General features: G+C 45.5%; 1 protein-coding gene across 1 annotated transcript; it reads right to left on the bottom strand.

Moving 5' to 3' along the window:
- Positions 1 to 16,847: 16,847 nt before the first annotated feature.
- Positions 16,848 to 105,796, bottom strand: GRHL3 (grainyhead like transcription factor 3). The gene is made up of 16 exons (XM_033953596.1): positions 105,562 to 105,796; positions 82,689 to 82,875; positions 82,005 to 82,066; positions 74,917 to 75,250; positions 71,396 to 71,475; positions 64,179 to 64,332; positions 59,942 to 60,053; positions 58,092 to 58,186; positions 53,487 to 53,645; positions 44,695 to 44,773; positions 44,226 to 44,359; positions 35,329 to 35,360; positions 32,400 to 32,482; positions 30,069 to 30,154; positions 26,601 to 26,665; positions 16,848 to 19,708 (listed from the first exon to the last, which is right to left on the bottom strand). The coding sequence occupies exons 1-16, from the start codon at positions 105,576 to 105,578 to the stop codon at positions 19,594 to 19,596; spliced, it is 1,794 nt and encodes a 597-aa protein (XP_033809487.1). The 5' UTR covers positions 105,579 to 105,796; the 3' UTR covers positions 16,848 to 19,593.
- Between the last annotated feature and the right edge of the window lie 18,125 nt (positions 105,797 to 123,921).

Raw genomic sequence — 123,921 nt, 5'->3', positions numbered from 1 at the left:
AGCAGTCGCTTGTTTGTGATCGGCCAGCCCAGTCGGTGTTGCAGGGTTTTGGTTAGTGCATCACTGCCTACCTACATTTCAATGCTGTTCCCCCTCATTTGCATGCGCAGATTGGAGGATGATCGGGACAGGGGTTAGTGAATCAGATCGGAGGGAAATCGGGTCACAAAGGTGTCGCAAATCGATCGGTACACGATCGGTTTGCTTAGTGAATCTAGCCCAGGGGTAGGCAATTCCGGAGGCATCTCAAGGAGGCAGTGCATGCAAATCCATCTCATATTTATGGTGGATATCCTGAAAAGCTAACCTGGCTCCTGCTCTCGAGGACTGGAATTGCCTACCATTGATCTAGCCTTAAGTGCTTTGAAAATGAGCCCCTATATAATTTTGTTACAGATTAGCGTGGTTAACGCCTCTAATAGTCACCAGCTTAGATATTTTAAAGACTAAAGTTTTCATGGTACCTCTCCTCTTGCAACAATGTAACCTTCCTCTAATGTTCTGATGTCATGGGTTACATCATTTCTGAGGGCCCATGCCATTGCAATAAGCCCACATGATGGAAAGACACCCTGTTTTCCTTCCTCTTCTGGCTGAGCAGCTGACTTCTTCCCTGTCTATTACTTGCCCTGTTTAGAAATAATATTTACAGTGTGACGAGTTAGGTAGACATAATTTTGTTTTCGGCATCTGAGCTATTTCCTTCTGTTGTCTTAAATGTGCTTCTGGTGGTTTTCTGCTTGCGTGCATTATACTTATTTCCTGGACATTTTTTTTTTTTTTGCAAGGGTTGTGGTGCCATCAGTGAAAATGCACTTACGTCTAAAGGAGTAAATTCTATATACTCGTATATCACTTTAAAAATAGTCTATGAGCCACCTCTGGAGTTAGGTGTGGTTCATAGACTTGCACGTACAGCCCATCTGTGCAACTTAGCATTTTAGGCAATAAAGACCAGGCCTAAATGCCCTAAGTTGGGTGCAGATCAGGTGTATTCTATAACAGTAAGCTTAACTTTTAGGAAAGCACCCCCTCCCCACCTGCTCATGCTCCTACCCTGACCATACCCCCTTTTGAGATCCACGCACTAGAATTTACACTCATCAATTTATAGAATATGCTTGGAAAGTTGTGCGTGTAAATTCTAATTAGAGCCAATAATTGCCTGTTGGCATAGTAACATAGTAGATGACGGCAGATAAAGACCCAAACGGTCCATCCAGTCTGACCAACTCTGCCAACTCTTTAAATTACTAACTTAATTTAAATTTTCTTTCTTAGCTAATGCTCTGTCCAGTACTATGCTTATTGATGCAGATTTGCAGGCACAATTTTGGTCGCAGTATACAGTATAATCCCATTATAATGGACTTCAAGGGACCTGGGAAAACGATCCGTTATATCCAGAGTAGCATTTTTTTAAAACTTTATTTAGGGCAACTTGAAGCAATGTAAATGGATGAACAACAGTCACTGCACAAAAGCATAGCAGCAACATCAATAACAAAACTCAGCAAAACATTGGTATGGCACGAAATGATTGCAAACGCGAACACTGTACTGGAAAGAAAATACTCTTGTCATTTTTTTCTGGGCTACATTTTGATATTATATCACCGGCATGCCACGTGCCTTGTAGGCGGAGCCTGCATGTCCGTTATAGCCAAATAAAACTACAGCTAAAAGCAGCTCTGGGGACCAAAATAGTTGTTCGTTATATCCGAAAGTCCGTTATATGCGAGTCCGCTATATCCGATGATTTTCTGTATGTTTATAATGGCGCTCGGCCGGGACCAGAGGAGCTCGTCCGCTATAGGCGAGGTTCCGTTATAAGCGAGTCCGTTATAACGAGATTATACTGTATAGGGTGTAGATTTCCCCCTTAGTGCGTACCCAACTGTAAGAGACAAATGACGACTACATAGTCCAAATGAGAAAAGATACAAGCCCTGAACCAGAATAAAAAAGTGTGACACTATTAAGAGAGAGGGGGGAAAAAGGCAAAATTTTTGGATTAAAAATGACATGAGATGACATGGAAATGTGGTTTCAAATAAATGCACATCCTTACAGCATAGTCTATGGGGCACTTGTATCACTGGATGCACGAGTAAGCAGATTTTCAAAAGAAAAAATTACTTGCCCAGCCCCCCACCCCTTTATTTTCAGGTATTTCACAATTTTAGTTTGCATATCCACAAGTCTTTGGGGAAAAAAATGAGTTTTCTGAGCTGTTCCATATGTCAACGGAGGACCCTGAGGCTAGAAATAAATCTTATTTGCATAAGTGAATCTTGTAAATCTTTTCTGGATTGGGTTTGTGGTTTCATGACTGCAAGCAATATAGTCAGAATGATTTGCATTGCTATAATGTTGGCTTCTGCCTGGAGAGCCCCTGATTTTGGTGTCTGAAAGGTACCGAAATACATACCTGGTAATAATAAACCAGCGTCACCATTTAAGTTATAGTTTCAAAGTTCAGCCCTGGAAACTTACTCTGCTTCAAGAATAATAGTGGGGGTATTAAAGCTCAACGAATGGGGCTGGCTTAAGGATTAGTGATAGATAATGACATGGGGAGAAATTTTCCCCTGTCACTGGAGCAACTCAATTTCCCCATCCCATCCCTGCGAGTTTTGGCCCGGTCCCTATCCCTGTCCCACACAAGTCTCAAACACAGGATTTGAGGCTTGTGCATATGAGGACGGAGCTTGCAGGGATAGGAAAAGAACCCACGGGGATGGGACGGGAAAATGAGTTCCCATGGAGACAGGGAAAAATTTGTCCCCGTGTCATTCTCTAAGTGATACCCTGGGCCACCTTGCTTTGGCGGTGTCCCCATCACATTGCTTCCAGTGAACCCCCCCCCCCCCCACAAATCCAATCTCTCTCCCTCCCTGATGTCAACTCTGTTCTCTCTCCCCCCCCCCCCTCCCGTGGTCCTGTAAAGATTATATCGGTTGCCAGCAACAGCATGACAGGCTGCAATCGGCCAGCCCCTGGGTCTTCTCTCTGCTGTGTCCCACTCACATCAAATTGCATAAGAGCAGGTCAGCAGAAAGAACACCCAGGGGCTGGGTGAAGGCAACCTGTCATGCTGTTGGTGCTGCTGGCGACCAATGTAATCGTAAAGGTGAGAGAGCAGTGCCAGACCTGTGGTGAGAAGGAGACAGACCTGAATTGGGGGGGGGGGGGGGGAGAAAAGGCTTAACCTGTTGACCTGATGACATCAGAGACTGGGTATTTTGGTGCCCTTTAATTGCCAGCATCCTGGGCCACAGCCTCACCTGGTCCAGTGGTTAAGTCTGTCCTATCTACCAGATTAGTATTACCTGCAACTATGAGTGAAACTAAAATCCTAAAATCACTTCAGTGGCTTCCCATCCATTTCCAAATACAATTCAAATTCTTCTTGCTGACCTACAAATGCACTCACTCAGCTGCTCCTCACTATCTCTCTTCACTTATCTCACCCTATCATTCCCCTCCTCCCCGTGAGTTTCACTCAGCTGGTAAGTCCCTCATGTCTGTGCCCTTCTCTTCAACTGCCAACTCCAGATTCCGTCCTTTCTGCCTTGCTGTACTGTATGCTTGGAACAAGCTGCCTGAATCCCTATGGTGGGCTCCGTCTCTGGCAGAGTTCAAGGCCCAGTTAAAAAGCCCATCTCTTTGAGAGTGCTCTCGACTTCTAACTCCTCTCACCTTGGGTTCTGCATCCCCCAACCCTCTATGTCATGTCTGTCTGTCCTAGTTAGATTGTAAGCTCTTCTGAGCAGGGACTGTTTATAAATGTCAGCCCACCTGTTTGACTCCTAACTCCTCTCACCTTGGGTTCTGCATCCCTAACCTAAATGTCATGTCTGCCTGTCCAAGTAAGATTGTAAGCTCTGCTGAGCAGGGACCATTTATAAATGTCAGCCTACCTCTATGAGAGTGCTTTTGACTCCTAATTCCTCTCACCTTGGGTTCTGCATCCCTAACTCTATATATCATGTCTGTGTGTCCAAGTTATATAGTGCTGAAAGGCATATGCAGTGCTGTAAATTTTGACATTTATAAGTCCCTGCTCAGAAGAGTTTACAATCTAAGTAAAGAGTAGTAGTAGAACATACCATGACAGCTAGAATTTCAGGAAATCCACATTGAATATGCATGAGAAAGAGGCAGTGCATGCAAATTTACCTCATTGATGGTATCCTGAAAACCTGACTGGCTGGGTGTGTCCTGATGACCTGGGATAGGCACGTGGGATTTCTCAGAGAAAGAGATAATGGTTACTGCGGATGGGCAGACTAGATGGGCATTGGGCCTTTATCTGCTGTCATGTTTTTATGTATGGGGTATGTAGGTGTAAGAAGGGGTTTGTCTTGGGGTCTTAGTCATTCTACTAAAAAATATTAAGGTGAGAGCATGAAATATCAACTACACACAAGCACATGCCCTATAAGGTTCCTCTGAAGCTCCCCTCTTCGCTATAGGGTCTGAGGCAGTCCCCATTCCCTAGCCAGACTAGTTAAATTTGAAGCACACACATTCTCGTAGCCAGGGAAGGATTAACCAATAGGCCATGTAGGCACGTGCCTAGGGCCCGAAATGGTCAGGGGTGCCCGATGAAGGAGGGCATCAACATTGTTTTTTCCAAACGGCGATGGGCCCCTCCAGCATCGATCGCCAATATATATGCCGCGATTGCACTTAGGTGGACCTTGATGGAAGTGGGTTTTAGGTCCCCCTGAGATAAGCTCAGTATGTACTGCAGGATGTCCGGTATGGGGCAGTTGTAGGGGTCTCGCTGCGTGTCTGTGCACTGATAGCGGAACCTTCTCCCTTTCAACCCATAGCGTTTTCTGGTTGAAGATCTTCTGGCTGCCATAAGAGTGTGCTCCACGTCTTGTGGTAGGTTCATCCTCTCATCATCCATGCGGTCAGGGCTAAGGAACGCAGGTCGTGGTGGAGGGTAAGGTTCCCGCGTTATGTAATGAGAACTGCACTGATCGGGAGGGGGGAGAGGTGAGTGAACCGCTATCCCTTGCCGGAACGGGAACCATGGTTGCAGGGGCCCGAACAGGGCAATCATGATCACCGTTGCTCTGTCCTGAAGAATCTTCTGCAGGACTTAGGGTGTGGTGGGTAGGCATATAAGAGTCCGTGGTTCCAACTCACAGACAGACCGTCGGGGCTGAGACGGCGATGGGTTGATCTCTTTGTGCAGAAGGTCGAGTATTTTGAGTTCGGTTCGGTTGCAAACAGGTCGATGCTCGGTGTGCCCCAGGTGCTGAAGATCTTCATCGTCGCTAGGTTGAGACACCACTCACCTGGATCCAGCTGGTGGCTGAGTCTTTCTGCCAGGTCGTTCTGCTCCCACAGGAGGTAAGTTGCCTGGATGGGGCATTGAATGGAGTTGGAGAACTCCCACATGTGGCAAGCTTCCTTGCATAGCGAGGTTGACCCTGTCCCTCCCTGTTTGTTGATATAGTGCAAGGCCACCTGGTTTTCTGTTTGGGTGAGGACTGCCCTGCCTGTTTGAAGGTTTCGAGGGCATTCCCTATGGCCCTGAGCTCCAGTAGGTGGGTGGTCAGAGGTTGGGTACACTGGTCCCAGTGACGTCTGAGGTGCCCTTTCAGGGATCTCATGAGTAGTCTGGTGTGCTGCACAACAAAGACTGGAGCGTGCTGACGATGAGCTGCTGGCAGGGATGCACTGGGCCAGGGATGTCATGGCATCGATCTGGTAGTCCCGTAGGACGGCCTTGGTCTGCGTGGTGTCGATGACTGCCCAGATGAACGATATCCCCTGGGTGGGTATCAGGTGAGATTTCTTGTAGTTGATGAGGAACCCCAGTTCTTGGAGGAGGGTTATGGTGGTTGACGGGGCTGCCAGCTGTCGAGATAAGATATTACACGCACCCCTTGAAGGCGAGGATGTGCCACTGCCACGCACTTTGTGAACGCTCTTGGAGCCGTTGAGAGTCCAAGGGGCAGGACCTTGTACTGGAGGCGTCTGTCTTGGCTTTAGAAGCGACGATGCCTCCTGTGGGCTGGGTGCATGGGATACTAGCCAATACTCGGGCTGTAACAGGGCCAAGACTGTACCCAGAGAGTGCATCTGGACCTTGTGTATGCACCTGTTGAGCTTGCAGAGATCCAGGAACGAGCGTTGTCCTTGTCCATGGTGACGCGGGGGTTCCTGGAGTAGAAACCCCTTGATGATCTCCTTTGTTCGTCACCGCCTCTATTGATTCTGCCGAAGCAGGTCCTCTCCTTGCTGCAGGAAAATTGGGTCGTCAGATGGAGGGTGCCCCGCCCACTCGGGGGGGGGGGGGAGTGGAGATGAATTCAGAATCCCTGCTTGATGATGCTGAGGGCCCACTGGTCGATGGTGATCCTGGGCCAAGCCTTCGCAGACAATCTGATCCTGCTGGACCGGAGGGTGGTCAAGGTTCTGTTTTTGTCTTGGGGAGAGGGCTGCCCTTGGATGCCCCTGCCCCTCGGGCGGTGCTTGTTTGCCTAGCAGTTATGTTACTGTTGCGAGCGCTGGGGCACAGACTGCTGCCAGTGTGGACTGGCTCAGTAGTGAGCTGGAGTCCCTATTTTATTTTATTTATTTATTTCCTCTCACTGGCCTCCTGATAAAGCCGCATCTGGAACTGGAGCGCAGCAATTCGTGCGCTCAGCATTGCGCCCTCGAAGGTCTTTTTCCCCGTGGAAACCAGGGTTTTTCAGGTCCTTCCCTGACGGGGGTTGGAGGGGGGGGGGTCGTGCTGCCCTGTTTCTCTTAAGCTACCGCAATGTCCATGTATGGCTGCTGTGGGTTGTTGAATCCCTGGGCTGGAAAGATCTGGTACTTCAATCCCAGTCTCCTTAATGTTGGTTGCCCTGAGGAGGGAGTCAGCCAAATCTTGTCTCTGCAGTCCAGGAGGTTCTTGTGGACTGGAATCGCCACTGCCTGCGTGAAGTACTGGTACTGGTAGTTCAGGCCTTGTAGTACTCTGTCTTGGGTACTTATCCACCCACGTGGATCTTGAAAAATGCTGTGAGTTTCTGGAGGGACTTGGGGTGAGTCCTCGTTTGTGGGTTTTCTTTTCTTTTTTTTTTTTAGTAAATTATGTATTTATTTATTTATTTTTGTGGTTGGTGACTCGGGGCATGGCTGGAGGCTGGTGTGTAGCTTGTTCCTCCGTTGCTTGGGTGCATGGCATGCCGCTGGACCGCACCATGCTGTTGTGCGTGGCTCCCTCTAAAGGGGGGCATTGTGGGGAGTGTAGCCCGCTGAGAGAGGAGTGGGTCAGCAGGAGTATTAACTGTGGCTGCTGGTCCCACCCCTGGTGGTTCGCAGGTTCATGTGCTGCTCCACTTGACTGGTTGGGTGGCTCCATGTACCCCACCGCCCTTCTCTGTCCTTTTTGAGAGGGGGGAGAGCCTGCAGAGAGGGGGCAGGATGCACCCCTTCATCTGTGCCAGTGCTCCTGGCTGCGTTTCCCACTGTGCCTGGAGGCAAAGAAAGAGGAGTGATAATGCCTCTTGAGTGGACTTCTCCTGCTGTACTGCCTATTGTATATTAAACTGTACAGCGCTGCATATGCCTTTCAGTGCTATAGAAATCATGAATAGTATCAGTATCAGAGTCCCTCATGCTAGCTGGAAAAGCACTCTGCCTAGGTTTTATGAAGAGCAAACAGCTTTTTAGACTGAGGAGTTTCAAACCCCCACCTTTGGAGAGGCATGGTCTGACATGCCGCATCTCTGACAATATCAGCACCCTGCTGAGAAAGGCAGACTCCTCGTTCCCAATATGAGAGGGGGAGGGGGGGCGGGGTGGGAGAGGTGTGAATTGCAGACTCTGCAGGACCCCAAGAGGGAAAGAAACATCGAGTTGGTTTTTTTTTTGTTTTTTTTTAGCATGTCCTTTACAAGCTGAACTCTGGGGCAGCATGTCTCCTACTGGGGGGAGAGGTCTGCAGGTCCCCTCCAAGGGAAAGAAGCATGGGAGATTCTTTCTCCTTAAATTCAGATTGGGAGGAGGGTGGGGCAGAGCCCTCGGGGCTGCAACAGATTATCAGAGGTTTTCCCAAAAACAAGCAGATAGGACTTACCTTTGAACCCCAATCGGCTCCCTGCAGAGGCTGGCTGTAAGAGGCAGCATGCCGTCTGGAGGGTGAAAGCCCCGATCTGTTGCTTGCAGAGGCTGTGGATTTACGTAGCAGCATGCATGACTCCTATCGGCTGTCCTGCAGAGGATGGCTGTAGGTGGCAACATGCAGGGATTCCTGGAGAGATCTCTCGGTCTGGTGAGACTCCTATCGGCTGCCCTGCAGAGGCTGGCTGTAAGCGGCAACATGCAGGGACTCCGGGAGATATTTCTCTACCGGGCCAAGTGCAGGCGGGGGGATTTACTGAGCCAGGGCATCCTAGAGGCTCCTTGCCACTGTAGCTTGTGGATCCCCCGCTGCTGCATTCCGATGAGGATGGCTGCTGGAGGAAGATTCTCGGGCCTCACTTCTCTTCATGCCCTGCAGAGGCTGGCTGTAAGCGGCAACATGCAGGGGCTCCTGGAGAGATCTCTCGGTCTGGTGAGACTTCTATCGGCTGCCCTGCAGAGGCTGGCTGTAAGCGGCAAAATGCAGGGACTCCGGGAGATATTTCTCTACCGGGCCAAGTGCAGGCAGGGGGATTAGCTGAGCCAGGGCATCCTGGAGGCTCCTTGCCGCTGTAGCTTGTGGATCTCCCGCTGCTGCATTCCGATGAGGATGGCTGCTGGAGGAAGATTCTCGGGCCTCACTTCTCTTCATGAAGTCTCTCAGTGCCCTCTTCCTTAGCTTGCATGCACGTGGTGACATGTGCGCACAATGCAAGCAACACGGAAACCTCGAGCGCCGGATCCAATCAGTGGGCCACAATTCATGAGGATCCAGTGTGTTCATCCTCCTCCTGCATCCCAGTTGTTTCTTTAGATGATTCAGGCATCTTCAAGTTGATGAGTAGAAAAGTTGTAATGGAGAGCTGTAGAAAATCCGACCGATGGGGACGGGCGGAAACTAAAGACTGGGGATTAGGGGGAAGCAGGGGGAAATGGGTAGGGCTCGGGCATGCCCAGTGGGGCCCGGGCACTGCACGTGCTCAGAAATAAAAAATCTCTCTGAGCTATTGGAGAGCTTATCCGCAAATTGGGAACTGTTGGGACAACACCCATATGTGGCTGACTCATCCTGCTTGTCCTAGGAGAACTATGCTTCCAACCCCAAAGGAACAGGCTGGGTCCCCAGGGTAGATCACACACTTGAAAAAATGTGGCAGGACCATTGCTCCAGCCCTGAAAACTGGTGGTGTTACATTCCGAGTTAAGAAGACATCAGCCTTTCCTCATAATTCGTTGGTCTTACCTTTGGATTTATCAGTAGGGTCCATAACAATTTGTCTTATCTGTGTGTTCTTATTGAAATGTAACTGAACGGTGAGTTCTGGTGAAATACAATTCAAAAGAAGAGATTTCTGTTTCAAAAAATTTCATGCCCTTACAATTTGTGGGGTTTTGTGTGTGTGTGAAATGGTTTTGCAATGAAACTTTGCTTTGAAGGGATAGGATAATTTGTGCAAACGACCGCAGGAATCTTGTTGCTATAATTAGTACCGCTGATTTTGGAAAGGAAGAGGGGCCTGCTCTTTTAAATCTCCCAAAAGACATTTGGTTTCAACCAAGTCAACTCGTTTGAGGCCAGACTTTTAAATTGTCACTCCTTGATCTCCTTTGCTTGTCTGTGGTAATTTATTGATATTTACACTTAAACATCATTTTTGACAAGTCATGGAAGTGGGAATATAGACATTTTTGCAAAAATATGCAGAGCCTGTGACATGTTCTACAATACCAGGGCAAAACATAGAAACCTATGGTAAAACTGACATATCTCCCCGCCTCCCCCTCCTTTTCCATATTTTAATTAGGGTGTGCTCTGCTTCATCCTGTTATAGCCATTTATTTATTTCTTCAGTTTTCTATACTGTTCTCTCAGGGGAGCTCAGAACGGTTTACATGAATTTATTCCGGTACTCAAGCATTTTTCCCTGTCTGGGGGGATTAAGTGACTTGCCCAGGGTCACAAGGAGCAGCATGCGTTTGAATGCGGTATAGTAAGTCTATAATAATTAAAAACATATCCGTCATAATATATATACTCAAATATAAACCTAGATTTTGGGGAAAAAATGGCCTGAAAATGGGAGTCTCGGTTTATATTTGAGTCTTCCCCCTCTCAGATCCATCACAGGCCTCTCCCTAGGCCTACTTTAAGCCCTGCCAGTACAGTGGAGAGCCAATGCAAGAGCAATCATAAGTACATAAGTAGTCGCTTCTGCCGGGGCAGACCAGAGGTCCATCCAGCCCAGCAGTCCGCTCACGCGGCGGCCCATCAGGCATATTGCCTGAGCAGCGGTCCCTGACTAATTTTATACCTACCTCTACACTTATCTCTAAACCTTCCACTGCTCTTATCTGTACCCCTCAATCCCTTTGTCCTCCAGGAACCTATCCAGGTCTTCCTTGAAACCCTGTACTGTGCTATTTCTTATCACGGCCTCCGGAAGGGTGTTCCATGTGTCCACCACCCTCTGTGTGAAAAAGAATTTCCTTGCGTTTGTTCTAAACCTGTCCCCCTTCAATTTCATCGAGTGACCCCTTGTTCTTGTGGTTTCTTTCAAATTGAAAAATCTGTCCTTGTCAACCTTTTCGATGCCCCTCAGGATCTTGAAGGTCTCTATCATATCTCCTCTGAGTCTCCGCTTTTCCAGGGAGAACAGCCCCAGCTTCTTCAGTCTGTCAGTGTATGTAAGGTTTTCCATACCCTTAATCAGTTTAGTTGCTCTTCTCTGGACTCCCTCAAGCATTGCCATGTCCTTTTTGAGGTACGGTGACCAGTACTGTACACAGTATTCCAGATGCGGGCGCACCATAGCCCGGTACAGTGGCAGGATGACTTCCTTCGTTCTGGTCGAGATACCCTTCTTAATGATACCTAACATTTGGTTTGCTTTCCTCGAGGCTGTGGCGCACTGTGCCGACGCCTTCAATGTCGTGTCTACCATCACTCCCAGGTCTCTTTCCAGCTTACTGACCCCTAGCATTGATCCCCCCATTTTGTAAGTGAACATCGGGTTCCTTCTCCCTATATGCATGACCTTGCATTTCCCTACATTGAAGCTCATTTGCCACTTTTTTGCCCATTCTTCCAGTGTCGTAAGAGACCTTTGGAGATCCTCGCAATCTACCGTGGTTTCAACCTTGCTGAATAGTTTGGTGTCATCTGCGAATTTGATGACCTCACATTTTGTTCCCGCCTCCAGGTCGTCAATGAATATGTTAAACAGGAGCGGTCCCAGCACTGACCCTTGAGGAACCCCGCTTGTGACCCCTTGCCAGTCCGAGTAGTGGCCCTTTACACCAACCCTCTGCTTCCTGTCTGCCAGCCAGTTTTTGATCCATCGGTGGACCTCCCCTCGCACCCCGTGATTCCATAGCTTCCTGAGCAACCGCTCATGTGGTACCTTATCGAAGGCTTTCTGGAAGTCTAGGTAAATTATGTCTATGGGTTCACCTTTGTCCACCTGGTTATTTACCCCCTCAAAGAAGTACAACAAGTTTGTGAGGCACGACCTACCCTTGCAGAACCATGCTGGCTCGACCTTAGCTGTCCATTTTTTTCGATATGATCACAGATGCTGTCCTTAATCGGCGCCTCCATCATCTTTCCCGGGACCGATGTGAGGCTTACCGGCCTATAGTTTCCCGGGTCGCCCCTTGAACCCTTCTTGAAGATGGGCGTGACATTAGCTATTTTCCAGTCCTCCGGGATCTCTCCAGTTTTTAGGGATAGGTTGCATATTTGCTGAAGTGTCTCTGCTATTTCATTCCTTAATTCCTTGAGCACCCTTGGGTGAATGCCGTCCGGACCTGGCGACTTGTCGCTCTTTAGCTTGTCTATCTGCCTGAGGACATCCTCCTGGCTCACCTCTAGTTGGACCAGCTTGCTATCTTGATCTCCATTTTCTATTTCCTCTGGTTCCGGAATGTTGGATGTGTCCTCCCTCGTGAAGACCGACGTAAAGAAGTCATTTAACTTGTCAGCTATTTCTTTTTCCTCCCTCACTACTCCCTTTCTATCCCCATCATCCAAGGGCCCCCACTTCCTCCCTCGCTGGTTGCTTTCCCTTTACGTACCTGAAGAATGATTTGAAATTTTTTGCCTCTCCCGCTAGTCTCTCTTTCATATTCCCTCTTTGCTCTCCTAACCACTCGGTGGCACTCCTTCTGGCTTTCCTTGTGTTCCTTTTGGTTGGCCTGCGTTTGGTCCTGTTTCCATTTTTTGAACGATGCTTTCTATGCTTCTATGCTCCTGCCCTGTGCAATCTCACTACTCAAAATGGCCGATGCGAGTTCCCACAGTGGTTGCTACATTTGTTTACCACCTTTTCATGAAGAGATTCACCCAAAGCTGTTACAATACATTGAATAGTAATCAGGTACTCTTATGTATTTTTCCTATCTGTCCCTGTGGTACCTGGGGGGCAATGAAGGGATTAAATGACTTGCCCAGAGTCACAAGGAAGAGGCTGTGATTGAACTCATAATCTCAGGGTGCTGAGGCAGCAGCCCTAACCGCTAGGCCCACTTGCTCCCACAGTAACCTTGTGACACTGACAACCTTTTTTCCCCTTTTTGGGAGGAATAAAGGTTACCTCCACACAGACAAACAGACACACCCTGCCTCTGCAAGTGTTGTCACCAGCGTCCGTGAAGTCCCCTCACCCTGGATTGCATTGGACGTATTGATTTTATATACTGGATAAATACCTTACCCCCCCTTTTAAAAAACCGCACAAGAGGTTTTAAGTGCCGACCAGAAACGCTGAATGCTCTGCGCTGCTCTGACAGTCATAGAGTTCCTATGAGTGTTGGAGCAGCGCAGCGCACTTAACGCGCTGGCCGGTGCTAAAAACCTCTTGTGCAGTTTTGTAAAAGGGGGGGGGGGGGTGGAGTTAGCGTCAAAACAGGATTCCAACAGTGGCATTAAAAGTGCAGTGATCTGATTTGATTTACTGGCTTTTAATACAGCCTAGTGCAAAGTTTAAAAGTGCTTTACAAACAAAAACTCAAAATATAATCAAATCAAATCTCAATATGAATAAAATATTTATTTAAAAATTTATATACCGCATGAAATAACTGTCGCAAAACCAGTAAGTCACAGTCAAACATCAAATGAGAAATAAAACAACCAAGTCTTCAGGTCTTTACAAAAAACCCCCGAAACCCCAGATAGTTCAGAAGTAGTAGAGGGCAGGGTGTTCCTAGTGGTAGTCAAGATGGCAAAGTCAACAAACAACATTGCGAAGACCGTAATACTCGTGATAATCATGATTCTAAGCTGTGAGTTTGTGGTTAAGATAACGTGGAAGACCCAACCGAAACACCTAGAATACCAAACATAAAAGCTTAAATGAGATCCCTGACAAAATGGGGAGCCAATATAGCTCTACCAAGAGTGGAAATACATGATCGTATCTTTTGCTGTTCGTAACTAGACAAGCAGCATGTTCACGCTAAAGTCTTTTTAGCCTTGTCTTTGGGAAGACCAGCACATAAAGCATTGCAATAATCAAGTCTGCTGATGACATAAACATATTTCCATTTTACAAGGTTTTCCCTAGATAAAAGAAGTTGTAATTGACGAATAAGTCTGAGTCGAAAATAGCATGATTTAGCAAGCGCATTGAGCTGGACATCAAATTTTAATGCTGCATCGCAATGAACTCCCAAGGTAGCAATTTCATTCTTACATGGCACAAGTTTCCCCTGCAAAAGGGGAGGGGGCGGGGGTAGAATTAAAAATTGTTTCCTAAATAGCCATAATGACGCAGATTTTTCAACATTCAAGATGAGATCGCGATCATTAAGGCACGCAAGCAACAACTCTTAGGGCCTGGTTTACAAAGCCGCGCTAGGGGCTGCAGCACAGTAACGGCCCCGAAGCCTATAGAGATTTAAAGGGCTTCGGGGCTGTTGGAGCATGGCAGCCGCTTGCGCAGCTTTGTTAAACAGGCCCTTAATTTTTTGTTGAGAACAGACATCACCTCCACTCGATTGTTATCCATAAACACAGTCAACTGAAAATCATCAGCAAAAAGAGTGGAGCGGAAGAGTGACCTAGTGGTTAAAACTGCTGCCTCAGCACCCTGAGGTGGTGGGTTCAATCCAAGCACTGCTTCTTGTGACCCTAGGCAAGTCACTCAACCCTCTATTGACCCTGGTACCACAGATTGTGAGTCCGTTGGGTCAAATAGAGTACCTAATTAGATTGTGAACCTTTCAGATGACTGTGTCGATAGGTGGTATGTTTTTTGATTTTTTCCTTTCTGGATGGCCCACAATCATCTTGCTTGCTTTATTCCTCGTGGACACTGTTCTAGTGGACTTCGCATTCTCAAGCTAAGTGATTTATGAACTTTTGAACACAGCTATATTTATATATCATTGTATGATTTTTTTGTGTGGCCTTTTCCAGCCTGGTTTGATAATGCCTGTTATATGTTATATGTTATATCTTGTCTGGTTTGTCTGTAGTGTTTGTATGGTGTTCTGTATATGCTATTCTATGAAAATTTTGTGATATTTTTGCAAATTTTAAATTAATAAATATGTACAATATTTCTAATTTTGCAATTTGAGTACATCGCTCTGATATTATAGTATTTTTCTGTGGTATATACTCTTTAGGAATTTCTTTTTCTTATCTTTGAGATAGGTGGTATATAACATGTCACTAGTCATCTCTACCTCTTTGTACTGCCAACCACCTTTGTACTTCTGCTAATCTTCTTACTAAGTCATATTGTAGCTCGCTGACTTTGGTCAGTTTTGCTTCTTTTGTAACCCACATAGAACCGAACGGCTTACGCGATGTATAAATACAAATTTATGTTATGTTATCAAATACAAAATAAACTTGGAAACTTGGTATATCCCAAGATTATTTAAAGGTCACTCAAGGTTGGGTGCGGATCTCAGATCCATGTTCAAAATCAGTTAATGGGCTCTAATGATTTAATTCTAATTAGCACTAATTAAGATTTGGGTGCAGATCTGGCTATGCCAGTGGTCTCAAACCCGCGGCCCGGGGGCCACATATGGCCCACCAGGTACTATTTTGAGGCCCTTGGTTTATTTATCATAATCACAAAAGTAAAATAAAATAGTTTCTTGATCATACATCTCTTTAGCTATAAATTATAATATTATTATTAGGACTTAGCCAAAAGGAAAGATTTATAAACTATAAAGAGTTTTACCTCATGCAAAATTGTCATTTCTTTAATAAGACATTAACTATTTTTTTTTCTGCGGCCCTCCAAGTACCTACAAGTCCAAAATGTGGCCCTGCAAAGGGTTTGAGTTTGAGACCACTGGGCTATGCTATTCTGTAACAATAGGTCCCTAGATTGGATTGCATGCAACTCAAAAGAGCGTGGTCTTGCGACATCAATTGTGCCCCTCCCATAAGTAAGAGACCTAAATGAAACCAGAGCTGAGATGGACGACGATTAGAAGTTATTAATATAAGGGATGCATAAAGATCGACAGCTAACCTTAAAATCTTGTTTCCATACTAAAAGGATTCTTACTACGGTATAATGAGCCCATATGCAATTTGATGAAAAAATATGGCATAATTACAAAATTTCAGACAACACTGAGTTTATTGTAACCTTTATTACTTAACAGTCAGCCAGAAAACACAACAAAAATGACAACAAACATTTTTTTTAAAAAACCAGCACATTACAAATTGTGAAAAGCATTTTTTCATTTGAAATGACATAAATGCAGCTATACTTTGTAATTGTAATATAAAAGGGTACATATATTTATACAAACATATCACATACAAAAAAACTGGGAGTTAGAAATGTATAAAGTAGGGCTGCACATTAATCGTGATTAACACCATAATCAACACATCAGTTATTAATCACGATTAAAAAATTTAATTGCAATTAATAATTAAATCACATGCTGCCCACCTCTCTCCTTCCCATCTCTTCCCTGCTATGCATGGTCTGGCCTTTCTCCCTCCCCTCCTGGACCTGCCTGCTGCTCGCTCTCAGGTCCCCTACCCTGTGTACCTTTTGAAACGCAAGCAAGTCTTGAGCTCTGCAACACGAATGGCAGTTGTACTCAAAGGTTGCCTGTGGCCTACAGTGGGCTTTTCCCTCTGACCTGTCCTGCCCCTTCTGATGCAACTTCCTGTTTTCAGAAGGGTGGGATGGGTCAGGAGGAAAGGTCTGGTGCAGGCAGCCTTTGAATACAACTAGCGCTGGCAAAGCAGTGTTGGAGACTTGCATTTCATAAGGGAAATGGAATGGGGGTGGGGTCTTGAGAGCAAGCCGCAGGCGGGTCCATAAGGGGAGGATGAGATGCTGATTGTGCCAGATGAGGGGAGGAAGGGAGGGAACTGAGAGAGAACCATAGTCAAGGTTGATGGGAGGGGGAGATGCTGGCCTATGAATGGAGGGGGAAGGGAGGAACAAAAATACCAAACTGAGGGAAAGAAGTAGAGGGAGAAGAGAGAGAGGGAGAGAAGTTGGGCTCTGAGGGATAGAGGTAGAGTTGGATCTGGGGCACCCCGCTGACTTTGATCCTGAGGCTATACAAGGAGGAAGGGGGAGGCTTTGGCATCCCCACCAGCAAAGATATGATACCTATTGTGTGTATTGGGGGAGGAGAGAAGAAATGTGTGACCCTGTCAGTCCCCCCTTTTGCCCCATCCCCTCCGTGCCCCCCCACTGAACTACTGGCAATGCCCCGCCTTTAATCACACAATTAATTGTGATTAAACATTTTAATAAAATTGTAGCCCTAGTATAAAGCAGTCTGGTTTCTAGGCAGCCAATAGTGTTTTGTGTTGACAGTGTAACTGTTGGCATCAAAGTTCTAGATTCTGTCCAGCCAATGATGTTGAGCCCTCATATAAGGTTCTAGATTCTGTCCAGTCAATGATGTTGAGCCCTCATATAAGGTTCTAGATTCTGTCCAGCCAATGATGTTGAGCCCTGATATTATAACTGCTGATGATGCTTGGAGATTGTCTATTCAGCACAGCATATGTAATAAAAAGTATGATTGCAACGGAGCTTCCATTTCAAGGCCCCTTGGAGTAAAAGCTAGTAAAGTCACCCATCAAAGATGGATGCAACTACTTGAAAACTTGCATGGAAGACAGCAAATGTGTGAAACTGGGTTTATGGTTAAAGGACTTACTCATATATGTTCAGATGAAATAAAACGGAGAGGTGAGGGGTTGCAAAGTTAAATAGGCAAGCAGCAGGCCCTCTCCATGTGCATCTTTTGAAATGTACATCTAGTTCATACCCCATAGAATTCTTCTTTTTACATGGACAAGTTTGTGGATATTATGAATACAACATATGAACATAAGAACCAATGGTCCATCTAGCCCAGTATCCCGTCTTCACAGAGGCCAATCCAAGTCACAAGTACCTGGCAAAATCCCAAAGAGTAGCAGCATTCCATACAGAATCCCAAGAAATAGCAAGATTCTGGAATCCCAAGGAGTAACCGGATTCTAGAATTCCAGATAGTAGCAGCATTCCATGCCACCGATCCAGGGCACATAGTGGCTTCTCCCATGTCTGTCTCAACAGCAATTCATGGACTTTTTTCCTCCAGGAACTTGTCCAAACCTTTTTTTTTTTTAAACCAGCTACATTAACCAAGATGAGTTGAAATTTACTTACTTAAAGGTTAATCTACTCATGTAACAAGTGCTAAAATCTTTGAAAAGGTACCCCTTTGGGTTTATATTCCAGTTCGGGGAAGTCTGAAAACAGATCAAACACAAATCTGAGAATACCAGGTCAGGGCATCTGATCTCCCTCAACAGAATAGTGGACAGGAGGACTTTGAGCAGATAACGATACTTTTCACAGAAACAAAGCGGGCAGTGTGTCAGACAGCTATGCTGCCATTCTCTTGAGAGTTAAAATGATACCCTGTAGGTCTGAATACATTTTGGAGCCCATTTTCACTACGCCGCCTAGCTGCAGAGTGTCCAGGTATTTTTTTGCATTCACGTGAGTATTAAAAATGACCAGGCTAGCCTCTCTTTGCAACGTTGTAACACTTCTGTACCTTCTAACTTTGCCCCTGCTTAAGCTGCAGATGGGGGTTAAACAGGGGAAACAACATATATATATTTTAAAAACTTCCATATACTGTACACATATTTATTCCCCTGGCCCAACTCCACCTCTGGAAATGTCCAGGTTTTAAGTGGCTACAAGACAGCCACCTGAGCGGCACAATTTTCAAACCCTTTGATCTAACCGGCTAACTTAACCAGTTAAACCCCTTTCAAAATTGCCTTTTTAAGAGCAGCACGGTAACCAAGATCAATAGCAAAATAACAGCATTCTGTGACCTAGTGTTAAAGTTTAACTTTACAGATACTTCGGTGTATTCTTGTTCATATAATTTTAGGAAATTCTTCAGAGCAGGTCACGTAGGTTGTCTTTACACCTTTCAAAATAACAGTGAGGTAAATACTGAGCCAAACTTTGGAAATTATAGGGGTTTCATTGCAGCCTTTCTTCTAATAGAGCTGCCAAAAATTCTTACATAGCTTTAAAGTTATATCTGCAAGTTGTGGGCTGCCACTCTGGCAGATAAGTTATTTACCTGACAATCCGGCAGCTGAAAAACTGCAGTTTATACCTCCTCAACTATGCTCATTTTTTTAAATGGATAACTCTAGCCGTTTAATAATTTCAATGACCAAGGCAGTGTTTCCTCGAGCTGCTTGGGAGTCCACTGTCTGCATTCAAGGGAAGGGGTGGGGGAGGGGGCTGATTTGACCGCACAAGGCGGCAGCAGAATCACATGGGAGCCCAATGTGGTTCAAACCATAGGAGGGGCCATAGCCTACCCAAAAATTGGCAGTCAGAAGAGTCAGTCATGGCTCTACTCCCCCACCCATCTCCTCCCGGCTGCCGTAATTTTAAATCTGCGTGCAGCCGTCGCACAGTAACTCTGCGCGCCGGCTGCTCAAAGATTTAAAATGACAGTGACCAGGGAATTTAAGTGGGGGAGTTGTGCCACAGGAAAATGCTGGGGCTAGGGCGGAGCTTTAGGCCCCCTCCCCCCAAACAAAAAAGCGTTCCGCTGCCTATGGTTCAAACCACAGGAAGACTGCAGTAGGCCTCATAGAACACAAGCAGCAGACTCTCCCACAGCTTAGAAAGAAAACTGGGCTAATATCATCCATTTAGCTATGTGCATATTTGGAATATTGATTAGAAGATATTTATTGAACGATGCCGAAGTTCCAACCCTACTCACTAAAATCACTTAATACAAATACTTCTGTTTTACATTTGAAGACATCTCGCCTCACTGCCACGATTGTGCATCCAAGCAAAACGTTGAGGTGTGTATTGTGGAGCTGTCCGTTCCATTTTGGCTGGGCCCATATCCCTCGCGCTTTGGACAAAGTCTGAGGAAGGAGTCCAGCGCATGGGGCACACTTCATTAAATTTCCTTGAGCGTGACCTGGATCTGGCCTTCCATTTCCGTCATGTCAAGCAAAAAGGCCACATGGTTGCTGTAATGCCGAATGATGTTGTTGTCCATGTTCACCAGTATTCTGAAGAAGGAAACACAACATTAGGTCAGGTAGATTCAAATGCTGCTGCAGTCAGTTCTGGTACACGAGAGAAAAAGATGGCAGAAATCGCCGATTACCGAGTTGTAGGGACGGACAGGCCAACAAATATTCGTTTTGTTACCCTCCTGTTGTTCGCAGCATTGTTCGTCTTGTTTTGGCTGGTCTTTGTTTTCGTTTGGGGTGTACTGTTGTTACGAGAGTGTCCTTCTTGCAAAGAGGAAGCACTCTTTCCAACATTTGTGCCTCAACAATGCTCTCTGCTCGCGCCCAATGTTTCACTAGTGCCGTACGAGCCAACTTTTCAAAATTGGGGGGTGCTGAACCCAACAGAAATGACCTCCCCCCCCAGTCAAGGAATTTGTTCAATATTGGGGAGGGGGAGTGCTCAAGGTCCTCATAGAGCTGGCTCTTAGGACTCATGCTATCGAGAAAGAGTGCCCCATTCTTCTGAAATAGTTCTCCCTCTTTACATATGGTACACTCTATTATCAGCATTTGTTCATGACATACAACATAGGAAATGTCAATGATATATCCCAGGTCAATGCAAAAGACAGCCCATCCCTACTGAGTTGGTTATTGATTTTATTTAAAAATTTATAGCATGCGTTATCCCTTGTTCTAGGCAGGTAGCAATGAAAATATGAATCATAAAATTATAAAGATGATGATTAAAACACAAAAGGAACCCTGCAAAATACCAACAAGTGACCTGAGTCATAAAAAAATATCTCAGACAAGGTTATTGACTGGGGATCACTACTACCTTGACTAAACCATTGGTCTTCTAGACCTGAGGGAGTCCTATGGAGGAGTGGGAGTCTGGGGGAAGGTGTGACTGCTGTTGTTTGGGATCAAGGGAGGAAGGCAGGGGGGGGGGGGAAAGGAGGGAGGGAGGGAGGGAGAGGAGTAGGATTACCATATGGCTCCAGAAAAAAGACGATGGACTGAGACATCTTGGTTTTACTTCCACCGAAATCAACGGAAGTAAAGAGGACGGATCGAGACATCTGGGTTTTACTTCTACTTTTTCTATAATATGTACATTTATTTAAATGTTTACTGCTGTAATTTCTATTACTGTTGTTTGGCTTATTCTTGCTGCATTCCACCTTGGGTGAATTTCTTCAAACTACAAATGATTTGGTAAAGGTGTGACAACCTATTTTGTCTGCAAGATATCTCTTTCACTCTAACAGATGAGCAGATTTTCAATGTTTTGATTTTAATGTAAGATTGTAATTCCTGGAGATGGCCAGCCACATATCAATTTGGAAATCGCATTGAACTCCTATTGGGGAATATTAGCGATTCATAGATATTTATGCAATGTCAAAAGTGTTGGGGATGTAATACCCAAGGTGAAAACACTCTCAAAGAGGCTGACATTTATAGACAGTCCCCGCTAAGAAGAGCTTACAATCTAATTTGGACCAACAGACACGACATATAGGGTTGGGGATGCAGAACCCAAGGTGAGAGGAGTTAGGAGTCGAAAGCACACTCGAAGAGATGGGCTTTTTAACTGGGCCTTGAATACTGCCAGACGGAGCCCGCCATACGGATTCGGGCAACTTATTCCAAGCATACGGCGCAGCAAGGCAGAAGGGATGGAGACTGGAGTTGGCATTTGAAGAGTATTGCGCTAATGGAACTTTTAACACGCAACCTGTATTGAAAATTGCAGGGAACACTCCCAATAGTTCCCACCCATGAAATTTCCTACATTAAGCTGCACAACTGCAAAATCTGATGCACTTTAGTAAAAGGGTCCTACCAGTGGCATAGTAAGGGAGTTGGCAAGGGGGGGGCAGTCTTCCCCAGGCGCCATCTTCCTTGGGGGTGCCTGCACCCCTCCTCCTCCCCTTGTCCCATGCGCACCCCTTCCCTTCCCCCGCACCATTTTAACTTCGGCACAAGCAGCCACCGACTCGCCAACCGCATCGACTTTAGCACTTCCCTCTGATGTCACTTCCGGGACCCACGCCTAGGCAGCGACGTCAAAGAGAACGCTGAAGCCAACGCGGGCAGTACTTTGGCGGCTGCCCGAGCCGAAGTTGAAAAGGTTACGGGGGGGGAAGAGGGGGAGGGGTGCCGCTCACCCTCCCTACGCCACTGGGTGTCTCTGTTGAAGTAGCAACACTCTAGAGCTCAGATTGTGATATCATAATGCCTCATTCCACCAATACCTAAGCTCCGTCCTCATCTGCACAAGCCTCAGACACTTTAAAATCATAAATAGCAACATTCTGGAGCTCAGATTGTGATGTCATAATGCCTCATTCCAGCAATGCCTAAGCTCCGTCCTCATCTGTGCAAGCCTCAAACATTTTAACATCATAAGTAGCAACATTCTAGAGCTCAGATTGTGATGTCATAATGTCTCAGTCCACCAATGCCTGGCGTCGTGATTAGAGGCGCAGAATGCACCATCACCTAAAGTAACAGCAAGGAACAAAGGGTGATCCAGCTGTCATTCAAATTCTCTAGACTGACTTTGTATTAAAAGAAATATTTGAAAAAAAAAAAAACCCCCAACCAACCCTATATATACTGGATTGCAGCCAATTCAAACAAGGCATGCGCTAGTCTTTCAAGCAGTCAGTGGAGCTTGCAAAAAGCAGATCATATCTTTCTTTGTCCAAAAGACTTTCTGTGTGGGAGCTATGAAAATAAAGTGCAGTTTCCTGGCATTCCTTCGCATCGGATCAGGGGCGTGCATGCTTGGGATAGGTGATTCACTGAAATTGTGTTTGAAAATAGTAATTACCTCATTTGAAATGATACACCTACTGTAATTCTAAAATGTTTTTTTTTGTTTTTTTTTTAAATGTCCTGAATAGCATTTCCTTTTGATTCATACAATGGAATTAGGCTATGCTTTAGTGTCGGGCCTGGCTATGAATGCACGAACAGCCCAGGGTAGGTACCCCACCTTATTTACACACTTCTTGAGTGTTTTGGAAAAGCAAATGGTGATTAAACGGCATTTGTCCGAAAACAATGGAAGGACGGCGTGTGGGCTCCCTAAAGAACACAAACTGGCTCACAGTGGGGCCCTGTGTCCTCCAGAATCCAGAAATAAGACTCCCTTTTGGCTGGGGTTAATCGTACCTATGAAATTTTATACTATTTGGGGTCACGTAAGGAGAGAAAAAGAGAATTCTTGTTAGTAAAAAGTATCGTGGATTTTAAGAAAAGAATTTAGGGAGAGTTTCTGCCGGGACACGCACGGGCACCGCACTGGCTTGTTCAGTATCGGCTCCTTCTGTTTGCAGTTCCTAGCTCAGACTCGTCTCATCCTAGCCTGGCAGTGACTTCTTATGCCTCACCCAGCTGGTGTCTGCTTCGCACTCCCATCCTTTCGAAAACAGGCTCCTTTTCACTAGTGCCTCTAACTTGAGAAGGGGATGGACAAGAGGGTCCTAGCACATCTGTACTTTCTGCCAAGGGAGGCTAGAGGTGGTGGGGGAGGAGGGGGAGGAAGAGGAGGAACAGGGGTCATATTAGAGAGGTGCAACCAGGGCAATTGCTCAGAACCCCCATGAAGGATGGGTCCTCCCGAATCTGAAGGAGGTGCAACTGGTTAGGGCACTGGTCTTTGACCTAGGGGCCGCCGCGGGAGTGGACTGCTGGGCACGATGGGCCACTGGTCTGACCCAGCAGCGGCAAATCTTATGTTTTTATGTTCAGGCCCTCCTTCTGGTTTTCAGCATGTCCAGCATCAGTCCTGAGAAGGAGGATGAGAATTAGAGAATGACATGGGGACAAATTTTTCCCCGCCCCGGCGGGAACTCATTTTCCCGTCCCATCTCCGCAAATTTTTTCCTGCCCCTGCCCCATTCCTGCACACTCCGTCCTCATCTGCACAAGTCACAAGTAGCAACATTCTAGAGCTCAGATTGTGATGTCATAATGCCTCATTCCACCAATGCCTCATCTGCACAAGCCTCACTTTAAAATCCTAAGTAGCAACATTCTAGAGCTCAGATTGTGATGTCATAATGCCTCAGTCCACCAATGCCTAAGCTCCGTCCTCATCTGCACAAGCCTCAGACACTTTCAAATCATAAGTGTTTGAGGCTTGTGTAGTTAAGGCAGAGCTTACAGGATTGGGACAGGGACAGGGAGAGCGACAAAACACACGGGGACGGAACAGTGAAATTGAGTTCCTGCGGGGACGGGGAAAAATTTGTCCCCGTGTCATTCTCTAGACAAGATTTCAAGGTAAGATGAGCACCTGTTCAATTCCTAATCTGAACCCTCTCAAGCCTCTTTGAATATAGGAGGAACTGCTAAACTGCTACAGTATTTAAAGGCTAGCAAGATACTGAGCTATACCAACGATACCACGAAAAGAAGCTCAGAGAAATGTTTGATATTGATAAAAGGGGAGGCTATAAGATCACCACAATAATGCTGATGCCAAGAATATTCAGAAGATGACGAGTGTGACCAGCCGTTCGATTTTTTTTTCAGTCAAAAACTGTGTTACTATGTTACCAAAGCCAAGTGCCAGTTTGTATTTTAAAAACTACGTTCAGTATTTACGAAAACACTCCCGCTATTTGCTGTCAATTAACCATCTGTAATAATTACAAATTGTCAAATGGCTACATGTTTACTTATCAAGCAGACAAACCACTTCCACTTTTGCACATTACAAAGATGCTGACTGACTAGTTTTGTTGTGGTTTTTTTTTTTTTGATAGGCAGTGGGAGCCAAAATACGCAACTGAACGCCGCAGGACAAAATGAAATACATTGGAGGGGGGGGTCTACTCATTTGCCCCACCATCTTTAATAAATATTGAAAAGAGGTTCTTAGAGGGGTGGGACAGTCACACCTCGCTGTGGGCACGCTAAATGCTAGCGCGTACATAGAATATAATGGGTGCATTAGCATTTAGAGCAGGGGTAGGAAACTCCGGTCCTCAAGAGCCGTATTCCAGTGGGGTTTTCAGGATTTACCCAATGAATATGTATTGAAAACAGTGCATGCACATAGATCTCATGCATATTCATTGGGGAAATCCTGAAAACCCCACTGGAATACGGTTCTCGAGGACCCTGATTTAGAGTCCGCTAAGTCAGCTAGCGTGTCTTAGTAAAAGACCCCTTGTGTGAGCAATAGACTCCCACCATGCTCTGAGAACTTTACTGGAAATAGGGGTGAGGAGGGGAAGGAGGCTGATGCCACAACCCATGGTCTAAAGCAGACATGGGCAACTCCGGTCCTCGAGGGCCGGAATCCAATCGGGTTTTCAGGATTTCCTCAAGGACTAGGCCTTGAAAGCAGTGCATGCAAATAGATCTCGCGCCTATTCCTTGGGGGGAATCCTGAAAACCCGACTGGATTCCGGCCCTCGAGGACTGGAGTTGCCCATGTCTAGTCTAAAGCCATCCTGATCATCCTCAGATCTTGCACCTGATCTTCAAAAGGTAAATTGTCTACAACAGCCTTTGGCAGCTGCTTTTTTTGTGGGGTAAAATTTCTATGGGACCCCCACCCCCTGTGGGCAGACTTAAGAATGCAATCTACTGAAGTTATTTTCCAAACCTGCAGAAACCGCATTTTTTAGGAATGATCCTCTTCAGACCAACAAATTGTATGTGCATTAATATTCATTTTTAGGTGCACCGAGTGAAGGCTATTTTGAGACGGCTAATTACATTTACTCTGGCGAACATCCAGGTACCTTGATATGGTGGTTATTACATTACCCCTCCCCCCTTTTACAAAAGCACAGAAGAGGTTTTTAGCACCGGCCGGCACGCTGAATGCTCTGCATTGCTCCAACAGTCAGAGTTCCTATGATCGTCGGAGCAGCGCAGAGCATTCAGTGTGCCTGCCGGCAGTAAAAATCTCTTCTGCACTTTTGTAAAAGGTGTGTGTGGGGGTGGGGTAAGTCTCCTTCCTAAATGAAGATTATTTACTTTGACATAGATCTGATATTGAAACTTGGATGCATCAGGATTCTGGCCTACAGAGCTATTTTTTGGTGTGCTTGTGTGTGTGTGTTTTTTTTTGGGGGGGGAGCCAATTTTCAAAGTGATTTATGCAGGTAAGGGGTATTTCACCTATGTTAATCAGCTGTCTGAAAATTTTCCTCAGTGCAAGAGGAATGTTTTCAGGGGTCTATCAATTTCGAAAAGATCTTAAAACCCATTTATTTAAACAATATAATATACATTATTGATTTTCATATAGTTATAATGTTTTTATCATTTTATCTTATCCTTGTTCATTAGTTTTAATGTTTGTATTAGTTACTCTGATTTTATTAAGTATGATGTTATTATTATATTGTATGCCTGGTACCTATTGTGTAAACCGCTGGTTGGGTGATATATCAAAATAAATTATTATTATTATTATTTTTGGTCAGAGGAAAAGAGAACTTGGGCAGACAATATTTTCAAATTTCCACCTGTACTTTTCCAGCAAAAACCTACCCGAGAAGTACTGTGAGTTGCTGTAAAAGATCACGGTGGCCATGTTGACAGGCTGGCGTGAGGGGGCTGTGCTCCTGCCCCCGAAGACTGCCCGCTGGACCACCAGATATGTAGGTAGGTCTGGAGGGACCTACCTACACTTTGGGAGGGGGTAGGGCCGCTTAAATCACTCTGAATATCAGATCCCATATATTTTGTTTTCGGTGTGCCAGTAGAACAGACTTTTACTTCATCATTTAATGCCGTGGAAGGCTACACATGAGCTTCTAGCTGCAAGACAAGCAGAACTTGAATCATGTGACCTGGGTGCCACTTGTATGGACTGAGCAATGTGTATGGAAATTGCTAGTTAAACCACCTTGTTGACCCAATAAATATCACTACCGCCTGCAAGGACTGGAGGGAATGTACTTACCCACGTTTGCATTTTTTATAGACTTTGTGAATTCTGTCTTCAAGTACATCATATTTTTCTGATATCTGAAAGAGAAGAGAGCATTATTGACTGGCCAGAGGTTGTGGCTCACTAATATAGCCGTCATGCCCAGAACGTTCCAAATCAATAGAAAACACCTTTCCCCTCCCCCTTTTACAAAACCACGATAGTGGGTTTTAGCACAGGACAGCTTGCTGAATGCCCTGCGCTGCTCCCGACGCTCATAGGCATTCTATCTCGGTTTTGTAAAAACGGGGGGTGGCCCTTATAATGAGGGTTACATTCAGCTAGATGAATATACATATTTTCTATCTCTGTATAAGTTGGACTTCTGCCTATACATTATGGATGTGCACTTTTTGGAAATCTTTTCGATTTTGGGGAGTGTTTTTTCTGCTTCATGTCACACATTTTGGCTTAAAAAAGTTTTAGAATGTGAGGTAGAAATTTTCACTGCATGCACATTAATTTGTAGGTTAATATGCATTAAATTGTACATGCCTTACATTTTTTAAGGTGTGCTAAGAAATGAATGTGTGCTAATGAGTACATGTCACAAAAATGCAAGCCTAAACATATACAAATATACTAGTCATATACATTTAGAACAACTGTTTATGTGGTCCATTTATAGCAGGGGTGTCCAACCTGCGGCCTAAGGGCCGCATGTGGCCCCGTGAAGTATTTTGTGCGGCGCCAGTCAAGGGCGATGCAGTGTTTTCCTCTGCTGCTACCGGATGTTTACCATCTTGCCAGCTCCCTCCTGTGTCTTGCTGCAGCATTTTCACGTTTGTGCGGCCCCAGAAACATTTTTTTTGGCCAATACAGCCCAGTGAAGCCAAAAGGTTGGACACCCCTGATTTATAGAGATAAGTTTATCTGGCTAAATTTAGGCTTCCAGGCCTGGAACAGAGTCCTGGATTCTCCTCAATTTAAATGGATAAATTGTAGGCAGATAGTGACATTTATCCATTTCATTTGTAGGGTCCGTACTTGATGTTAACCACACGACATCAATATTTCTGTAAGACTCATTTTGGGGGCTACCCCCTTCCTCTTGTGTTACATGTCACAAATTTCACTGGATGCTGGATAAGGGAAGTGTCTAGACCAGGGGTTGTCAATGCAGTCCTCGGGATACACTCAGCCAGACAGATTTTCAGGATACCCACATTGAATATGCATGAGATAGATTTGCATACGATGGAGGCTGTGCATGTAAAAATATTCACTGTACAGTAGATGGTCTTGAAAAAAAAATTGGCTTTGGTGTATCCCAAGGAATGGATTGAGGCAACAGCCAAAGTGCAATCAGTTAAGAAAACAGCAATAGTGTCAAAAAATTGAGGTGGAAGGAAACACATCCCCAAATCTCACCCTGCTATAGTGGACTCTTGATAATGAACAATTAGGTTCTGCTCATGAAGCCCTTCCATTAGTGATCATGAAATTGGTGATCTCTCAAAATTTCACATTTGTTGAACGTGCCCTGGCACCCCAGACTGCACCATACAGACTGTAGAGAAAAGCTTCCTCTGGTTTGTCTATATTCCCTGCTTATTTACCATTATCTATGACAGTACTTCATATACAGAGTTCTCAGTATTGGTTTAAAAATATTTTACACCTAGGACCCCCAATGCTTTTGATTTCAAAGCATCTCTTATGGGAAACCTTGCTGAGCAGAATCAAAGAACATAAGAATTGCCGCTGCTGGGTCAGACCAGTGGTCCATCATGTCCAGCAGTCCGCTCACCCGGTGGCCCTTTGGTCAAAGACCAGCGCCCTAACTGAGACTAGCCCTACCTGCATATGTTCCGGTTCAGCGGGAACTTGTCTAACTTTGTCTTGAATCCCTGGAGGGTGTTTTCCCCTATGACAGACTCCAGAAGAGCGTTTCAGTTTTCTACCACTTTCTGGGTGAAGAAGAACTTCCTTACGTTTGTACGGAATCTGTCCCCTTTTAACTTTAGAGAGTGCCCTCTCGTTTTCCCTATCTTGGAGAGGGTGAACAACCTGTCCTTATCTACTAAGTCTATCCCCTTCAGTACTTTGAATGTTTCGATCATGTCCCCCCCTCTCAATCTCCTCTGTTCGAGGGAGAAGAGGCCATGTGGGTCACCATTGCTGAATAACTGAAGCTGACAATGCAAATGGAGAGAAAATATGCTGAGAGTAACTGTACTTCTCCCATTGAACGTCTTAAAAACACCAGTAAAGGGATGGTCTTGGACGGTCATTCTTCAAAATGTGATTAGAACTCTTGTGGCCAGAATTCAATTTGGCCGACTGGCCAGAAGCACACAGCTGACTCTGCATTATAGTTTTATTCTAAGTTAGTCATGAGTTGCATTACCCCAGTAAGGCCTCCTGGACACTACTGATAGCGATAGGAGACAAACCCTAGTGTGCTATTATTAGTCTTGTATTTAAGGGCGTCACTTCATCAATAGTTGGTCTCTCAATTCCAGATGTTGGTATACTACACTTCTCCCCCCCTCCCCCCACCGCACCCCTTCTGACAGTGGGCAGTGACATGACAGCATTACTCATTTGCTACTACTCATGTACAATATGGTGCCTCCCAGTGGTGGCACCGGGAAGCTCTGTAGGAAAAGCAAAAGTCTATTTTGGGTCAGTCAGGAGAGGGCAATAGGGCACAGAAACACTTTTGCCAGGCTGGACTTTTGAACATGATATATTTTTGCTTGCTTTTGGCTATATGACAGCGCAGCATATTGGTTATTGAAGAAGGCTGGGAAATCTGGCAATGTGATGGCTAAATTTCCAATTTATTGCCCGTTGGGATGGTTTTGCAGAATGCAATCAACAAATAAACTAAGAGACCTGCTCATTACACTAATGATATCCTTTCACTGTATTTTGAGAGCTCTTCTTTCTCATTAGCACATTAAGCCCTGACCTAAGGAAGAAAGAGCTGACATAGTAAGGGGGGGAGGGGGTTCACCCCAGGCGCCTTCTGCGCAGGGGTTTCGGTGCCTCTCCTCTTCTCCGCTCCCCTATACCTCTTGAAATGCTCAATGACGCAAACAGAATCTTCCACCTGCTGCCCCTGCTCCCTTCTGACACCACTTCCTGATTGTGGGACCCGCATGCGACGTCAGACGAGAGCCGAGGCCGGCGCAAGCAGCAGGTGGAAGATGCCGTCCACACTAGCAAATATTTCAAGAGGTGCACGGGCTGGGGGGCACGTGGCATAGCAGGGAAGAGTAGGGGGTGCATTGCATGGCGATGCCGTGCACCACCACTCTGGCCGTCAACCTCCCTCGCTACGCCACTGAAGGAAGCGGTGATCTCTGCAGCTAGTCAAAAATAGATGCGGCCTAACAAGAAGACGCGTTTCCAAGTAGGCCAATCACAAGATCATTGATGCTATGGACTAACTTTATAATTAATGGTGCAAATAAAGTTCAGGGTTAAACTTACTGCATTCCTCAGTCCCTTGAGATCAGGCGTTTTTAGCATTAAGGCATTAAAGGCTTCTTCCGATTCTCTCCGTACATATAATAATACTGAAAATACAGAATAGCAGGGTTAGTTTGTCTTCTGTTATTTTTCAGAGCACCATGGTTTAAGCTGGTATTATGAGGTCCTGCAATATTCATGCTTTCTTTGGAAATGTCTTCTTTTCTTTAAATTTATTTATCGCCTGCCCTTATGCAGAGCGAGTTACATATTAACATACAAAATAAAACATAACATTTGTCCCTGGCTGTGTTCTTTTTTAATCTTGTGCAAATGTCCGAGCTCAGCTAAACCCTCATTTTTTTATACAGTCTAAACTAGAGATCTGCAAGGGAATGGGGATCGCGGGAATCTCGCGGGTCCTGCGGGAATCCCCTCTAACCCACGGGACTCCCACGGGGACCCCCCTCTGGCCCACGGGACTCCCACGGGGACAGAAAGCTTTGGAAGCAGGGTTCATCCATATAATATAATGGACACGTCAGCCTTAGTAAAAGAGGGGGTTTATAAGTTAATTACCTGAACAGAAAAGAAAAAAAGGGTTCCACCAAAGAGATTCCACAAGGGAAACAGCAGCGCAAACACAAAAGAAACTGTGGAATTGATGATCCTGTCAGAAGAAATTGCTGCTTTTTATGGGGACGGGCGGGGATGGAGGTAATTCCTTGCAGGGATGGGTGGGGACGGAGAGGATCCTGGTGGGGACGGGCGGGGATGGGTGGGATTTCTGTCTCCGCACAACTCTCTAGTCTATACCTTCATGCGATTTGAACATCTTGGTGACATAATCGGGGAAGACATAATAAGCCCCCAGTCACAGAACATCATCGTTTTTTCGAGATCTTTTTTTTTCCCCAAATACCCCCTTTATCTGTACAAAAATGCTAGCTCTTAAGAAGACAGAGTGGTAACCCAAAATATACCCATTCCTCATCTTCAGAATGTCTTGGTTTCTACTGGTTTGCGTTTTTTGGGGTTTTGGATTTTGGTGCAAAACTACTTTGCTGTGATGTGCGAAAAGCAATATGGAAAAATCTTTTAGTGAAGAGAGAGGCCCACATCTCATCAAATTGAAGAGGAGACAGACATTTTGAAAAGAAGAATGTGTGTTGAGTTTAGTCTAATATTGAGGGGCAGTGGGACACTTTATGGTTGGAGGGGTTCAAGCCAACCAAACTCCAGTCCTGCTTGCTGGCTCTCTATTTTACTGATGTGGTGTCAGGCAAAATAATGGTCGAACCATGGTCCCAGTGACCCACCCTATTCCCCTGCCTCTCTCACCATTCGTGATAGCAGTTTACAAAAAAATTAATAATGAAAACATCAAAAGAAGGGGACCATATAAATAGGGTTACCAGATGTCTGGATCTACCCAGACAGGTCCTCTTTTTAGAGAGCTGTCTAGGCATCTGGATGGGTTTTCTAAAACCATTGAACTCAGGGTCGCATCTGGAGGGCATCCGCGCATGTGTGATGTCATCATGTCGCACCCGCAGATGCCATCCAGACGTGGCCCCGAATGAAGTTTGTGTGGTGCTGGGGTTGGGGGTTGGAATGGGGGTGGGGCTGTGGGCAGAACAGGGTGGGGCCACACGTTCTCTTTTTTTTTATAGTAAAAATCTGGTAACCCTACATATAAAGGCAGAGAACCAAGAGGTAAGAAAGGAAGAGATTGGGGATGTGGCTGAGAAAGGGCATTCTTTTTTTATATGTCTTTATTAGCAATTGCGAATTGAACATACAACCAGTAGTGAAGAAAGCATAAAAACAGAACAAGTAGTGAAACAGCAATGGAGAACGGTGACATCAAATAGCTCACAGTATCAAAACCAAGCGGCTGGATGTCCAACACAATTGACATTTTGTGTGTAATATACAAACCCCCCCCCCCAACAAACACACACAAGTCCCAAACACCCGGCTTCAAGCCGCAACAATCATACAACAAACATCCCACAAGCATACCCCCAAACAACCACCACACCTAGCATACACGAACACCCACCCGGGCAGACACCCCTGGAGGTAGCATAGAGAGGACGCGGCCTCCATCCAAGAAAAATCAAGTACTCAGGTTCGTGTCCTCCGACTCCGAACTGGGACATAAATTTAAAGCCCGCTTCCATAAATCGGAATAACACCGGAGGGCAAGAGTCCCAGGCTGGGGAATGCGTTGAAGTTCATATTGCCCCCACCTCGGCAAAACGAGCAATCCACTGCGGGAAAGAGCTTACTGACTCAGCATGAGGGCAGAGGAGAGAATATCTCTGAGACTTTGTGCAAGACGTTTACCTCTTTGTGGGTCTTCATCCTTCAGCTGTTTGGACGGTGAAGGATCAAATTCATCTGGGAATGACTGACAGCTCCGTTTCAAACTAGGGAGACAAGTGAAAGGAAACGCCAGAATGAAAAATCATGCTGCATAAAATGAGCCAGTTTACAATAGTCAGGGCTAGTTAACCAGATTCCCACAGAATATTTGAATAACTCGATAGTGCCTGGAATAAACTAACCCACTGCTGTATTATCTGGTTAGTACTGGGGTGATCGGGGACAGAATTCAGACAGAGCTTTCCTAAGCTAATGTGGTAGTTATTCAGAAAACGTCGCTGCATATCAGCAATACCCAGTAACTCCCAGAGGGGGCCCTAGATTCGGATATTCAGCGCCGGTTCCTGGATAAGGTCTGGCACTACTATTCCTTCTAAGCTGAGCGAGAGTCCTCCACCTATAGTCCTGTCAGCGGAGGGCATCGTTTTGCCATTACATTTTCAATAGTGAGGTATGGGCAAGCTGTGCCGGACTCCATAGAACATGCCTGTCTCTAAAGATTGATAAGATTATGAAGCATCGTCCCCTACTGGCAGCAATGCAGTTGGAGGACTCCCACCCAGCTCAGAGGGAACGGTGGCTGCACCATATATCCGGGTCTAATTCAGCCAGCAGTGGCCACTGTTTAAAGAAATGCTGACCCCAGCCACTGGCTGAATCTTGAACCCATAGATTTTAGCAGGTATTTACATCTTTTATCTCTGACTTCATCTCTACCATCTAGGTCAAGAATGCAAAATTTCAGTTCACAGTTGCTAAAAAGTGGAAGCCCCAACTGTAGAGATATAAAAAAAAAAAAAAAAATGCATGCCAGCTGCCTCTTTATGGCTTTGTCCATTGGAGGTGGGAGGGTTAAGCTTATGAAATCTTCTGTTTACAATTCTTTTACGAGTTCTTGACTTAGTCTCCCTTCCCCCATCTCATTGCTTTCCTTACTAAAAAGCTAGCGGCACTTTCATGTGAAATATTTATGGAAAAATAATGAATTCTTTATGGGCTGTGATACTTTTTACTAGAGCAGTGCAAGGCGGATCCAAGGACATTATGGTCTTTGGAGGGCAAGTGAGCACGACATCCAAACGAGAGAGCTTCGTAGTCTTGAGCGCTCCCATCCATTGGATCATTTGTGTTTCAAAGCCCATAGAGAAGCTTGTTTTCTCCAGGATCCATCGGCTCTAAGTTAGAGAATGGAAGAGCAGGTGTCTTGGAGTTGGCCATGAGTCTTACATTACCCTCTGCCTAGTTGCTGGTTTGCTTTTCAACCAAAGACCACATCAAGATAACAGTGAGCCTTTTTCACTTGGTAGGATGCAGATACAATATGGGAAAAGCTCTGCTTTGAGTGTGGTTGTATAACTACAAAAAAGGCGGTATACAAATCCCTAATCCCTTTCCCTGATGTCATAAAACCTCATTCACCAATAAAAGTCAACCTCATCAGTGATGTCACAATGGCTTCATTGTTCTATACTTGACTGACTTCAGCTATTGTATTGGAGGAGAGTGTGGCACAGTGGTTAGAGCTCCAGCCTCAACACCCTGAGGTTGTGGGTTCAAACCCACGCTGCTCCTTGTGACCGTGGGCAAGTCACTTAATTTTCCACTGCCCCCAGGTACATTAGAGAGATTATGAGCCCACTGGGACAGACAGGGAAAATGCTTGAAGGACCTGTGTGTAAACCACTTTGAGTGTGGTTGAGTAACTACAAAAAGGTGGTATACAAGTCCCAATCCCTTACTATAGAACTGTGCCCAGCTGGTACATATACATGACTCTGTAATGTTCACGTGTGTAACTGCTACCATTCATCTGAGCATGCAAATGGTGTATACATTTAGGTGTTTCAAGTTTATTAGGTTTTTATATACTGCCTATCAAGGTTATCTAAGCGGTTTTACAATCAGGTACACTCCTCCCTCCTTATTCACGGTTTCGGTACCCGCAGTTTCGACTATTCGGGGTTTTTAGCATGCTGGCCCCTCCTCCAAATTAAATCATCCATGGCCAATTTTATACAACTAGAAACAAAAATTTATACAACTGCCACCAACAACTATTCCAAATCAAGTAAAGGGATGCATACCTGGCATTTCAAAGAGGTGGGTTAAAGCCTCATTTCCACCTGGCCAAATGCAACTGCAGTTCATCTCCGCCAGGATCCTCGCATGCCAGGCGGTGGCTGCTGCCTCCCCTGCGAGCTCCTGTTGCCATGGCCCAAATTGGAGCGCCGCCCAGCCATTGGCCGAGACGGTCACATGAGCACCACTGGAATTTGGGTCTGCGGCTCTGAGGAGACAGGCTGGGCGAGGGGGACCCAGAGGTAAGCATGGCGGCTTGGTGGGGTGGGAGGGGTTGGAGTGATGCAACGGAATTTGGCGGTAGGCTTCTCTCTTTCCCCTGCTCTGTAGACGGGGCCAGGGTTAAGGAGAGACCCAGGCAGGCGGGGGGAGGAAGTGAATAACTTTCTCATGTTATTCGCGGTTTTATCATATTCTTGAGGGTTTTTAACAGAAAACCGTGAATAACATATGAGAAAGTTATTCACGGTTTTTCCATATTCGCAGCTATGTTCCGCCCGTAACCACCGTGAATACGGAGGGAGGAGTGTATTCAAGCATTTTCCCCTATCTGTCCTGATGGGCTCACAATCTATCTAACATACTTGGGGCTAGGAAGGACTGAGTGACTTTCCCAGGGTCATAAGGAGCAGCGTGGGGCTCAAACCCACAACCCCAGGGTGCTGAGGCTGTAGCTTTAACCACTGCGCCACACACTCCTCAGTGCTCACATTACCGAACGAGGGCAAGGTACGGCACTGGTGCTTTCTGAAACACAAGTTTGAAGCTCTAGAATGTGGTTTCACAAGTAATAGGACATTTTTCTCCATACCTGGATTTGTTATCTGGCACTGCAGGGATTACCTTCATTGAAAAGAAAAAAAAAAAGACATGTTTATTGTCACAGTTCTTCATAATCTCAGAATCTATACAGACTCTTGTCTCCCACAGACTATCCTGTCCAAGGCTTTGTTTTCAGAGAGCTGGCACTTTCGGCTCATGTTCATGCCCTCGTCTGACTGTCACATTAATTCCCCTCCCTTCCCCCTAGTTTACATTGCCACATTCCTCTCTGGCTGACGGGGAACATTTGTCATTTCGCCGAGCTCCAGTGAATCAAATTAACCTAAAGGAAGGGTCGGCCTCCATACTGGGGCTCGAATGCACCATATGGAGCTTCCGCTTTTCTCATGGGCCAGGGGGATTTTGTATTTGGAATCCGTCTTTAATAGAAAGTGTAGTTACTTACCTGTAAAGTAGGTTCTCCGTGGACAGCAGGATAGTCAGCCACATATGAGTGTTGTCCCAACACCTCCCAATTTGCGGATAAGCTCTCCAATAGCTTAGAGAGATTTTTTTTTTTTTTCTCTGAGCATGTGCAGTGCTCGGGCCCCACTGGGCATGCCCGAGCCCTACCCATTTCCCCCTGCTTCCCCCTAATCCCCAGGATGTTCCTAGCTGTGGCCGGGTCCGCCATATGGGGAGGCGGGTGGGTTGTGTGGCTGACTATCCTGCTGTCCACGGAGAACCTACGTTACAGGTAAGTAACTACACTTTCTCCTAGGACAAGCAGGATGAGTCAGCCACATATGGGTGACTCCCTAGCCGAGGGATGTACCGACTGGACCTGCGCCTTAGCGCTTTGTGCATCCCTCGCCTGGCTGTGGAGGCCGAGCCGGGCAGGGTAATCAGGCAAAGCAGGTAAAGTTGTGGAAACAAGGTTTTAGATAAAGTGCTGTGTTAACTGAGCAATAATACTCTCAGAACAATGAACTGGTCAATGACAATCAATGAACAGTGAGAAACCAACTGGTCAACAGTGACCATTCGTACTTGCATGTGAGAATTCATACTTGCCTATTCCACATTCAGTCTAGACAGGAGTGCTGGAAGACCTACTTAACTCACAGAACAGCAAAACTGGTCAATGACAATCAATGAACAGTGAGAAAACCAACTGGTCAACGGTGACAATTCATAACTGGTCAATAGTGACAATTCGTACTTGCATATGAGAATTCATACTTGCCTATTCCACATTCAGACTAGACAGGATTGCTGGAAGACCTACTTAACTCACAGAACAGTGAAATTGGTCAATGACAATCAATGAACAGTGAGAAACCAACTGATCAACAGTGACAAATCGTACTTGCATGTGAGAATTCATACTTGCCTATTCCACATTCAGTCTAGGAAGGAGTGCTGGAAGACCTATTTAATCAATATCTATAACACCCTACTTGAACAGTGTTTGTCGATATTTATAACACCCTACTTGATCAGTGTTTGTCAAGGCTGTGCTAGTGGTTGCTATCCCTCCCGGGAGGGAAGAGCCACTTGCAAGACTGCTCGGCCGAATGCATTTGGAGCGTGGAATGCTATGTCGAGGCAGTAGTGCTTGGTGAAGGTGTGCATGGAGGACCAAGTGGCTGCATCGCAGATGTCCCCTATTGGTGTGTGGTGCAGAAGTGCCGTTGTGTTGGCTATGGTTCTGTGCTGGTGGGCGTTGGCTCCCACCTGCGGTTGATTCTGCGCTTTTCTATAGGTGAAGGGGATGCACTCTTATATCCAGCGCGAGCGCCTGCGTTTGGTGGCCGGAAGTCCTGGTCTGTTTTGGTCGTAAGAGACGAACAATTGAGGCTTGTCTAATCTGCTGCATAGTCAGGGCCCGCACACAGTCCAGGAGGTGTTGCTGAGGTGGCAGTGTGCCTCCCTGTGGGGAGATGTAGAGTGCCGGGAGGCACGCTGAAGCCACCTTCGGTAAGAATCGGGGGTGGGTTCTGGGTACCACCCTGTTCTCATGAGGGAGTGTGTCGGTAGACACGATGGTCAGGGTTTTCCCAGCCAGGAATACGGGATCTGCCTCCCCCAAAGATTTGAAGGGGTCGAGGTGAGATGATGCGGCACCAAGTTGAGGTCCCATTCGGGCGGTGGTGGTCTGGCCGGTGGGTGCAGATTGGACAGTCCCTTCATGAAATTTTGTGATTACTGGATCCCTCGACACTAGTTTGCTGTCTAGGCCAGCGTGGTATGCCGTGATTGCACTTAGGTGGACCTTGATGGAAATGGGTTTTAGGTCCCCCTGAGATAAGCTCAGTATGTACTGCAGGATGTCCGGTATGGGGCAGTTGTAGGGGTCTCGCTGCGTGTCTGTGCACTGGTAGCGGGACCTTCTCCCTTTCAACCCATAGCGTTTTCTGGTTGAAGGTCTTCTGGCTGCCATAAGAATGTGCTCCACGTCTTGTGGTAGGTTCATCCTCTCATCATCCATGCGGTCAGGGCTAAGGAACGCAGGTCATGGTGGAGGGTAAGGTTCCCGCGTTGTGTAATGAGAACTGCACTGATCGGGAGCGGGGAGAGGTGGGTGAACCGCTATCCCTTGCCGGAACGGGAACCATGGTTGCAGGAGCCCGAACAGGGCAATCATGATCACCGTTGCTCTGTCCTGAAGAATCTTCTGCAGGACTTAGGGTGTTCCAGCTCACAGACAGACCGTCGGGGCTGAGACGGCGATGGGTTGATCTCTTTGCGCAGAAGGTCGAGTATTTTGAGTTCGGTTCGGTTGCAAACAGGTCGATGATCGGTGTGCCCCAGGTGCTGAAGATCTTCTTCATCGCCGCTGGGATGAGACACCACTCATCGGGATCCAGCTGGTGGCTGAGTCTTTCTGCCAGGTCGTTCTGCTCCCACAGGAGGTAAGTTGCCTGGATGGGGCATTGAATAGAGTTGGAGAACTCCCACATGTGGCAAGCTTCCTTGCATAGCGAGGTCGACCCTGTCCCTCCCTGTTTGTTGATATAGTGCAAGGCCACCTGGTTTTCTGTTTGGGTGAGGACTGCCCTGCCTGTTTGAAGGTTTCGAGGGCATTCCCTAAGGCCCTGAGCTCCAGTAGGTGGGTAGTCAGAGGTTGGGTACACTGGTCCCAGTGACGTCTGAGGTGCCCTTTCAGGGATCACATGAGTAGTCTGGTGTGCTGCACAACAAAGACCGGAGCGTGCTGACGATGAGCTGCTGGCAGGGATGCGCTGGGCCAGGGATGTCATGGCGTCGATCTGGTAGTCCCGTAGGACGGCCTTGGTCTGCGTGGTGTTGATGACTGCCCAGATGAACGATATCCCCTGGGTGGGTATCAGGTGGGATTTCATGTAGTTGATGAGGAACCCCAGTACTTGGAGGAGGGTTATGGTGGTTGACGGGGCTGCCAGCTGTCGAGATAAGATAGGACGCGCACCCCTTGAAGGCGAGGATGTGCCACTGCCACGCACTTTGTGAACGCTCTTGGAGCCGTTGAGAGTCCAAGGGGCAAGACCTTGTACTGGAGGCGTCTGTCTTGGCTTTAGAAGCGACAATGCCTCCTGTGGGCTGGGTGCATGGGATACTAGCCAATACTCGGGCTGTAACAGGGCCAAGACTGTACCCAGAGAGTGCGTCTGGACCTTGTGTATGCATCTGTTGAGCTTACAGAGATCCAGGAACGAGCGTTGTCCTTGTCCATGGTGACGCGGGGGTTCCTGGAGTAGAAACCCCTTGGTGATCTCCTCTGTTCGTCACCGCCTCTATTGATTCTGCCGAAGCAGGTCCTCTCCTTGCTGCAGGAAAGTTGGGTCGTCAGATGGAGGGTGCCCCGCCCACTCAGGGGGGGGGGCGGGAGTGGAGACGAATTCGGAATCCCTGCTTGATGATGCTGAGGGCCCACTGGTCGATGGTGATCCTGGGCCAAGCCTTCGCAGACAATCTGATCATGCTGGGCCGGAGGGTGATCAAGGTTCTGTTTTTGTCTTGGGGAGAGGGCTGTCCTTGGATGCCCCTGCCCCTCGGGCGGTGCTTGTTTGCGAAGCAGTTATGTTACTGTTGCGAGCGCTGGGGCACAGAGTGCTGCCAGTGTGGACTGGCTCAGTTGTGAGCTGGAGTCTCTATTTTATTTTATTTATTTATTTTCTCTCACTGGCCTCCTGATAAAGCCGCATCTGGAACTGGAGCGCAGCAATTCGTGCGCTCAGCATTGTGCCCTCGTAGGTCTTTTTCCCCGTGGAAACCAGGGTTTTTCAGGTCCTTCCCAGACGGGGGTTGGAGGGGGGGGTCGTGCTGCCCTGTTTCTCTTAAGCTACCGCAATGTCCATGTATGGCTGCTGCGGGTTGTCGAATCCCTGGGCTGGAAAGATCTGGTACTTCCATCCCAGTCTCTTTGATGTTGGTTGCCCTGAGGAGGGAGTCAGCCAAATCTTGTCTCTGCAGTCCAGGAGTTCTTGTGGACTGGAATCGCCACTGCCTGCGTGAAGTACTGATACTGGTAGTTCAGGCCTTGTAGTACTCTGTCTTGGGTACTTGTTGTCCACCCACGTGGATCTTGAGAAAGGCTGTGAGTTTCTGGAGGGACTTGGGGTGAGTCCTCGTTTGTTTTATTTTAGTAAATATTTATTTATTTTTGTGGGTGGTGACTCGGGGCGTGGCTGGAGGCTGGTGTGTAGCTTGTTCCTCCGTTGCTTGGGTGCATGGCATGCCGCTGAACCGCGCCATGTTGTTGTGCGTGGCTCCTTCTAAAGGGGGGCATTGTGGGGTGTGTAGCCCGCTGAGAGAGGAGTGGGTCAGCAGGAGGATTAACTGTGGCTGCTGGTCCCACCTCTGGTGGTTCGCAGGTTCATGTGCTGCTCCACTTGACTGGTTGGGTGGCTCCATGTACCCCACCGCCCTTCTCTGTCCTTCTTGAGAGGGGGGGGAGAGCCTGCAGAGAGGGGGCAGGATGCACCCCTTCATCTGTGCCAGTGCTCCTGGCTGCGTTTCCCACTGTGCCTGGTGGCAGAGAAAGAGGAGTGATAATGCCTCTTGAGTGGGCTTCTCCTGCTGTACTGCCTATTGTATATTAAACTGTACAGCGCTGCATATGCCTTTCAGTGCTATAGAAATCATGAATAGTACAGAGTCCCTCATGCTAGCTGGAAAAGCACTCTGCCTAGGTTTTATGAAGAGCAAACAGCTTTTTAGACTGAGGAGTTTCAAACCCCCACCCTTGGAGAGGCATGGTCTGGCATGCCGCATCTCTGAAGATATCAGCACCCTACTGAGAAAGGCAGACTCCTCGTTCCCAACCTGAGAGGGGGAGGGGGGCAGGGTGGGAAAGGTGTGAATTGTAGACTCTGCAGGACCCCAAGAGGGAAAGAAACATCGAGTTGTTTTTTTTTTTGGTTTTTTTTTTTCAGCATGTCCTTTATAAGCTGAACTCTGGGGCAGCATGTCTCCTACTGGGGGGAGAGTTCTGCAGGTCCCCTCCAAGGGAAAGAAGCATGGGAGATTCGTTCTCCTTAAATTCAGATTGGGAGGAGGGTGGGGCAGAGCCCTCGGGGCTGCAACAGATTATCAGAGGTTTTCCCAAAAACAAGCAGATAGGACTTACCTTTGAACCCCAATCGGCTCCCTTCAGAGGCTGGCTTTAAGAGGCACCATGCCGTCTGGAGGGTGAAAGCCCCGATCTGTTGCTTGTAGAGGCTGTGGATTTACGCAGCAGCATGCAAGACTCCTATCGGCTGCCCTGCAGAGGATGGCTGCGTGGCAACATGCAGGGATTCCTGGAGAGATCTCTCGGTCTGGCGAGACTCCTATCGGCTGCCCTGCAGAGGCTGGTTCTAAGCGGCAACATGCAGGGACTCCGGGAGATATTTCTCTACCGGGCCAAGTACAGGCGGGGGGATTAGCTGAGCCAGGGCATCCTGGAGGCTCCTTGCCACTGTAGCATGTGGATCCCCCGCTGCTGCATTCTGATGAGGATGGCTGCTGGAGGAAGATTCTCGGGCTTCACTTCTCTTCATACCCTGCGGAGGCAGGCTGTAAGCAGCAACATGCAGGAACTCCTGGAGAGATCTCTCGGTCTGGTGAGACTCCTATCGGCTTCCTGCAGGGGCCGATGGCTAGCGACAGCATGCAGGACCTCCGGGAGAGATTTCTCGACCGGGCAAGTTGCAGTCGGGGGGGTTGACTGAGCCAGGACGTCCTGGAGGCTCCTCACCGGATTCGTCTGTGGATCCCCCGCTGCTACGCTCCGATGAGGATGGCTGCTGGAGGAAGATTCTCGGGCCTCACTTCTCTTCAAGAAGTCTCTCAGTGCCCTCTTCCTTAGCTTGCGTGCCCGTGGAGACAGACGGACGCAGTGCATGCAACACTGTTCCTCGTGTGCTGTGCCCAAGCAGCGAACGCACAGGTTGTGAGGGTCCAGTGTGCTCATCCTTTTCCTGCAGCCCGGACATTTCTTTGATGTTTCTGGCATCTTCAAGATGATAAGTAGAACAAGTTTTGATTGTAGAAAAATGGAGAGCTGTGGAAAAATCCAACCGATGGGAACGGGCGGAAACTAAAGACTGGGGATTAGGGGGAAACAGGGGGAAATGGGTAGGGCTCGGGCATGCCCAGTGGGGTCCGGGCACTGCACGTGCTCAGAGAAAAAAAAAAAAAAATCTCTCTGAGCTATTGGAGAGCTTATCCGCAAATTGGGAGGTGTTGGGACAACACCCATATGTGGCTGACTCATCCTGCTTGTCCTAGGAGAAAGGCAGTATTGAAGCTGATTTAAATACCTGGTTATAATTTGAAACCAAGTTTGTACGTGTGAAATTTACTTCCCAGCCCTAAATATGTTGTCCTGGAAATGTCTCCTTCAAAGCAGCTATGCTCAGTCTCTCACTTTATTTTTATTTTATTTTTTTTTTATTATTTATTTGCCACTTATATACTAAGGGCTCCTTTTACTATGCCGCGTTAGGGCTTTAACACATGGAATAGTGCGTGCTACATTGCTCCGCGTGCTAGACCTTTCCGCCAGCATTGAGCTGGCATTAGTTCTAGAAGCGTAGCACGCAGTAATTTCCTGCATGCGCTAAAAACGCTAGCGCAATAAAAGGATCCCTAAGTGGTTTTACATTCAGGTACTTTATCATATTTCCCTATCTGTCCCCGGTGGGCTCAAACTCTAGCGTATCTGGGGCAATGAGGGGATTAAGTGACTTGCCCAGGGTCACAGGGAGCCAGCGAGGGATTTGAACCCACAACCTCAGGGTGCCAAGGCTGTAGCTCTAACTCCTGCGCCATACTTTAATGAGTTGGTTATATTTCACACTCAACAAGGTGGTTAGTCAGTCCCTGGTTACCTAGGACAGTTTCCAGAGGGGGGAATCTCTCTGTATCTCCATGTAAAACAAGGGTGGGCAACCTATGACTCGCAACTGAATTTTATGTGTCCCAAGTTTACACAGAAAACAGCCGGCAGAAACATCATTAACTAGAGTTTTGTTGTCAGTGGAACCATAGAAGGATACCACAATGGGAAAAGCAGTGGCACAGCAAATGGGAAGGCGCCATCTTCCTCGGGGTGCCAGCAGACCTTCCTCCTCTCCTCCCCTTCCCACTCCTCTCCCTACCGTGCGCGCAGCCCCTCCCTTCCCTTCGGTTCGAGCAGCCACCAACTTGCTGCCTTGCGTTGGGCTTCGACGGTCTCTCGAACGGCACTTCTGGGACCGGCGCCTAGGAGGTGACCGCAGAGAGAGCGCCGAAGCCGACGCAGGCATAAAGTGGGCGGCTGCTCGCGCCAAAGTTAAAAAGGTACGGGAAAGGGGGGGCGTGTGCGAGAGGCGGGGAAGAGGCCGGGGGAGGGGCGCCACTCACTCTCGCTACGCCACTGGGGCACAAGACATGTTTGACGGTTTGCAACTGTTTGGAAACACAGAAGGATACAGTAGGCGATCACTCTGGTAATAATTTATGTTCATTCAGTCATCATTATGTTGACAATTAATTATATAGTAGATTTGTTAATTTTCTGTGTGTGGCCCACTAGGGGCAGTACTGAGGTTCATGTGGGCCCTCTGTGTATAATGGTTGCCCACCCAAGATGTAGAAGGGTGTTCGGAGAGGGCACTAATGCAAAGACTTGGAAAGTGTGGTCATGGTAAAGTTAGGGTCACTGCCCCTCTTTCTCCAGCACAGAAATGGGCTTCCTCTGTTGGTCCACTTGGATATGTGGAAGGAGGAACATAAGAACTGCCATCCTGGATCAAGACCGATGGTCCATCAAGCCCAAATTCTATTCCCAACAGTGGCCAATCAGGTCAGAACACCTGGCACCTTTGCCAACATTAGACAGTTCCAACGCTTCCTACCCCCAATGATAAGCAATGAATTTCCCCAAGTTCACTTTGTCAATTATACGTTTATAGACTTTTCCTCCTGGAACTTGTCCAAACTGTTTTCAAACCCAGCCATGTTAACTGCTTATATGGGTTTAAGAAATGAAGTCCAGGGCTTAAGTACGTGTTGAGTGAAGAAATATTTTCTACGATTTGTTTTAAATGTACTTTGTAGTAAGTTTCAAGTTTCAAGTTTATTGATGGATTGATATACCGACCATTACAATATAAAAAATTAGAGAGGTCTAATATAATTTTTGATTTAGGTGTAATAAAATAAAAAGAGGATAAACTTAATACTATAACAAGATAAGACTGATTGGAAACGAGAGGTTTTAGGGGATAGGGAAGTTTTAATTACAATGATAAATAAAAATAAAAGGGAGGGTATGCACCCTAGTTTTTGTATTTTGGGAAAGAGTTAATAAGCGATTCATGTTTGTTTCACTCCACTCAATAACATCTTCCCCCTCTTTAGCCTTCCCTGTGCCTCAGTGCTACAGCCAAATCCTGGCACCAGCCAGGTACCAGTTTCTGAAAGAGCTTTTCTGCTTACCACGCCACATCTGTGAAGGTTGGAGAAGTGGACGTTGGGAATAAAGAGCACAGGCTGCGTTTCAAGATCTGTTTCTGGCCTGAGGTATGTGATGTCATTTCCACGTAAGCTTGCGAGCAACGATCCTTTCTCATCTACCAAGAAATGTTATTAATTTAATTATTTCAGAGATTTATTACCCGCACATTCGAATTACATCATGGCAAAATAAACAAAAGGTACAACAGCGCCGTTCTAATTATATCGGGACACCCCTAACCAGTATGGTTTTTAGGACGCCCTCAATGAATATACATGAATCTCCACTGTATGCAAATCAGTCTCATGCATAATCAGTCAGCTCATGGGAGCATGGGTGTGTACTTTCAGCTATTACAGCCTTTCCCACTAACAAATGTGTTTCTGGGGGAGCAGAGGTGTTGGTGCTTCTCCAGCTGTTTCAAATCGCACATCTCTGGTCTGCAAGTACCTTTATTGCTGGAGTCGGGTCCTTTGGCTTTTCTTCGGATCTGCTTGCGTTCTTCATCCCGCATTTTTCTCTCTGCTCCCTGCCAGAACGAAAAAACAGGTTTCGATACTCTACATTTGTTTTGTTTATTCTGAATTTTGAAGGATTGATTTACTCGTATTTCAGATTTACTAATACTACTAAAACTGACAGAGCTAAGTGGTTTCACAGACTAAAAATATAGAAAATCAAGAGAAAAGGGAGCTCCATAATTTAGGAAAGGTACTTAGGTCATGCAAATAGAGATACAAATAGAGAAGAGGGTCAAGAAGGGATCCGAAAGGGGTCTTTGCAGGAGATGTCTAGCGTCACATAATCTACTGTATTTCTCAGTTGGACTGGTCTTCGAAGGCTTGCAGAACATAAAAATAGCCTTTCTGGGTCAGACCAATGGTCCATCAAGCCCAGTAGCCCGTTCTCATGGTGGCCAATCCAGGTTACTAGTACCTGGCCAAAACCCAAGGAGTAGCAACATTCCATACAGAATCTCAAAGAATAGCAAGATTCCGGAATCCCAGAGAGTAACAAGATTCTAAAATCCCAAAGAGTAGCAACATTCCATGCTACCAATTCAGGGCAAGCAGAGGCTTCCCCCATGTCTCACTAACAGACTGGACTTTTCCTCCAGGAATTTGTGCAAACCTTTCTTAAAACCAGTTATGCTATCTGCTTTTACCACAACCTCTGGCAACGCGTTCCAGAAACAGCCTTGAATGCTATTCCATGTGGAGGGAGCAGGAAAGAAAGAAAGATCTGTATTGTGTCTTTTCAGATTGCGCTTGTTTGAGGCCAGACAGAACCAAATGGTAGTCAATTAAAGAGGCAGAGAGTATGGAATGGTCTTGACTGATAAATCGGGGATACGATCACACTATGTAACACGATTTTTGCTCCTGGGAAGTAAGTGTAATTTCCTAATAGCACATGCCTAAAAAGTATAGAAAATGTATATTTCCATAAAACTTTGCTTTTGTGACCGGAAAAGTCAGATTTTGCAATTTACCTAATTAAAACGTGAAAATGCCGAATTTTCATCTTTTCATTCTTATAAAGTCATATAAAGCAACATATGAATCACAATTAACATGTGTTTAGTTTCAAGTTTAAGTTTTATTAGGATTTTATATACCGCCTATCAAGGTTATCTAAGCGGTTCTACAATCAGGTACTCAAGCATTTTCCCTATCTGTCCCGGTGAGCTCATAATCTATCTAACGTACCTAACGTTATACAAAGGTGACCACAGAAGATTTAGAGGTGAGTAGTTTTTAGAGTTTTACAATTATATTGCACGTCACTTTCATGAATCAGCCCCCAGATGTAGTCTCCCATCAAGTTCTCGTTATATTGTCCTTGGTAGTGGCATTTGAAATCCAGTAGATCCTGGTGGAAGCACTCATCTTGCTCCCCTGAGTATGCTCCCATGTTCTCGTTGAATGTCTCAAGATGAGCATCAAGGACGTGGACTTTGAGTGACATCCGACAGCCCATTTCACTGTAATTCTTCATCAGATTCTCAACCAACTCCATGTGGTTTTCGGCCTTGTGATTGCCCAAGAAGCCCCAAACCATTGCAACAAAGCTGTTCCAAGCCACTTTCTCCTTCCTAGTTAACTTCTTGGGAAATTCCTTGCATTCCAGGATCTTCTTTATCTGTGGTCCTACGAAGACACCAGCTTTGATCTTTGCCTCAGATAGATAAAGGAAGATGTCTTGAAGGTACTTGAAGGCTGTGGACTCCTTATCTAGAGCTCTAACAAATTTTCATTAAGCCCAATTTGATGTGCAGTGGTTCCCATTTAACATTGTTTCTCCCCATAGATAACTCGGTCTTCCAATCCTGCCTTTGTCAGTGTACCTTTGTGTCCCTGCTGTCCCAAAGGCAAAGATAGCAGGGAAATTTGGTAAAACTGTCTTGGAGACCCATTAGGAATGCCACCATTTTGAAGTCTCTGATGACCTCCCAGCAGTACACATCATACATCAAGGTGCTTAATAAGGTCTTGATGATGTTGTAATCCTCTTTGAGGTGCACTGAGTGAGCCAGTGGAAGAAACGGGTACTTGTTCCCTTTATGGAATAGCATGGCTTTGATGCTCCTGGATGAGCTGTCAATGAAGGGATGCCTCTTTCAGGTAATTGGCTCAAACAGACTGGTCACATTGTAGCAGAAGCAGAGCCCACCTTGATGGGTGAAGAAGGTGGAGAAAGCTTGGTGACGCTTCCTCTGATCTGTGACTTGCACGCTTTCATCCAACAAGTTCCATTGTTTGAGCCTAGACGTCAAAAGCTTGGCATTGGACTTGACGAGACCAAGATCTCTGATGAAGTCGTTGAGGTCTTTTTGGTTTGGAAGTATGGGTTTCTCTCATCAGTTGTACCACTGAAATTGTAAACTAGATCTACAACGTCTTCCCCACTCTCTGACTTGCTGCTCTCTTCTGAAGACAATGGCTCTCTTTTTAGGGGAGTGGGTATGGGGAGCTCAGGGCAATGTGGCACCAAGACAACGGATGAAGGAATATCCAGATATGTGATTGCAGATGCATGCATGCCAGCTCGACATTTGGAAGGGTCCACCATGCAGAAATAGCAGCTGCTTGAGTGGTCAGTGGGTTCCCGCCAAATTCTCGGGATAGAAAACTTCATGGCTCTTTTTTCCCCTCTGTACCATCCTGTAGAAGAACAAAATGAAATTGTGGTAATGAAAACAATAAATTTATTTCACCTATGACTAATATGTATGAGATTCTTGTAACATATTTCATATATGATATATTTTCAAATAATATTGAAAATTTTAAAATTTAAATATTTTTTTTTAAATTAAACAATCTAAGAAATTTTATAGCAGAAAATTCCAGCATCCTAGTGAGAAACAAAATTATCTTACCTTCCAGAGTTTTTTTGGGCAGTGTTCACATGTAAAGTGAGGTGGCCAAGGTTTATCTTGATCCCCAACAGGCATGCCAAAATATGCCTTGTAGGCATCGCACATCTTAGCAGATGCTTCTATGGAGGTCTTTTTCCCTTTTGTCTTGGTCAACTGGCCGCATACACAGTAAAATGCATCTGCTGCGCCTTAGAAAAAGGGTCCCTAAGTTTACTCAGCTTGGAATCAATCTGGAATGTTCTGCAAAAAAAGGTAAATTTCAAAATATCGATGTCCTGGTCACAATAACAAAGTCTGAGGGGAATGATAGCCATCTTCTATGCTTTTGTGGCTTAGGCAATCAAGAAAGAACACTTATTACCCAGGAACTAAAAAAAATAACTAAAATGTTGTTACATAGTGTTATTTTTTTGTGCGTTACTCTTTATTGGTGCGTTTTCAGTAAGTGCATTATTCTATCATAACGACCCAGCTTACATAAAATCCTAATTGCAGAGTTTGCAATTTCTTTAAAGCGGAGGTCAATAGTCCGGTGTAGATGATATTACAATAATTTAATCTGTCTCCGAATAGAAAATCACTGCAATTATTTGCAGACCAGCAATAGTGAAAAAGAATGACGCTGCAGTGCTGAGTTCTGAGGACACAATGGTGCATTGTATGGTGAGGGTAGAGGGCAGTGATGTAAGATGATGGTGCAGTGCTGTGTTGCATTGCGATGGAGCAGGGCTGCATCATATGGGGAAGGTGGAATGCTGTGTTGTGTGGCAAGGGTGCAGTGCTCCATTGTGTGGTGAGTTAGCAGAGCTGCGCTGCATTTGAGGGTACACAGCTGCGTAAGAAATTTCACTTAACTAGAAGCTCTCAGATTTTTATCATGAAGCAAAGACAGTCCAAAGATGCCACAGCCAGCAGATTAAAATGACTACCTGCTCTGTTCGGTCTCAGGACATCAAACCGCCACAATGAATATGCATGAGCTATATTTGCATATAGTGGGATCTCTTAGGGAGAGGAGGAGATAGTGGATGCTGCAGATGGGCAGATTAGATGGGCCATTTGGCCTTTATCTGCCGTCATGTTTCTATAACCATAAAGTTCTATGACATCACAATGCAAGTGTAAAGAGCCTTAGCCTATAGGGAGAGGAGATGCAAATGTTAAGAGCCTTAGCCAATAGGGAGAGGAGGAGATAGTGGATGCTGCAGATGGGCCTTTATCTGCCATCATGTTTCTATATTTCTATAACCATAAAGCTCTATGACCTCACAATGCAGATCTGTCAAAAATTACAAAGACTAGGGGACACTCAATGAAGTTACAGGGAAATACTTTTAAAACTAATAGGAGGAAATATTTCTTCACTCAGCTCTGGAACGTATTACCAGAGGTTGTAGTAAGAGCGGATAGCGTAGCTGGTTTTAAGAAAGATTTGGACAAATTCCTGGAGGAAAAATCCATAGGTAGCATGGAATGTTGTACTCTTTGGGGTTCCAGAATCTTGCTATTCTTTAGGATTCTGAATGGAATGTTATTACTCCTTGGGTTTTGGCCAGGTACTAGTGACCTGGATTGGCCACCATGAGAATGGGCTACTGGGCTTGATTGACCACTAGTCTGACCCAATAAGGCTATTCTTATGTTCTTATGTTTAAACAGCCTTAACCTAGAGAGTGAGGAAGAGATAGTGGATGCTGCGGATGGGCAAACTGGATGGGCCATTTGGCCTTTATCTACCTTCATGTTTCTATGTTTCAGTGGAAATACTGTCCACTACCCTCTGGTGCTCTAATGATTCAGCAAGTGATGCTGCGGGGTTTGTGAACATAACACGAATGATCCTGCCCGCAGCGGAGCTGCTTTGAACACTAGAGCCTAGAACGGGCCCCTCTAGACTAGAGATTCCGCAATATTATCTCTTCTATCCCAAAGCAAAACAATTAAAATACTAGTGAAAAGAAAGAATTGATGCTTAACAGAAGGGGCAGCTCCACCTTAGGGAGTCTCCCTGGAAAACCGAAACCAGGAGGTGGCTGTTTATGAGACTTTTTGTCAGCTGAGTTTTTATCTGATCAACTCGCCCACTGCCAGGGTAGGGAATGACAGGGCCTGGGCTGTAATTTGGAGCCTCTGCTGAGCGACAGACCAGTGCGTTTATGTAAACCCGACTGCAAGATGATTCTCAGGATCAACAGCCCATCCCCAAGAGGTGCTAGAATGGTTTGAGGCTGTTTCGCAAGAACAGAGCTGACTCCAGACTTACATGCAGGATGGTAGGGTAGGAGGCACTATCTTAGACAAGATCAGCAGAGTTCGGAGGATGAATGACTAAAGTAGACTCAAGCCAACAGAGGCGAAGGAGAGACTGCAGGCTGAGGAGGCTTCATGAACAAATTGTGAGACATCAGCAAATCACAGTCCCCAGAAGATCTGCATATTTTCAATTTTCTATACGGTTTGCATGAATTTATTCAGGTACTCAAGCTTTCTTCCTTGTCTGTGCTGACAGGATCTATCTAATGTACCTGGGGCAAGGGGGGGATTAAGTGACTTGCTCAGGGTCACAAGGAGCAGCGTGGCTTTGAACCCACAACCTCAGGGTGTTGAGGCTGTAGCTTTAACCACTGCACCGCTCTAGAAATCAAAATGTAGTAAAAGTGAGCCAAGTATAGAACAGTCAAGCCATTATGACATCACTGATGAGGTTGCCTCTAATTGGTGGAGTGAGGCATTGTGATGTCACAATACCAGCTCTGGTTATCAGAGACTGAAACTCTTCACACTATTTATTTAGTCAATGTTCTCTACTGTTCTCCCAGGGGAGTTCAGAAGAACTGACATGAATTTATTCAGGTTCTCAAGCATTTTTCCCTGTTTGTCCTGGTGAGCTCACAATCTATCTAATGTACCCTGAATAAAGTGACTTGCCCAGGGTCACAAGGAGCAGTGCAGGTTTGAACCCACAACCTCAGGGGGGGGTTTCATAGCAAGGGAAGTTTCCCCCCCCCCATTGCTCCTCTAGTTTTCACTGGCAGTGAGCAGGGTCTCCTCCTTGTTGAGCCTTTCCTCTGATGATGCTTCCTGGTCATGTGAACAGGAAGTGATGTCAGAGGGAGGGCTGAGGCCAATGTGAGCACTGGGGGGAATTCTTGCTCACTGCCAATGAAGACTAGAAAAGATATATGGGGGAAGAGTGCATCTAAAAGACCCTCCCATTGCCATGGGGTGGGGAAGAAGAGAGATGGGTCCTGGGGCACTCCACCCCGGTCCCCTTACTATGGTACTAGGGGAGGTTGTCTGTGGAAATCATATAGGTAATATACGGTATATAAATTTTTAAATAAATAATTTCTGTATGCAGTGCTGTACAGAGTCACAAAGAAGACAGTCCCTGCTCAATGGAGCTTACAATCTAAACAGACCATAGTCTGACCTGAAGAGATACCCAAAACTTTCGTGGCCAAATCATTGCCACAAGAGTTATCAAGCTGAGCTACAAGTAGCCATCCTGGCTGGGTCCACTAAGAGCTAAACGCACTAAACAGATTGCTGTGGGTTGATGTTTTGGCTGATTCAGAAACAGCGATCGATGCTCAGACAAGCTTGCATGCAAATGATTTACGCGGAGGTTCGCCATAATCTCTATTCAATCTTGCCGACGATTCGCTGTGAGAGCAACTCTTACACATGAGCAGAATAGTCCAGTTGATATAGCGACAACGTACGCAAGCGCCAGATTTGCTCCGTCAGACTCCTCTGTGGCAGTTGGTCTTCCCTCCTTCAATCGCCATCATTGTTTCCTCTTCCTCCCAGGGAAAGGGCAGCCTGCATAAATCAGAGCCTTCAGTCGCTGTCCATAATCTTGACCGTTGGAGCACAAGCAGACACTGGTATTTCACGCGCTTTTAAGTAGTACAGCGAGGGCAATCCCTTGATGCTTTGCGGAGAGGTAGCAGCAGACTACGCACGTGTGGGGCATAAATGAGGGTTGTGCTGTATAAAGTACAGGCAGTCCCCGAGTTACACTTTTTAAGCTGTTCTTAAGTCGGATTTGAACGTAGATTTTAAGATTCCTGCTGCTTCCCTCTACTCTCAGCTGACAAAAGGGCCAACTGTCCCTACCAGGGTTCCCTCTAAGGTACAGCACGCACAACCACACACTGTTCTTAATGTGGCCATGCGTCATTCCTGAATCTGCCACAGGAGAAGTGTAGGAGTCTCTGCCACTGGAAATGCTGCTCAGTGAAATCAAATGAAGCTGTAACCGTGTTCTTAAGTAGCAACATTCCAGAGCTGAGATTGTGATGTCATAATGCCTCATTCCACCAATGCCTAAGAGCCAACTTCATGATGTCACAATGGCTGGATTATTCCTATACAGGCAGTCCCTGGGTTAAGGACGAGTTAAGTTTTTTAAGCTGTTCTTAAGTCGGATTTGTACGTAACTCAGAACTTTTAGATTTTAAGATTCTTGCTGCTTTCCTCTGCTCCCAGCTGACAAAAGGGCCAACTGTCCCTACCAGGGTTCCCTCTAAGGTACAGCATGCACAACCACACACTGTTCTTAATGTGGCTATGCGTCATTCCTGAATCTGCTGCAGGAGAAGGGTAGGAGTCACTGGAAATGCTGCTCAATGAAGCTGTAACCGCGTTCTTAAGTACGAGTTGTACTTAAGTCGGGCGTCTGTAACTCAGGGACTGCCTGTATAAAGTTCTGGCCAAGCTCGCACATATTTTAATCATGAGGAACGAAAATTTTAGCCTTCTCCCATTGGCCCCATCTTTCTCTGTTCTCTCTTTTATACTTTATGCTGTTAACAGGCACGCCTAAGACATACCTTCAACACACGTGCTCACAACGTGAATATAACACATGTAATGTAAACATCCCCGCTATTGTAAAAATTGTATTTATGGTATCAATGTTATAAATCTTATATTAATTTCAGGGCTGAACTATCAGTAATACACGTAAGCAACTGGTCTTGGCCAGTCACTTTTTTCGGATGGCTAAAATAATGTACCCAGCCACTAAAATCGATGAAGTGTATCACCACCACCTTCCTTTTAGAAATGACACACTGCTTCCCGTCTGGAAATAGAGTATGTCATCCTTAAGGAACATCTACAGTCTGGAACAACTTGGCATTATTTCCCCTTCCTTGGGACTTCTTCATTCCCGACAGCTGGCTGGTGGCGTTTTCCCACATGGGGTGCGCCATTGTGTCTTTATACTCGATCACCTAATGAGGGGAGAGGAGGTGAAGGAAGTCCTCGATCAGAAAGAGGGCACAGTTGCACCATGAAAACCAGCTGCATATTTACACTGGGCTGGGGGAAGGGGACTGGACAACTGGGTGCAAGTCCTCAGAAGAAAGAACCGGTTGAGAGAAGGTTTGTCTCATATTACGGGCTACGGACTATGACGGAAAATGTAGCTTTGGCTCACAGGAGCTTTCAAAGCCTAATAAAACATCCCTCAGCCATAATTAGAACTCCATCTCCCCCAGCTTCATCTCTCTAGAGGTGTGGAAACTAGGGTGGCCAGATTTTCCAATCGGAAAATCCGCAGCCCCCTAGGCCACTCATTCCCGCCCTGTAACACCCTAGTCCCGCCCACGGATTTCCTTCTTGTCCGACGCATCTGGACCCCCGGGCATATCCTCAAAAGGAGGACATGTCTAGGGACATCTAGTAACCCTAATGGAAACCCCTGGACTCTAATGCCTTTGCCGAGTCGGCACCTGCTGTAAGCTGGCTCCTGGGATATGTGGAGATGGCGGAGTTGTTCATGAGGGGACCGGGGGGCTGGGCGGGCAGCATCCCCTGAGAGCGCTTCAGAAGAGAAGTCACGCCGTACCTTGTCGCAGAAGATCTTGATCTGGCACACTCCTCTGTGAACCAGCTTGTTTGTTCCCGTGCCGTAGTCGTAGGTGTCGATCTGGAGGTTGAGGGGGACGCCTTTCACTCCCTTCTGCGAGGAGAAGTCGGTGCTCAGGCAATTAATGCCGATGAAGAGCTGAGAAGAGAAGGAAGCACAAGAGAATTTAACAATCAGATCACCCTACAGGTAAATGTATATATGTATCAGAGATGTAACTAGAAGGGGTGGAAAGGGAGAAGCTGCTCCTCCAAACATATTTTGAATGAAGTGACACCTTCAGCCTCATATTAGTGTCTGTTTTACAAAAGATCTGCACCCCCCCCCCCCCCCGTCATCAAAACCTGGCTATTCTTCTGATGTATAGATATAGACAGATAGGTACACATATATACTCTAGACCTATGGCCCCGCCCCCAGGCCCGCCCAGTTGCACCCAGCCCCACCCAAGTCATGCCCCATTCCACCCCAGTCTTGCCCCCCAGCCCCACCCCCCTCGACCTGTTTTATGCTTAGAGCCACATGGGGAGGGCGTCTCCGCGTGCGCAGGTGTGGTTGCATGTGCTCATCAGATGCCCTCCTGACGCGGTCCCGAGCTGGAAGCTTTTCAAAACCCAGACAAAGTGCCGGATTTTGAAAAGCCGTCTGGACGCCCGGACAGGTCCTCTAAAAAGAGGGGCACGTCCGGGGAAATCCGCACGTCCGATAACCCTACTCACACATAAATTTTAGGGTGTTTATTTTAATACACTTTCCTCCTGCACCCTTCTTACATTTTGTTCAACCAACGATATTTATCTGATCCGAGTAAGAAATGTGTTGGGGGTTACCAAAATGGCTCCAGAAAAAGGAGGATGGATTGAGACAGCCAGGTTTTACTTCCTTTACTTTCAATGTGAATCAGCCGAGTCAGCAGCCGCTGCTCAGAACCGCCATCAGCTGGGCAGAGGGAAGGAAATTGGCAGCCGCTGGCAGGAGGAGTTATGCCTAGCGATTGCTCTTCTGGGTTGGCACCAGGCACAGTTCTTCCCCCCTTGTACTGGGGCCGCTCCACACAAATGGCATACATAGGGTTACCAGATTTTCCGTTTAAAAATCCAGACCTCCTTAGGCCCGCACAGTTCTACCCATCCCTACCCCAGTTCCGCTGCCCAATCCCGCCACAGCCCCGCCCCAACCACACCCCCTGCTGCCTGCTATGATCAGGCAGGAGGGCGTGCGCGCAGGCGACACGATGATGTCTCGCGCTGCTATCCTGCCCGACGGCAATTTTGAGGGAGGCTTTTCAAAACCCAAAGTGCCGAGTTTTGAAAAGCCATCCGAACCCCCGGAGTCCGGACGTGTCCGGGGAAATCTGGACGTCTGGTATCCCTAAGCATGCATATAATTTGCGGTGACGGGTCAAAAGCGTGCGAGGACAAAGGCGCTCCGACAACCGAGCACGGACAACTGAGCGCAGGACTTCATCGCGCCAAAGAAAACCCATATTTTAAAGGGCTCTGACAGGGGGTGTTGAGCATCACCCAGTAAAGAAAAATCGTTCCCACCCAGGTATTTTTACCGTGACCTTCCTTGCTTTCCTGTTTTCTCTCTTCTACAAGCTCCCCGATTTTCTGCTTTGTCTAACCCCAGCCCTGAAAAAGCCCCAGGCCACTAGAGAGACAGACATCCTGCTAGCTGAAAGGTTTATGGAGAGAGGTTGGGGGGGGGGAGGGGAGGGTGGTTAGGTGTGGAGATGTTACATACTTGAAATATTTTCAGTCTTTTGACAGCTTTACCTTGAGGCTTTTTTATTAGCCTCTCAGGTCTATAAAAGGCCCAGGTTGCCTTTAGGCTGAAAAATTACAGTGCTTGGGAGTGTGTGGTGCAATGGTTAGAGCTACAGTCTCAGCCCCCTGAGGTTGTGGGTTTGAATCCTGCTCTGCTCCTTGTGACCCTGGGCAAGTCACTTAATCTCCATTGCCCCAGGTATATTAGGTAACGTGGGAGCCTACTGGGACAGTTAGGGATAAATGCTTGAGTACCTGAATAATTTGTAAGCCACATAGAATTGTAGGATATGCCGAATATAAATGATTAAAAATAAACACTGCATTTCAAATCAAGCTCTCTCTTTTTCCTCTTCTGGCAACCATCCCTTTACAGGATTTTATGATCCTTCCTTGTTACTGTCCTAACCAGACAAGAAAACCTCAGACTAGAAAGCAGGAACATGGATTACTTGGTAGAGGCCTCAGGCTGACTGAAGGAAGGAAGGAAGAAAGGAAGGAAAGAAGGAAGAAAGGAAGGAAAGAAGGAAGAAAGGAAAGGAAGGAAAGAAGGAAGAAAGGAAGGAAAGAAGGAAGAAAGGAAGAAAGGCTAGCTTAACCACTTCTAGGCTGCAGCTTTTCTTTCTAAAAGAGGTGATGGTTTCTTTTTCAATCATTCTGAAAACCTGGCTGGGTAGGAGTGTCTTGAAGACTGGGTTGAGAACACCCACTGTTTTAGGGGTACCTCCGATGGTGACAGGAAGGGCTTAAGGGCTTTTCAGGGAAATGTAGGGGGGGGGGAGTGCAGCAGGAACATTTGACAAAGGCCTCAAACAGAAAAAAGGTCTCTGATGGAAAAATATATTTATATGTTTAACACTTTTTGTCACTGAACACAAAATTAGTTTAGCTCCTGGATTTTTTCATTAATTATAAACAAGTTTGTACATTTTTACAGTTAAAAATCTACCTCATCTGCTTCTGTATCTGGGTAGGGTTACCAGATTTTAGTTAAATAAAATCCAGACTCATAGCCCCACCCCTTTACGCCCACATCATACCCCAGCCCCGCCCCTCAACCTGTTCTCATTGGTCGGGAGGGCATCTGCGGGAGGGATACCCACTCCCTCCTGCCAGCGGAGGCCACCTACCATCGGCCCCCCTTTCTCCCTCAGCCCCCCTCCTCCCTGTTACCTTTAGTCAGGAGCAGGAGGGGTGCTCAGTCAGTCCCTCCAGCTCCTCCGCCGGCTGCTGTCTGTAATGCAGGCCTTGGGGCTTAGGCTCTTCCCTGGCGCATCATCTGATGCACGGGGAGGGACCCAAGGCCCTGATTGGCTCAGATGCCTCAAGCCCCTCCCCTTGGGCGGGGTCTCAGGCGTCTGACCTAATCAGGGACTCCCTTAGGCTCCCACTGTAACCTGGATACAAGGGGGAGGGGCCTTAGCTCCTCCTCCTTGTATCCGTGCAAATCATTTGCATGCAAACTTAATAGTGAATCAATTGCTGTTGGAAAATCGGCCAGAGCATCGGCCAACAGCGATTCAGTCACTATTGTTAGTGAATCTAGCCCAGACATGGGCAACTCCGCTCCTCGAGGGCCGGAATCCAATCGGGTTTCCAGGATTTCCCCAATGAACATGCATTGAAAGCAGTGCATGCAAACAGATCTCATGCATATTCATTGGAGACATCCTGAAAACCCGATTGGATTCCAGCCCTCGAGGACTGGAGTTGCCCTTGGATGACATGGATGTCTAATCTAACCCTTAGTTTCTATAATGGAATGGGGATGCCCAGATGCCATTGCAGAATATTATCTTAGTGCATAGATTTTGGAAGCCTCATTTTTAACACCATTCACAAAATTTACCCCTATAGGCAGTGACACAGCGAGGGTAGGATGTGCTCAGGGCAACGGCACCCCATGCGCCCTCCTATCCACCTCCCCTCCCCCTACCTCTTTAAATCTTTGCTAGTATGAGCAGCATCTCCAATCTGCTATCTTGTGCCGGCCTTGGCTCTCCCTTTGAGGTCACTTCCTGGTCCCGCAACCCAGAACTGACTTCAGAGGGAGAACCAAGGCCGGCGAGAGCAGCAGGTTGGAGCCCCTGCTTGAACCGGCGAAGAATTAGAGGTATGGGGGAGGGGGGGCCAAGAGGACCATGATGGCGCCAGGGCGGTCTGCCTAGGGGCACGCTATTAGTGGCAGATTTGAGAATGACACGGGGAAAATTTCTGTCCCTGTCACTGCCCCGTCCCCGGACCACCATCCTCTTCACCGCCCCGTCCCTGCCATCCCCTTCACCGCCCCGTCCCCGTCTCTGCCATCCCCTTCACCGCCCCGTCACCGTCCCCGTTCTCCCTTTCACCGCCCCGTCCCCATCTTCAGCGTCTTCTCCTCTCCATCCCCCCCACCCCCAGCACCCTTCACGCGGTCCAGCAGCTTCCTCCCGCTGGCCAGCCGTGCATTTCTCTCCCTCCCGCCCTTTTACCTTCTCTTGTGGCGAAACTGGCAATTTGTATAAGGCTATGCGCTGTATTACAGCCGAAGCCTTGAAGTTCGTTTCAAACAACTGCTCATTCCCAATTTCCATAGGAGTACAAACCCAAAGATCATCAAATTAAGCCAGAAAACTTTTACTATGATGCGCTAATCGAATTAGTGCACGCTAATTGGTTAGCGCCCCTTAGTAAAAGAGGGCCCAAATATGAAGCACTGGCGATTTAAAAAAAAAAATAAACTGATTAATCCTGAAGAAAGAAGAAATGCTTTGCCAGCACACAACTCATTTACAACATCAGGACGCTTGGCTTCTCTGGCTCGATCTGCACAAACCTTAGCTTCTTCGTTAATGTTCCACACGAAAGACAATGCGTTGTACGCCACTTCCTCAATGTTCTGCACGGTGTTGAAGTTTTCTTTATAATCAGCTGGAAAACAAAATTCCCGGTGTTTAAGATGGAATTCTGAGCCTCGTAGAAACCCCACTACAATGCACTGTGCAAATTCAAAGCGTTCTAATTGCCGGTCGAAGGTTTAATTGTTTTCTTTTTTAAAAAACGGAGTCCGCTCCATTTGAAGAAATAGCGTGGCGCAAAACCTCACACGCTTTCTAGTTAATTTCACAGATAACTGTAGACACAATTCAGGTTTGTTCTTTAATCCAGTGGTTCTGAAACCTGTCCTAGGGTCCACCAGCCAGCCGGATTTTCAAAGTATCCCTAATGAATATGCATTTTACACCAAAAAAGCTAGTTACTTATTAACCTTTTCCTATCATAATAAATTTTACGTTACGCTGGTTCCAATCGTAATTATTTTAGCAAAGTTTGGTATTATTCACCGTTATCATTTACGGCTATTGTAAACATAATGTAAATAAGTCTTAAGTCTGTAAATTCAAATATTTTGTGTTCCTGGCTCTTTATTAGTCCATACAGACTGTTTATCCACGATGGCAACGACATTTTTGGAATGTCCCGTCATCCGGGACACACGATAAGAAAAGGTTAATTCATCCAGACCTCATAGATATGATCATCTCAATTACCGTAAATACTTTTATTAAACAATTTTTATATAATTCTCACATACCTCCCCAGTTCCTATAAAAACTAAAATAATCCTAGCTTTTTTTGGTGTAAAATATATAAGTGGGTTAAGTTATTTAAAATTTATGATAAGCCCCGTTGGTATTTCTTATTGATAATGAATATGCAGTCAGGCTTACATGCCTGTCACCGCGATTATATGCAAATCTCTCATGCATATTCTTTGGTAAACAAACTACCTATCCAAAAAGTATTTGATACATATAGGGCTCCTTTTACGAAGCTTCGTCAGCAGCTTTATCGCAGGGGACTTTTTATCACGTACTAACCCCCGCGCTAGCCGATAAACTACCGCCTGCTCAAGAGGAGGTGGTAGCAGGCTAGCGCGGCCGGCAGTTTAGCACATGCGTTAAACCGCTAATGCGGCTTCGTAAAAGGAGCCCCCAATATAACTAGACAGGCTTTCTACTTAAATACACGATGGGCTCCTTTTACGAAGGCATGCTACAATGCCGCTAAACACTAACGCCTCCATAGAGCTTGCGTTAGTATTTTTCGTTTAGCGTGTGGTTAGCATGCGCTAATCTTCAGTGCGTGCCCTATATTTATGAAATAACTCAAATCACAGCACCATTTTACATATTAAAGCAAATGAATGAATCCATCTTGCACTTCCAATTGATAAAATCTGTGTTGTCCAACTGGGCAGCAGCCTGGTGGAAGAAAACCTGGAGCTTGTACTCAGTTCATTCCAAGACCTTTTCGAAATATATTTAATAAATATAGTGCATTTAAGTAGAAAGCCTGTCTAGTTATATTATATGTATCAAATGCATATTCTTTAGGGATATCCTGAAAACCTGACTGTCTGGTGGTCTCCCAGGACAGGCTTGAGAACCACTGCCTCAGTCATCACTGGCCGGGGATACTTACTGGTGCTGTCCGGATTATTACAGCTGGCACAGGACAATGGTGTCGCAACCCCAAACGCAGGAGTCACAACTCACAGTTTGAGAAGCTCCGATTGATACCTGGCTGAGGATTATGACAAACGCTGACTGTGGAGTTTAAATATTGACCCATGTGTGCCTCGACAGAGCCCAGAATATTTGAAGACGACAACTATATTCGTACCAACATCGATGACCCGCTGCTTGGCTGTGGGCTGACGGGAGTGCCAGTGTTTCCAGCGCTTCAGCTGCTCCTCTGGGTTCTTCTCATTGTCGAAAACAACCATGACGACACTCTGTAGCAGGTAAGAGGGAAGGAAAATGTGAAGCCTCACTCTAAAAGCATCATAGTTGCCCTTATTCGACTGTGGGTAGGGACCATCAGGCCCAGGTGATCTGCCCCTTCCTCTTGCAACACCACCTACATCCTCTGCGCTTATCCTAGACCTTTGCAATGCTGCTATTGTTTTAGTTTCTACCAACTGAACTGGGAGACCGTTTCATGTATTTCTCACCCTTTCTGTTTAGAAATATTCCCCTTCATTACTCCCGAGTTTGGCCCCCTTTGGGAAGTATATCACAACCTCTTCTTCTAGAATTCCCTCGTCAGATATTCTTGTGCATTATTTGTATCTTTGAGATATTTCGAATGTCTCGATTATATCTCTAGAGACAAAAAAACACAACCAGAGCCAGAAGCTACAACCTATAAATCACATAACACGGCTTCTGATAATTAATAGAGAAATTTTCAACCACTGGGGGCTAAGCACTACAATAAAGCAGAGAGAAAAGACCTTAGCAAGAAGCAACCAACTTAGCTATGTCCCACATTAACGTCTGCCATAAAAAAACACCATCATAGGTTCAAGGGAAAAACTCAAAAAACAAAAAGCACAAGCCCCCAAAAGTTGAAAATTCACTCCCTAAATGTACAGGAACTCAAAAAGATGGATGGAAAGAGAATCCCAAAAAACTCAGCTCAACACTGATCTTGTACAGGAAATAGCCGAGACTCTTCAGCAAACTACGATCAGCTCCATACGGGTGGTTTATATTATGAAATCCTGATTGACGAATGGAGCTGATCGTAGTTTGCTGAAAAGACTTGGGTCAGACCAATGGTTCATCAAGCTCCGTTCTCATGGAGGCCAATCCAGGTCCCTAGTACTTGGCCAAAACCCAAAGAGTAGCAACATTCCATGCAGAATTCTCAAAGAATAGCAAGATTCCGGAACCCCAGAGAGCGGCAAGATTCTAGAACCCCAAAGAGTAGCAACATTCCATTCTACCGATCAAGGGCAAGCAGTGGCTTCCCCCATATCTTTCTTAATAACAGACTATGGACTTTTCCTCCAGGAAATTGTCCACAGCTTTCTTATAACCAGCTACGCTATCTACTCTTACCACAACCTCTGGCAATTTTTGTGGGGGTTTTGTTTTTGGGTAAATGGAGTTTGTTTTTTTTGGAACCTACGATGGCTTTTTTTTTAATGGCAGCTGTTAATGCTGGACATTGCCAAATTGGCTGCTTCCTTGCTAAGGTCTCTTTTCTCCTCTTTGTTGCAATGCTTAGCCCCCAGTGGTTGAAAATTCCTCCATTAATTATCAGAAGCTTTGTTTTGTGAGGTTTTTTCCCCCAATTATGTCTCTCGCATTATAGCCACATCCTAAGATTACAACTTTTAGTTTGTTTCTATGGGGACTCCTCGAAGATCTCTAGATGACTTTACTGGTTCAAAGTCCTATTACCTGCCCTCAACGTTTGTGCGTTAAAAACAGACTGTGGCTTTTGCTAGCGAACTTCACCATCGTCAAGCAATGAACTGACATCAAAGAACAGCGATCAAGGAGCATTTTATTTTATTTCTTCCATCTGTGCGTCGTAATGCCTATACAAGCTCTAAGCGACATTATGGAGGAAGGGGTTAGAAGAGGGTAGGGAGGACTATGGAGGACAAGAAGGAGTGGAGAGGAATTCCTAACTTTACAGATAGGAGCACCATTTATGTAAATCAGGGGTATCCAACCTGCTTCCCATGAAGTATTTTGTGTGGCCCCGGTCGAGGGCGATGCAGTGTTTTCCTCTGCTGCCCCCGGGTGTTTACCGTCTTGACGGCTCCCTCCTCTGTCTTGCTGCTGCGTTTGCGCGGCCCTAGAAAATATTTTTTCGGCCAATGCGGCCCAGGGAAGCCAAAAGGTTGGACACCCCTGATGTAAATTATATCGAAATGAATTAAAGGAATATGTAAAAAGGAATAGAAAGGAGGAACCGTTGAACAATAGAATTCAGGGAAATTCAATTAATAAAATAAATTTAAAAAAATAGGGGTAAAAACAATGGAATAAAATTTAAAATAATTCATAAACTGGAAAAAAAAAATCATATAAGTCAGACAGAAGTCCAATTTCCTAAAGCAGCTCTGTTGCCTCCGCATATTTTAAATAATCCCAACGGCATCCCAAGCCGAAATGCGCCCTGTGGACCACTTAGCACATCCGCTCTGCCCACTGCATCACAGCCAAGCAGAGGCGAGAATAGACGGGGTGCAGTCGCTCCTTGTGCTTTGAGTGGCCACACTACCTGCACTTACCCCCCTCTTTTACTAAGGCACGTTTGCCATTCTAGCACACACTACACGTTAATGCAGCCATAGAATATAACGGACGTGTTAGTGTTTAGCGCACGCTAAAATAGCAAGCGCGTCTTAGAAAAAGGACTCTTTAGGATGCTACAACCCTGCAGAGATCAAGGTGGATGCATCACTGAAGCCATCTGCACAGTGCGCAGCAGCCTCGAAAAAAGCCAACAGGATGCTGGGCATCATAAAGAGGGACATAACAACCAGAACGCGGGAAGTCATCATGCCATTGTATCGAGCGATGGTGCGTCCACATCTGGAATACTGCGTTCAGTATTGGTCGCCGCACCTCAAGAAAGACATGGCGGTACTTGAGAGAGTCCAAAGGAGAGCAACGAAACTGGTAAAAGGGCTGGAACACTGCCCATACGCCGAGAGGTTGGATAGGCTGGGGCTCTTCTCTCTGGAAAAAAGGAGGCTCAGGGGAGATATGATAGAGACCTTCAAGATCATGAGGGGCATAGAGAGGGTGGATAGGGACAGATTCTTCAGACTGAAGGGGACAACAAGTACGAGGGGGCATTCGGAGAAACTGAAGGGAGATAGGTTCAAAACAAATGCAAGGAAGTTTTTTTTCACCCAAAGGGTCGTGGACACTTGGAATGTGCTACCGGAGGAAGTGATCAGGCAGAGTACGGTACAGGGATTCAAACAGGGATTGGATGGATTCCTGAGGGATAAAGGGATCGTGGGATACTGAGGGAGGAGCTGGGATGTAACACAAGTATAGAAAGCTAGCCAGGTAATAAGTATAGAAAGCCAACCAGGTCGTGCATGTGCAAGACCGGGGGGTTAGGACTTCGATGGGAAAATAAGGCTTCAATGAGAAACCAAGGTGGCAAGGGAGCCCCTTCTGGTGATTCAGACAGGTCGTGACCTGTTGGGCCGCCGCGGGAGTGGACTGCTGGGCAGGATGGACCTATGGTCTGACCCGGCGGAGGCACTGCTTATGTTCTTATGTTCTTAAGATGGTCCTGAAGGGCTGGAGCGAGCTGGGTGCAGAGCAGTGTGGCTGCAGAAGAATGCATGCAGAAAATATGCACCTGCATGCTTATTTCAAATGCAGACATTGACACTTGCAACTGGGTGCATTCGAGTCACAAGTGTGTTAGTTTTGCAAGGCATTTTTATAAAGACACAGAGGTGCCTCTGGCTCCTTTTTTAGAAGCATCCTCACACATAATTAGGAGTTTTACACATGTGGATCGATTTTTCACTGTCAAAAATTACAAAGATTAGGGAGACACTCTAGGAAGTTACAGGGAAATACGTTTAAAAACAATAAGAGGAAATATTTTTTTCACTCAGAGAATAGTTAAGCTATGGAACGCGTCGCCAGCGGTTGTGGTTACGAGTGGAGAGCATAGCTGATTTTAAGAACTGTTTGGACAAGTTCCTGGAGGAAAAGTCCATAGTCTGTTATTGAGAAAGACACAGGGGAAGCCCTGGATCGGTAGCATGGAACGTTACCACTCGTTGGGGATTCCGCATGGAATGTTGCTTATATTTGGGGTTCCGGAATCTTGCTTACAATTTGAGATTCTGGAATGTTGCTACTCTTTAGGTTTTTGCCAGGATTGGCCACCATGAGAACGGGCTATTGGGCTTGATGGAGTATTGGTTTGTAAGGCACAAGGGGCTAAATATCCTGGATCTCATGCATTAATTACCTTGACATTATCTAAGCTCCTATTATGTGTCTATGAGTTTTCCCTTTCAATGGAACATGCTGTCACTGGGCCCTTTTGCACGCAGATGCAATTTATCCAATGGCCTTACCTTTACTTTACTTGAAGATAAATGTAAACATTTGGTCCCTTCAGTTGTTCTCAGATTGACAGGGTAGAACTGCCCTTTGTTAAGGTACGCCATTGGCGAGTCCCCTGATTTCATGTGAAGAGCTTTAGGAGATCCGAGGGTGTATTCAAAGTCCCTGTTGACATAGGGGAGTAATTATGAGCAAACATTTGACATTCCATATTCTTAAAGACCAAACTCACCTCCCCTCCCAAAAAACAACTCCCCCCCCCCCCGAAACACATTAGCAGGTACAATGCTATCTACCCCGTCTAACCAAATACCTCTTTGCTATTCTGAGTGTGTGTGGCCAGTAATGTGAAGTATTTTTACATTTAGAAAATATGACTAAAATGCAGATGTTATGCATAACAGTGTGGAACAGAAATCATTCTAGGCCTGGAAAAGTACTCTTAGTACTTAAAAATGGTAGGCTGAGAATCAGACAAGCTGGAGTTTCAAATCCAGGTGAAGCGGTAAACTGTCTCCAGCAAAGTCATTTCACTCTGTTGTCTCAGGTGTTAAGTTCTTAACATGTGTTTAAACTACTGTAATGCAAGTTACCTCATTATGTGGTATTTTGCCTGTTTGCCCACACTGACTCCATCATTGGCCATTTAAGATAAAATATTTTTCGCAGGGGGCGTGTCATGGACAGAGGACGGGCGTGGAAAGTAATTACCAACTATGCAATTGCATTAGTGTGTGTTAAGTGGTTATTGCAGGATTAACAAGGGATCAATAGCGCTTCTTAATTAGGGGCGGCAAGTGGTCCTTTGTTCATTTTTTGTAGGTACTGCGCTCTAATTACAATATTAGAGTGTGATTATTTTTAAAAAAGAAGCTTTAAAATGATGCCACATAACAATCTGGGCTTAGCGCCCAGGAAAGTCTCTCGTTAGGACATGTTAAGCCCGCATTCTATCGCATCTCAGTAAAAGGGCCCCACAGAGTGTATTCAGCCTCCGGGAGGCAGCCAGGATAACCCATGGTCAGCGCTGATCGTGGATATTTGATGCTGGCTGTTTCCGGTGACAGGCATTGAATATCTGGGGAGGGGGGGGGGGGTGTCTTTTGGCTGCTAAAAAGTTAACCAACTAAGGGGTCCTTTTATAAAGGCGCGGTAGCGGTTTAACGCGCGGAATACCGCACGTTAAATCGCCTGCTGCGTTTGTACCTAACGCCTCCATGACGAGGCGTTAGGATTTTAGGCTGCTGCGGGGGTTAGCATGTCATGAAATGTCCGACGCGCTAACCCCCGTAACGCGCCTTGATAAAAGGAGCCCTAAGTCAATATTCGACACGGGCTGGTTAAGTGTATAGCGGCCAGAGATAGGACTGCTATTTTGGTCTGATTTGGATGCGAAACTTTTACAAAGGTGCGCTAAGCGTTTTAGCGCACACTAACCATGCGCTAAACGCTAACGCGTGCATGTTAGTCTATGGACACGTCAGCGGTTAGCGCGTGCGTATATTTAGCGCACGCTAAAAGCGCACTATACCGCATAGCGCACCTTAGTAAGACTGGAGGTTAGTCACTCAGTGCTGAAAATTGCCGGTTATTGCGCGATATAGCCGGTTAACATTTAGCTGCTACCTGTGAATATTCAGTGCAGATAATCTGTTATCGCATGCTGAATATTAGCATTTAATCGGCTAAGTGCTATTTATCCAGTGAGCGCCATTTCTTTCTGGTTAAATACCACCGAAGATTGGGAGGAAAGTAACTTGTCCTAAGCTACTTATTTGAAGCTGTGAACTAAATCCAAATATATATGGCATGCGCTCAGGGCCTTGAGGGGATTCATCCCATCCCCTGAAAGCCCTGAGGGCACTGCTCTGAATTTGATTGGTTGAGCAGGCAACGGGCAGATGCTGCTCAGCCAATCAAATTCAGACCAGTACCGTCAAGGACCTTCAGAGGTTTCGGAGAATTCCCAGCCCAAGAGCCCTTGCTTCGTCTTACGTTCGATGCAGTTTGACTGGTTGAGTAGGCTACCCACTCAACAAAATGCATCAGACGTAAAGGAAAACCAAAAGGAATTGACCCCAAAATATCCACAAAGAAAATCCAGAGAAACCCAAAAAAACCTCTGTGGAGTGACGATGTTCCTAAATGGACTTTATTTGAAAGTGTCAAAGTTCCAAAGGTCCACTGAAATCATCAAATAATTCCATCCACATAAAAGTAAATCATCCACATAAGAGCCTTAAAGGACCTAGTCTGCTAGGGATACAGGACTCAACACAGTCCACGTTTTGACAAAAAGTCTTCTTCAGGGGTCCCTGGGGGTCCTATAAAGGTGAGTACGTGGGAAACAATTGTGTGGTGAGCCGGAAGTGAGACACTACTCACGTTTATAGGACCCCCAGGGACCCCTGAAGAAGACTTTTTGTCGAAACGCGGACCATGTTGGGACCTGTATCCCTAGCGGACTAGGTCCTTTAAGGCTCTTATGTGGATGATTTACTTTTATGTGGATGGAATTATTTTATGTGGATGATTTCAGTGGACCTTTGGAACTTTGACACTTTCAAATAAAGTCCATTTAGGAACATCGTCACTCCACAGAGTTTTTTTTTGTTTTCTCAGACATAAAGGAAACACCAACAAAGCAGGGCTGTAGAGCTGGGGATTCACTGAATCCCCTGAAGGCCCTCACCGCACGCCACCGACTGGCAGCCCTAACCATATCAACATAATGGCAATATCCCACATCTGACTCGCAGTGCACTGCAAAGCATTTGGCTCTTGTAGCTTCATTTTATTAGGGTAATAAATTGAAATAAAAGAAGATGATACCTTTTGAGTCGTTTACAAAGCAAACACCTTCTTCAGATCAGAAATGAGCGAATGTTGACAAATATCAGAATACGAGGGAGGTTTGAAAAGTTTGGTAAAAAAAAAGCTAGTTAAACAACGTAATCTCCATCGAGGGCTATACACTTAGACCCCCTTTTCTTAAACTGCGCTAGCAGTTTTTAGCGCGGGGAGCCACGCTCAATGCCCCCGGGCTGCTCCCCACGCTCATAGAGTTCCTATGAGCGTCAGGAGCAGCACGAGGCATTCAGCGCGGCTCCCCACGCTAAAAACTGCTAGCGCAGTTTAAGAAAAGGGGGCCTTAGTCCAGCAAGTTCCCAGTTTTTTCATATCGTAGAAAAAATAGGAAAAAACTGGAAACTTGCTGGATTCACATGTATAGTCCTCGATGAAGATTACGCTGTTTAACTTGCTTTTTTTTTTTTTACCAAATTTATGAAACCACACTCATATATACAGTCCATTCTCGTTATTTGCGGTAGTACAGTTTCCCAAAATGTTTATGAACCGCAAAATTGCAAATAACAAAACGCCGAGGCTATGTGAAAATAGAAGTTAGATTCCAGCAGTACACATTGCACCTCAAAACCATAGAAAGTGGATCCTATTGGAGAGTGTGGTGCAGTGGTTAAAGCTGCAGCCTCAGCACCCTGAGGTTGTGGGTTCAAACTCACGCTGCTCCTTGTGAACCCGGGTAAGTGACTTAATCCCCCCATTGCCCCAGGTACATTAGATAGATTGTGAGCCTACCAGGACAGACAGCAAAAAATGCAAGAGTACTTGAATAAATTTATGTAAACCATCCTGAGTTCCCCTGGGACAACAGCATAGAAAATGGAATAAATAAATGGCGTGAAGAGTTTCAGCCTCTGATAACCAGAGCTGGTATTGTGACATCATAATGCCTCATTCCACCAATAAGAGCCATCCTCATCAGTGATGTCACAATGGCTTGATTGTCCTATACTTGGCTCACTTTTGCTACATCTTGATTTTTAGAGTGGTGCAGTGGTTAAAGCTACAGCCTCAGCACCCTGGGGTTGTGGGTTCAAACCCATGCTGTTCCTGGTGACCCTGGGTAAGTCACTTAATTCCCCCATTGCCCAAGGTACATTAGATAGATTGTGAGCCCACCAGGAGAGACAGCGAAAAATGCTTGAGTACCTGAATAAATTCATGTAAACCTTTCTGAGATCCCTGGGGAGAGCAGTATAGAAAATTGAATAAATATTGGGAGAATAGGTGGAGGTTCCTGCAAGAGACAGCACTTGAAGTATCTGTAATTCAGTCTCCAGATACTTGGGGGCCATATCTGGAAGCAAAGCCTGACCGTGAGGTGAAAGTGAAAGCAAAATAGCTGGATTTTTTTTTTTAAAGCGCTGGTCCGCAAATACATGATCTCCCCGGTGCGAATGGGGAATGTTTGTTGCAATTGATGTAGCCACGGATAAGTGAAATGGATGCACGAATAACGAGAAAAGACTGTAAGTGAATTAAAAATCATGACAGTCTCATGGGAAGAAGTAGGGGCGAGAGTGGGGTGGGGGGGAGAGAAACAGGGAGAGATGGAGGGGTGATCAGAGGGAGACAAAGCAGTATAATTTTATGGTTTATTACGTGATAGAAAACTCAGATCTTTGTTAAATCTTGCCTGGTGGGTGTCAAAATATTCCATCATTTTTAACTTTTTAACCATTCCTGGATGGCTTTGAAATTTCCCTGTTAGAACTGTAAACCCCTAAAACAACCTGAGGAAATGGCTCTTATATTAAACTAGTCTTATAGCCCATTACATTAACGGGTGCTAGAATATATGTGTGTGTGTCTGTCTTTATTTCTTTTTCTCTCTCCTTAGTCGCTTTCTGTATTTCTGTCTTTTCTTTTTTTTTTTCCTTGGCTGTCCACAACCACCCCTTGCCTGCTCCACGTCCATTCTCCCTTCCTTTTACCTCCCCTGTGTCCTCCATCACCCCATCACTGCTCACCTTATACAGCAGCAGCCCTTCTCCCTTTGTTTTACCTCCCCCCTGTCCACCATCACCTCCTTCCTGCTCCCCCTGTCCAGCAGTAGGCCTCCCTTCATTTTTCTGCCCCCCCCCCCTGTCCATTACATGGGCTCAGTTACATAGAGAGCAATGGAGAAACCATAGCATTCAAAAGCTGCTCCTAAATACTCCTATCAGGGCTTAATTTCTCTGTGCAGGAGTTGCGGCCATTTTGAAGATCGGTCTGCCCTGCTCCTTGCCTTAGTATATTTTTAAGTTGAAAGAAGCGGGAGCAGCGGCTCCTCTCAAGATCCCCGACTGCATCGGACTTCCGACGCAGGTGGGGATCCTGAGAGGAGCCGCTGCCTCGTCTTTCAACTTAAAAATATACTAAGGCAAGGAGCAGGGCAGACCGAAGAACAGCATGGCCAACAGCCGCCGCGTCCGACATCCGCCTTGGGGGAGGAGAGAGAGTGTTTCGCGCGCATGCGCACTCCTATCTGCGGTGCCCTACAGCGCACGGAAAACGGAACACGCGATGGGAGTGCGCTTGCGTGGCTTAGGCTTTTATTAGATTAGATTTAAATGTCCAGGCTTTTGCAGTTGTACAGCAATATGAATTCATGTGGAAAATTAAGATCATATAAGGTATTGCAGTGCATTATTTGTGCAAAAGTTTAATTTTGAGCGATGCTGTGGTGCGTGGCTATTTTATTTTGCTCTCTGATAAAAAATAACCCAAACATGTACACATGAGATCCGAGGTTCTTTGACAGAAATTGTAAATGATAGCCAGCGACATTTTTGCAGCCAGTCCAGCCCAGACAAACACTGCTCGGCCCATTGCTTCTTGTTACGATTGAGGGCTAAATCCATTTCCATCACCGACTCTTCTTCTGAACTTTCCTTTCCCTAGTCCAAGACCCAGAAATTGCGTCACGTGTTATGGTTAGAGTAGATGAACCCGCATAAGCTCTTTTCCTGTATCTACACACTACATCGCCCACACTAGTGAAAATATGTTCTCAATGTCTCCCTCACAGGTGCTTTTCAGACTCAACTAGTAATTAAGAGCCATTTCAGCCAATGGGGAAGGAAGGGGCCAGGCTGGGTGGAATTCTCCATTAGACCAAAGACCATCCACTGATCACTCTTGAAAGACAGTAGCTGTCTCCTAAGATGAATGTGTCTGCTGATCAGGAGACTGTCCCTCTGTATATTGTCCAGGACATTCCAACCAACTCTTTGCTTACACAGCTCCAGAAGCAATGGTATATCATTTAAAAAAAAAAAATAAGTGTATATCTCCAGCCTTTAAATTTGTGCGCATAGAGCTAAGGTTCAGGTCATAAGAGCATAAGAGTTGCCATTACTGGGACAGACCGAAGGTCCAGCAAGCCCAGCATCCTGTTTCCAGGAATGGCCAACCCAGGTCACAAATACCTGGCAAAACCCAAAGAGTAGCAACATTCTAGAGCTCATATTGTGATGTCATAATGCCTAAGAGCCAAACTCATCAGTGATGTCACAATGGCTTGATTGTCCTAATCTTGGCTCACATAAGAATTGCCATAGAGAATGACATGGGGAAAGCATCCTTGTCATTCTTTAAGGAGAGAGGGAAGAACCAGAGTCTGAATGGACCCAGCCACTGACCCTCAAGCCTTGCATTGAAGAATGCTGGGGTAGAAGGACTGAGGCTGAGATAGACACTAATGAATGACACAGGATGGTTTCCCACAGTTATCCGTGGGGACGGGGACAAATTTTGTCCCCGTGTCATTCTCCGAAGGTCCATCAAGCCTAGCATCCTGTTTCCAACGGTGGCCAACTCAGGTCACAAGTACCTGGCAGAGACTCAAAGAGTAGCAACATTCTAGAGCTCATATTGTGATGTCTTAATGCCTCATTCCACCAATGCCTGAGAGCCAACCTCATCAGTGATGTCACAATGGCTTGATTGTCCTAGACTTGGCTCACATAAAAAAACAAGAATTGCCATACTGGGACAGACCGAAGGTCCATCAAGCCCAGTATCCTGTTTCCAACTGCGGCCAACCAAGGTCACAAGTACTTGGCAAGATTCCAAGATTTTATGCTACTTAAGCAGGGATTTCCCCAAGTCCATCTTAATAACAGCTTATGGACTTTTGTTTTAGGAAATTATCCAAACCTTTTTTTAAACCCTTCTAAGCTAACTGATTTCACCACATTCTCCACTTTTGTGAAGAAATTCACTCAAGGTAGTGTGCAGCAGGTAAATAAACAACTTTCTAATGATATCCCTAGAATAATATGAGCAAATGTCAGGATAATACATAAGTAGAGAAGATTAGGAAGAGCTCAGGTTAGGGCTAAGCCTGAGTTTGAGAAGATCTGTGTGCTTTAATTACCGCTTTGTTCCAGAAGTGTCATAGTCCTCTAAGCACGTGTGTTCTTCCTGCGATTTCAGAATATCGTTGAACAGCAGTGACTGCAAAAAACAAACCAACCAAAAACAGGAATTTAGGCTAATCAGAAGCAACTTCTTTTGGAGGCAATTTTCAAACCATCCACTGTGAGGGCAATTCTAAAGGGGCATCTAAAATGAGGACCCTATTGAAGGACTATTCTATAAAAGGAATGTAGGTGCCTGCTCCCTTTATAGAATGCTGGCATTACTGAGTAGATACACATATATACCATATCAAAACATAAGAATGGCCATACTGGGGCCTGAATTTTCATCTATCCTGTATCCTGCTTCCAACAATGGCCAAACTAGGTCTCAAGTACCTGGCAGAATCCCAATAGTAGCAAGATTCCAGAACTGAGATTGTGATGTCATAATGCTTCATTCCACCAATGTCTTAGAGCAGAGATCTCAAAGTCCCTCCTTGAGGGCCGCAATCCAGTCAGGTTTTCAGGATTTCCCCAATGAATATGCATTGAAAGCAGTGCATGCACATAGTGTGACCATATGGCTCCAGAAAAAAGGGGACGGATTGAGACATCCGGGTTTTACTTCCATTGAAAGCAACCAAGATGTCTCAATCTGTTCTCCTTACTTCCAATGGAAGTAAAACCCGGATGTCTCAGTCCGTCCCCTTTTTTCTGGAGCCATATGGTCACACTACACATAGATCTCATGCATATTCATTGGGGAAATCCTGAAAACCCAACTGGATTGCGGCCCTCAAGGAGGGACTTTGAGACCCCTGTCTTAGAGCCAGCCTCGTCAGTGATGTCACAATGGCTCAATTGTCCTATACTTGGGCTCACATAAGAACATAAGAATAGCCATACTGGGTCAGACCAATGGTCCATCTAGCCCAGTATAGGATTACCAGACATCCGTGAAAACCCGGACATGTCCTCTTTTTAGAGGACTGTCCAGGTGCCCGGACAGACTTTCCAAACCCCTGCAGTTTGTCCAGGTTTTGGAAAGCCACGACGAGCTCCAGCCGCATCTGCAGGACCTCCAGACATGGCCGGAGCTTGTCAGGGAAGAAGCGACGAGGCTTTGTAGGGGCGGAGGCGGGGAGGAACAGAGCGAGGTTGGAGGCAGAGCAGGGCGGGGCCATGTATCTGGGGTTTTGCGGAGTGAAATATGGTAACCCTAGCCCAGTATCCTCTTTCCACAGTGGCCAATCCTGGTCATAAGTACCTGGCAGAACCCAATTACTGTAGTAGCAAGATTCCATGCTACTGATCTCCATGGACCGTTGTGCCTAGATATTAGCGCATCAAGGCTACTTTGCATTAGAATTCTAACGTGTTAGGCGTGTCCTAATGCAGTTATAGAATTGGTGCTATACCTTCCTTTATGGCACCTACATTTTGGAAGAACATTGGACAACTGCCACTCTATGCCATGGGGCAGATAGCATGAGCCAGCAATAGGTGCCAACATTTCAAACTGATCAGAGATGCCATTCGCGGTTTTGGCAATCGCGATTTCACATATTCGCGATTTTTAGGGGGGAAAAAAAGAAAAAAAAAACACAGTTTAGCCTTCCCCCTGGCGTCCCGGCCTTACCTGGTGGTCTAGCGGGCTAAAGGGGCAGGAGCGATCTTCCTACGCTCCTGCCCCGTGTAGATCGCCAATACGAAATGACTGTGGGGAGTTCCCGCCCTAGTCTCGAGAGACTACGGGAACTCATGGCAACTATTTCCTATTGGCGATCTGCATGGGGCAGGAGCGTGGGAAGATCGCTCCTGCCCCGAAAACCCGCTAGACCACCAGGTAAGGCCGGGATGCCGGGGGGGAAGGCAGGAGGGAGGCGGGGGTGGGTCAGAGCTGGACCAGAAGATATTCGTGGTATTTCACCATTCGTGGTCTGGCTCTGCCCCTATCCCCCGCGAATCCGGAGGGAGAAGTGTACAACTCAGATTACCCTCCCTGGGCACACTGAAAGAACTTGCTCACTATTGGGGGTCTCAACCCCCACCGGCACTCACAGAACCGATTCCTTTCATACTAAGTGTTACTGTTTCACCCCTGTAGCGAACTTACAGGCTATTTCATAACAGCTAGTAATCTTAATGCCTTCGCCCACCGTGGGCAGGATTTGATGGGGATATTCAATGCCGGGCCAAATCCAGGTGTCAGCACTAAATCTGGATCTGGGCCGCCTGCCGGAAGTTGTCCAGATTCTGGCCCAATATTCAAACAAGTGCCCGGATAATTGTTTGGATAAAGGTAGGATCGCCTTTTTGCGACCCTTTGTCCAAGGACTCACCCGATTTGCAGGCTGAAGATTACCATTAATCAAATCTAAAGCTTAACTTTATATACCGAGTCATCATTCTAAGAAGGCTCGACTCGGTTTAGTCCTGGCTCCGACCTAATTCTACCCCCAGACTTCCTCGACACTAAGCAGACAATAACTGAGTAGAAGCCTCTCCTACTTGGTTTTCTCTCTTTCAGTATCGTCCCCTATATAGATATCTCGGAGGATCAGGGCTGCAGCAACCATTAGGCAAGACTAGGAGATTGCCTAGGGTAGCAGCTTAGAGGTAGTAGTAAACAGCAAGTGCAGTCAAAGCAATGCAATTGGTCCTGACAATTACAATCAACCAGCAGAGTGCACTTTTACTTGCAGGGAGGGTGGTTAATATTCAAATGGCCCTTCTTATGTATGCATTGTGCATACTAAACATAGTGTAACGATTCCGTAACTAAAGCGCGCTGAACACTGGCGCGCTGACAAAGATGCGCCGACAATTGAGCGCAGGGTATATGCGTGCTGCCGGTCCCACCACTTTAATCTGGTAATATTACCGCTGTGAGGGGGGATATGGGGGATAAGCCCCCCCCCCGTACATGTAGAAGTCCTCGTGCTCCTGTTGGGGGGTGGTTTTAGAGGGGTGAACCCCCCCTAAGTACACGTAAAACTTCCGTTTTCTGTTAAGTTTTTGGAGTTTGGAGTTTTTCAGTGTAGTGGGGGGTCCCCCCCCAACCGGAGCGCGAGGACTCGTACATGTAGTGTGGGGGGGGTTTCCTTCCACCCCCCCTCACAGTGCTAACGTAATGAGTTTAAAGCAGTGGGACCGGTGGCGTGCATACATCCTGCGCACGACTGTCGGCGTGTCTTTTTCGGAGTGCTTTTGTTCTGCGCTCACTTGACGGGTCACCTAGTTTAACGTGCAAAACGATGTTCAGTTATGACATTTTACAGGTTCAGTCTTGGGGAAGTAGGGTGATCATGGTGGGGAGTCAGAAATGAAAGCTTACCAAGGACACCTGATACCTTCACGCTGGCTCTGTAGAACATGTTTTCTTCGGGTCCTCAAGCCATCTCGGAAAGGGTGGGGGGATATATGGAACAAAGGGAGGGGGGGAATTGACTGAGCCCTTATTAGCAAGACCATGAAGACTATGACGTGTGACATCAAATTGTCTACGTTACACTATTTCTAGAAGAATCCTTACCTCCGGCGGGTCCTCTTTAAATGTGCTGTCTGGTTGCCATCTTTGTTGGGACGAAGCCACGTGGATGGTATCAAAGAGAGATGGTTTCTCGAAAACGTCACATGAGGAAATCAGGAAATCCTCACTGTGGCTTGTGTCCAATTTGCTGGGGTTGGGCGGAAGCGAGGTCTTGCTCGAGTTAACGAGGCAATCTAGAGACATGAAGCTGCTCTTCTTCTGGGTGTCTGGGTACTCCTGTGTCATGATGGACGCGTGGTCCACTATCTGCTTCATGAGATGAGCCGAACCATCGAAAGGGGCAAACTCAGGATCAAAGTCCATTCCACTGCAGTGCCTATTGAGGAGGGAGAAGACATATTTATTGCCTTAGAAATGGTAAGTAGCAGCTCTTAAAGTACTTCACCGATAATCCAGGGAAACGTGGGAATCGGTCCAACAATTGTCCTGAATGCTATATTGGCTGGGAAACAAAAGCTCTCTGTTTGCCACTGAGCTTTCCAGAGCACATCTCCCTCTCAAGAGCCTAGAAATTTTGGCAGGTCCTGTCCTACTTCGCTCCCCTTACCGTCAACTCAGTCTTACTCATCCACCTGCAGCTCTGCAAAAAGCGTTGGGTCACTACTGAATCGCCCCTTTCCCTCCGCTCTTAAATCGCCCTTTCTTTGCGTCACCTTCCTCTCTTAGTTGTTCACTGCTGGCTCTTACACACTCTGATAAAGTTTTGTCAAAGAAGGTTTGGGTTTAAAAAAAAAAAAAAACCTGTGAACTTTTGTACTTTTTGACACTTCTTTTTTAAAAAAAGACACGTTAGTGCACGTTTCACTGGCTAACTCCCACACATTATCCCTCAAATGCTATGTTTGGTGTTCATAACTGCACATGCAAATTTGGGCATATGCCCAATTTGCATGTGCATTTAATTGCTTACCAATAATTGGGTGCTAATTGACAATAATTAAAATGCATGCGTGCATCTTTATAGCCGCTTTTCTGTACAGATGCATGCGTAAGATTTTTCTACGTGGATCTGGAAAGGGGGCGTGGCCGTTGGCGTAGTCAGGGTGGTGCGGTCCGCCCCAGGCGCGGTCTTTTCAGAGGGCGCAGGCAGCCGTCCTCCTCTCCACCCCATCCTGCCGCACGCGTGTGCCCCTTCACTTCCCTCGTACCTCTTTAATTTTTTCCTGCATGAGCGGCGTTACGAACTCACTGCCCAGGTCAGGAAGTGATGTCACAGGGATAGCCGACACGACGCGTGCAGTGAGTTCGTGATGTTGTTCTGGCCTGGAAAATTAAAAAGGTACCGGGGGGGACGGGAAGGGGGGCGCATGCGTGGCAGGGAGGGGCGCCATCAGCATGGGCGTCGCCTACTCTCACTTCGCCACTGGGCGTGGCTTTGGCAAGGGCTCTGGCAGGTCAGGATCTTCCTGGAATTTGCACACAGTGTTACAGATTAAGCCTGATCCAACCTAATTTAGACGCGAGGATTTACGCCAAGTTTCGCTTGCACCTAAAATTTGGCATGGATCTCAGTGCCAAATAGTGTTCTATAAATGGCACTCGACTCAGGAGCAGCTTTTACAGAATGCCACTTAGGCGCGGATTCTCTGTTGCCGATATTTTAGGCATCGGTAGGCATTTTTTTAAAATGCCGTTGAAACAGCGTTTTTAACTGAGTTTGAAATAGAGGTCTACACGGGAACGGGGATCGCGGGAATCCGGCTGGTCGCGCGGGGGTCCTGCGGGAATCCTCCCCTAACCCACGGGACTCCCACGGGGAACCCCCTCTGGCCCACAGGACTCCCATGGGGATGGAAGGCTTTGGAAGCAGGATTCGTCCATATAATATAATGGACACGTCAGCCTTAGTAAAAGAGGGGGTTTATAAGTTAATTACCTGAACAGAAAACAAAAAAAGGGTTCCACCAAAGAGATTCCATAAGGAAAACAGCAGCGTAAACACAAAAGAAACTGTAGAATTGATGATCCTGTCAGAAGTAATTGCTGCTTTTTATGGGGATGGGCGGGAATGGAGGTAATTTCTTGCGGGGATGGGTGGGGACGGAGAGGATCCTGGCGAGGACGGAGAGGATCTTGACGGGGACGTGTGGGGACGGAAAGGATCCTGATGGGGACGTGTGGGGACGGAAAGGATCCTGATGGGGATGGGTGGGGACAGAGAGAATCCTGATGGGGATGGGTGGGGACGGAGAGGATCCTGGCGGGGATGGGTGGGGACGGAGAGGATCCTGGCGGGGATGGGTGGGGACGGAGAGGATCCTGATGGGGATGGGTGGGGACAGAGAGGATCCTGACAGGGATGGGTGGGGACAGAGAGGATCCTGGCGGGGATGGGTGGGGACGGAGAGGATCCTGATGGGGACGGGTGGGGACGGAGAGGATCCTGGCGGGGATGGGTAGAGACGGAGAGGATCCTGGCGGGGATGGATGGAGATGGAGAGGATCCTGATGGGGACGGGTGAGGATTGAGAGGATCCTGGCGGGGACGGGTGGGGCGGAGAGGATCCTGGTGGGGACGGAGAGGATCCTGGTAGGGACGGGTGGGGACAGAGAGGATCCTGGTGGGGATGAGCAGGGACGGAGAGGATCCTGGCGAGGACGGGCGGGGTTGGGTGGGTTTTCTGTCCCCGTGCAACTCTCTAGTTTGAAAGTGCCTCTTGGTGCGATTTAGGTCTCATAACACCACTGTGGGCATTGCTAACGCCAGAAGTGGCGTTAGACGGCCTAATGTGCCTACGGAGGTGCAAGTCACGTGGAAGGTAGGTACCGGAAATGTAGGCCTGGAAAACCCTGGCGTATGTTTCCAGTGCCTACCTATACCAGAGGCGCGGTTCTGTGTCACCGACACTGGTACTGCTTACATAATCCGGGCCTTACCCCCCGTTTTACTTAGGTGTGCTAACCGATTAGCGCGCGCTAAACGCTAACACGTCCATGGACTAACATGCACATGTTAACGTTTAGCGCGCGCTAAATCGGTTAGCGCACCTTAGTAAAACAGGGCCTTAGTGTTCATTTTTGTTTGTGCCGATTTTTTGGCACCATCTGTTTCGGTTTTTGTCATCTGATTTTTAATAAGGCCCATATTCTCTAAACAGCGCCTTCACTTAGGTGCCCTACCAGTGCCTAAGTCCAAAACGCCGTTTAAAACGATGCTTGAAAGGAATTTCAGGGCGCCTATCAGCACCTAAAAAAAACCTGCGCCATAATCATGCCTTCAGAGGCGCCCACCAGTGGGCTGGAAGTGGCTTTAGGCGCCAGATGGCACCTCTGGAGGCGCAACTCACATGAAAGATAGGCACCGGAAATGTAAGCCTTGAAAACCCTGGTGTACATTTCCAGGCATGATTCTCTAAATGGCGCCATCACATGACTGACATGTGATTGGCGGCTGCCGACCTTGGCACCGTTTTAGAGCAGGGGTGTCAAATGTGGGTCCGTGAGGGCCGTAATCCAGTCGGGTTTTCAGGATTTCCCCAATGAATATGCATGAGATCTATTGGCATACAATGAAAGCAGTGCATGCAAATAGATCTCATGCATATTCATTGGGGGAATCCTGAAAACCTGACTGGATTGCGGCCCTCACGGACCCACATTTGGCACCCCTGGTTTCGAGAATCTGGGCCTGTTTATGTATATGTTACATTTTGGTATTCATATTATTTGGTTTATTATACTTATTAATATTAATATACTATACTGCAGATGACCCCTGATGCAGCTCAGAAGAGGGCAAAACGTGGCCTTTGAAGGGCATTTGGTAATAAAAAGAATCTGTAAAGTTTATCCTTATGTGATCTGTAGGTTTTTTTTTTCATCATCTGTGCTCTTGGATCATACTAGGATCTCCTGTGTTGCTATTACAAAACTTTGCTTCCAGGTTACGCTATCATCCACTTCCTCCCACCCTCCATCTCACCAAATACATACACACACACACACATCAATTCTGTGACTGTGTATCTGCAGTTACATGCACCTTGCACACAAAACTGCAGCAAAAAGTGTCACTTAGATGTCACTAATCTTGGACTCTTATGGTGCCCAGAATTGTGAATGATCCCGAGACCCGTATGCAAATAAATTAGTTAACGAGCCATTAGCATTAAATAACTGTCTGCTAACCATTATTGATTTTATTTGGCTCTAATTTGGGTTTGTATACGGATCTGGCTGGGCTCGATTCTATAAAGATTTGCACTATAATCCTCTTGTATGCAACCCCAAATTTTACTTGTGGGTCCAAAAAGATGGCACAGAAATGGGATGGACGGGGCGGGTTTGGGTGTTCCTTGAATTTACATGTGTAGCTATAGGATAAGGGTAGGGTTATCAGATGTCCGGGTTTTGAAAAGCTTCCTCGAAATCGTATCAGGCAGGAGGGCATCTGCGCATGCAGGCTGCGGGGAGCGGGGCTAGGGCGGGTTTGGGGATGGGACTGGGGCGGAGATGGGTGGAACCGAGTAGGCCCGATTTTACTACCATAAAATCTAGTAACCCTAAATAAGTGGGATCGGTGCCTAATTATACCACGTTTCAGTTGGTGTAAAATGGTCATTCCTAAAGTTAGGCTTAGTTCCTGACGCTAAGCCAGGGATCTCATAGTCCCTCCATGAGGTCCGCAATCCAGTCGGGTTTCCAGGATTTCCCCATTGAATATGCATTGAAAGCAGTGCATGCACATAGATCTCATGCATATTCATTGGGGAAATCCTGAAAACCCAACTGGATTGCGGCCCTCAAGGAGGGACTTTGAGACCCCTGCCCTAAGCTCTAGTCTATAAATGATGCCTAATATTAAGGGCCATTTATAAAACAGCACTGATTTAATTAGGCACCATTTGTAGAATTCTGTGCTATGTGTGGAGATCATGGAATCTGCTAATCTACACATATAAGTGCATAAAGCACACGTGATCGTTTACATCTGCTCGAAACCAGGTGCCGGGTAAGCATGATTTCTGCCTCCTAAACAAATATTTGATAGGGAAAAGTAGGCGCCTACTTTTCTTTATGAAATATCACCTTCTTACTCTTGTCTCTGGAACCTTGTTATTAAGATGACCCCCCCCCCTTCAATGTTCCCCTACAAGTAAACCCTCCCATATCCTTTAAAATCGCTCTGCTTGAGGACTTCCCTCCCAATGACCTTTCTTCGGTTGCATCTCATAAACCAAACGGGCTACTTTCCATTTTAGGCCTTTCCTCTCTACCAAAGACACCCAAAGTGCCCACTCTTCCTCCACCTTCCAGTCTAAATATAAAACCTCTCTCTTTAGCTTAATCTTGCTTTATGGAACCGGATTCATGCATCTGCTGCAACATTATTCACCAACATGCTCAGCTCTCGATTATAAATCGCTGGAGGATCTTTGTGCTATTGGCTGCCCTAAGTGACCTGTTCAGGGGGCCTTTGTTCAGATAAAGAAGTAGGAGAAGGTTGTGTCAGAACTTGAAGAACAAGGCCTTCAGGGAAAGAAAGTCATCCCAGGATCTGTTCTGACCCTGCTTCCAAACTATGTGATGGAAGGGTAGAAGGATATTTCTTGGCTCTGGGAAAGAGAACGGGGACTTGTAGACACTTCTCCCTCTGTATTAGCGGTTTCAGCAATCGCGGTTTCGATTATTCGTGTTTTTTAGCTTGCTAACTCCTCCCCCCCAAATGACGTAAGCATGCATAGAGAAATCGCCGATTCCAAGCGTTTACAGAGAAAATTGCCGATTACCAGCACTTTCTTCGCTGTGTTCTGCCTCTCCTTCAGGAACAGGCCAGGTCTCTTGCCATGTTGTGCACGGTTTCATAGTCACTCGGTTTCATATTCACGGTGGTTAATAGAAAACCGCGAATAACATATGAAAAAGTTATTCGCTTTTTTTCTGTATTCGCAGATCTGTTAACCCCCATCACCGTGAATACAGAGGGCAAAGTGTATGCATTTTTATGGCTTTGCCCAGGGTCACAAGGAGCCAGTGGTGTATCAAGGATGAGAGGCACCCTTCCCGACCCTCATCTCCATCTCCAATCCTCCCCTGCCGCACATGCGCCCCTTCCCTTCCCCTGTACCTCTAGTTCGCTGCCACGAGCAACAAGAACTTCAAGGTGCTCCTCGCGACTCCGTCGTCTCTCCTGGTGATGTCACTTCCTCTGTGCGGCACCCGAAAGTGACATCAGCGGGAGAGATAACGAGGTGGCGAGGAGCATGTTAACGTGAGGGGAGGAGTGAGAAGAGGCGGGGCGGAGAGCAGGAGGGGTGCCGGCGCTCCCACCAACATCGCGCCCAGGGCAGATTTCCCCCCCCCCCCGCCTCCCCTTACTGGGATTTGATCTTGCAACCCTTGGGTGTAGAGGCAGCAGCTGTACCAGTAAGCCACACCTTCTCATGAAGGTGTGCGCCAGGGGTGTCAAATGTAGGTCCTCGAGGGCCGAAATCCAGTCGGGTTTTCAGGGTTTCCCCAATGAATATGCATGAGATCTATTAGCCTGCAATGAAAGCAGTGCATGCAGATAGATCTCATGCATGTTCATGGGGGAAACCCTGAAAACCCAACTGGATTGCGGCCCTCGAGGACTGACGTGTGACACCCCTGGCGTACACTTTCCAAGGCCTCGGCTAGATTTTCAACGTGATGATGAAGATTTATGGGACGAGTGACCTTGATGTACTGTATGACCAGCATCGGCACTCTTTGCTTTCAAACAACAGTTTAAGGGTCTGGTTCACTGAGCTTTTTTGTCAGAATGCAAGAAAAGTCTGTCTTAAGGAGTCAGACCTAAGAGGCATCAAGAACTAGAAGAAAAAATCAGCTAAATTCAATGAGACAATAACAAAAAAAATATCATAATGGCTGATAATGTGGATAGCCAGAGTGCAATTTATATGGTTCTCCTTCATATTAATCTTACAGTCTCATAGAAACAGATCGAGGGCTTCCAGTAATTTTTGCTATCTTAAAAGTGACAAGCTCTGTGTTTTGGCTGGTTTTTTTTTTTTATTATTTATTTAAAGGCTACATGTTACATATAGTTTCCAAAGACAAACTCTCAAATCCAGAAAGGGAAGTCTAACCTTTTTGCAGGTTCATTACGGCCAGTCGTACCAGATGGAAGAAATCTCTTATCCTTCGGGACCTTCAAAAAGAAAGTGGAGTTGTGTTTTCTAAATGCATGAATACCTTTATGGTTTGTTTTCTATAATCTGCTTCTCCAGGAATTTTAAAGAAAGGTAGGGAAAATAAACCACAATGAAACTTCTAGACATTTCCAATGGGTGTTTCACCCAGTGGCTGCCTAGGGAGATAGAGTTGAAATGATTACTGCCTATGGACGGATATGGTGCAGTATAGCAAAGTGATTTAAATTACTGGTAAATTAAATTCTCTTAAGAGCATAATCTGGCTCCCAACTGAGTTCTCTTCTGTACCAACAGTGAGATATTAAACTAATGAAAGGTACTTCCTTTCACACAAACACCATTTGCAGTTACAACTTTTTATAGACACTGTCTTTCTCCTAAACATTTTCTTTTTTTCCACTGTATTTGACTGGGAGATTAAGCCATCCCCTACTCTCTCTTGCTAGATCAGATTTCCCTCTCAAGACCGTCATGACAGCAGGGCTCATCTGAACCTAGCTGAAATGGGCCAGCAAGAAATGTTTTATAAATTAAGACAACAATTGTATTTTTCCCAGATAAGCTAAGTCTAATGGATGGGAAAGGCACGGGCAGGGAGGCAGAACAGCGTTACAGTACCCTGTAGTAATCGTAGAGGAGACTCAAGGCAGCCACACTATCGTCATCACCGTTGATCCTCATCATGGCTTTGGTGGCTGCTGTCAAAGGGTTTTCCAGGTACGTTTTCCAGGCTTCATCCTCATTTGCGTAAGAGAACTTCTGAAAGCCGACATTCTCACTCTGTAGCAGCATGACAGGCCGGAAGCTGGGAATGGGGAAGAATGAAGGGAAAAGAAAAAGCGAGGTCTTGAGATGGTGGTTCAGGGTCAAGGTGAGCTACATCCAACAAGTTGATGTCCATCTTGGGAAAACATTCATGCATTACTTTCTGTGGCCTTATTTAACAATGGAACCACGGTGTTCAAGTATGAAGTCCCAAGCAACCCACCTGCCCATGAATTTCAGATTATCTTTAACCCATTAATTATTAGAGAGCTATCACCAACTGTAAACATTCTACTTTTTAGAAAAAGTTTCATTTTATCTTTTGGAATCAGAAAGGAAAGATCCTTTGCTAATAATAAACTGCTATTGGAAGAAATGTATTTTCTGAACCACCCCAAATGCTGCCGTCCTTTGGACAAAAATCTATATGTCCAAAGTTTGTCTAAATGTACAAGGAATTGTTAAAAATACTCATGAGGTCAACTCCCGATAATGGTCTCCAGTGTCCCTCCCAGGCTTTATTTCTGTTTTCTCTGTAAAGACGGGGGCCATCCTTGTGTATCCTACCTCTCCTAAAGGGGTGAGGGAGCCTAGAGGACTACAAAGAAGAATTTGAACAAGGAGAAAGCAAGAATAGTGGGTAGACAGAGGAGGTGAAGGGCTCAAGACCTTCATTGAGGTGACACTCAAGAATGAAAAGACACGAAAGACACAAATCACCACCAAGTTAAAGTATCTACAAATAGAAATGAATTAAACGTAAAAGAGGCCAAATGATCATTGCGAGAAAAATGTCCTCTTTATATCTCTTTTGGGGCCCTGGTAAAACCCTCCCTCTGGTTCTCTCTCTCTTGTTCTCACCTCATCCTTTGAGTTCTTCACCAAGACACCCAAAAGTACTTCCCGACTGATATTTCTTATGGGTAAAGATTAAAATAGGGAAAAATCTCTCTCCTATAGGAAGATAGATCTCCCCCCCCCCAAAAAAAAACCAAAAACTTCAGAGAATGCTTCATGTCCAAATGCTTGGAATGCATTGGGGGAGACTCATTTTTCACAACAGAACTGGACTTCCCAGTGGTACCTAGGAGGCTCCACTTACCTCCCGAGGGAATCACAAGACTCATCTGGCATCTGGACTGAGCTCCTACCCACCTATCCCTTTGCTGTCTATCCAAAATCCACCACGGGATCCTCTATCCTAACATACACTGAGAAAAATGAAGGCAGATAAAGACCATGTGGCCTAATCTAGTCTGCCTATCCATGCCATCCGCTATTCCAGGGGTGCACAACTCCGGTCCTCGAGGGCCGAATCCAGTCGGGTTTCAGGATTTCCCCAGTGAATTTGCATGCGATCTATTTGCCAGCACTGCTTCCATTGCATGCATATTGATCTCATGCATATTCATTGGGGAAATCCTGAAAACCAGGCCTGGCAAGGGCCGAAGTTGTACACCCCTGCGCTATCCTCCTCTGATGTATTTATCCCAAGCTTTCTTGAATTCAGATATTTTTTTGCCTCCACCACTCTCTCATCTCTTTGTCCATTTTCCTTAGTTAAGGTCTAGTAGTCTAGCAGATCCACTCCCCCCCTCTCATCCCCGTTTGGTATGACCTAGCTGGTCATTAGAAAAGTTGATGAGCCCAGCTGGACTCCCGAGGCACTTCTGCTTCCTGGCAGCAAAGCTGTTGCAAGGGTACTGGGTGCCCTTGGTGACACTTCAGCCTTATCCCCCCCCTCAATTAACTCTCCCCTCCAAGTCTTTGATCATTAAACTCAACAATTGTAATCATCACACAGACATCCTACATAAATACAGCTTAAAGCAGCTGCCAATTGCTCTTTGAGTTTGGGAAGGGGCTCTCAGGACCTTTGATTTGCTTTGGCTTCAGCTGCTCTTTGCTGTCCTAGACAATTGCCATTTTGCTTAACAGTTGCGCCAGCCCTGCCTGGTAGAGTTTCCGCTGCAACTCTGCTGCTGGAAGAACCCCTAGACCCGGAACATAGAGGGCCGGGTTCTCTAATATCGCCGGTAAAATCCGAGGAGTCGCTGTAGCGGCCGTAAATCCAACATTTAAAAAAAAAAAAAAAGGATGAGCCATTCTCAAAGAACCATGCATGCAAATGAGGTTTGCGGAGGGTCGCCAAATTTACATGAGATCAGTCGCTTGTGATAGCGATCGGCATATGCGCAGAATAGTCCACGGAGAGAGGCATGGTGGATAGGAGGGGTAGAGAACTACCAGCAAACGCTATGCCATTGTGTCAATCATAGGCGTATCAGTGCTATTGGATGAAGGGAGGGGAGGCGCAACCATCAGCTTTCAACAAGTGCGTATAAGACATGCCTTTAATATACGAAGTCGAGACGTGTGCTTTTGAGATTTTTCCCCTATCACTATATTACTATACTTTATATGAATAGCGTGTTTAAAATGTTTATCATGAGCCAAAGCCAGAAACACGCCTGAGATGCGCTTTTCACAGTTCTGGTACCCCTGGACCAACTGGTAATTATGGTCATTAAAAGCCAGCGCTTCATTTGGAGAATCACCCGGCGACGATAGAGAATCGTCCGGAGTGCTTGTTTAAATATTAAATGAGTCCATTACTACCATTTTAATAGTGGTGACCTCGTTGTACGACACTTGCATGGCAGAGTCGGAGGCTGCTAGGAAGCTCGGAAAAGACCAATGTGAGCTGTCCTGATAAATCGGGTGGCAAAACGATAACCAGCTCCAGCTGGTTTAGCCTGCTTAGTGCATAGTTAAAGGCACGGTAAGTTTTGAAAATCCGGCCCATACAACTTTTAGTAGGAAGAGTACACCCTCTAGGCCAGGGGTCTCAAACTCACAGCCTGCCAGGTACTATTTTGAGGCCCTCGGTATGTTTATCGTAATCACAAAAGTAAAATAAAACAGTTTCTCGATCATGTGTGTCTTTAGCTATAAATGACAATATTATTATTAAGACTTAGCCAAAAGGAAAGATTTATAAGCTATAAAGAGTTTTACCTCATGCAAAATTGTCATTTCTTGAATAAGACATTAACTATTTTTTCTGAGGCCCTCCAAGTACCGAGAAATCCAAAATGTGGCCCTGCAAAGGGTTTGCGTTGGAGACCACTGCACTTTGCATTTCTGGACAGACAGGCCCATCCTCCAGTACTTCAAACATATTCAGCAGATGCAGAGACTCCAGAATCATCCTCATTCAACATGACAGAAGACTGTGGTGTCTTCCTACATTTAACTGGTAACTCATTTAAATGGAATGAAAGGCGTGCATGCTAATTACAGTTCTCAGGGCACACACTCTAGTTGCTTACGAGCGAAGTAACTACAACAAGGAAGTAGTGAGAAAGAATTTCCCCAGCTGACTTTTACATACTAGTGCCATTTCTGCATCTGTCCAAGATAAGCTGGCAATTGCCCCATCTTTTCATTTTCCAGTGAAGGCCGCTTCCTGTTACAAACCCCCCCCCCCCCCCAAAACTAAACCACAGCAGAACTCAGCACTCCCCACCAAGCAAAGACCATCGCTAAAGTCCAATGTCTGAACAAAGCCTCCGAATGAGGCAGCATAAAGTATATAATGGAGCGGATAGGAATGGATTCTCACGCAGTTATTTAACTCCAGGAACTTGGGACAAACTCAGAGTTGTTCAGATTTATTTGCATATTCACCGATGTGAAGGACAAGATAAGGAAAATTACAGAATACTTTTGAATATAGAGGTGTGATGGAGCCAAGACAACCCATAAGCCACACAAATCTGAACTGGATGAGGTTGTACTTCTGGAAAGATAATGGTGGGGGATCCAGAAAAGGACTCCCTGAATGGGGTCTGCACCAAAAGCCCTGTGAGATGTCCTTTGTCAGATGGAGGGGAGATATGACACTTCACAGAAATAAATTCCTCACATTAGGCAAGGTTCATATGTGTGTGGGGGGGGGGGGAGTTCTACTGGGAAGAATTAGGAGTAACAAGAACTGGTTATGGGAACTTGGAATAGCCTCATAGATGGGGAGGCAAGAAAAAAAGCATAAGAACTTAAGCATTGTCATATTGGGACAGACCGAAGGTCCATCAAGCCCAGTATCTTATTTCCAACAGTGGCCAACCCAGGTCCCAAGTACCTGGCAGAGACCCGAAGAGTAGCAACATTCCAGAGTTGAGATTGTGATGTCATAATGCCTCATTCCACCAATGCCTAACAGCCAAACTCATCGGTGATGTCACAATGGCTTGATTGTCCTAGACTTGGCTCACATAAGAACAAAAGACTAGCCATACAGGGTCAGAACAATGGTCCATCTAGCCCAGTATCCTGCTTCCAGTGGTCAACCTGGTTCACAAGTACCTGACAACAGTGACAAGATCCCAAAAGAGTAAAATAGATTTTATGCTTCTTATCTTAGAAATAAAGCAATGGATTTTCCCAAGTTCATCTTAATAATGGCTTATGGACTATTGTTTATTTATGTCGAACTTACTATACTACCTTTAACTATGGTAGTAGATCAAGACAGAGTACAATTTACAACTTAAAATAATGGGAAGGAACCACAAATCTTGATAGGATAGAACCAGCCATACTAAGGGCACACGCATGCAAACATAACATAGAAACCCAAAAGGGAAAAGGGAATTTTAATAAAGAGATTCCAATTTTAGGAAATTAACCAAACTTTTTTTTTTTTTTTTAACCCTGCTAAGCTAACTGATTTTGCCACATTCTCTAGCAATGACAGAATTCAAGAAAACCTGGAGATAAGCTCGGGACTGAGTTCTGAAAGTGACAGGGTTGAACAGACAGGGGGCACTGGGTAGAATTAAATTGGGGGAAAAATCCTGAGTAGCTGCCAATGAAGACTTCAGAAGGCCAATTCTACATATAATTTTGGCGCCCATATTTACGCACCCCCTCCCACACATAAATTTATAGAATGCTACAACGTATGCACAAATGTGTACACTTAATCGTGAAAGTGCAGCGGGGATCTTCTTAATTCTGTTGCTGTGCACCTAAATGGTTTTAGCGTAAAAGAGGAAGGGGCGTATATGTGGGAGGAACATGGGCGGGGGCTCCCACTTACATGCGCAACTTACAACATACTGTAAGTTATGTGTGGCCCTGACACACTTATGCAGCTGTAGTTATACCAAGTCTATGGCTGGCGTAACTGCCAGCACGTGAATTTTAGGAGCGCTGATACTGGCGTATGCCAGCGTTCTATAATGGAACTTGGGTGTCCAGATGATATTTCAAAATAACCTCTCACCACATGTTCTTGGGACACCTACATTACGGCTGTAAACTGGATCTACATTCACAGGACGGGGTTAATCTAGTCCAGTGGTCTCAAACTCGCGGCCTGCCAGGTACTATTTTGAGGCCCTCGGTATGTTTATCATAATCATAAAAGTAAAATAAAACAGTTTCTTGATCAAATGTCTCTTTAGCTAGAAATGACAATATTATTATTAAGACTTAGCCAAAAGGAAAGATTTATAAACTATAAAGAGTTTTACCTCATGGTAGAAGTTCAACATATTTTTTTTTGGGGGGGTGGGGTGCTGCCGATTGCATGATGGGAGCACTTGTCCTGCCATTGTGATGTAAAAAAAAAAAAGTTTTCATATTTTGCCCCTCCCCTTCCCTTATGACGTGTGCCTATGATGCGCTCCTATAAGGCACGCCTATGATTGACGCACATGCGCACATCCATTGTCTCTTTCTGTGGATTATTCTGCATACGTGTCCATTGCTTTCACCAGTGACTGATTGGATGGGATTTCTGCAGGCCTCCGCGATCCTTATTTGCATGCACAGTTATTTGAACATCGATCATCATTTTCAAATCGGACAATATACCGGTACCACAGCGACCCACAGAATTGTAATGGCGATTTTAGAGCGTCTGGGCCTCAGTGCCCTGTGTGGTCTTGCACCCTGCGCTACCCTTCGGTGGTTCTGGGGGGCACAGCCCAATTGTTTGCAAACATGTTGATGTGTGCCAATGACTGACATGCCGACAAGTCAGCATTGGCTTTCTTTTGTGCTCCCTCCCACTTCACCCTTCAAATTTTCAGTAATGCCATAGGCTCTGTGGTGATGACAGAGGAGAATGGGCTGCAAGAGGGGTAGGAATTCAGCCCCGTGGAAAGGCACCTGCCTTCAGCTTCTCCAACTCTCTTTTGTTGGGTTCCAACTGTTGATTTTGCTCCCTTCCATTCTTCCACTGAACAATCCCAATGGCTGAGCCCCTCCCTCACATTATGGTACAGTACACCAGAGCAATTTCATCTCTGACGAGATAATCGGACAGCCCTGCTAAAGCTGAATGTGCCTGTCGGGAGAAATTCTTCCTAACTGAGGTGTTGCACAATACTGTTCATTGCTGGCCCTGTTCAGTTCTTCTGTCCTCTGCAGAATGTGTCAAGACAGCTGAGTCTCAGAGAGATCAAGCAGCAGCTCCTGCAGGGGATGAAAGAGTCAAACCCCCCATACGGTTCCTTGCGTCAATTCTAGAAGCAAAATATCTTCATTCATTCCATTCCTTGGTCATCTCCGCCCTAGACTACTGTAATTCCTTTACTATGAAAATTCCCCCAAAAGAGACTAGGAGATTACAAATTATTCTAAATGCTGCCGTAAAAATTATCGTCAGTAGCTTGACCATGTCACACCTCTTTTGAAAAAGGCCCACTGGTTGCCCATCGCCCACAGAATCACATTTAAAATTCTCTTTATTGCGTTCAACATTCAGGCCAATCACTCTCCTTCATTTATTGACAGACTTCTAATCCCGTACTTTACGATCATCTCAGCAACATTTTCTTACGGTTCCATTTGTTTGTCAGTTATTTTATGAGACAACTCACAAAACTATTTATTCTATAGTCGCTCCCACTCTATGGAATGCCCTCCCCTTACCATTAAGACTGAAAACCACCTCTAATCATTTTGAAACTAACCTTAAAACCTCTCTCTTTTCGATTGTAAACCCTCCCCTTTTTTCCCTTTTGTACCATGTCGTGACAATTCAAATTCACATATATATATGTTTGTTTTAAAAATTGTTTTATATTGTAAAGTGCTTTGGCATTAAAGCAGTATATCAAACCCTAATAAACTTGAAACTTTGAGATTTGAGTTTTAATTACTGAATGGGCTACTGCATGTACCCTGCACAAATAGATAATGGCAAAAAGCTGATTTACCTGGGCTAGTTTTGTTTTTTATTTATTATTTATTTATCATTTATTCATATTTGAACAAAATACATGATTGAACAAAAACAAAAGTCTTATCACATTAGCAAAAAAAAATTAAAAAAAATTATAAACAAATTAGCAATTTCAAACATTTATCAAGACTCTTCCATAATCCTCACTATGGAGAGACAATTCCACAATCAGAAGGAATGATTCTTTAACGGAACAATTTCTAAAAAAAGGTATTGGCACATCCCCATTTATAATATGGACTAGCATAATAGGACTTACTTGGTAACCCCCTTCCCCTCTAGGAAAAATTGTAGTTGGGAGGGATCATAAGAGGTTTTTTTTTTAAGTTCAAATCTGTTTATTGGAATTATAGGTCAGTGAGCAACAATACAGAAAAAGAAAACAATACTTATACATACATGCTTAACTCTGCATCAGCAATGAGCAAATTCAGCATAGCTAATGCATCAGACTAAACACATCAAAATGATTGAAACTGAACCAGAAGATGTGAATTAGAGAATGACACGGTGACAAAATTCATCACCGTTCCCATCCCCGCGGATAATCGCGGGAAATAATCCCATGTCATTTTCTAGTGTCTATTTCAACCTCAGTCCTTCTACACCAGCATTCTTCAAAGCAAAGCTTGCGGGTCAGTGAGCAGGAGTCCTCCACCCACAGTCTCACCAATAGAGGGTGCTGTTTTACTGTCACATTTTTCAATTGTGAGGGACAGGCAAGTTCTGCAGGACTCCAGGGAACATACCTGTCCTTAGCGACTGAAAATATTCCACCCCCTAGTGGTAGCAATGCAGCTGGAGGACACCTGCTCAGCTTAGAGGGAACAGTGGTTGTGACCATTCATACTCTGATTCTTCCCTCTCTCCTTAAAGAATGACATGAAGATGGTTTCCTGCGGTTATCCGCGGGGACGTGAACGGTGATAAATTTTGTCACCGTGTCATTCTCTAATGTGAATGATAGGTTAAGATGGAATAACTTACAAATATTGGTATTCCGGAAGGACATGAAGGTAAAAACATGATAACTTTTCTGGAAAAAAACAATCCCTGAGCTACTTCATTTGGAATTTACATAAGAGTTTTGATCTAAATAGATCAAACATTTGCAAGGGTAACTAAGTTGAAATTTTGCTCCCAACACTTTCATGGTATCCTGCAACTCCAGGAACCTTTTTCTTCTTGTTTGTGTGGTTCTGGAAACATCTGAAAACATCGAAAATTTTACTTTTCAGTATAGAAACTTCTTTCAATCTAAAGAAAAGGCAAAGAAACGCTTCCTTATCTTGGGGAGAAAAGGTCTCTGGCCAAAAAACCAGGCTACAATCAAAAGCTCAAAAAGGCCACCTACCACCAAAAATCCATAGAAAGTTGAAAAAAAATCCTAGGAGGTAAATCAGTGCAGTTTGTTTTCGATCGGAGGTTAGTTTCTCCTGATGCAGCGGATTGAGCGAAACAAGGACCTGCAAGTTCTCTTGTTGGGAATGCTTGGGAGACAGTTTTAGCAGATGAAGACAGTCCAGTCCTGCATGTGGATTGCAATCATCAGCTGGACGGACTTGGGATCACTGCACAGCAACATTAAAGCGAAGTCCCGTTGTTTTTGTGAGATCAGCATTTTAATTGTTCTAACACCCAGTGACTTTTGATTTTCCTCCTAGGATTCTTTCCAACTTTCTATAGCAAGGGTGTCAAAGTCCCTCCTTGAGGGCGCAATCCAATCGGGTTTTCAGGATTTCCCCAATGAATATGCATGAAATCTATTAGCATACAATGAAAGCAGTACATGCAAATAGACCTCATGCATATTCATTGGGGAAATTCTGAAAATCTGACTGGATTGCGGCTCTCGAGGAGGGACTTTGACACCCCTGTTGTATAGATTTTTGGTGGTGGGTGGCCTTTTTGAGCTTTTGAATGTAGCCTGTTTTTTTGGCCAGAGACCTTTTCTCCCCTAGAAGCAGTGGGGAGTTTTTTCTCACTGGTTTAGTTTCCGGAGCGGATCTTTGATATTAATTTAAAACTCTTTTGCAAAGTCATTGGCTTCATGAGTTCTATCCTTTTGGATCTTGAGGTCCATTTAGTAATATTGTAGTTTTGCTCAATTGTCCATGTAGAGACGCTTTGTTGAAACGTTTGTTACCCTGACACATACAACATTCTGCAGATTAAGGGGTTCATTTTCAAAGCAGTTAGATCAGGGGTGGACAACTCCGGTCCTCGAGGGCCAGAATCCAGTTGGGTTTTCAGGATTTCCCCAATGAATATGTATTGAAAGCAGTGCATGCAAATAGATCTCATGCATATTCATTGGGGAAATCCTGAAAAACCTGACTTATTCCTGCTTTTGAGGATCGGAGTTGCTCACTCCTGAGTTAGACACACAGGCCCTGATTCTGTAAAGGCGCCTCCACAATTTCATGGATGCACACTGGGAAAACGGCATGGGTGTGGAATGGGCGTGGTTTCAATATGGGTGTCCTTTGATTCATTTACATAACGCTGAGCGACCTAGGGCATCCATTTCATGCTTACATTGTAGGCGAATGAAAACCAGGTCTACTTTTGAGGTTAGTTTGGACGTCAGTGCTGAGCGCCGCTGAGCACGATTCTACAAGGAATGCCTATCTTGGACATCCAAACGGCGCCTAGCTTTAGACACTTTTTGCAGAATCAGGGCCACAAAGTACCATAGTAACCTTGAGTTAATCTCTTCATAAAAGTGGTTAATAAATCCAGCTACATAAATAAATAAATAAATAAATAAGTGCTTTGAAAACAGGTTCCAAAGCCTCTTTTTGTTTGGTGTTTTTCTTCTTTTTAACTGACATGACAGGGATTACATAGCTCATGCCTCCAGCCCCCTACTCAGTGCTCCAACGACTTGGTCTCCAAAATGCAGCAAGGAGAACTCACGTTGCTGCTTCTTGTTTTTATTTGAGAAGAAGAAAATGGACCCGTAGATGAGGAAAGGAAATGCCCTGCAGGGGACAGGGTGTACCACACAAATAATTTAAAATAAGAAAGGCATTCTCTGAACTGCGTAGGTGGGGGGGAGGTGAAGAACTTCTGGAGAGAGAACAAGGAGAGGAGAAGGGAGGTGACGGAGGAAGCATGAGTGAAGAGGGTGTGTGTTGACAGCTGTATTACACCATGTAGGCGGCCCAAAGAAAAAAAATACCAATTTCCTGTAATTGGTGGAAGGTGTTCCTGCACCCTCAGATTAGTCATCAAAAGATTGTTCTCTTTAATTTTGCCTCACATCACCATACCTTTCTTTTATTTATATTTTGGTAAGATACGCCTGACATGATAAAGCAATTAAATTGAAGGGTGAAGGAACAAGGAACTCATTTGCTCCAAAATCTTTATGTAGACCTTAGATTGGTACCTGTGTAACACCTGAACCCATGTGTACGTTCAGTGGAGGGGATTTGCTTTAAACAGGGAACCTAAGAATGAAAAAAAGCTTCGGGGGTAAAATTTTATTTACGAGGGTCAGTATTTTTTAAATGCCAACTGAGTGGTGGTGAATCGATCTTGTAGTCCATCAAAAATTACAAAGATTAGGGGACACTCGGTGGAGTTACAGGTAGATACTTTTCAAATCAATAGGAGGAAATATTTTTTTCATTCAACGAATAGTTAAGCTCTGGAATTTGTTGCCATAGGATGTGGTAACAGCGGTTACTGAGGCGGGTTTAAGAAAAAGTTTAAACAAATTCCTGGAGGAAAAATCCATAGTCTCCAATTGAGAGAGACATGAACGAAGCCACTGCTTGCCCTGGGATCGGTAGCATGGAATCTTGCAACTTTTTGGGGTTCTGGAATCTTGCGACACTTTGGGGTTCCGGAATTGTGCGACTGTTGGGATTCTGCCAGGTACCTGTGCCCTGGATTGGCCACTGTGGAAACAGGATACTGGGCTAGATACATCCATTATGGCTATTCTTATGTTCTTATGATGCAGGTTTTCTATATCCAGATATTTGGCACTGGCCTATTTTGAAATCCTGTCCTCTTGCCCACTTAAACTATGCTGAATTGGCCTGCTGTGGTATCCATTGGCACTTAACGCATAGTACTGATGGATCTCTGCTCTGACTACAGTGCAACTGTCTGGGCAGATCCAGGAGTTATGTGGGCACCAATGAGATTCACTCCCGATGCCCATATTGTCTACTGGCAAGTTGGGCCACTGAAAAAGAGCTTAAGAGTTGCCATACTTGGACAGTTGCATAGTTATGGCTTTGACTTTTGGCACCCTTTAGAGATTGGCGCATAGTGCCAGGATTAAGAACATAAAAACATAAGCTATGCCTCTGCTGGGTCAGACCTGAGTTCCATCGTGCCCAGCAGTCCGCTCACGCGGCAGCCCAACAGGTCCAGGACCTGTGCAGTAATCCTCTATCTATACCCCTCTATCCCCTTTTTCAGCAGGAAATTGTCCAATCCTTTCTTGAACCCCAGTACCGTTCTCTGCCCTATTACGCCCTCTGGAAGCGCATTCCAGGTGTCCACCACACGTTGGGTAAAGAAGAACTTCCTAGCATTCGTTTTGAATCTGTCCCCTTTCAACTTTTCTGAATGCCCTCTTGTTCTTTTATTTGTTGAAAGTTTGAAGAATCTGTCCCTCTCTACTCTCTCTATGCCCTTCATGATCTTGTAAGTCTCTATCATATCCCTTCTAAGTCTCCTCTTTTCCAGGGAAAAGAGACCCAATTTCTCCAATCTCTCAGCGTATGAAAGGTTTTCCATCTCCTTTATCAGACGTGTCGCTCTCCTCTGAACCCTCTCGAGTAACACCATGTCCTTCTTAAGATACGGCGACCAATATTGGACGCAGTACTCCAGATGCAGACGCACCATCGCCCAATACAATGGCAGGATAACTTCTTTCGTTCTGGTTGTAATACCCTTATTGATTATGCCTAGCATTCTGTTTGCCTTCTTAGCGGCCGCTGCGCACTGTGCCGTCGGCTTCATTGTCGTGTCCAACATTACCCCCAAGTCTCTTTCTTGGGTACTCTCATTCAATAATATCCCTCCCATCGTATAGTTGTACTTCGGGTTTCTGCTTCTCACATGTAATACTTTACATTTCTCAACGTTGAACTTCATCTGCCATCTCGTCACCCATTCCCCTAGTTTGTTCAAGTCCCTTTGCAATTCTTCGCAGTCCTCTTTAGTCCGAGCTCCACTAAATAGTTTGGTGTCGTCTGCAAATTTTATTATTTCGCACTTCGTCCCTATTTCTAGATCATTTATGAATATATTAAATAGCAGCGGCCCGAGAACCAAGCCCTGTGGGACCCCACTCGTGACCCTCCCCCAGTCCGAGTAGTGGCCCTTCACTCCTACCCTCTGTTTCCTACCTGCCAATCAGTTTCTGATCCATCTATGTACGTCTCCTTCCACCCCATGGTTCTTCAGTTTCTGGAGTAGGCATTCATGGGGCACCTTGTCAAAGGCATTTTGGAAATCTAGATATATGATGTCTATGGGGTCTCCTTTGTCCATCCGTTTGCACTTGACCTCGGGCATGAGGAGCTGCACCAGCTAAAACCAGGTGTAAATCCCAGCACACAAGTTGGGAGTGAACCCCTGAATTCTAAAACACTACTTGCATCTTAAAGGAACGCCCCTGGCCACACCCCTTGGCAGAACCATCCAGAAACACTATCAATGGGTACCCGAAAGTGTGTTTTCACGCAGATCTGCTGTTCCTGCCTTGTTTCTGTGCCTTTCATCCATTTGAACGCATTTTTTCACGCCCAAAAATCTAGTAGGGTATTGATTTATAAGCACAGTAGGTGAGCCCCTTTCTGGAGCTAGTTTTGGTTGATGGAGTTTCGTCAGCCGGAAGCCTGAAGTCATAATGCCATTATACAGAACCATGGTGAGACCTCATTTGGAATATTGTGTGCAATTCTGGAGGCCACAGTACCGAAAAGATGTGCTGAGAGTAGAGTCGGTGCAACGGATGGCCACCAGGATGGTCTCGGGGCTCAAGGATCTATCGTACGAGGAAAGGCTGAAAAATTTGCGGCTGTACTCACTCGAGGAACGTAGGGAGAGAGGAGACATGATCAAGACGTTTAAGTATATTACCGTATCGAGATGGAATAAGAGATTCTCTTTCTCAAAGGGCCCTCAGCCACAAGAGGGCATCCGCTCAAACTCAGGGGCGGGAAATTTCATGGCAACACCAGGAAATATTTCTTCACTGAGAGAGTGGTTGATCCTTGGAACGAGCAGGTGATCGAGGCAAACAACGTGCAAGAATTTAAGAGCAAATGGAATGCCCAGTGGGATCCCTTAGAGGGTTAAGCCAAGGGAACCTGTCACCAGGAGTGGGATCCCTAGGATAGTAGACTTGGGGGTGGGTCAGTAGAGTGGGCAGACCTGATGGGCTATGGACCTTATCTGCCGTCATCCTCTATGTTTCTATGTTTCTATGGTGATTTTTTCCTACTACCCCTGTCTGAGTATTTTGTTTTTTACATATCTTAGATCAGGGGTGTCAAAGTCCCTCCTCGAGGGCTGCAATCCAGTTGGGTTTTCAGGATTCCCCCCATGAATATGCATGAGATCTATTTGCATGCGCTGCTTTCATTGAATGCTAATAGAGCTCATGCATATTCATTGGGGAAATCCTGAAAACCCGACTGGAATACAGCTCTTGAGGAGGGACTTTGGCACCCCTGATTTAAAGGGTTACAAGATGTCTGGGAAAACCCAGAAATGTCCTCTTTGTAGAGGAGCTTTCCAAAACTCTTCATATGCCTGGTTTTGGAGCGCCTCGGTGAACTCCAGCTGCATACGGAGGGCCTCTGAGCACACGGGGATGATGTCACACACATCTGCGCACTCTCCAGGCCCTCCAGACGTGACCCGAGCTCATTGCAGAAGAGAGGGAGCTGGCTGGGGGCAGAACTGGGGAGGGCTGGAGACGGAACGGTAGGGCGGGGTTATGTGTCCGAGGTTTTCCTTTGTAAAACATGGTAACTCTAACCATTTAAGGTGGCAGTCTCCAACCTTTTTCATGTAAAGGGCCGAGGTGTGAATATGAGAAAGCTACTAATTTTGTAAACCACCCTGACCTGCTTGTTCAGACTGCGTATTAAACATAAAAAATTCATATTCACATTAGATATATTTTTAAAATTCGCTTTATTTTGGATTGTCAACAGTAGCAAATTCTGGAAACGGGACACCCAAGTCACAGACTAAAGAGATTGTTTGCCAAGTTACATCCTAAGGGCTGTAGTCTCATTTTGAATACCCTGCAAGTGCTGTAGTCTGCGACTGGTGAGTTTTGCGCATTGGGGGGTGGGGGGAGGTGAGCTTGGGATGGGTTATTGGATGGGGTGTGGTGGGTGCAAGGGAGATCATACTGTAGTTAGCTTTGGGAACCATGTGCTCTCCTGGGCTGGGATTATTTTGGATTGGGGGTGGTAAATTGGAGCTGGGGGGGTGTTTGCTTCTGACCTTGAGGGGGTTTTGTGGTGGGTCATCTTGTATTGTTGTGGAGTAAGGGTTCGGGGATTATCAGAACACAGATCACCGAGCCTCTTGTTGTGGTAGGCTTGCTGGAGCTGGGATGCATCCTATGGGTGAGAGGTGATTGGGGAGGTGTGGGTGGACGTGGGGGGGGGGATGTTGTATTTTGTTGTGCCATGTTTTTTATTGACAAATTAATAAAATATTTCAACACTAAAGAGATTGTTTGCAGTTACTATATCAAGTGAAATTAATGTGTTCACATGATTTGACGCGCATTCTAGCCAACTGTTTGAGGGCCACCATAGAGAACTTCAGAGTCCACCGATTTAAGGTAATTTTTTAAAAGCAATAGGGGGCCTGTTCACTAAAGTGCAGGATGTTTTCAGACATAGCATGCTTTAACAGCAAACAATGACACACGCATTATCAAAAAGATGTGCGGAGAGTTGAGTCGGTTCAGCGAATGGCCACCAGGATGGTCTCAGGACTCAAGGATCTCCCGTATGAGGAACGGCTGGGTAAGTTGCAGCTGTACTCACTCGAGGAACGCAGAGAGAGGGGAGACACGATCGAGACGTTCAAATATGTCACAGGCCGTATCGAGGTGGAAGAGGATCTCTTTTTCCTTAAAGGACCCACGGCAACAAGAGGGCATCCATTGAAAATCAGGGATGGGAAATTTCATGGCGACACCAGAAAATATTTCTTCACCGAAAGGGTGGTCGATTGCTGGAATAATTTTCCACAACAGGTAATTGAGGCAAGCAGCGTGCCAGATTTTAAGAAGAGATGGGATTGACAGTGGGATCTCTTCATGGAGGTAGTTAGGGGGTGGGCCATTAGTGTGGGCAGACTAGATGGGCAATGGCCCTTTTCTGCCGTCATGTTCTATGTGTCTATGTTTCTATGGGACATGCAAAGGCTGGACAATAACTGTTGCAGACGCATAAAAGTTCTTATCTGTGTGTTAACTCTTTATTTGCATCGTTGCTCAGAAGCAACATGTGTCTTCTATGGCTCTTATGGGACATCTGCGTCTCCAAATGCCCGTTTACTTGGCACTGTTGCTCTCGTTCAACATCAAGTTACGTAAAGCGTTAATTTTCCCTAGGCTTACGTTGGTAACACCTAGAAGAGATATTTGTTAGAAATATTGGGGGTTCATCTGCCTGATGAAAATCAATCTCCAGATCATGAGCTTTTGAATGTATCAGAAATAAGTTTCAAGTTTATTTGTTCTTTGATATACCGTTTATCAAAAACATATCTAAACGGCATAGAGTAGTGTTAGAATTAAAGCTCAGTCGATCTTTTGTTTTCAAGTTTGTAGAGATCTGGAATGAACTTCCCGACTCCATTAGGCTTTTAGGCCAGCTGCAATTATTTGTACATCGCTTAGAATTTGGAATAGGTGATTAATCAAATTGTAAATAAACTTGAAACTTGAATGCCTATAAAATTAGGATTACCATATGGCTCCAGGAAAAGGAGGCTGGATTGAGACATCTGGGCTTCCATCGAAAGCAATGGAAGTAAAACCTGGATATCTCAATCCGTCCTCCATTTTCTGGAGCCATATGGTAAAAAGGAACAGGTCAAGCAAGAAAAATGCTTGAAAAATTAATTGTAAAGGAGCTTAGACCAGTGGTCCCCCAACCCTGTTCTGGAGGACCACCAGGCCAATTGGGTTTTCAGGCTAGCCCTAATGAATATGCATGAGAGAGATTAACATATAATGGAAGTGACAGGCATGCAAATCTGCTTCATGCATATTCATTAGGGCTATCCAGAAAACCCGTTTGGCCACTGGTCTAATTGAGGTGATTAATTTGTGTCAATAAATTGCTTTCTTTGCTTAGTAACCTTTCACGCCACCTTTCACCCCCTTCCCTACATTTATAAATGAACCAAGGTCAGTTCCTCAGGTGCCGTGACAGGAACCCTTTATGACTCCAATAAGTTTTTCTTTGGTGGATATTATTGGGACACTATTGTTTATTTTGGAAATTTGACAATATTTTGAACTTTTGAATTGAATTAAGTGTCAGGGGATGGGTTTTTGAGACGCCATTTTTCCCTTCTTTCCCCTCTCAATACTCACACTGAACATTTGTCTCATTGCCAGTTTTGATTGTAACTTTTGCATCGGACTATCAGGGGTGTCAAAGTCCCTCATCGAGGGCTGTAATCCAGTCGGGTTTTCAGGATTTCCCCAAATAATATGCATGAGATCTATTAGTATTCAATGAAAGCAGTGCATGCAAATAGATCTCATGCATATTCATTGGGGAAATCCTGAAAACTTTTTGACCCCTGGACTAGAAGATGTACGGGGCAGGACATATTTAGGTTATTAACCTGGTGCTGGTCACCCATAAGTTTCCTGCCTGGGGCTTTTAAAAATATTTATTAATTATTTATTATTTAACTTTTTGGCCTGTACTGATCAGTCCTATTATTAATTTTTGGGTTATTGCCGTGTTTGTTTTGAGAGGGGATTCGAAGTCTTGCCCAATTTTTGTTTTGCTTGTAATATATTAGTTTTAGCATACTTTGGTTTGTTTTTGGCCTTTTGGTACTTTAAATATGACATTCCGGACTCCGGAGTCTCGCTGCTCTGCTGAATTGCAGAAATATAAATCAAAGTGGCTCATTCTGTGAGTTGCATCCACAGGTAATAAATACACTTGAAGTAAATGTCATTTTTTGTTTTTGCAGCCAGAGCTCAGTTAAAGGCTGCAGCGTTTCATTCAGCAGCAGCATAAGTCAGGTTTTCATCACACACCTTTCAAATGACAAAAAATGTGCCTCTGGCAATTATGGTTTCGACCAAAAACCACAACTGGGAGGCTCTTCTCTGCTTAACCCTTCGAAGGCGGGAGAGGACGAGTCTTACCCTTTCTCACTCATTACACAGGCATGCACAGCTGGAACTTGGACCGTTAGGGTGCAAAATGGGCCTGCTTGAACACAAGGGTTTTGTTCATATCAAACTGACCTTTATCTGTACTTCCTTGGAGTAAAACTTGCTCAAAACAAAGCCAGGACCTTTTTTTTTTTTCTTATTGTCATGAATGATTTAATTTAGTTCTGCAGTGTCTGAGTTTGGATGTGAGGGAGGGGATATAGTGGGGTAAGGGGGTGATGGCTTGGGCTTGTGAAAGACCATAAAAACATAAGAATAGCCTTACTGGGTCAGATCAATGGTCCATCAAGCCCAGTAGTCCGTTCTCAAGGTGGCCAATCAAGGTCACTAGTACCTGGCCAAAACCCAAGGAGTAGCAACATTCCATACTACCGATCCAGGGCAAGCAGAAGCTTCCCCTATGTCTTAATAACAGACTAAGGACTTTTCCTCCAGGAACTTGTCCAAACCTTTCTTAAAACCAGCTATTCTATCCGCGTTTACCACAACCTCTGGCAATGCATTCCAGAGCTTAACTATTCTCTGAGTGAAAAAATATTTTCTCTTATTGGTTTTAAAAGTATTTCCCTGCAGTTTCATCGAGTGTCCCCCTAGTCTTTGTAATTTTTGACAGTGAAAAATCGATCCACTCTACTCCATTCAGGATTTTGTAGACTTCAATCCTATCTCCCCTCAGGGAAGGGTAATGGGAACCATGAAAAGAAGGAATACCTTTACAGAAATGCCAAGTTACTCAGTTCTAGGCTGGACACATTTGGACCAGTCCTGGTTTTGAACTGACATCCTAAAGCAGTATGGGATTTGTAGTGCCTGATCCAGCCTATTGAAATCAATACTGCGAGTTGTATAATGCACCAGGGTGGGAGTGATCAGAAATCCAGGACTGTTCCAAAATCTCCAGCCCGGAGCTGGGTAGCTTGGCCTCTCTGACCTTGGTAAAGATCAGAAGCCGAAGGCTCTCCATCTCACATCAAGTGTGTATGTGTATTTCCTATCTGTAGCACTAGCCACAGTGCACTGGAGAGGTTCATCTCCTCTCCTGATTGTAGAACAGCTATTTAAAGACTAATTTAAGAGGGGGAAAAACCTGGAGAATCTAAAAGATGTATCAGATTGAAAACAAATTGTAGAAAGGTTGGATTTTTTTTTATTTTTTTAAACACAGCACATAAGCTGTGGAATCAGTTGTTGAAGTATATGGTCAAGGTGACCATAATAGTGGGATATTCAAAGAAGACTGGAAAAGTTCACGGAGGAAAAGTCCATAAAAAATTGTTAGGTGGTCTATGGGAAATAGATTCACTTCTTGGGATCTGCAAATGCTGGTTGAACCCTTGCAGCCCCCCAACCCTCACCCGCACAAGAAACAGAAGATAACCCCCCCATGGAAAACAGAAATCAAATTTCTGTGTTTGTATAAAAGAATTAATATCATACAATAGTCACACAAAAATCCAACGTGTTTTGCTGACAGGCTGCATTGAGGGTTAATGTTGCATTTATCTTTTGTTTCGTGTGCACTATTTTTTATTGGGGAGGGGGGTCTTCTTTTATGGTGCACCAATCTCTCTTTTTCCTCAGAATCCTGCTTAGAAACAGGGTACTAGACTCAGCAGACCTTGCTCTGACTCAGTATGGCATTTCTGGTGTCGAGCTGCCTCTGTGTGAATGGATGACGGTCGACCATCTGCCTCTCAACACAATAACATTCTGTTTTCTATGTTGCCGTGAAATGAAGGGATTTTGTATCCAGTGGGCCAAAGCCTTAGAGTGATGCCTGAAGCCATTACAGAATTCAGAAGTCCGCATAAGATAGAAGTACAGGGTAAGTGGGAGGCATTATAGGGCCAGTCACATAGGGGCTGGTCTCAGCAGATGTCTAAGAAGTGGCTGAGAATCGCACACCGGTGTCCCATACAGAATCGTGTCTGCTCTAACAGAGAGACGCCTAACCCCCCTCCCCCCGATTCTCTAACAGGCGCCGGTTAGAGAATCGCGCTTGCCTGATCGAGGGATCCTTTGCCATCAGCATATCGCGGCAAGGGAATCCCCATTCAGCTGAGCCAGCAGGTTTCCCCAAAGCCACGGCTTCGAGGAGGCCTGCCGGCTCAGCTGATCGGGGATTCCCTTGCCGCGATCAGCTCAGCGGCCACGTCTATTTGAAATGTAGACCAGCATTTTTCTGGCCTACATTTCAGGCGTCTGTCACAGCCTTAGGGAGACACATAGGGCTGCTTAAGCTCATCCAAGACCACTTCTGGGTGAAACCACACCCACACCAAGCCTTGGGCGAGCTGAAGTGTCTCCCTAGACCCACAACAAATGGCTACAATGTAGGCGTCCTGCCTTGGGGTTGTTGTTTTTTTTTTTCAATGTGCGTCCCGATTGGCTGCTAGACAGCAGTAGAATGCCTAGTGCTGCCTAAAATCAGAATGCCAGTTTATAGAATCAGCCTCATATGATCCACGCTTAAAGGGGGTCAGATTAAGGGTAAATTGTATTTCTGTATAGTGGTGTAATTAGATATGAATGGGCATTGCCAGGGGCCCCCCCTAAGAATATAACATAAGAGTTGCCATACTGAGACAGACTGAAGGTTCATCAAGCCCAGTATCCTGTTTCCAACAGTGGCCAACCCAGGTCACATGGCAAGATCCCAAGGAGAAAAACAGATTTTGCGCTGTTTATTCTAGGAATAGGCAGTGGATTTCCTCACATCCATATCCATACCTTTTTTTTTAAACCCTGCTAAGCTAAGTGCTTTCACCACATTCCAGAGTTTAATTGCGCGTTGAGCGAAGAAATATTTTCTCCCATTTGTTTTAAATCCACCATTTAGTATCTTCATCGCATGGCCCCTAGTCCTAGTTCCCACACCCTTAATCCATCCATGCCTCTGGAAAATGCTACAGCTGGGCTAACTTATCCGACTTCATACCTGCAGTAAGCAGCACATGAATACCGAGGATCACTCATGAAGCAGATTACTCACCACCGGTATACTCATATTGAACATGTGATATCTCTCATAGGGATATTTGAGTAAGCTGTGCTGCCTCGGGTCAAATTTTGATCTAGTTTTCAAAGTTAAATTCACCAGTGATTTGCTTTCCAAAGGTCGCCTTTCAGGTTCTAATGGATGCTCACTTTGGCTCTTCCTTGCAAGGTAGCTTGTAACTGTGGTACTTGCTAAGTGTAGCTGAGACAGGAAAACTTCAAAATCTGAGATGCTGCTTCACCTAACTCACTGTGACTATTTTCCAATAACTTTTAGCCAATGAAGATCTAGTTCAGAAAGTGGCACTGCTTTCCGCCTTCTTGAGCCGGGGTCAGACACGGGGATGCACAAAAAACGTCATTATAATCCTGCGGGTCGCTGTGGAGCCGATTAATTGTCTGATTTAAAAACGGCGATTGATGTTCAAACCATTCCGCAAGCAAATGAGTTTCCCAGAGTTCTGCCTTTATCCCATCTGATCAGTCGTCGGAGAAAGTGACCGACCCTTGCACAGAGCCAGCAGGAGAAGCCCCGAGCAGCTGTGCAGCAGGGGGAAATCCTGAAGCGGCTTCCTGCTGCTCAGCTGTTCGGAGCAGGAAAAGCAGTTTGTTTGTTTTTAATGGACACAGATGTGCATGAGTTATACATGAACAACATCTGTGCCATTAAAAAAAAAGTCATGGTGGGTCCCCCTCCCCCCCACAAATGGCCCACACTTCCAAACTTTAAAAAAATTCGGCAGGAGGGAAGCCCACTCCCCACACATACATCCCCCCCCCCTTTAAATTAAAGAGCGGCAGGAAGGATGCCCACTCGAGTGAAATTGAGTCAAGCTATGGTAATTATGGTAAGTTCAGAAAATACAGATCATACCAAGCCTTCCCTATCTCAGTCCAAAGCAGGTCTTCCATCCTTGATTGGAGCAGTAAGACCACCTTATGCAATAAGGTATAGTTCAACTAGCTGAGTCTAATTTCATCTCATAAGTAAACTCATAAAATCATAATGCAGACCTTTATCTGTGTGCAAAGCCTGTTTTATATGGGGAAAAGGTATTTTATCAAATTGCGCAAATGCAAGCAAAAGTTAAAAAAAATGCATGCAAGGGATGTGTGCATCTATGTTTACATAATACTGCAATGTAGATGGTCCCTGGGCAGGGCAGAGATGGGGTCGTAAGTACCGGTACATATTCAGACTACATACATTAATACCTGGTTGGAGCAGATGTTAAGTGTGTGTGTCGGCATTTGTGCGCTTTTGGAATCGGATCCGGGCCCCTGTTTTATAAAGAACACGGGGGCTTATGTTGCTTCTATAAAGTCAGTTTATAATAGTGCCTTTTTAGACTTCTTACCTAGGCTCTGTTGTTATATAAAATCAAACTTGAAATATTTGTCCTTATGCAGTCAGGCTTTGGAAAACAGGAAAACCCCAGCTTCCAAGTCAAACAAAATTTAAAGCTTGCAAATAAGAAACTAGGCCAGCATTCTGGAGGAGCCTATAGAAAGCCCCCTCCCCCCCCCCCGATCTCATTTGTAAACTGTATTCCTCTTCAGTCTGACAGGCACTTTGACTTTGTCAACGCTGTCACAGAGGACCACCTGATGCCCGGATAAGAGCGCTTGGAACAGGTGATCCTCACTCACTAGGACGGTCTTCTCTCCGCAGAAGGCGGGTCTCGGACAGGTGCCTTGTTCTAGCAGGTGGTCCTACGGACAGGTGTTTCAGCTGACATACTCGGTGGAAATACCCAGCACAGAACTGAGCGTTTCAAGGCATTGCAGATGGAACGAGATCCGTTCCAACATTTCCTGATACGTGGAATGGCTCAAATGTAAAAACACAATGTCAAGCAACAATAAATAAACCAAAAAGAATGTGGATTTGCAGTTTGTCTTTCCAAGTACGACTCGAGACGCCAACGGCATCTTGCCCCCACCGAGTTGCTGGACCAGACAGTGGATGGCCAACAGAGCTCAAAACCTAACAGATCAGATCCAGAAGAAACACATTTGTAAGAAATATTACTTACTCAAACTCATGGGACATGGTTTCTGAGCGTCCTCAGCACCCAGGTAGTCAGATCCGGTGGCTGGCCTCTTCTAATGTCCGCTGAGCACGTTCATAGCCCGTGGAGACAACTGGTAGATTTATGTTGAGCCCTGTGTGTGCAGGTATTTTGCTGACAGGTAGGTTGCTTGGGCACTGCGCTGATTGGCTGAGAGCACAGGTGCCTATGAGACAGGTACATCCAGACAGGTGCAGCATTTAACCTTTTGCTTGCCAAAACATGCCTGCTGGTGGGAGTGGGATCCCAGCTGTTGAGCAGAGAGAGAGAGGGAAGAGTTGAATAAAACAGAAGTAAGCCCAAAACCAGGGGGGTTAACAGCCAAGAGAGAATGAGTGAACAAAAAGCACTGTGGACGTGTTCGTGCTTGTTGAGGTTTTAAGTGCCATGATTCAGGCTTTATTCAAATCACATCTCCTGGTCCGGCTTGGGAGAAGGTGTGGGCCAGCTGACAGCATTTAGGGGTTTGAATCCCAGCTCTGCTACCTTTTTTTTCTTCCAGACTATCCTCGCCCTTCCCAATGGCAATCGGATTTTACTAATTGTAAGAGCAGTTACCTCAGGACTGCTCGAATCGTGATCAGTTCTGTGGATATTTAAAGGCTGTTATTGAAATTCCTAAATTACCTGTATTTCCAAACAGCCTCACAAATGCTGTTTCTGTAGACTTTAGAGCACAATTCCGAAAGAAAAAAAAAAAAGGTTATATATTTTTAATTTTACTATGTTAGGATGTACATAAGAACATAAGCAATGCCTCTGCTGGGTCAGACCTTAGGTCCATCGTGCCCAGCAGTCTGCTCACGCGGCGGCCCAACAGGTCCAGGACCTGTGCAGTGATCCTCTATTTATATCCTTCTATCCCCCTTTCCAGCAGGAAATTGTCCAATCCTTTCTTAAACCCCAGTATCATACTCTGCCCTATTACGTCCTCTGGAAGCGCATTCCAGGTGTCCACCACACGTTGGGTAAAGAAGAACTTCCTGGCATTTGTTTTGAATCTGTCCCCTTTCAACTTTTCCAAGTGTCCTCTTGTTCTTTTATTTTTCGAAAGTTTGAAGAATCTGTCCCTCTCTACTCTCTCTATGCCCCTCATGATCTTATAAGTCTCTATCATATCTCCTCTAAGTCTCCTCTTCTCCAGGGAAAAGAGACCCAGTTTCTCCAATCTCTCAGCGTATGAAAGGTTTTCCATCCCTTTTATCAGACGTGTCGCTCTCCTCTGAACCCTCTCGAGTAACGCCATATCCTTCTTAAAGTACGGCGACCAATATTGGATGCAGTATTATTTCCCCACTCCCCCCCAGGTCATATTTTGGGCATCTAGGATATGTTGTCTTTATATATATATATATTTTTTTAAAACTTTGTTTACTAACCTTTATCAAATGACATCCTTTCTATAGGAAAAGAGATGAAAGCAATAAACAGTTCTACTATATAGATAAACATCATTAGCTTTGTATTGTCTTACAATCCCACCCCCCATATAATAACTTTGCAACTTGTTGAGATGAGCTTAATCAAAGAGACAGTAGCTGATGCAGAAAGCTAAGGCTGCCTTTTGATTGAGCTGAAAGGGTGGCAAAGTTGTTGCAGAATTTGCAGAGGAGTGCAAGCCGTCGTTGGACTAGAAATGCTTTAAAATAAATCCTGTATGAGTTAATAATTACATAAGTTTAACATAAAACTAAATATTTAAGGTAGAGAAGTGTGCGATAACTCAAGAGAGACTGGATGGCTTCATAATAATGCTCCATGGCTTCCCTTAGAGGATTTCTTTTCTCTGATAAGTTCCTCTGGTAAGGGAAGGGCTGGAGAGATGAAGCAGTGACTCATAACAGTTAGGGTATCGAAGGCTGGAGAAGGATCAGTCGGGCTTGTTAGCACAAGCCTGGGAGAAACCTTAATCCCTCTCCCTTTCTCTCCTTCTGGCTTTCGCCTGCCTGTTTAATCTACTGGAGCCATTTACTTACAGCACCAGTGAAACTGGAAGGAGAGAGCAACACAGTGATGCCAAAGTATCCCTTGCATGAAAGAGAGTTGCATGTAATGAAGATGACAGGAGTGCAGATCTGCCCCATGCATACTCATTAGGGCTATCCCGCAAACCCGACTGGCTAGTGTTCCTCCAGGACAGGGTTGGGGACCACTGCCTTATAAGGAAGAGAGTAGGGGGAAAGGACCAACATTATTATTGTGTTATCATGTTCCATCTGCATCAGATAATGTCGATGGGGGATAGCTTGAAGCGACCGGGGTCAAGCAGATGGGGCTCCCCTGACTCATAGCTGTAGACTTTAGATTCTACAGTACAATGTCACATTCTCTAATTTTGTTATGCGCTGTACCATGGGCTCTCTGGACTGTAAAATTCCACAGGAATGCCCTAGTTTTGCATCAAGGTGGGGTATAGTGGAAAGTCCCTGTACCTGATGGTATTGGGACCAAATTATGGAACATCTTCCTGATACAGAATGAGGTTCTTATTTCTCCTCCTGCCCCTCCCAGTCCCCAAGGGCCTAAATATGGCATGTTGGCTCTTGTGATTTGAAGAAGGAGGTTGCTCATGCTGCTTTTAAAAGAAGGTTTGGACAGGTTCTTGGAAGAAAAGTCAATAGTCTACTATTGAGATAGACTGCTTGCCCTGGATTGGTAGCATGGAATGTTGCTACTATTTGGGTTCTTGCCAGGTACTAGTGAACTAGATTGGCCACCTTGAAGAGAGGCTACTGGGTTACATGGACCATTGGTCTGACCTAGTAAGACTGCTCTTATTGTTCTTATGATCTTTTCCAGAATCAGTGTTTCTAATTCTCTTTATACTGGTCTTCTACGAACTCATTATTCAGATGCTACAAAACACCTTTCCAAAGATTATTCTGAATAAATCACATTATGACATCATCACACCATTGTTGCAATCCTTACTCTGACTTCCAGTAGAAGCAAGAATGAAACGTAAAATATAATGACTCGTCTTTAAAATTCGTTGTGGAATATGTTCCACTTATGTATCTCGGGGGCCCGTTTACAAAACTGAGGCAAGAAGTGGTCCGAGCGTGCCTTTACATGGGGCTTTCCCACGCGCTAAATTCACTTTTTGCCAGGGCTATACAATGGCCAATTTCACATTTTCCAATTCAATGTGTATGCTCCTTAACTTTACCTGTTTTGTAGGTGGCAAGGGGGGGTCACACGCTAATCTTGCATTCTCCTCCTCCCTTCCTCCTCCTCTTTTCCTAAGCCACAGTAGAGGTTTCTGTTGCAGCCTGGAGCGCTAAATGCTCCAAGGCTCATAGAATTCCTACGAGCATCTGACCAGCGTGGCAGCTTTTAGCGCCCCGGGTGGCAATAGAAACCTGTACCGTGGCTTGGGAAAAGAGGATCTAAATCAGTTAGCACAGTGTTTTTCAACCTTTTTACACCTATGGACCGGCAGAAATAAAAGAATTATTCTGTGGACTGGCATCGGTCCGTGGGCCGGCGGTTGAAGAACACGGGGCTAAGTCGTGGGCCAGATCCCACCCATCTCTACCCAATCTCCACCCCAGACCCCACCCCCATAATAGTACTAATTGCACCTTGCACATCCTGTGCCTCATCTGGAAGCCTTCCCTCTAACGTTGCAACGTCAGAGAGAAGGCTTCCGGTTCAGGCGCAGGACGCACATAGGAGCCACTGCCCGTAGTGCACTGAATCAGTTAGGAAGAGGGAGCTGGCTCGAAGATAACGCCGCATCGATCGCACCGTAGACCGGAGGTTGAAGAACACTGTTTTGGGCCTGATGCACGTGCTGGCCCTGTGGACCGGCAGGAAATTTCTGTGGACCGGTACTGGTCCATGGACCGGTGGTTGAAGAACACTGAGTTAGCACACAGTAATGTAGCAGTGTTGATTAGTGCAGACATGCCACTTTCTGCCCCCTCCCCACACATACCCCTTTGTCATAAAAATAAAGTCCCCCCCCCTCTTTATATCTTAACTGTTTTAATATTGTATATATGATCTGTCTGTGTGATTTATTTATATAATTCGTTGATTGCCCAGCTTTTCTTGATGTAAAACCTTCTCTTCTCTTCTTCCCTATAACCCATTTCTTCTACCTAGAAACCATTTGGTTTTCTTCATGTCAAATACGGCAGCTCACGTCCTACGGAGCTTCATCTGGCACAGACGGGGGTGGGGGGGGTGCAGTGGTTAAAGCTACAAGCTCAGCTACCTGAGGTGGTGGGTTCAAACCCACACTGCTCCCTATTACCCTGGGCAAATCACCCAATCTACCCCCCCCAGGCATATTAGGTAGATTGTGACCCCATCAGGGGAGACAGAGAAAAGTGCCTGAATAAATTCATGTAGAGCAGTGGTCTCAAACTCGCAGCCCGCCAGAAACTATTTTGAGGCCCTCGGTATGTTTATCATAATGCTCTTCACCATACAATTTGTTGGAGAGATCAATCTGCCTGCTTTTAAATATCAGCAGCATTGGGAAAACAACTGCTTTTACACCTAAGCAGCAGCGGGACCATCCGCAACCACCAAGAACCCACAGACCCGTACCTGCCAGGAATGTGAGATCCGCCCCCCCTACAATTCGATAAGAAGATCAACTGTTTTTACACCTAAGCAGCAATAGGACCAGCCGCCACTACCGGGAACCCTTTGCCACGATCCAGCCAGACATATAAGATCTTCCCCCAGCATTCCATTGGATAGATCAATCTACCTGCTTTTAAATATCAGCAGCAGTGGGAGAACAACTGCTTTAACACCTAAGTAGCAGCAAGACCAGCTGCCTATAATAGGAGCCCTTGCCCCGATCCAACCAGGCATGTGAGCTCCTCCCCCTATATCCCGTTTAAGAGATCAATCTACCTGCTTTAAATATCAGCAGCAGTAGAAAAACAACAAGCAGCAGCGAAACCTACCGCAACCACCAAGAGCCCACAGACCCAATCCTGCCAGGAGTGTGAACTCCTCCCCCTGCAGTCCATTGGAGAGATCAATCTGCCTGCTTTTAAATATCAGCAGCAGTGGAGATCAACTGCTTTTACACCTAAGCAGCAACGAGACCAGCCACAACCACCGAGAGCACACAGACCCGATCCTACCAAGAGTGTGAACTCTTCCCCCCATGCAATCCGCTAAGAAGATCGACTGTCGGCTCCGGGCGGCTTTCCCGCAGAGGAGAGAATCCTGCATTCACCGTGGGCCTCATCTGGGGCAGCCTCCTTGGAGCGGCTGGGGCACGGGCAGTGTGTCTGGGAGGGAATGCATGGATGGGAGAACATCGCAGGGGAGGAGACATAGGCATCCTGGGACTGTCTGCCAAGTCTCTTCCCTGAAGAAGCCCTTTCTGGAAACGTCAATCGCTCCTCCTAAACTTACTTGCTCCACTTCATCACTGACGCTGAAACCGTGGATTGAAGACAAAGTTTTATTTTATTTTTCTTTCCAGCTTATGATTTATCTTTAATCTTATCTATTGTTTTGCCTTTTGTCTTTGTTTTGTTCTATTTCTATCATTTAAATTTCTCCAGAATTCTACTGTTCAACGGCTCCCCCTTCTGCTTCTATTCCTTTCTCTCCTCTCTTCTACCTTCCAAAGTATTTAGATCAATGCTGTCTTGTTAAAATGTTTATTTTATTTTTATTTTTCCTCTAACTCTACTTTTCACTTCTCTATTACCCTCCAGGTACTTTAGTTAGATTGTGAGCCTTCGGGACAGTAAGGGAATTTTTCAAGTACCTTTCTAATCTTAATGTATATTTTCTGTAAACCGCTTAGAACCTAACGGATGTAGTGGTATATAAGAAATAAATTACATTACATTACATTACATAATCTCAAAAGTAAAATAAAAGTTTCTTGCTCATATGTCTCTTTAGCTATAAATTACAATATTATTATTAAGACTTGGCCAAAAGGAAAGATTTATAAACTATAAAGATTTTTACCTCAAGCAAAATTGTCATTTCTTTAATAAGACATTAACTATTTTTTCTGCGGCCCTCCAAGTACCGTCAAATCCAAAATGTGGTCCTGCAAAGGGTTGGAGTTTGAGACCACTGCCAAAGGTCCATCATGCCCAGTATCCTGTTTCCAACAGTGGCCAACCCAGGTCCCAAGTACCGGGCAGAAACCCAAAGAGTAGCAACATTCCAGAGCTGAGATTGTGATGTCATAATTCCTCATTCCACCAATGCGTAACAGACAACCTCATCAATGATGTCACAATGGCTTGATTATTTCTATACTTGGCTCATATAACATAAGAGTACTGACAAATCCAAAATGTGGCCCAGCAAAGGGTTTGGGTTTGAGACCACTGGTGTAGACCATTCTGAGCACCCCTGGGAGAGCGATATAGAAAATGAAACCCCTCCTTTACAAAGCAACACTAGCATTTTTAGTGCCAGCCATGGCGGTAACAGCTCAGATACTCATAGGAATTCTATGAGTGTCAAAGCTGTAACTGCGGTGGCCGGTGCCAGAAACGGTAGCACGGCTTTGTAAAGGAGGGGGTAAATAAGTCAAACGCACACAGCAGGGGGGTTGGGTAGGAGCAGGGGTGAAGAGGGCGGGAGAGGAGCACCGACACCATTCACCCTCGCTGCACTACTGGCTCTGCTGCTCATCAAATTCTTATGTGCATCGGAGCATTTACTTTACCAGCCCATGGTATTGCATCACTCTAGAAATCAAAATGTAGTACAAAGTGAGCCATTGTGACATCACAGATGAGGTTGGCTCTTATTGGTGGAATGAGGCATTATGATGTCACAATACCAGCTCTGGTTATCAGAGGCTGACACTTTTCACTGTATTTAATCAATTTTCCATACTGTTCTCCCAGGGGAGCTCAGAATGGTTTACATGAATTTATTCAGGTATTCAAGCTTTTTTCCCTGTCTGTCCCAGTAAGCTCACAATCTATCTAGTGTACCTAGGACAATGGGGGGGATTAAGTAACATAGTAGATGACGGCAAATAAAGACCCGAATGGTCCATCTAATCTCCCCAACCTGATTCAATTTAAAAGTTTGTTGGGTTTTTTTTTTTACTTGCCCAGGGTCACAGGGAATAGTGTGGGTTTGAACCCACAACCTCAGGGTGCTGAGGCTGTAACTTTAACCACCGCACCACTCTAGACATCATAATGTAACAAAAGTGAGCCAAGTATAGGACAATCAAACCATTGTGACATCACTGAGGAGGATGGCTCTTATTGGTGGAATGAGGCATTATGATGTCACAATACCAACTCTGGTTATGAGAGGTTGAAACTTTTCACACTATTTATTTATTCAATTTTCTATTCTGTTCTCCCAAGTAGAGAATGAAACAAGGACACATTTTTCCCTGTCCCCACAGGAACTCATTTTCCCATCCCGGTGAGTTCTTTTCCTGCCCCTGCCCTATTCCTGCAAGCTCCGTCCTCATCCGCATGAGCCTCAAACACTTTAAAATCCTAAGCAGCAACATTTTAGAGCTGAGATTGTGATGTCATAATGCCTCATTCCACCAATGCCTAAGCTCCGTCCTCATCTGCACAAGCCTCAAACACTTTAAATTCATAAGTAGCAACATTCTAGAGCTCAGATTGTGATATCATAATGCCTCATTCCACAAATGCCTAAGCTCTGTCCTCATCTGCACAAGCCCCAAACCCTTGAAAATCCTAAGTAGCAACATTCTAGAGCTCAGATTGTGATATCATAATGCCTCATTTCACCAATGCCTAAGCTCTGTCCTCAGCTGCACAAGCCTCAAACACTTTAAAATCCTATGTAGCAACATTCTAGAGCTGAGATTGTGATGTCATAATGCCTCATTCCACCAATGCCTAAGCTCCGTCCTCAGCTGCACAAGCCTCAAACACTTTAAAATCCTATGTAGCAACATTCTAGAGCTAAGATTGTGATGTCATAATGCCTCATTCCACCAATGCCTAAGCTCTGTTCTCACCTGCCCAAGCCTCAAACACTTTATAATCCTAAGTAGCAACATTCTAGAGCTCAGATTGTGATATCATAATGCCTCATTTCACCAATGCCTAAGCTCCGTCCTCAGCTGCACAAGCCTCAAACACTTTAAAATCCTATGTAGCAACATTCTAGAGCTGAGATTGTGATGTCATAATGCCTCATTCCACCAATGCCTAAGCTCCGTCCTCATCTGCCCAAGCCTCAAACCCTTTAAAATCATAAGTGTTCGAGATTTGTGCGGTGAAGGCAGAGCTTACAGGACTTACAGGCGCAGGGACAGGGACAAAACTCATTGGGACAGGATGGGGAAATTGAGTTCCTGTGGGGATGGGGAAAAGTTGTCCCCATGTCATTCTTTAGTAGAAACCTCTGCCGCAACTTTATAAAAGGAGCCCTGTGTCTTCAACAGCACCTTAAATTGATTTTGAATCTTTCTGTGCCATATGATTTGATACCATATAAAAAAACCCTCCGGTTATGTTATATATTTGGATTCATTAACCACCTTTATGCAGAGATTCACTCAAGTACAAATCAGCATAAAACTTACAATTTTGTTAAATGTTAGGTTAGGAAGAGTCCTAACGAGTTCTCAGGTGTGGTTATTGGTATCTAGTTATCTGCATCCAGCATTGTGCAAAAGCTATTAATTCAATGGATCTCATTATCTATCTATATAAAATCGGAGGTGTGTGTGTGTGTGTGTATGTGCCGCGATCACGCAAAAACGGCTTGACCGATTTGAACGAAACCTGGTATGCAGATCCCTCACTACCTGGGGTGATATGTTCTGGGGGTCTCGCGGCCCACCTGCACACGTGGGCGGAGCTACAAACAGAAAATCAGATTTCACCCATTCATGTCAATGGAAAAAATGTAAAAAGCTGCCATTCTCACAGTAATTCCAACTATAAAACACTTTCTATGACACTATAACCACTAGGGACATCGTTTCTATTCTACCACGGACACCATACATATAGAGTTTGTATGTTCTAACTGTGTTTGTAACTGTTTCCTTCATGCACCCCAGTTCATAATGTTATTACATTACATGAGTACTCACATATGCTGAACTAGGAACACAGGTTCCATTCTGAACCAGGAAAAAACTGCATGGAGTTTCTTTTCAACCTGAGTTTCCACATATTGAGTTGTTTAAATCAATACTGAAACTTTTGGATGCCACTTATTCCAATAGATCTTCCTTTTCAGTTTAAGAGATTGCAAATTCCAGTGAGACTTGCATTCTCTATCACAATCAACAAATCACAGGGACAGACTATTACATACTGTGGAGTGGATTTAAGATCCCCCTGTTTTTCCCATGGACAACTCTATGTTGCTTGCTCAAGGGTAGGTTCACCCAAGAATGTATATGATCTTGCTCCTGGAGGTGAAACTAAAAATGTTGTTTATAATCACGTTTTGCGTTAGTTGTATTGTATTCATTTTGTCAAATATTTCACATTCTAATTTGAATATTGTACTTTTTATTAAGCTGTAAAAAAATAATTTCATTCACCACTATAACGTATCTTTATTTGAATCCATTTACAGTGTTATTGCTATAATTAAATACCCGTGCAACGCCGGGGCATCAGCTAGTTGATTATAATATCAACAGCTATCTACTGGACCATCCCTCTGTCCCCCTCCTAAGAGACCTATGCACGCAGATTAAGGGCTCCTTTTACTAAGGTGCGCTAGCGTTTTTAGCGCACGCAGGAAATTACCGCGCGCTACGCTTCTAGAACTAATGCCAGGTCAATGCTGGCATTAAGGTCTAGTGCGCGCGACTATTCCACGCATTAAAGCCCTAGCGCATCTTCGTAAAAGGAGCCCTAGGTGCAGTTCTTTGGAACGGGGTAATAAAAATGTATCCAGGCCAGAGTTTCACATTCACCCATCCCCCGCTGCTTTCCAGAACGCCATCGCAGCTTTTATTTCTAACCTCTGAACCAGCCGCTTTCCCGCCTGGTTGGGGTTTGTTTGTTGCTACATACTGTCGTAACTGTTTGAAGCCTCGACTCCCCTTAATTACATCCTCAAACTGGGCCATTGCGGCTGGCTAATGACAGGATGGCTTGGGAGCCACCGGCCCGAGGGCAAACCGAGCTTTCATTAATACCTTCTCAGACTTCGTTAGGGGGGGAGGATAAAAAAAACTGTCATCGAGAGATAGATACCCTAGAATGAGGATGGACAAACCTCCTTCCTTGGGTAACATGAACTGGAAGACAACTGAACAGACTGGAGAGGTTAAACGGTCCTTATACCATCGTCTTTTACTTATGCAACAATCTTTTGGTATTGCAAAATCTCAAACTTTCAAAAGATTGCAGTTGAAGCAGGCTATTCAGAAAGGGTTCCCTGAATGGCAGATCTTGAAAGATCAGTATAGTTTGCCGTTCCTGTGCTTCCAGACAGTGTTCCTTGGTCATCAGGCTGCCCAGTGGTATAAATGAATATCTTGTCTCTTGAATAAAAAGCCAAAAACTTGTCTTAAAGACATTTGGAGCATTGAGACAAAGCAGCAAATGTCTGTATCTCAATGGCCACAAATTTGGAATTGGAGGATGAGGTGTACAGCATCAGCATCTATGAGACAGACTTGGTTTTTCTTATTGCATAGCTCTTTTTAGACCCCGGTTAGGTTGCAAAGGTTGGATAATTCTAAATCTAATAGAAGCTGGCATTGTCATCTTGATATAGGGACGTTGGATCATTTGCTTTATTATTGTCCCTTGATACTCAACTTCTGGAAATCCATTTGGGGGTCAAATTATTACGATATTGGAAGTCCCTTTATCTCTTTCATCATATGTAATAAAATGCTAGAGTGCACATGCGCTCTCGAAAATTTGTGCGGTGTGGCGCCGTGAGGTGTGCTTCTGTGGCAACATTCTAACCTCACGGCGCATGCGGGGGCTGAAGGCGCGCGACTGTGCTCTCTCCCTGCCTCGGCGCGTCACCGCCCACCCTCACTCACCGCTGCCTCTCACTCGCTGCCTGCCCGCGTCCTCGCCGTGTCACCTCACTCGCCGCCGCCGATCCTCTTCAGAGCATCCTGCGATCGTGGCCGGCTTTAAAGAACCTCGCATGCCGCTCTCCAAGCTCAGTAGCACGCTCCCTCTGACACACAGGATCGCGTCAGAGGGAACGTGCTACCGAGTTGGAGAGCAGCCTGCGAGGTTCGCTAAAGTCGGCCACCACGATCGCAGGCTGCTTTGAAGAGGAGCAGGCCAGAAGACACCGGGATGGAGGGGAGGGTAAGAAGGGGATCAATACTGGGAGCCAGGGGGAGAGGAAAACGGAAATGGGCTGCTTTGGGGGGAGGGGTGTGCTGGGGGGAGACAGAAGGGGCCATGGATAGGGAGAGGGAAAGGGGGCTGCTTTGGGGGGGAGGTGTGCTGGGGACAGCTTTGCTCGGGGGGGGGGGGAGACAGAAGAGGGCCATGGAGAGACAGGGAGAGGGAAAGGGGGCTGCTTTGGGGAGGAGGTGTGTCCTGGGGGCAGACAGCTTTGCTCGGGGGGGGGGGGAGACAGAAGGATACAGACAGCGGCCAAGGAGAGAGAGATAAAGAAACACAGACAGACAGACACATCTATTCTAGCACCCGTTAATGTAACGGGCTTAAAGACTAGTATGATATAATATCATTTGGAATGGTATCAAATCAGAATAAATTGCTCCTCATCATGACAGGCGTGGCCATGGAGATGATAATGAAAAATTGGGATAGCTTGAATTATAGTTTTTGGTGAGAGTCCGTATGTCAAGTTTATAAGTTTGAAAGCATTTGTTCCATGCAGAGGAGTCATCATAATAAATTTAAGGAAATTTGGGGCCCATTAACAAAATATTGCAAATTATGATATATTAATATTAGTTCCCTTTGATTTCTGAAAGATTGCACATCCAGGAGGGGAGGGGGGGAGGGAGGGGGGGATTTAATAACTTTATAATATGTGATTGGAATGGAGTGCATTTTGTTATATTACTTGTTTGCACTATGTATTTGATTTAAAAATGAATACAGAATTTATTCAACTTGATTACTGTAACATCGCCTATTTAGAAATTTCTCAAAAGAATATGTGACGTTTACAATTAATGCAAAATGCAGCGGCAGACTAATCTTCGGACTAAAGAAATTTGATCACGTGACACCTTACTACCGGCAGTTGCACTGGCTGCCGATGGAGGCACGTGTAAAGTTTAAGTTTGCTTGCCTCTGCTATAAAGAACTATACGGACTAGCCCCTAAATACATAACTGACCTTTTCTCCTTCTCAGCCAACAGACACAAGAGAAGCTCACACCTGAACTTCGTTTCCCCCCCCAGTTAGAGGTTGTAAACTGAAAAAACACCATGAACACCTTCTCTCACATCAAGCAGCATTATGGGGCAAAGATCTAGAAGAATTACTTTCGCCCACTACTTATGAGGAATTCAGGAAGCGCCTAGAAACATACCTGTTCCTGAAATATCTAGACAGCTGACCCGTACATCTCTCTCTCCTCAATACGGTTCTCTTGACCTATTAACCACTTTCTTGCACCTCTTTTAAGTTCATTCAATTTGTAACTTCTTTTAATCTTTTGTAAACCGCATAGAACTTCACGGTACTGTTGTATATAAATTGTTGTTATTATTATTATTTTTTTTATAAATCTTTTACTTATTTCTTTCAGATTTTTTTTTCCGGTAATTATGTTCAAATTTACCCTTGTGTGGGTGATTTTTTAAAAAGCATTTTAATGTGGATTAAGAGCATAAGAGCATAAGAATGGCGTTACTAGGTCAGCCCAATGGTCCATCAAGCCCAGTAGTCCGTTCTCACAGTGGCCAATCCAGGTCACTAGTACCTGGCCAAAACCCAAAGAGTCTATTAGCAATTATGATGTGTCACCAGTTTTTATATTCTTATGGTTTTTCAATTTTTGCATACAGTTTTAAAGGATCCTCAGCGGCACCACTTGGAACTCAATAGTATTTCATTGTTCCAAGCTTTATGTGTCAACTCGTCATCAGGTCCCAATTGTTCTACTCAATTTTAACAAATATTCATCACTTCTGCATATTTATCAAACACTTTTGAAATTCAAATATTTTTATGATTTTATAAGCTATCACTTAGCTTTTAGATGTGGTCTCCGGCTAGGGGAATGTCATACCGACATGTTTCGCTAGAAGTAGCTTTATCAAGGAATTTTCCCCCCAATAATAAGCCGTCAGCCCTTATGACCACTCTGTCTTTAGAGATCATAGTGGTCATAAGGGCTGACGGCTTATTATTGGGGGGAAAATTCCTTGATAAAGCTACTTCTAGCGAAACATGTCGGTATGACATTCCCCTAGCCGGAGACCACATCTAAAAGCTAAGTGATAGCTTATAAAATCATAAAAATATTTGAATTTCAAAAGTGTTTGATAAATATGCAGAAGTGATGAATATTTGTTAAAATTGAGTAGAACAATTGGGACCCGATGACGAGTTGACACATAAAGCTTGGAACAATGAAATACTATTGAGTTCCAAGTGGTGCCGCTGAGGATCCTTTAAAACTGTATGCAAAAATTGAAAAACCATAAGGGTATTCAAATGGTGGAATAATAATACTACCATATGTGAAATAGTCTTGATTAAGGACCCTTGTGAAAATTAGATTGTGTTATTGGTGAACCAGTTTTTATATGGCACAATCCCGGAATTCTTTAAGAGCAAGATGTCTGGTTATCAACCGACAAGATTATTGCGTTCCGAAAATTCTGCATTGTTGAAAACAAATGTCATTCCAAACTAGGCGGAAACCCATGCAGGAGTAAAATTGTGGAATACTCTTGTTGGGCAACTTTGGAAACACAGTGATAGGAGTTCATTCAGAAAATTGTTTAAAACCACAACTATTTGTTGATGCATTTCTCTGAACATTAATTTTTAGGGATCCTTTTACGAAGCCACGTTAACGGTTCAACGTGCTTAATAGCGCGCACTAAACTGCTGGCCGCGGAATGCCCTTCCACCGAACTGTGGTTGCATGTTCTCCCTTTTTTGGAGCAGATCGTGCACCGTCCTATTCCCCGTGACTATGGCATGCTCTTATTGGGAGACCAGCGGGTGTTGGAGGACGCAGGTTTCTCGGGTCCTCAGCAGAAATTTCTTTATTTAGCCGTTCTCTTGGTGAAAAAACTCCTCTTGCAATATTGGGTGTCCGACCAAGCCCGCTTTGAAATCCACCGAACTCCCAAAGGGGGGAGGATTGCTTTGGAAAGCAGCTTTGTTATTATGTCCTGGGGACTCGATGGCACAGCTGGACAATCCCTCTTGATTATACATTTTCTACTTTTTCTACGTCAACTTTTTCTATTTTTCTGGTTTGCCTTTCTCTTTCTTTCTTTCTTTCTTCCCGTTTCGGGAGCATCAGGGGCTGTTCCAACGTGAGGGGTGAGAGTTTGAGCGTGGAGCGTGTGTTGAGTTTTGTACGGTGTGTTTGTAGTCTGTGCATGTGCAGTGCAACTGGAGGGTTTGCTTTTGCTCTTTATAAGAAAAATTTGCAGATTGCGACTGGAGTGTACGACGATATTCTGCTTCTTTATTTCTTTTCTGTATATCGCCAATTTGATCTACTACTCAGTTTTGTAACTAGTCTGGGCCTTGTGTCCTTGTAATGTTGGATTTCTGTACACTCTGTGTTGCACTCGCTAATAAAAATTAATTACAAAAAAAAAACCCTGCCGGCCGCGCTAAACACTAATGCCAGCATTGAGCTGGCATTAGTTCTAGCCATGTAGCATGGGTTTAGCAAGCACTAAAACCGCTAACGCGTCGTCGTAAAAGGAACCCTTTATGTATATAATCATTTTGTAAACTGTTTTGATATAAAACTTTTTAAAAATAAAATTAAAAAAAAAAAATTCTGAGTCTTCCCTCCTCCCCCGGGGGTCCATATTGTCCTGGCCTCACCAGGGCCACAAGTATTTTCCACCATGGAAACAAGATGGACAAATGAAACGGTTGCCCTGGAAGCAATAACTGACAAACCAGTGGCGCTGTCAATTCTGCTCAAGTGACTGGCTTTCGTTGGTGTTCACTTCGCCCCAGGGAAATACAAGGCTTATTGTTTAAGGTTCCTCTAACGGATTGCCGAGATTGTAAAGAGTCAGCGCAGCTTTCCAGAAGGAGTTTCTGGCAAAGGCAACACAAGAAACAAAGAGGAATCTTTTCCACGGAGAGACCACAGCAGCTGAATGAATTTCTTTCACTTAAAAAAGAAAAGAAAAAGGAAACCATTCACATGCACTACCTTTATTTCGAAAAGAGCAGACACCTGCTCTAGTTCTGATCACGTGTACAGCTGATGCCAGCAATTCCCAAATTCAACCTTAAAACAATTCCCTCGCCTTCCCCAGCCACCATCAAAAGATCCTCTGTTTAGGCAAACTAAGGCAGGCAGAATTGACCGGGTACCTCAACCAGACACACGAGATCCTGAAAACCAGGCACCACTGCTAAGCTCCCACTTCCAGAGCCCCTCACATCCCGGCATTTTCCCCCCACCCCCATACTTCCAGCACCCTTTGCCACCTCTATACTCCACACCTACTCCACGTCCATACCCAGTGGCGTAGCGAGGATGCGAGGTTCCCGGGGAAGTAGGAGGAACTAGGAAATATTTTTTCACTCAACATATAGCTAAGCCCTAGAACTCATTGGCAGAGCAAGTGGTAAAAGCAGCTCATGTAGCCGACTTGAAAAAAAGATTTAGACATGTTCCTGGAGGAAAAGCCCTTAAACCATTATTAAGGTAGATCTGTAGAAAATCTCTGCTTGTCCCTGGGATTAAGTCGCATGTAATTTTGTCCCTTTTTGGGGCTCTGCCAGGTATTTGTGATCTGGAGTGGCCACTGTTGGAAACACAATACTGGGCTGAGCTGGTGGGGCTATTTCTATGCTCCTATGTTCACCTAACTTAAATTATAGTGTGTTAATTTGCATTAATGCATCTTAAGGCATGAGAGTGAATAGGACATTTCTTTTTGATGCTGCCTCTGCAGTGAAATGAAAGTAGTAAAGACAATTAACACTTATTATTATACACTGGGGGCATGAATTGCAGTGGGTGCCCTATAGTGATTTGGGGGTCACTGAATTCAAAACTGATCCTAATTTTTCAGTATAACCCTCTGGTTTTATGGCAAAAGAGCATTATAATGATAAAATTAACATTTTCGCTATATTTTCTAATGCTTGGAGTAAATGTTATAACAATCTCAGAAATATTAAAACAGTGTGCGTCAAATTAGATTCCCCACTCACCCCCCCCCCCCCCCGATAATCTTAGTGGTGTTAGCGACGAGCATGGGGAAAGGTTTCACCAGGACATGGCTACAACGGAGAAACGATATCGGGGCAGATGGAATTCATCAATGCTGGCTGACTATTGTTGGACATTAATTAGAGACGCGTTTATAATTAGAATCTCATTTATAAACGCGCTTCAACAGCAAAACAATTCTAGAAAATAATATTTATAGGGGCTCTTAAATCAGCGCAATGCGTTACATTATGACTTCTCATGCTATAAATATTTGCGACGGGCTCAAAAACGATACGCGATAGGAGAAAACAGAGGCTATTTTCATACACAGGAGGTCAAATTCTAGACAGTAAACCAAAAATTAAACATTTGTTGCACAGTTATAATGGGAGCTCCTGAAAGAACACAGACCGCACTTCCATTTCTGATTCTTCTATGATGTAATATGGGACTTTGCAACCAGAACTTTAAGGAACAAACAATCCGGATAAGCTACGTCGGCAGTTCCTGCATTTCAATTTTTCCTGTTGTCTTTGCTCACTGCTTGGTAGGTAAGGTTTCCCTGTTTCATGCTCCCAGGATGGGGAATCAAACCTTGTCGTGATCACACTTCATTTCTCTTGGCCACTCTGTGTCTGACTCATTTTTTTCCCCCTTCGCCTGGTTTCATCAGTCAAAGTGAGCATGTAGAGACTTATTATAGTTCAGTCCTTCTGCAAGTATGTTGAATACAAATCTGTAATGTGAAACGGAATTGTTCCTAGGTTGTTTTTTTTTTCATGTGGAAAAGAGTGATTTGTGGCAGAAATCAAGTCAGGGCAAGAGTCTAGCAGTAGCTGCAGGTCCTGAGGTGTGCTCTCTGAAAGTCCATTCTCACGGTTGTGCTAGGTATCTGTTCTTTGCTTCCATTTGGCAAGTTGACCCCCCACCCTTTCTTCCAGTTATGCCAGAGAGAAAACACGATCATTCTGGTTAGCTCTGCTGCCACATCTGAAGAGGGGAGAAATGTGGCCTTGGAAATGAGTTTGCGATATTGTTTTCAAAACCATTATTGTTGGTCCAGTAAAACCAGGGAAACTCTCCAGTGCAGCTGGTTTTCTTTAGCACTGACAAAAATAAATCCTCTATAATAAAACCCTTACCCGCGCATGCACTGTTGAAACGGCATGATTCCTGCTGCTGTGATTTCTGCTTCCGTGCTGTGTTCCATTGCGGCTTGCGATGGCTTGCGGTGTGCGGCGGCTTGCAGCGCATGCGGCGGTGAGAGCAACGGCAGGAGGGTGTCCGAGGTGCTGCAAGGCATCCAGCTGCTACTGCTGCACAGTGAAGTGGAGGGGGAGAGGGAAAAGGGACTGTTTTGGGGGGAGGGGTGGGCTGGGGGACAGGTAGCAATCATGATTTGCTCGGGGGGCCAGAGAGAGAGACAGACAGAAAGAAAGACAGACAGACAAGAGGCCAGGGAGAGACACAGACAGAAAAAATGACAAACAGACAGGGAGCTAGAGAGACAAACAGAGAGACAGACAGCAGCCAAGGAGCAAGGAAGAAAGACAGACAGACAGGGGGGCCAGGGAGAGACACAGACAGAAAGAATTACAGACAGACAGGGGGTCAGAGAGACAGACAGAAAGACAGCGGCCAAAGAGAGAGAGACAAAGAAAAAAAGACAGACAGCGGCCAAGGAGAGAGAAAGAAATAAAGAAAGACAGACAGACAGAAAGCGGCCAAGGAGAGAGAGAGAGAGAGAGAAAGAAAGAAAGAAAGAAAGAAAGACAGACACATCTATTCTAGCACCCGTTAATGTAATGGGCTTAAAGACTAGTAAATAAATAAATGGACTGCAGAGAAGAATATACAAGTAACAGGAATTTTATTTTAAAATCTATAAAAGTCAATATAATATGTTCCAAGAGATGGCTCTCGTGTGCAAGGGGACCGGACCGTGTTTCGGAGAAACACTTCCTTCATCAGGGATCCTAATGAAAAATAAGCGAGGTTTGAGATGTAGC

This window comes from Geotrypetes seraphini, chromosome 8, assembly GCF_902459505.1.
Source record: "Geotrypetes seraphini chromosome 8, aGeoSer1.1, whole genome shotgun sequence".
In the NCBI taxonomy this organism is placed as follows: Eukaryota; Metazoa; Chordata; class Amphibia; order Gymnophiona; family Dermophiidae; genus Geotrypetes; species Geotrypetes seraphini.
The sequence above is the reverse complement of the archived record's forward strand: the minus strand, read 5'-3'. Positions and strand labels throughout refer to the sequence as shown.

Excerpts from the sequence above, each read along its gene's own strand:
- GRHL3 (XM_033953596.1), bottom strand. Across the intron at positions 60,054-64,178 it reads TATCTTCAAGTAAAGTAAAG|AGTGTCGTCATGGTTGTTTT; the intron begins GTAAGGCCATTG and ends TACCTGCTACAG. Across the intron at positions 44,774-53,486 it reads TCAAGATCTTCTGCGACAAG|GGAGCAGAGAGAAAAATGCG; the intron begins GTACGGCGTGAC and ends TCGTTCTGGCAG.